At 49.7% G+C, this 133594-nt stretch overlaps 2 protein-coding genes across 9 annotated transcripts in view; one reads left to right on the forward strand and one right to left on the reverse strand.

The window, feature by feature from the left end:
• ELF4 (E74 like ETS transcription factor 4) overlaps positions 1 to 985 on the forward strand; it is a 45275-nt gene extending 44290 nt beyond the window's left edge. The window contains 1 exon segment of the mRNA XM_074391574.1: positions 1 to 985. This exon segment is cut by the window's left edge and continues 1555 nt beyond it. The gene's annotated coding sequence lies outside the window, so the exon portion shown is untranslated.
• Positions 986 to 8678: 7693 nt separating this feature from the next.
• On the reverse strand, positions 8679 to 85127 carry BCORL1 (BCL6 corepressor like 1). Of its 8 annotated transcripts, XM_039464117.2 has the most exons (15): positions 84301 to 84448; positions 83666 to 83745; positions 58605 to 58734; positions 52416 to 52506; positions 48867 to 52130; positions 43312 to 43477; positions 41199 to 41279; positions 38825 to 39211; positions 35173 to 35399; positions 31293 to 31514; positions 27804 to 27970; positions 25797 to 25942; positions 14977 to 15054; positions 13696 to 13852; positions 8679 to 9440 (listed from the first exon to the last, which is right to left on the reverse strand). In XM_039464117.2, exons 3-15 carry the CDS (start codon positions 58688 to 58690, stop codon positions 9158 to 9160), a joined length of 5355 nt encoding a protein of 1784 aa, XP_039320051.1. In that variant the 5' UTR covers positions 58691 to 58734; positions 83666 to 83745; positions 84301 to 84448; the 3' UTR covers positions 8679 to 9157. The 8 variants fall into 8 exon arrangements, with proteins under 8 accessions (XP_039320051.1, XP_074248250.1, XP_039320054.1 ...); XM_074392149.1 differs by lacking the exons at positions 83666 to 83745; positions 84301 to 84448 and adding an exon at positions 85030 to 85127; XM_039464120.2 differs by lacking the exon at positions 38825 to 39211.
• Between the last annotated feature and the right edge of the window lie 48467 nt (positions 85128 to 133594).

Genomic DNA, 133594 nt, shown 5'->3' on the forward strand with positions numbered 1-133594 from the left:
TCTGTTCACGACCACAGTCACCATGCGGTCAGGCTGGAACCTTGGGCCACCCCCAGAGTGCTTTGCTGAAGTATTAGACAGGGGTGAAGTGCCCTCCAGCCTCACAGCTAGCCACAAAGCCCCAGTCAGAGCGGAATTCATTGAACGTTTGTGCCTAGAGCTTGGGCTGTTTGTGTGATACCAGCCTCCTGCCAGACAATAGCCTTTGCTGACACCCCAGCCTACTTCCCCCATCCTGGGCTCCCTCTTGATTACTTTCTGACATTTTTCCAGCTGTCAGGTGTCCCTGAGGCTAGTCCGGCTGCAACCTAGATGGGGCCCACCCCCATTCCTGCTCAAGCATGGGTGCCTACCACATGGTCTCTGCTGCTCAGCCTGCCTGCGACTCACCTTGAAGGTGGACCAGCCTGCTTCTGTGATGGCTGCAGCAGACCTCCTCGCGTGGACCAATGCCTGTCATCTTCCACTTTCACACCTAACCGTGACTCCTTCACCGAGAAGATGGGAGTCAGCAGCCAGGAGTTCCTGTGACACCTCTCGCTCTTCGTGGCTCCCTGCTTCCCCTTCCCTTTTTCCGAGGAAGGGCCAACCTATTCTCTCTCAAAGCTACCCTCTGGGCCGATGGCCTGGATCTCCCCTCTCCCTTCTTTAAATGAGCTCGCCTCCCTCCTGCCAAGTTTGGGGGCAAGGCTAAGAAATGTCAGCCACGGAAACAACTCTATTATCTGGTGACTCTGGGTAATGTGAATCAGTGCCTGAGGACCTGTGTCCTTGGTACAAAACCATCCACTTGACCTAACTACCTCCCCTGGCCTCTCTCTCACTCTTCTCTTATTTGCCAAGCCAACTCTCACCCTCTCCCACCCTCCCCCTCTCCCTGCCCCCTGGAGGGCACTCTGGTTGTGCAAATATATTTACTATGCGTGTTTCCAGCAGTTGGCATTACAGTGCCTTTTTCTAATAAAATCAGTTTGTTATGACAGTTTCCTGATGGTTGAAAGTAAGCATCTTGATAAAGGGTCACCATGAAAAAAAGAATTTTGCACAAAGGTGCTGCGTGGGTTGAGGGGAGCCCCACCCCCAACTGAAATCTGGTTTCTGCCACCCCTACTCCAACTCCATGGAAACTCATTGCTGGAAGGTCATCAAGTGACCTCATGGTGAAATCAAATGTCTTCTTCACAGTTCTCAGCCCCCATGAACCCACACTAGCTGGGCTCTCCTGCTTCATCACCCTTTCTGGGGCTGGTTCATCACCTACCACTTCCAGTGTGACTGTTTATCAAGACTCTCATCCATTTTGGGCTCATTTTGGCTCCTGGGATATGGGTCTTAAATCTAGACCTCCAGCCCCAACCTTTCTCCTAAGCTCCTGGCTCATTTCCAGCGATCTGCTGGACATTTCCACATGGATGCTTGTCAGCCCCTTAAAGATAGCCCCCCTACCAACAATGGATTTTTTTCTGAGTCAGAGTCTTGCTCTGTTGGCTGGAGTGCAGTGGCACAATCTTCGTTCACTGCAACCTCTGCCTCGTGGGCTCAAGCAATTCTCCTGCCTCAGTCTCCTGAGTAACGGAGTACAGGCGCACAGCACCACACACCTGGCTAAGTTTTGTATTTTTAGTAGAGACAGGTTTTCACCATGTTGGCCAGGCTAGTCTTGAGCTCCTGGCCTCAAATGATCCACCTACCTTGGTCTCCCAAAGTGTTGGGATTACAGGCGTGAGCCACTGCGCCTGGCCAACAATGGATTTTAAAATTATTTGCACACTCACGAAAATCCTTTCTAAGATGACAGGTCGATGGGTACAGCAAAGTACTATGGCACATTCAGACCTATCCTATGTCAACAAACCTGCACGTTCTGCACATGTATCCCAGAACTTTATAATCAAAAAATCGAACAAAAAGGCCGTCATGACTTGCCTATTTCTGTTAATGGTGCCACCGTTTTCCTGACCTCTTAAGGTGGAAATTTCAGAGCCATCTGATGGTACAAAACCATCCACTTCCCCCGCTTCCCCTTCCATCTCCCGAAGTCCAGCATGTGGTTTGCAAAGTACGAAAATCTGGCCTTTCTTCCACATTCCCAGGAATCTCCACCCTGGCTCAAACTACCCAAGACAGGCAAGGGCTCCCAGTGTGATCTGTCTCAACCCCTCCCATGTACTCTTTGCTAAGAAGCCCTCAGTGATCCTCAAAATACTTAATCTCTAATCCTTTCTCAACTTAACTCTTTAGCTGCTGAATCCAGTCCAGGGGTCCTGGAGCAGGGATGGGGAGTATTTGGGCTCAAGGCAGTAGTTCCAGAAGTATTTTAAGCTTAGTGTCAGCCTTGTCTTCAGGACAAAGCCCGATGTCCTTTGGCCTGCCATCAATACCCTTGACCACTGGGTCTTAACTGACTTCCCCAGCCAATTCACCCTGCTCCCTCCGCCACCACTCACGCCCCAAGGCACTGCTCCAGTCAAACTAATGGATTTGTTGGCCTGTGAACATGCCTCTGTTTACAATTTCCAAACTCTGTGCTTTTGCTCTTATTATCTACTATATATATTCTAAACATTTTAAACCTGGAAACCAAGATCCTCCATTTAACTTTTACCTGCTCTAGGCAATACAGACAACCTCAACATTTACACAATCTTGTGTTTTCTTAATGAATATTCTTCCCTTCTATACATCTTTTCCTTTAGAAATGCAATCCATCTCAGCCACCCATGGTGGCTCACACCTATAATCCTAGCGGCCAAGGCAGGTGGATCACCTGAGGTTGGGAGTTCGAAACCAGCCTGGCCAATATGGTGAAACCCCATCTCTACTACAAATGCAAAAATTAGCCGGGCATGGTGGTGTGTGCCTATAATCCCAGGTACAGGGGAGGCTGAGGCAGAGAATCGCTTGAACTCAGGAGGCGAAAGTTGCAGTGAGCCGAGATCACACCTGGGCAATCAGAGCCAGACTTCATCTGGAAAAAAAAAGAAGTACAATCCACCCTCAGGATCTGATTGGTTCTGCTCAATCAGAATGTCCTTCATATCCTGCATCAATTAAATCGTGCCCCTCCTTAAAGACTCGATTCATGGAATCTGCCTCCCCAGACCAGCCTATCCTAAGTGAGCTATTTTAGCTCAATCACATAACATCAACCACATAACCTGGCACAGTACAAAACATCAAGGAATGATTACTGATGGAGCCAGTGGGAGATGGGGACCAACTTTTAGGTAGGCAGCCTCTGACCTCCCCTCCGCACAGGCTCTCTCTGGCTCAGTGCCCTCATGGTAGCCCCACCCGCACCTCCCACCTTAGCACTCAAAATTTGTTACTGTTTTGAACATCCTCTGCCCTAAAGCAACTTCCCTGTCCCGTTTCTTTCTTACTCCAAGTGTGCAAGTGGCTAGACCGATTAACGTGCGCCGATACAGTTATGGGGAAGGGTTAGAGAAGAACCGTGGGAGACAGGTTCACTGTAACCAGAGTCAAGTGGCAATAAGTCTCTGCTTTTCGTGGTTTAATGGAGTCAGGTGTCAAGAGATGACCCTCACCTCCCAGCAGCTGGTACGTTACTCCCTCCTCTGGGAGGAGCACTTTGTTTTCCTTATTTTTTTTGAGACAGAATCTCCCTCTGTCACACAGGCTGGAGTGCAGTGGCACGATCTTGGGTCACTGAGGCCTCCACCTCCTGGGGCAAGCAGTTCTCCTGCCTCAGTCTCCCGAGTAGCTGGGACTACAGGTACATGCCACCAGGCCCAGTTAATTTTTGTATTTTGTGGTAGAGACAGGGTTTCACGATGTTGGCTAGGCTGGTCTCGAACTACTGACCTCAAGTGATCCACCCACCTCAGCCTCCCAAGGTGCTGGGATTACAGGCATGAGCCAGGCCTCACAGCACTTTGTAAATACCTCTATGGCAGTACTTAACACACTGCAGTTCCTTAATTACGTGTTTATGTAAGGTTCCCCACCAATACACTGTGAGCTCCTCAAGGACAGGGACTGTGTGTTAGTGGCTGACGTATGCCCAATGCCCAGCACAGTGCCTGGCACACAGTAGGTTCTCGATAAATGCTTATTGAAAGAATGAATGAGTCCTGATTTTAATTCTGGGACTTCTGCCCTATGCCACAGCAGGCAAGAGGAGGAGGAGGAGGAGGACAATCCACACTTGGGCACTAAGGCGGCTTTCTGATCGCTCCTGTAACACTGCAGGCGGCTACTTCCTTTGCCCCTGGGGTGTTACAGACATCCCTGGATCACAGGGTCCACGAAGTGCCCAGGGCTGCTTGCTAGCTGTGCGTCGCTGTCACCAGGTGCCACATGCAACTCCTGAACTCCCGCCCTTTGCTGCTGCCTGCTTCCAGGGACTGCCTCCCCACGATTTCCTCACTCCTGGGTGGGGCTGTGCGGTGGAAATGTAGCTCCGGTGGCTGGGGCGGGAAAAGAAGTTATTCTGATGGTCACAGGCCTTTCTGATCCCTTCCTGGACTCCAAAAGAGGCAGTTGCCTCCAGCTCCGAAGCCGCTGGATCTGGGCTGAGTGAGCTCGTTCCCTTTCCGGACGGAGGTCGGAGCTTCAGAGAACCTCGGTCCCGGCGCCCCAGACGTGGAGGCCGATGTCCAGCAGGTGGTGCTGTCGAGCCAGCGATGGCGGGCTTGCGGCCCTGCGGGGCCCGGGAAGGGAGGAACGGACAGGGCGGGGCCTACCGTCCGTGACGGAGGCGGCCGCGGCCGGCGTCTCCCAGTCCTCGATCATGCCCTTGCTCCCGCAAGTGCCCTGGACAGCTCCGGACCCCCACCAAAGCCCTTTGCTGTTCCGGAGCTTGGAACATTCCTCTCGGACCCCTCCTCTTCCACTTTTCAGGGGGAATTTAGCCAGCCGCCGAATGCGCTCTCCCATTGGCCAGCAGCGCTTTGGCCCCGCCCCCAGCACCCCTCCCCCAGTCTCGCGGACCAGCAGGTGAGCACGCGCGGCCACCCCGCCTGCTGTTCGCTCCGCTCGCGGGCTTCTCCTTCTACCGTGAAGCCGGAGAGCATTGCAGGCGCCCGAGACTCATTTGCCAGCGGAGGGCCCTGACCGCCCGCCGCGCGAGCCCGGCTCCCAAGGATCCGCGCGAGCTGAAAGGCGTAGCCTCCAACTGCCTGACCCGGCGCATCGGCAGGCCCACTGCGCGGTCGCAGCCCGAGCGCTGGGGGAACACGTGGAGCCCCGGCCGGTCCCTGCTGCGGGGTCCAGAAGACCCGAGTACTTCGCGTCCCCATGCCCAGCACCTGAGCAGACACCCCTGGGGCAGACCCCACCCTTCCCGAAACACACACACACACACACACACACACACACACACTGGCCTTTGCAGGGGCGGGACACAATGAAACAGCCACCAGGCCTCCCGGTTATTGAGTTAGAGTTTACGACCCCATTCACCACCGCCCCCACACGCCAAATAGGGATGCGGGGAGGGTGCTTCCTCCCACCAAGAATTAACAGAGCCTCTCTTTCAAGCTCAAAGAACATTCTGATAAGACCCTCATTAACCATAGGCTCGTGAACTCGGGAATGAAGAGGGAACTAATTTTGGCTAAACAGATCTTTTTGGCCCTCAGTGTGATGCTCTGTCAGTAGGTGGGTACACTGGCCTCCATTTGGCTGATGGAGCAATGAAGGCTGGGAAAGATTAGGTTCCCACCCAACGTCAGCCTCGGTAGTTAAGAGTGACGCTGGCTTTTCCCCCTACACCATACTAAAAGGATTGGGAGATCATTTAATTAGAAGCTACCAAGCCATTCTCACCCCAGTCCTGACCAGGGATGTAGATTTAATGCTACGGTCCATACCTCCTGCCTTGATCTCTCCAACCTGGCAAAGGGCAGTGGGACTCCAGATAAGCTGTGCACAAAGAACCCAAAAGCAATAGAAAAAAATCTGCTGTTTGGTTTTGCTTTTAACTCCTCTTCTTTGTCTCCAAGCCTTTGCTCAGATTGTCTCCTCAGTTCAAATACCTCTAATGCCTACATTTGTCCTTTTTAATGTATCAACCAGGCATCACCTCCTCCAGGATGTGTTCCCAGGACCCTTGCCCATCCCTCTGTGCTCCCAGGCCTAGCAGAATCCTTATCCTCACTACATGGCTTTCACAACCTATTGACATGTCAGGTTTCTGGACCCAACTGCAAGTTCTGAGCAGAGGATCGACCTGAATTCAGAACCACTGTGGGCTTCTTTGGGAATCTCACAAAGATGGCTATTGCAGAGGGCCTTGGAATCAGAAAGTGGGGAGAGGAGGGCCAATGAGGAAGATTAATGCTATGGGTCAAGCCAAGCTTCTGAGGCTTGAGCAAAGACCAGCAGCTTAGAGTTCACTCCTGGGGATGGCTGGAGTCCAGCCGGCCAGACGCACAGATCCCTTCGCTTCTACACTCTGACAGGGCTCTCCAGACTCGAAAGCCACAGCAAGAGGCCCTAAGAGAATACAGCTTCAAAGGGCCTCATCCCAGGCCTGTCAAACATCCTCTTCCCCTCAGTTGCTGGTGCGTTCCGGAACTAGCATTCATAAGAATCATAGCTTCTACCACCCTTTTTCAAAAGCGGGAGGAAAAACTGCAAAATCCAGGATGGGCATCTTGCCTTCATCGTCGCTCAGTGGCAGGAAAACAGAACCGTGGAAGGCCTGCACTGTGGGCGGGGAGCACTGGCACAACAGTGAGGGCAGTGATGAGGCCATGCAGCCAGATGCCACCTTGGCAGGGTGGCCCAGGGCAGGCAGGGGACTTCCTTACGGAGGCTTATTTCCACAGCCACCAAAGAGAGGGTGGCTTCCTCCAATCCTGCTACTCCTATGGAAACAAGAACTGCCCAGGCACCCCCTTTGACCCCAAACCAAAGCAACAGGAGCCAGATGCTCCATATGCTCTACGGGCCCCGGCCCTACGATTTGCCCCTGCCTTTCTTTTTCTTTCTAGATCGTGACCCAACGTTCACTAGCCACTCCACCTTGCCTTCATTCATTGTACCCCTCCGGACCCACAGCTGCAAAGCAGGATGGTGGGGGGCAGGGTTCCCCATCACAATGCCCACCTTCTGAAACCACCACCAAGTCCCAAAGGGGAGGATAGAAAAAGAGACGGGAGACAGAAGCCCTGACACACAGTTTTCAGTATGCAAGTGTTTTTGACTCCACAGCCAGTTGCTTAAAATGAAACATGAAGGGCAGCCAGAATATACACCCAAATGCGAAAAAAGGAAAGGCAAACAGAACATGAAATAAACTACACAATACCAGGAACCCCAACAAAACCAACAAATCAAAAACCCAAACCCCTCAACTTTATATATATATGTGTGTGTGTGTGTGTGTGTGTGTGTGTGTGTGTATATATATATATATATATATATATATATATATATATATGTATTTTTTTTTAAGGGAAAACAACTGTTTAAAACCACCTGGGCAGTATGGTGGGGGTAGGGGAGCAGTCCTACAGAAGCGGGGGTGAGAACTCCCCCACCCCCCGGGAACAAAGAACAAACACAATACAAAGAAAATAACCACCAATGCTCCCACAGGGCTCAGGAGCCTCCAGAGAACAGATTGTCCCATCCTCAAACTGGCTTTTTTTTTTTCCTTTTTTTTTTTTTAATCTTTTTTTTTTTTCCATTTTGTTTTTTGTTGTTGTTGTTTTAGCACCTGTACAATAAAACTGTACCATCTCCAACCAGAGCTGGCCACGGCGAGGCCCTCCTGCCTTTGGATGGTACATACTCTACAAGGATTGTTCGGAAAAATAGCAATTGGTAGAAAAATAAGAAGAGTGGGAGGGACAACACCACAGAGGGGGCGGGGACAGGGACGCAACCCAAGCTCCTCTCTCTCTATCACTGGACAAACCCAGCACTGGAGCCCAGAGGCCAGGGGGAGGCCAGGTGGGGCCACCACTCAACCTCAGGTCCCCAGGCAGGAGAGGAGCGAGGGCTGGAGACCTCTTTCCTGCCCTTGCCCAGGAAACAGCTGACGCCTGGATTTCACATCTGGCAGTCAGTCTCAGAGCCCTCTGCAGATTCCCAAGGAGAATGGGGGTCTGAGGGAGGAGGAGTGGGGAGGAGAGGAAAGAAGGGGTGCTGCGAGTCTGGGAAGGGGCAGGTATGGGGGGCCGAGGGCTGGGAGGTGAGAGGCTCAGTATCTCGAGACAGGGAGGCCAGACTGAGGTTGGGGGAGTGGGGGCACTGGAGAAAGGATGCGGGAACAAACCCATATTGTGCACTCAGAGGGGGGCGGTGAAGAAGGCGTGAAGAGGGGCACCCTCACCCCTCAGATCCCTTCTCCACACCCCTTTATTAGAGTCACTTATTAAGCCCTGGCCCCACAATCCTCCCCTCCCTGTCAACACTAATCTCAAGATAGTGGGGCTGCTGCAAAGGGCGGAAGGGGGCGGGGGGGGAGCACCAAAGCCTCAGGATTTACCCCCAAGCCCCCAGCAGCCCTGGGCCAGCAGCAGCTAGCTTTGTTAGTCACAAGTTCATGTCCCCCCACCCCACCCCACCCCAGTGGGGGGAAAAACCACCTGGGAATAGCTTTGTCAGAGCTCATCAACAAAGAAAAAGAAAGGAGGTAAAGAAAGTCCCTCAGAACAACAAGTTGTCTCAAATCGTCACAGTGATACAGACTTCTCAGAAACCAATGAAACAGTACAAATTAAATACTAATCAAATAAATACTACAGAAGACAGAAGAACACAGGGGAATGGAGTTGGGGAGGGGCGTTCAGCGATCGGGGATGTTCTCATTTCTCCTTGGGACAGGCCAAGGCCACCCAGGGCCCAGGTTTGGTCTTGGTCATATACAAGGAGGCCAGTCCAAGAGACCCCGGCGACACCTCCCACCACCCCTGGGACCTCTTGTCCTCAGACGTGGAGTTCAGCCTTCCATCCCCATCACCAACCACGACAACAATGACGATGACAGGGAGATGAGAACTAATTGTAACCAAAAAAACAAAAACAGTCCAGTCGCTAATGCTGGCATTGATAAGGCGGCTTCTTGTTGGTCCGTATTATTGCCTCATTCTGCAGTCTGGTGCTCGGTGGGGGAAAGACAAGGGAGGTGGGGGAAGGGTGAACTCGGAAGGAGAAAGAAGAAAAGGAGGGGCTGTTTTCCTGGTCAACTTTTGCAAGACTGGAATTCCACCTCGGACCCTAGGAGCCGAAGTAGGTCTGGCTCGTACCGCACCAGCTCCACAGTCTCAGAGGAGCCTGGGGGGGATCTGTCGTCCAAGCCTACAGGCCTCTCGGCAGGGGTCAGCAGCTGACTGGAGGCCACCTGGCGGTAGAACTCAGCCTTGGGCAAGGTGGCGATTTCAAAGTGCGGGAACCGGGCCTGAAAGATCCTCGAGGAAAGCTTCAGCCTCTTCAAGACATCGGAAAAGAGAAACCAGTTGCAGGGCCTGCAAAGGCAAGGATGGGAGTTACAGAAGGAGGCTGGGGGAGCAGTGGGAGCCCCAACCCGGAACACCCTGCAAAACCCATGAAGGCTTCGCGGCCACCCTCATCTCCCAATGTAACTCACTGCCAGTCTGGCTCCCCTGTCGCCTGCTAAACCACAGGCTTCTTGGGTATAGCTAAAGCAAATGTCTTCTGTCCCCTGCAATGCCTGGCCTGGCTTTCAGCTAAACGGTGAGCACTCAATCCGTGACTGATCTCTTCCAAAATAACACAAGCAGGAGGGAAAGGGGCCTTCCAGAACCTCTTAGTGGGCTTCCTGGGGACTTAGCCTGCACCCCTGTGACCTGGGATTCGCCATGTGCTGGGACTGGTCTTCCCCCGCCCGGCATGCCCGCCCCTGCCAACCCCGCCTGGATTCCCTCTCCTGTTCTCACTCTCACTTCCCTGGCCTCCTTGCTCTCCAAGATCTTCCCCAGCAGAGGGGGAGCCGTGGAGAAAGGCCTAAACTGCGGGTAATCCAAAAGGCATTTCTCTTTGGCTCTGGAATGCATTAGACAAGTTTTTTCTCCGGCAGCAGCACCATCGTTTCTGCAGGGCCAGAGCTCACATTACAGTGAGTTGAGTCTGACTTTGCTGAGCACACCCGACTGGGTGGCAGCCTGGGGACAGCTGGGAGGGGTGCTGGAGAGGCCGGTCCCGGGCCAAATGCTTACGTTGACTAATGCAGGAAGAAATGCTGCCTCCCCACGTTAGTGGTCCCAGTTCACAGAGTTGGCCCTCCTCATTATTCCACGACCCCAGCTCCAGCCTTCGCCACTTCTGGCCTGGGCTCCATCTTATCAGCCTCCTAACTGGTTTCTCTTTGCCAGGGTTCACTCTTCTGCACCCCTACTCACCCTCACTGGATCATCTGTTACCATTACAGTTTTCTGCAAAGGAAGTCTGACCTTCCATTCCCTCCCTAAACAGCTTTGAATGGATCCCCAGTGCCTCCAGAAAAATTCTAAATTCTTTCGCATGATTTTTTTTTTTTTTCTTGAGATGGAGTCTCACTCTGTCGCCCAGGCTGGAGTGCAGTGGCGAGATCAGCTCACTGCAGTCTCTGCCTCCTGGATTCAAGCAATTCTCCTGCCTCAGTCTCCCGAGTAGCTGGAATTACAGGCACATGCCACCACACCTGGCTAATTTTTGTATTTTTAGTAGAGATGGGGTTATACCATGTTGGCTAGGTTGGTCTCAAACTCCTGACCTCAAGTGATCCATCCACCTCAGCCTCCCAAAGTGCTGAGATTACAGGAGTGAGCCACCACGTCTGGCCACTACCATGATATTATATAAGACCTTCCAACTTCTTCAGCACAATGTCCACTTAATCACACACACACACACATACCCCACATTGTATCTCCCACCCCAGCAAGCACCAGTCACATGATAAAAGACTCCCCCTACTTTCTGAATTTGTATGTTTCAGTGCCTTGCTTGCCATCTTTCTCTCCTTCCCCGCCCAGCTCAGGTAGATACCGTATCACCTGTGAAACCTTCCCCACCTGTAACTCATTGTTCCTCCATCTCCCATGGTCTCGTGGCATTTGATTCACAACCCTATTGTAATACTATCAACAAAGCCCACTTCTGACAGGATTGCAAAAGAACCTTAAACTATGGTTCACTCTGTGGCATAGCAATGGGGGCTCAGCGTGGACTGGAACTTTTTGCATTTGACACCCTTCTGAAAGTGTTGGAGTTTTTTTACAATGAATCTGCTCAGGACATTTGGTCTTTGATTTGGGTTAATTATATACTTGTTCGTCTACTGCACCAGACAGTGAATTCTTCGAAGGCCAGAGCTGAGTTCTGGTCCCCAGGGTTTGACCTGGCGCAGCTGTTGAAGACATGTTTATAGAATCAAATGTTCCATTCCAGCGCCTTAAACATCTAACCAGACCCACGATCCTTATCCCTAAAATGCAACATTTCTCCCAAATGACAGCAAGTTCTTATCTCACATGAATAGGAAATGGAGAGCTTTGGTTAAGAAATGGGACTACAGATAGTACACACTTGGACCATCACTTCCAAAGAATGGGAAAAAGCCCTGAAAACACGCACACTGGTGATGAGAATTCCATCTTGCTTTGGTGATTCAGAAGGCCCTTCTGCACACCATAGGGCCTCAGAGGCATCACTCTACGCTAGCACCCCCCACCCCCAACTTCTTCAAGAACAGACATTTTCACAGTGTGCTGCAGCTGTGGGGAAGGGCAGCTGTAGAAGGAGCGCTGGAGGATGTCATGTCAGGAAAACCAGCTTTGCTGGTACTGGGCTCTGGGCTAACAACGTGCCTGCCACCGGCTCACTGAGGGCTGTGCAGCCCTCGGTGGCCCGTGTTCTGTCTGCACCTAATGCAGACTAGTCTGGTCCTTTTACTGCCTGAAGCCCAAGATCCTGTTTCAAAGAGAGAGGTGCTGAATACATCGGAGGAATTAATTAACCATGCAACACTATATCCCAGAGGCCCCGCCCTGCCCTCAGGGATCAGCTTATGCCCAGAAGAATAAGGACCAAAAGCCCCTGAAACTTGATCTCTACTAGTGCCATCATATACGCTATTTTTATTCTGATCAGGCCGTGTGTGTGTGGGGGGGGGGGGGCGGTGGGGGGTTGGCAGGGGCGAGGGGGATGCAAAGAAACTGTGGTCTAATGGTTAGAGTCCTTAACAGAGGCTCTTACTTAAAGAGCTCCTAATCCATTGTCCATTCAGCTCCCTATCCTGTGCACATCATGCTGGTTCACTGGATTATTTTATTTTATTTTATTTTAATTTTTGAGATAGAGTCTCATTCTGTCACCCAGGCTAGAGTGCAGTGGGCAATATCAGCTCACTGCAACCTCCACCCCGCAGGGTCAGGTGATTCTCCTGCCTCAGCTTCCCAAGTAGCTGGGATCACAAGCGCCCGCCACCATGCCGTTTTGCCATGTTGGCCAGGCTGGTCTCGAGCTCCTGGGCTCAAGCGATCCACCTACCTCAGCCTCCCAAAGTGCTGAAATTACAGGCAAGAGCCACTGTGCTTGGCTGCTGGCTCACTGGTTTTTAACACAGAGTTGACATTTAAAAAATAGATATAAAAGAAAAATTATCCTTACAGTTGTTTGCAAAAGTATTTGAAATACCTGAAGACACCAATCAGAGGGAAAAAATCACGGTGGCTAAGAACAAAAGGGTGATTCAGCCCGAGTCCTCCTCTCAGCCAGCACTTCTACACGCTGACATGTGGGGAAATCCAATAAAAACCACGGCCCTGCTGGCTGCCGAACTCCCTCCAGAACCATTGAATAAACATTAAACTGAGTTCAATCTAATGTTAGTGTCAGGTATACTCTGTATTCTAGTCTCCTAAAATAAACGGGTGATCACCAATATAATATGCTGTCACCTAGGCTGACAGTGTTGGCACCACCACATTACTAACATTATGGCATTGAGGGCCGGGCGCGGTAGCTCGCACCTGTAATCCCACCACTTTGAGAGGGTGAGCCAGGTGGATCACAAGGTCAGGAGTTCGAGACCAGCCTCACCAAGTTGCTGAAACTCCATCTCTACTAAAAATACAAAAATTAGCCAGGCGTGGTGGCGGGTGCCTGTAATCCCAGCTACTCGGGAGGCTGAGGCAGAGAACTGCTTGAACACGGAAGGCAGAGGTTGTAGTGAACTGAGATCACGCTACTGCACTCCAGCCTGGACAACAAAGTGAGACTCTGCCTCAAAAAAAAAAAAAAAAAAAAAAAATCCTCAATCAACTACGGCAGTGAGAAACTAGGCTGCGGATTACTGAAGGACCCTAGTGGCCCCCTGGCTATGGCAACCATATGTCCTGGCTTTTCCAGCAATCTCAATTGCAAATACTCTGTTTACCCCTAGAAACCACAAAAATGTTCCAGAGATTCTAGCAGTTCATCCGCCCAAGTATCTCTCAGATCATCTCTTATACCCAGTAACAGCAGAAAAAAGCCTTCGGAGAGAGAATCTAGATTTGGGGTGCAGGAAATGCAGCTAGTCAATGTCCACGGAGCCTGCAGCCTCTAGTTTGAACAGAACTACTCTGGGCTAAAAGGGCAGGCTAGCCTTTGTCAGGTGTGATGGCGCTTGCTCGCCAGGTCTTCACTTCCTTCAGGAGAACTCCACCTTCCCAGTGAGGTGGTCCACTGTTGCCAGGACCCTGGCACTCGGTCACCGTGGGTCTCTCAGACACTTACCCGCGGGACACTGACACTTGGAGGTTGTAGCAAGGGAGAAGAGGCTTGTCTGAGAGTTCGAACATGAATTCGTCTTCTTCCATCAGATCGTCTCCTTCTTGATCAGAGCTCCCAGGAGGATTATGTAGCAGGTCACAGGCAAACCCGTCTTTTTCCTCTGTAAGGGGAGCATATAGATAATTAGGACTCAGATACATGCACAAAACCGAAGAAAAGAAATGTACCAAGCAGATAAAGGGGCATGGAGGGGGTGGTTCGGAGATAAATGACAAAGCCACAGGCCCCTAGTCAGGGACAAGGTTTGCCGGTCCCATGGCTCACATCCTTGGGAAGGCACATACATGAAAGTTCTAGTCCTGAAAGAAATCTTCTGTGGCCATTCTGTGGGCAGAGATTTATTATATTTCTCCCCCCTCCAACTGGCAAAAGCAAGGTGACGTCAAGGATGACCTGCTCAGCTGTTGGAGGTGGAAGCCTGAAGATACTATCAGCAGACAAGGGCAAGGTAAAAACACGTCATTCTCTAGCTGCAGATTTCCCAAGCTGCCTCACTGCCTGGGGGGCTCCCAAGAAGCCCAGAGGGGGCTCAGCCGGTTCCCTTCCCCAGCCCACATTCTGGGTGTGGCCAGTTACACTCCATCCCGACTTTCTCCCCTCCGGCTTCCCCCAAGGGTAGGAGTGGGTGCTTCCTTTCATCTTCAGCCCCCTAGCCCAAAGGGTGAATGCTGGATGACCACCAGGGACAAAGACCTACTGATCTTCCAAGAGAGGAAAGCCATGGCCAGAAGGCTACGGGCTCCAAAGACAATAGCTGTTTGGAAAAGTGTGTGTGCATCCTGGGGGCAAGGTAGGGAGAGAATGGGAGCTGTCAGGTGAGGGGTGGGGTCCTCTTGAGTTGGAACAATATTGGAAGATGTGACAATGCTCAGAGGGCTTCTGGCAGGGTTAAGACAAAGCCCGGGAGAAGAAAGGGACCTTGGAAGAAAAAGAATTGTTTACATGGCCAGGCTGGGGAGCAGTAGAGGGCTAATGAGGAATGGCTGTTTCCAAATCAGTGGCGTATTTCCTGGTTTAGGTAAATGACTTCTGCGTCTGCAGGGAAGGATGGGGTCAGGGTCGGGGTCAGGTTGGGTCTGAAAGGGTCTGTAAGCCATTAAAAGGGGAAGATGGGATACCGTCACAGGGTTACTCCTGTCCTTGAGAAGACCTGGTGAAACCCGAGCCAAATCCCACATCTTTGTGCCACAGGTGAGGGTCGGAAGGATCCCACTTCAAACTTACCCAACACAGAACTGCTGTAAAAATCCCAGGATACACCAGGATCACCCTCTGCTCGGCCCTGAAGATCCGAGAGGTGATCTGTTGAAAGAAGAGCAGGCGATGAGACCAGGAGGGGAGGCTGGAGAAGGAATCTCCAAATGAAGTCCATGCATACAGGGCGAAGGGAATGGGAGAAGGGAAGGAAGGACTATGAGAGAGGCCAGGAGTGACCAGAGAGACACATACTTCCTGTTCTTAGTCAGAGACTGCAAACAAAGGGACAGGAGACCAATCTAACCCATTGACTGCCTGGTGTTTGGCCCAGTGCTTTAAAAGAAAAAAAAAAAAAAAAAAAAAATCTCAATTCGCTTGCAATATTTTATTTTATTTTTGAGTCAGGGTCTTGTTCTGCCGCACAGACTGGAGTACAGTGGCATGATCACAGCTCACAGCACCTTGAATTCCTGGGCTCAAGTGATCCTCCCACCTCAGCCTCCTGAGTATCTGAGATTGCAGGGGCGCACCACCACATCTGGCTAATCCTTTTTTTTTTTTCTTCCATTTTTGTAGAGGATGAGATTTTGCCATGTTGCCCAGGCTGATCACAAACCCCTGAGCTCAAGCGATCCTCCCACCTTGGCCTCCCAAAGTGCTGGGATTACAGACATAAGCCACCCCGCCCAGCCTGACTTCCAACATTTTTAAATTGGGCAATTTCACTTAAAAATCCAGACTTCCCAATATTTTTGTGAAAAAAAAATCTGATCTGGCAACACTGTGTCCAAATTCCTGCACGTCAACAGCTGGCTAGAGGGAACAGCAACACATGCGGGCTCCAATTCGCCACTCCCCACCCACCCAGCCTGCTTCTCCCTTTTAAGCCTAAAGGCATTTATTTAGGTTTGGGACTTCCATTTTACATGGTGTAGAGCTTTACAGACTCTTAGACCTATCCCAGGATTTTAATTCCCTATTGCTCACAATGTTCATTTATCGAATCACAATCTCTCCAATTTGTAGTAATATAAATAAGCATAAGTCCTTCTGTTTCATCTTTGAAAACATGAGAAAAGCGGCGAGGTTTATCCTCATAAAATCCTTTTGCTTCCACTCCTAGGTATATACCCCCCTGAAGAACTGAGAACAGGTGTTCAAATAAAAACTTACATGAGGCCGGGGACAGTGGCTCACGCCTGTAATCCCAGCACTTTGGGATGCCAAGGCAGCGGATCACTTGAGGTCAGGAGTTTGAGACCAGCCATGGCCAACATGGCAAAACCCCGTCTCTACTAAAAATATAAAAATTAGTCAGGCGTGGTGGCGCACACCTGTAGTCCCAGCTACTCAGGAGGCTGGGACAGGAGAATCGCCTGAACCTGGGAGGTGGATGGTGCCATGAGCCAAGATCATGCCACTGTACTCCAGCCTGGGCAACAGAGTGAGACTCTGTCTCAAAAAAAGAAAATAAAATGCGTATCAACAGGAAGAAAAAAAAAATTTATACATGAACGTTCACAGCAACTCTATTCACAAAAGCCAAAAGATGGAGACAATCCAAATGCCCATCAACTGATGAAGTTTGTGATGGAAATATACAATGGTTCAGCTGCTGTGGAAAAGTTTGGTCATTCCTCAAAAGGTAAAGCACAGCATTACCATATGACCTAGCAATCTCACTCCTGGGTATATACCCAAAGGAACTAAAAACAGGTTGTCAGACAAGTACCTGTCTGTGTGCATGTTCACAGAAGTTCTATTCATGACAGCCAAAAGGTGGACACAGCTCAAACATCCATCAATGGGTGAATGGATTAACAGACAAAATGTGGTATATCCATACAGTGGAATATTATTCAGCCTTTAAAAGAGATTCTGACACACACTACCCACATGGATGCTACATGATGCAAGCCAGACACCAAAGGTCCCATGTTGCATGATTCAATCAAGATGAAATGTCCAGAAGAGGCAAACCCATAGAGACAGAAAGCAGATTGGTGCTTGTCATGGCCTGGGGGGAGGGGGAAGGAGGAGTGAGTGCTTAATGGGGACGGAATTTTCCTTTAAAATGATGACAAAGTTCTGAAACTAGATAGTGGCGGTGGTTGCACAACATTGCGAATACACTTACAGTCACTTAATTGTACACTTTAAAATGGTGAAAATAGTAAACTTTGGGTTCTGTGTATCTGACCACAATAAAACCGTTTTAACAATCTTTTGTTTACTTGCTCTACAGACAGACATCAGGCCACCCCTTAGCCTCCTCATTTCCTAGCTAGGCACTATCTAGTAGAATTATTTCACGTCTTAGTCCTACCTGGACACAAAGCAGGTCCAGTGGCTTTCACAAGAAATCCCACTGTATCATCTGTGGCTCAGCCAATATGCCACCCAGTACAACTGGTGAGCTGACTTAGTTGTGTATGACTGCCACCAGCCTTCAGGTGACACCTGGGCAACTGGATAGGAGAGAGTCCGAAGGGCACATGTGAGGTGAGGGTGCCCCCCAAAAAGCAAATCCCAGGAGGAAGCTGGTGGTCAACTGAAAGGAGCAGAGCTAGTTTCCCCCAATGGGAAGCACCACCATGACCCAATATCCCTTTGGGATCATCCTGTCAATAACAACACCTATTAGCATTGTGGGCTACTGAAATAACTCATTTCTTCAGCAACCTTCTAGGTGATGAAGGGTTTCCCCAGAAGGAAAAGGCAGCCAGAGAGAAGCTTTCAGAGTCATGGCTGAGTAACCAGAGCAGGAAACCTCTAGTCCCGCACGTTAGATCTGTGTACTCCCTGAAAGACGACTGCAGTCTTGCTGCCAGCTCAGGTGCTCCTCTGTACCCCATGTCACTTGAGGGTTGGAAGCAGTTTCTTCCAGAAACATTTGTCAGTTATGTTGGTGCGCCCAGCCCTGTGTTAGGTGTCATGGGAGATTATGGAGTGAGGGCGTAAGTTCTAAAAAGACAGGGAACATGCCCGTCCTGTTTACCATTGCCTCTGCCATACCTAAGCCCAGTGCCTGGCACACAGGAAGAGCTTAATAAATATATGGAGAGGAAGGGAGGGAGGAATTTCCACAAGGTGAGACTAGAGTGTGTGCTTAACCAACATGCTGAAACATATGCATTCAAATGACTGCTGTCCTCCTCCCCCACGAGAGGTCACACAAGGATTCCATCAGAGCAGCCCTAGCTCACCACATTCCTGGGGCTCCTCTCTGGGAGCTGCCTTCAAAGCCTGGGGCACATTCCTCTAATTCTCTTCACTGACTACCAATCTTTGTCATTTGCAGGTGAATTTGCCTTTTCGATATAGGCAAAAGTTAATTGGCACGAGCAAAGACGCTAAAGCTGAAACAGGCCCATGAGTGGCATGCAGGAGGAGCTCCAAGATTTGGTTGATGGTGCGTTTCCATTCACATTTCCTCATGGACGTTCACATACAGTCCGGATGAAGAGGGACCTTCCTTTCCCTTGATTCTCACCACCCCAGCCACGCTTTCAGCCCTTTTCTCTTATCCCTTCCTTGAAAAAGTACCCTGAATCCAGCAATTCCACTCCTAGGTATATGCCCAAAAGAACTGAAAATGGATATACTCAAACAAGTATTTGTACATGTGTGCTCACAGCAGCTCCATTCAAAACAGCCAAAAGGGGAACACAGCCCAAATGTCCATCAATGGATGGATAAACAAAATGGTGTCTATATCCACATAAGAGAATATTAGCCATAAAAAGGAATGAGGAATTGAAACCTGGTAATACACGGCTAGACCTTGAAAACAGTATTCCACATGAAAGAAGTCAGACACAAAAGTCTCCATACTGTATGATTCCACTGATATGAAATGTCTAGGATAGGGAAATCCATAGAGACTGAGAGATTAGTGGTTGTGGAGTGCAGGGAGGAAGGGGGAACGGGGACCAGCTGCTTAATGGTTATGGGCTTTTATTTCGGGGTGATGAAAATGTTTGGGAGGCTGGGCTCGGGGGCTCATGCCTGTAATCCCAGCACTTTGGGAGGCTGAGGTGGGCAGATCACCTAAGGTCAGAAGTTCGAGACCAGCCTGGCCAACATGGTGAAACTTTATCTCTACTAAAAATACAAAAATTAGCTAGGTGTGGTGGTGCACATCTGTAATCCTAGCTACTCAGGAGGCTGAAGCAGGAGAATCGCTTAAACCTGGGAGGCGGAGGCATCAGTGAGCCAAAATCATGCCACTATACCACTATACCACTCCAGCCTGGGCAACAAAGTGAGCAAGGCCATTGACTTGTGGCACAAACACTGTGGGATGCCGGTCCATTCCAGCTGAACGCAGCCGCTGGTTGTGGACCATCTGCCAGGCCCACCCTGAGCATTTGTGTTCTTTGCATGTGATCTGGGAAACTGATTGAATAATAGTTTTCTTGCTTTGGTGCTCAAAGTGATTTTTTTCCCCAATAAAATTATTTAATTGAAAAAAAAAAAAAAGAAAATGTTTTGAAACTAGATAGGGGTGGCTGCACAAAGTAGTGAATATACTAAATGTCACTGAATTATTTGCTTTGTTTTTCTTGTTTTGAGAAAGTCTTGCTCTGTCACCTAGGCTGGAGTGCAGTGGCACGAACACAACTCACTGAACCTTGACCTCCTAGACTCAAGAGATCCTTTTGCCTCAGCCTCCCAAGCAGCGGGGACCACAAGTGTGTGCCAACTTGCCTGGCTAATTTTGGTTGTTGTTGTTGTAAAGACGAGGAATCACTTTGTTGCCCAAGATGGTCTTGAACTCATGGGCTCAAGTGACCCACCCGCTTCGGCCTCCCAAAGTGCTGGGATTACAGGCATGAGCCAATGTGACCAGCCTAATTATTTGCTTTTCAATGGTTAATTTCATGTTTCATGTTTCACGAATTTCATTTCGATAATTTATTTAAAAAGCACCCGCAGAGGCTGGGTGCAGTGACTCATACTTGTAAGCCCTAGCACTTTGGGAGGCCAAGGCAGGCATATTGCTTGAGCTCAGGAGTTCAAGACCAGCCTGGGCAACATAGTGAAAACCCGTCTCTACAAAAAGTGTAAAAATTAATTTAGTGTGGTAATGTGTGCCTGTCATCCCAGCTACTCGAGAGGCTGAGGCAGGAGGATTGCTTGAATCCAGGAGGTCAAGGCTTGACCCAGATTGAACCACTGCACTCCAGCCTAGGTAACAAAGTGAGACCCTGTCACTAAATAAATAAATAAATAGCACCCTCGGGCCTTGTGTTAAGAATATAGCCTCTCAGCTCAATTCAAGAGGCTGCCCCAGCAGTTTGTCTATTTCTCAGGGTCTGAATCATACCCCTCCCCATCTCCTCTCACTCGCCAGCTATGGGACACAAAAAGGCAAGAAAAACAAAAAACAAGTGGTCTTCCACATGGGGTCATACGGCAGAGATCTCTAGCAGGAAAAAAAAGAAAAGCTGTGATTAAGTGACCTCAAGTGGTAAACTGCTAACCCTTTCGTCGGTGGAAGGCAGAGCGTCCTGATACTTCCTGTAATGTCCTGAACTAAACTGCATCAACTCCGGGCAAGCCCAACATTCTTTCCTACAGACGAGGAAAAACAAGTCTGTTTTCCTTCAGCCAGTTTGGATATTGCTCTCTTCTTCAAAGGGACAAACGTATATCAGTCACATACCTGCCTGCAATTTGGCTGGAGGGGGAGGCCTTCCAGAGGCCTCTCAGGGAGTTTGGATGGCTCAGCACTCCGAGCCCAAGCATGAGGTAGAAAGGGTTTACTGTCTGACGTCCTGTACCCAGGACAGCACGTGAAATCTAATAGGTGCTCACTAAATGGATGGATGAATAAATGAATAAAGGAGTGCCACTCCATCCTTCATAATCTCAGGAGAAATGGGCCTCACCTTAAGCCAACCCAATATAAGAAAATCTACATTTACAACCCAGATGGACTGGCGGTCTTCTGCTTTATAAAAGGACTCACTGCAGGATGCCTGAAAATAGTGACGTTTCTTTGTACTTAGAAAAGGATTTACTGCTGGGTGCAGTGGCTCATGCCTGTAGTCCCAGCACCTTGGGGGGCAGGGACAGGCAGATCACCTGAGGTCAGGAGTTCAAGACCAGGCTGACCCACATGGTAAAACTCCATCTCTACTAAAAATACAAAATTAGCTGGGTGTGGTGGAGGGCGCCTGTAATCCTGGCTACTTGGGAGGCTGAGGGAGAATCGCTTGAACCCAGGAGGCAGAAGTTGAAGTGAGCCAAGATTGCACCATCGCACCCCAGCCTGGACAACGAGAGCGAGAAAAGAGAAAAGGATTTGATTCCCCGACAACTTTCCCAGAACAGGGGCCTTTGTACAAAGCCAGGGGAGGTCTACATGAGGCATAACCCTGTTGCTCATGCTCACCTTTTCCTCCCGCTGAAAATGGAGCCATGTGCACCCTACCGGGATTCTCCTTCATATTCTGCCCAGTGGGATTCCACTAGGGGAGGATGAAGATGATTAATCGACAGAGGGTCTAATCAGGCAAATGCCTGGGGACAAAAAGCCAAAAGCATTTGAAAGACCTCAGCCAGACAGCAAGGTAAAAAAAGGAAAATCAGAAGTCCGTGTCAAGATATCCAGGTGTAGGGGCTGAGGAGGTACAGCAGTGGAGGGAAACGCTGCCCCAGCCTCCCATTTCCATGCTCAGGTGCTCCCTGCAGCTACCCTACGCTGCCCCAGCCTCCCATTTCCATGCTCAGGTGCTCCCTGCAGCTACCCTACCAGCCTACCCAGTGGTTCCTGGAGATTTGCCAGGGAGGCATGAAAAATGAGAGACAAACACTCAGCTCAAGGCATCCAAACAGCCCCTGAGGTTGGATGCACAACATTAGGAATGTACTAAACGGGCCAGTCGCAGTGGCTCATGTCTGTAATCCCAGCACTTTGGGAGGCTGAGGTGGGCAGATCGCTTAAGGTCAGGAGTTGGAGACCAGCCTGGCCAGCAGAGTGAATCCCCATCTCTACTAAAAATACAAAAATGAGGAGGGCATGGTGGTGCACACTTATAGTCCCAGCTACTCAGGAGGCTGAGGCAGGAGAATCACTTAAACCCGGGAGGCAGAGGTTGCAGTGAGCTGAGATCGCACCACTGCACTCCAGCCTGGGTGACAGAGTGAGACTTGTCTCAGAAAAAAAAAAAAAAAAAAAAAAAAAAAAAAGGAATGTACTAAATAGCACTGAATTGTTCACTTTATTTTTTATTTATTTTAATTAATTAATGTTTTTGAGACAGAGTATCGCTCTGTCACACAGGCTGGAATGCAGTGGTGTGATCTTGGCTCACTGCAAACTCTGCCTCCTGGGTTCAAGCGATTCTCTTGCCTCAGCCTCCCGAGTAGCTGGGATGACAGGCACGCACCACCATGTCCAGCAAACTTTTGTGTTTTTAGTAAAGACAGGGTTTCATCGTGTTGGTCAGGTTGGTCTTGAACTACTGACCTCAGGTGGTCCACCCGTCTCGGCCTCCCAAAGTGCTGGGATTACAGGCATGAGCCACGGCGTCTGGCCTGAATTGTTCACTTTAAAATGATTATGTTAAGTAAATTTTACCTCAATTATTTAAAAATTCCCTGAGGACTGTCCTCTCACATAGCCGGCAAACAGCCTTTGAGCCTAAGTGCCCCCTGCTGTGTGGGAGCCTGCTGACTCCTGCCAGTGCCTGCCTCCCTGGGGTGGTAGGCCAAGGTTCCACGCTGCCTTTGCATGGAAAAGAGCTGGCATACTTTATAGCAACCCACTGGCTTCTGACTCCCATTATTAAGCCAGCTCCACGCCCATAAATTGAGCAACAGGCCTAAATGAAGACCAGACATGGTGGCTCACACCTGTAATCCTAGCACTTTGGGAGACCAAGGCAGGAAGATAGCTTGAGAACAGAAGTTCCAAAACAGCCTGGGCAGCATAGTAGTACCCTGTATCTCTACAAAAAGATAAACTACAAAATTAGCTGGGACTGGTGGCACATACCTGTGGTCTTTAGCCACTTGGGAGGCTGAGGCAGCAGGATTGCTTAAGCTAGGAGTTTGAAACCGCCCTGAGCTATGATTGTACCACTGCACTCCAGCCTGGGTGACAGAGTGAGACCCTGGCTCTAGTACATTTTTAACAAATCTAAATAAAGGTGCTCAGTCAAGATAGCTAGGAAGTACTAGAGTCTCTAGCCTGAGCAATACAGAAAGACCCTGTCTTAAATACACACACACGCATACACACACACACACACACACACCCCTGAAGTATTAGAGTTAAGAAACGTCTTCTCTGAATTCTGCAATATACACTGGCATTCAAGTTAGTTTCAAGAGCTGTCAGAAAGGGGGCTAGCAGAAGTTCGAGACCAGCCTGGCCAACATGGCGAAACCCTGTCTCTACTAAAAATTCAAACATTAGCCAGGCATGGTGGCAAATGCCTGTAATCCCAGCTACTTGGGAGGCTGAGGCAGGAGAATCGCTTGAACCTGGGAGGCAGAGGTTACAGTGAGCCGAGATTGCACCACTGCACTCCAGCCTGGGTGACAGAGTGAGACTCCATCTCCGAAAACAAAACAAAACCAAAAGCTGGCAACTAGTTGGGATGAGGAGACAGAAAGATGAGAGAAACACGTTTATTTCTCTCCTGTCTCACTCTGTTGCCCAGGCTGGAGTGTAGTCGCTATGCCTGGCTATTCTTTAAATTGTTTTGTAGAGACAAGGTCTCTCTATGTTGCCCAGGGTGGTCTCAAACTCCTGGCCTCAGGCAATTCTCCCACCTTAGCCTCCCAAAGTGCTGGGATGACAGGTGTGAGCCACTGCGCCTGGCCTAGTTCTAATTTTTTAACTACTTAAAATGGTTTCCATATTCTGACTCCTCTGGGGCTTTAGAGAAGGGACTGGGGAAGAAAAGAGTTCATCCCCTTACTAAGGTGGTCAGAGTGTTATTTAGATCTATGAGCCCCAAGACTCTCAGGACAGCAGTCTCTAGTGGTACCGTTGTCATATAGAGATGCTCTGGATGCTGGTTTGTCTCAGATTTTCCTGGGAATCCAATGGTGTGCAGATAAACGTTGATGTGTCTAAGAGAGAGTGCATGTGTGCACAGCACGTGGGAGGGGGCCAAGCTCTCCAGGGATGGTTCGGCTAAGAGAAACAACAGTCACCACTGGCCCAGGACAAATACCTGGATGAACATCCCAAAGCTGCTCTGCCCCTCAAGGACAGCGGCTTGGAAATGCAGAGCTGGAGGGAGGGAAAACAGAAAAGGCAGCCATCCTGCCCCAGCCTGGGAGAGGCTAGTCAGGCTGTGCAGGCTTGAGGCCCGTGCTCTAAGGTTTGGAGGGTATCTGGGCAGGAGTCAAGATCTCCCGTGACAGCCTCCCATTACCCACCCCCACCTCTTACCTAGTCCTCCCCTTCCACAGGGACCTTTACTTAGGTCCCCTTTGTTTCCATCATCAACTACTTGGTTAACCTTTGCTGCATAAACAAATGAGCCCCTGGAACTGTATCTCTGGGAGTGCAGAGGTTCGGAACTAACCAGGGCCAAAGCTTGGGTGAGAGGAGGGAGCAGCCTTGGGCCAAGCCTTACTCCTGTTGGCTCCCGGCCATAGTGGGGTTCTAACCGTAATACAAACACAGCAGCCTCCAAGGAGGTTCAGAGCTACAACTGCCAGCTGCTCCGTGGCTCAGGCCGTCTGAAGAAGTCATTGCTAGAGCAAGGGCCAAGCTGTGATGTCACTAAGAGGCGGGGTTCCTTTATTCAGAGGTCAAGTCTGAGGAGATTCCTACTGAGCATGCCCAAGCTAGACTTCCCTCCTTCCCTCCTCCCCCTGCCCAACTCTGTGGAGCTATCTAACTGCAGACAAACAGCTGCTATCCACTAATGAGAAAATAAATGCATGTTCGCTTGTGGCCCTTGCCATGGGCCTCAACACCAGACACTTTCCAGAAGGGGCAGGTGAGGGAGGAAAAGAAACGAATGGAAGGAAGGGGGACCCTGGGATGCAGCAGGAACATCGCAGTTCCCACAGGCAAGGGCTGTAAAGAACGAAGCTTTGGGAAGCGTCCCAGGGGTTCCATTTTGATCACAAACAAGAAGAATTGCAAACCGAAAAGCAAAATGCTAAGTGTCACTTCGTTGCAACTGACATCCCACTCAAAGCACAGGTCAACACATTCTGCCCCCGGCCAGGTCTATTAGTGGGGTTGCTGACCTACACAGAAGCCCACCTTAGATCCCTAGCTACTAAATGGGTCCCTGTGGGGCTCCCCAGGCCCTGAAGAGGATGCACACACTTGCAGTAAGGGGATAAGAGGAAATGGCCTTTGGGCTTTTTTAAGCAGACTGAGATTCTTGAGATCTTTGTTTATTTATATATATATATATATATTTTTTTTTTGAGACAGAGTCTCACTGTGTCGCCCAGGCTGCAGTGCAATGGCACAATCTCGGATCACTGCAACCTCTGCCTCCCAGGTTCAAGTGATTCTCCCTACCTCAGCCTCCCGAGTAGCTGGGATTACAGGTGCCTGCCACCATGTCTGGCTAATTTTTGTATTTTTAGTAGAGACAGGTTTCACCATGTTGGACAGGATGGTCTCGAGCTCTTGACCTCGTGATCCGCCCACCTGGGCCTCCCAAAGTCCTGGTTATTACAGGCGTGAGCCACTGCGACCAGCCAATTCTTGAGATCTTTGAAGGAAAGCATGTGAAGAGGGCAGATGTCCCTCTTGGGAGCTGTTCAGAGTGGAAGGAGATGAAGAAGACGCCCTCACAAGTTCAGGAATCAGAGGCTAGCCCCAAGGACAACAGCATCAATAGGACCATGCTTACCGCTGAGAAAGCGCTTCATGGTGTCGCTGCTGGCCAGCTTCATGGCTGTCTGACCTGAGTAGGTAGCCAGTGTGGGATCAGCCCCATAGGACAGCAGGAGCCAGATGGTCTCCAGGTTGTCGTTGACCACCGCGTCGTGAACTGGCCTGTGGAGGTGATACAGGGTGAGGATAACAAGACCCAAGTGGGAACTGGGGTGTCTACACTTCAGGCTCCCGTATTAGGGCAAAAAACTGAGCTGACCCTGAGGTAACCTTGGGGTAATATGGGTTAAGACTTAGGACAGCAGAACCACCTGTAGCCTTGCAACTCTCCACTACCATCTCTCCAACTCCTCCTCTCTCTGTGCCCCTTCTTCCTCCCTCCCATTACTCTCTCTCTCTTACATTTCCCTCACATCTTGGGACAGTCCCCATGGCACAATGTAGCTTTACTGGTGGTTGTGGAGTTCACTAGAGAATGGGTCCCTGACCTAGGATAAAGGCAAGGCAGCTGCACGGAAGCTGGGCGTAGTGGCTCACGCCTGTAATCCCAGCACTTTGGGAGGCCGAGGCGGGTGGATCACTCGAGGTCAGGAGTTTGAGACCAGCCTGGCTAACATGGTGAAACCCCGTCTCTACTAAAAATACAAAAATTAGCTGGGTGTCACCGCAGGCACCTGTAGTCTCATCTACTCAGGAGGCTGAGGCAGAACTACTTGAACCCAGGAGGCAGAGGCTGCAGTGAGCCAAGATTGTGCCACTGACACTGCACACCAGCCTGTGTGACAGAGCAAGGCTCCATCTAAAAAATAAAAAAGAGTAGCTGCAGAGTGATACGAACTGAAGGCCCTGGGTGACTCCCTGAGAGCAGAGATGAGCAGAAGGGCTCCACACGCCAGGCAGAAGCCAAGCGGAGCACCCTCCTGGATCTGCAGCTCCTGTCTCTAATTTGCCCAGGAAGTAGGCAAGTAGGCCCTCTGGTAGAACAGAGGAGAATGGGTACAATTTCTAGAAGACACAGCAGGTCTTACAGTGCCTAGAGATCAAATTTCAAAAATCAAACCTGGAATATTACCCTCAGGTCAGCCTCCCAGTTCCTATTCTGTCAGATAGGTCCCCCACCAGGATGAGTTGAGGGCAGCCCGAGTGGTCTTCCTAGTGACAGCTGCATGTGATGGAATGATCCCTAGACAACCGCAGCCTTCCATTAGTAACCAATGTGGCCTGGCCATCTGGGAACTAGCTCATTGGCCCCTGCCCTAAACTGGTTCCCTCTTGAGCCTGTAGAAGTCTTTCCAAGCCGGGCACAGTGACTCACGCCTGTAATCCCAGCACTTTGGGAGGCTAAGACAGGTAGATCACCTGAGGCCAGGGGTTCGAGACCAGCCTGGCCAACAATAGTGTAACCCAAAAAAATTAGCTGGGTGTGGTGGTCGGTGCCTATAATCCCAGCTACTAGGGAGGCTGAAGCAGGAGAATTGCTAGAACCTGGGAGGTGGAGGTTGCAGTGAGCCAAGATCACTCCATCGCACTCCAACCTGGGCAACAAGAGCGAAACTCCATCTCAAAAAAACAAAGAAGTCTTTCCAAAACTCCTCCTGTCAAGGCCTCTCTGCAACCCGCAGGCTGGTGTGCTGTGAAGGTTCAGGTTGTAGCAAGGTCTTTTTTGAGATGGAGTCTCAATCTGTCACCCAGGGTAGAGTGCAGTGATGTGGTCTCTGCTCACTGCAACCTCCGCCTCCCAGGTTCAAGTGATTCTCCCACCTCAGCCTCCTGAGTAGCTGGGATTACAGGCGCATACCACCACGCCCAGGTAATTTTTGTATTTTTAGTAAAGACAGGGTTTCACTATGTTGGTGAGGCTGGTCTCAAACCCCTGACCTCATGATCCGCTGCCCACCTCAGCCTCCCAAAGTGCTGGGATTACAGGCGTGAGCCACCACACCCAGCCAGTGAGCAAGGTCTTTTGAGTGAGGGGCTGAGATGGGAGTGAGGATGCGAACTGGGGGAGATGTAGCCCTCTTGCCTCGTGCCATCCTGCGCGCTGCAGTTCACGTTGGCCCCATGCTCCAGCAGGATGTTCAGGATGTCGGTCCAGCCTCGAGAACAAGCCTCATGCAGGGCTGTGTAGCCAGCATTGTCACGGTGATTCACGTCCTCGCTGTCTTTCTGGAGGCAGTAGAGAACAACATCCTGTGGGGACAGGGACAACTCTATGAGCAAAGAGAAGGCTAATTCTTGAACTTATCCCCCTGAGACTAAAAGCTCCCCAAATATCTGAGGAGTCTCAGAGCCTGCCCTTTATAGCAGGGTCACACTTCAAAATCTTTCATTAATAGCATCAGTTTTGAGCCGCCATTGCCAGGAACCCAGCTCTGGGCTGTTTCCTTGGCAGTGGAGAGATTTTTATATATATACGCAGTCTCACTCTGTCGCCAGGCTGGAGTGCAGTGGGGCAATCTCGGCTCACTGCAGCCTCTGCCTCCCAGGTTCAAGTGATTCTCCTGCCTCAGCCTCCCTAGTAGCTGGGGCTACAGGCACATACCACCATGCCTGGCTAATTTTTGTATTTTTAGTAGATGGGGTTTCACTTTGTTGGCCTGCCTGCTCTTGAACTCCTGACTGCAGATGATCCTCCCACCTCAGCCTCCCAAAGTGCTGGGATTACAGGCACGAGGCACCATGCCGGCCTGGAAAGACATTTTTTATGGCCAAGGACACTCATCTGGGTAGTGGCTGTTGAGGTGAGGTCCTCAGAGAGGCTGACCTGCCTGCCGACAGCTCAAGCACTCAGACCTCGACTCCCTGAGCTTGGCCAGCCAGCCCCAGACCAGGGAAATGAGACGTGGTGGAGAGCACAGCCTCCGGTGGCAATTCAAGAATAAGGAAGACAATTGTTTTAAGGATTATTCCTGGATGCCGGTCTCAGCAGGACCAACGTTCAAGCCAGGACAGTCAGTTGTAGCCCTTCGCTCAAATCAGAATAATCCAATATGCTGGGCGCGGTGGCTCACGCCTGTAATCCTAGCACTTTGGGAGGCCGAGGCAGGCAGATCACCTGAGGTCAGGAGTTTGAGGTCAGTCTAGCCAACATGGCAAAACTCCCTCTCTACTAAAATTACAAAAATTAGCCGGGTGTGGTGGCACATGCCTATAATCCCAGCTACTCAGGAGGCGGAGGCAGGAGAATCGCTTGAACTCAGGAGGCGGAGGTTGCAGTGAGCCGAGATTGTGTCACTGCACTCCAGCCTGGAAACAGGACAAAACTCCATCTCAAAAAAACAAACAAACAAACAAAAAATAAGGATAATCCAATAGTGCCATTCATCCACACTTTAATGACTTGCCTTCCTTGGGTTGAAATGATGATATGACTACAGGTGGGATCCCAGGGACCTGAAGCACCCTAGCTCACATGGGATGAAGCTGGGTGAATGAGTTGAGGTGGGAGGGGAGAGGGTGGCAGTGTTAATGGCTGCCTGGCTTTCCAACCAACGGACCCCACCACTGGACCATTGCCAGTCCTCTCTGGGGCACTGGGGAGATGGTCCACTCTACCCTTCTCCCTGGCCGCTCACAGGCTAGTTGGCTAGAGCGACTGTGTAGCCTTTGTCAGGGGTGCTGCTGCCAGTATATAGAAATTGTCAAGCTCCTTTACCAGGGAGAAAGCACGAGACTTCCCACCCTCCTCACCAGTACAGATGTTTGCCTCTTCCCCAAGGCCCAAGAGGGCTGCTTTCGCCCTCCCCGACAGGCTGCCCTAATGCTCCAGCCCTGTCCCATTGACCCCTCTGATGGTTTCCTGTTTGCTGGTTTGGCCCAGGGTACAAGACAATTAAATTAACCTTGATGGCAGAGATTGGTCTTAATTTTTGTTTTAGGTTTCCCTCAGCAGCTATCCAGGCACTCACACTAGGTGCTCATGAAAGATGGGCTGCTTGGCTGGGCGCAGTGGCTCACACCTGTAATCCCAGTACTTTGGGAGGCCGAATGGGCAGATCACCTGAGGTTGGGAGCCGAGACCAACCTGACCAACATGGAGAAACCCTGTCTCTACTAAAACTACAAAATTAGCCAGGTGTGGTGGTGCATGCCTGTAATCCCAGCTACCAGGGAGGCTGAGGCAGGAGAATCACTTGAACCCAGGAGGCAGAGGTTGTGGTGAGCTGAGATCACACCACTGTACTCCAGCCTGGGTGATAAGAACAAAACTCCATCTCAAAAAAGAAAAGAAAAGAAAAGGAAGATGGGCTGCTTGCCAGTGAGCAGTGAGACACTGTCATGTCAGCTCCCCAGGTCTGACCCGCCTGGCTGGGAGTGTGGCTGGTGTGAAACACATCAGGTATAGGGATAGAGAGCCTTAAAACCAAAGGCACACTCTGTAACTAACCCAGCAACTCCACTGCTAGGAGCAAACCCTGAGGAAATACTCCATATGGTGGGCAAAGATACACACTCAACAAAAATTGAGGAGCCGGACACAGTGGCTCATGCCTGTAATCCCAGCAATTTGGGAGGCCAAGGCAGGCAGATTACCTGAGGTCAGGAGTTTGAGACCAGCCTGACCAACACAGTGAAGCCCCATCTCTACTAAAAATGCAAAATTAGCCAGGCATGGTGGTACGCGCCTGTAATCCCAGCTATTCAGGAAACTGAGGCAAGAGAATCGCTTGAACCCGGGAGGCGGAGGTTGCGGTGAGCCCAGATCGCACCATTGTACTCCAGCCTGGGCGATGAGAGCAAAAATCTGCCACAAAAAAAAAAAAAAAGTGGAGAACAATGGAAATGTCCAGGGCATAACGTAATTATGGTGAATGAGTCAGTCTTCACCTACCCTGGGACTTGGGAATCAAAAGACCTTGGTTTGAATTCAGACTCTGATGTACATAGTAGTTGAGTGATCTCGGACATATCATTGAACATTGCAAAGCCTTGATTTTCTCACCTATAAAATGGGGATAATAAATCTACTCCATTGGCTTACTATGGAGATTAAATGATTTAAAGTAATCAAGGCTCTTAACATGACAAAAAAAAGTGCTCAATAAATGCCAGCGTCCTTTCTTGCCTACTTTCTAATCTATAGAGAAGCAGTATAAGGTGGGGTTAGCTCCACCTCGCCCCTCAAACATACTCCTGGCCCCTCTGCTAGAGACTGAAAAGAGGAGAAGCTGGAGGAGGAGTGAGCAATAAATCACTCCTCATTCCTTTCTGAGTTGGGAAACCACCATACAGAGAAATTCAAGGCAACGTGGAAATCCAAAAAATCTATTCCTGGTCTAGGAATATATTGCATGATACCGTTTCAATTGCATTCATCCCAAACTGACATTCAAATAAGCTTGCATTCTCACACACTGAGATCCAAGGGATGAGGGGCAAGGCAGCCCCAGGGCAATCTGGGCAGTGGAGGGAAGCCAGCCTTGGTTCAAGCACCAGAAGAGCCCATGGAGAAAAGCTTCTTCATGAATGCTCAGGCCAATGGCACCCTGTGGTCACTGGAGAAGTCCCTTACCTTATAGCCAAGGCGTGCCGCCCTCTGCAGGAGGGTCTCACCAGCATTTTTGTTCACTATGAGCCGACGCGCCTCTGGGGGAATCTGCCGGGCTGTGGGTGACTCCGAGGCCTCCTCTGAGCTGGCACTTCGGGACTTAGAGGGTGTACATGGTTCTGTGGGTTTCACTGGGGTGGGAGATTTGGGAGATCGTGTCTTCTGCTGGCTCCAACGACCTTTGCCCTGGAAAGCAGAGATGCAGTCCTAGGTCAGGTCAGGCAGCTTATCTATTCCCCAGGGTCATTGCTGCTCAGTGCCAAGGCCATCTCACCTCATCTGTGTCCGTGCTGTACTTTGCTTACATTACCCCAAATGGCCGAGACTACTGTCAGGTTTGAGGCCAGAGGCTGGGCCAGACACCAACCATGTGAGGTCCCTCCAGTATCAACACAGGTTCCCTTGACTTTCTAGCCAGTGGGAAGATATGAGGAGAATCAAATGCTCAACCCCATAAAACAAAGAATGCCACAGGAATTGTAAATCAGAGATTGAGGGGATATCCCAGCTTCTCTCAAGACTCTTCATGTCTTCTTTACCTGCCTCAATCCCCATTTATTGAGGTTTTTACAAGTCCTATCTGTAAACAGGCAGAAGCGAACTCAGAGTAAAGAGAAATGAGACAGCTCTTTTTTTTTTTTTTTTTTTTTTAATTTTGAGACCGAGTCTTACTTTGTCACCCAGGCTGGAGTGCAGTGGTGTGATCTCTGCTCACCACAACCTCCACCTCCCAGGTTCAAGTGATTTTCCTGCCTCAGTTTCCCAACTAGCTGAGATTACAGGCATGTGCCACCACACTTAGCTAATGTTTGTACTTTTGGCAGAGACGGGGTTTCACCATGTTGGCCAGGCTGGTCCCGAACTCCTGACCTCAGGTGATCCACCAGCCTTGGCCTCCCAAAGTGTTGGGATTACCGACGTGAGCCACGGCACCTGGCCACATTATTACAACAAATATTTGTTGACCTGATTCAAGCCAGCCATGTGCAGAGCCCTGGATGGCCAGAAAAGTTGCCTAGAAAGACATGAAGTCAGGAAAGGAGCAGTAGAGAAGAAGAGATGAGGGCTGGAGGCATTTGTTTCCTCTGGTCAATCCCAAGACAGCGAGAAGCCACGATCAGTCCCCATCCTGAAAGGGCAGAGAGGTACAAGCCCTAGCAGGAAGGCACTAGCTATGAGGGTACAAAGCCGCTTTATCGCCAGGAGGATAGAGTGTACAATGGCAGGACTAGAGGATGCTGGGTAAAGTACCTAGGGTTTCGCTAAGCCAAGCCAGGAACAAAAGGGTGACTCTCCCTTCTGGAGGCCAAAGCTGCCAGAGAGCAGCAGCGAGGCAAACTGCCTGGGAGGAGGAGGAGCAAGAATAAGTGGGGGGATCCCTCCCCCTCTTCCTTTCCCCTGGCTCTGAGCCCCCGTGGGAAGAAGCCCTTGGCCAATGCCCTGCTTTTAGTGTTGCAGGAGCGTTCCCTGCCCTCCCCCACCCTTGCTTCCTGCTACAAAGACCCGTGCCATGGGGGCAACCAGAGCAGGTGGTGGTGACTGGGAGAGAAAGGAAGGCCATGGGGAGGGACAAAAACCTCTCCAGGAAAACATTGCAGCAGACGCACTGCCAGGCAGAATAACCAGACAGAAACATGTGCATGTGCTGCTAAATCTCCGGCGCTGGTTACCTTTGTGTGGGCCAGGGCCATCCATCTGAGTGTCTGGGGAGGCACTGGGGAAGGGGAGTGGGAGCAGGAGCCTGGGATGCCCACCTTTTGCCAGCACTGCTTGGGGTGGCAGCATTTTCTGTCCAACTGCCCCCCACCCCCCAGTGTCTCCCGGAAACAAACAAACAGAAGCCACCCATTCAGAGCCTGAGAGACATATGGAACGAGCCAGGGCTCCAGAGGCAGACAGGCTTGCTTCACGTCCCAACTCTGTCCTCAGGACCACCCAGCAACCTCACACGAGTCCCGTAACCTCCTTAAGCCTCAGTTTCCCTGCTACAAAATGAGGATAATAAAGGTGCCTACCTCCAAGTGCCACTGCGGGAATGAAGAGTGACAACATGAATGAACTGCTTAGCACAGACCAGAGTTCCCTGCTCTTTCCCTGGGCCCCTGTCCTCCCACTCTAGGGGGTCAAGAGAAGGAACACTGCTACCCTGCCACACCATGCCTCTGTTCCCTCATTCTTGCTTCCGCCCGAAGCACAATGATGTACAGCAACCCTCGGAGAACACTTTATGGTTATCAAAGCCTGTCACAGACATTGCTTCCTTTGGTCCCCCAAGCACCCTTGTGAGACAGAAAGGGCATGAAGCAGCAGCTCCATTCTTCAAGATGAGGAAATAAGCTCGAGTCCTGTCTGAGATGGAAAGAGGTTCTGGGAGGGGGAAGGGGAAAGGAGAGGAGATGAGCACCTGGGGCTCCCACCTCTTGCTAGTGCCATTCGGGGATCCCAGTAAGAATCACGACCACCAAAGCGCCAGGCACGATGGCTCACGCCTGTAATCCCAGCACTTTGGGAGGCCAAGGTGGGCAGATCACTTGAGCTCAGGAGTTTGAAAATGGCCCGGCCAACATGGTGCAACCCAGTCTCTACTAAAAATATAAAAATTAGCCACTCGTGGTGGCAGGCGCCTGTAGTCCCAGCTACTCACAAGACTGAGGCAGGAGAAACGCTTGAACCCAGGAGGCAGAGGTTGCAGTGAGCTGAGATCGTGCCACAGTACTCCAGCCTGGGCAACAGCGTGTGACTCTCTCTCAGAAAAAAAAAAAAAAAAAAAGAATCATGACCACCAAAACAAGCTGAAGATGGCTTTTTGGTTTTGGCTGTCAATGACAAACACATATTATGAGTATACATTTGAACCTGGACTCACACTTCTCTCAAATGTAAAGTTCACCCAAGTTAAGGACTGATTTTTCTAAGGATACAACATGCAACCTAACACCAACAGCATGAATATCAGACATAAAAGAGATGTTGATTTGGGATGGGAGTTTTAGGAATGCTTGCCTGGCATTGGTGACTGCCTGCTCACTCACTCCTATGCTTCCACGAGAAGCTAAAGAATTAAGGAGCAGGGGAGGGGAAGAGTAGCTAGAACCTGGGCCTCAGTGGAATTCCTTCAGCCCCACCCTCAATCAACCTTTGTCTGGGACCTTACGATCGTTTCTCCTACAAGTTGTTTTCCACCTTGATTGACTCAGAAAGTTCCATGATTTGTTTCCAGTAAGTTAAACCCAGACAAAAGCTTCTTGATTGGATGTTAGCAAGCTACTCAGGCCAACATCCGGCCATATGCTTTAACTCTTCCTTAACTCAAAGAAGATTTAAAGATTGTAGTAGAGGAGGCTGGTCAAGATGGCTCACACCTGTAATCCCAGCACTTTGGGAGGCCAAGGCAGGTGGATCACCTGAGGTCAGGAGTTTGAGACCAGCCTGGCAACATGGCAAAACCCTGTCTCTACTATAAGTACAAAACAGACAGGCGTGGTGGCAGGCACCTGTAATCCCACTACTCAGGAAGCTGAGGCAGGAGAATTGCTTGAACCCGGGAGACAGAGGTCGCAGTGAGCTGAGATCACGCCACTGTACTCCAGCTTGGGTGATAAGAGCGAGACACCGTCTCGAGCAAGATGCCAAAAAAAAAAGATTGTAGAGGAAAAGCCATCACGGGCCAGACCTTAGTTAACCATAACTTCAGTTTCCATTCTTCCAATCCACCCCCACCCCTCTGAGAACTAGTTTGAGAATGCCTTACTAAATATGGGTTAATTTGATCCTCCCCATCCCCTCCCTCCCTCCTGCCTCCTCTGTCCCACACCTGGTACAATCCCCCTTGACAGCAACACACCTTTGCCTCTTCTGAGACGTTTGCCATGTGCTTGGTCTTGCACTTTCGTTTTCCTGATGGCTTTTCTGAATTTTCAAGGCAGGCTGGCTCCTCCAGGTTATTTGGGAGGAAACCATTTGGTGAATCCGAGATCCCCTGGGCTTTGCTGGGCAAGAGGAGGTTCCTGTTCCTGAGGCGGTGCTCCAAACTTTGGGAGGAGGAAGTCTTCTGCTTACGGGCCTTTAAATCTGAAGGCAAGAAACAGGAAAGAATAGATATCAGAGAAATGGAACACAGAAAAGCAATGCCTTCCTCTAAGATGAATCAGAGGACTTTGTATAACTATCAGCTATCGGTATCTAGTGCAGCGCTGACTATACCACTAAATGCTTCTTGAATGAACACACTGTATTTCAACATCAAAGTCCCTCCTCTACAAGCAGGAGACAGCTCCCAGCCCTGCCAGCAGGGGGCGGCCCATCTGGCCAGCCCCAAGATGAGGGTAATTTTAAGAGGATTTTTCCCATGGCCCAGAGCAAATCAGAATTCCTTTTCACTTTTTTCCCCATTCCCTTTGTCTCTTTCTCCAGTCCTGTATGGAAGCAAATCTGACGGCGCTGCTGATGTTAAATATCAAGTACACGGGGAAGAGGGAGGAGAGGGTAGAGGGCTGCCCTCATGGCCTCAGCTTTACCCACCTAACTGCCCCATATGTCACTTTCCGAGGACACAAAGGTCAAAGCTACAGGAACTCCCTAAAACTAGAAAGCACCATGAGCCTACTTAGCTGGCAGTCATGGGCAGAAACCTGCTGCCCTTTCTGGGTGAAAATCAAGTCACTGGTGTCACTGGAACACACTAGCAACATCTCTAATTTAGCCACAGCTTGCTGAACAAAGCACATTCTAATTTCAAAGAGGCCTGCCGGGAACTCCATTATCAAGAGCTTCATCCCACAGGGTCTGTCCTAACCCCATGTGTAGGGGCGACTGATTGTTTGTTTAGCCTCGTCTCTCAAGATCAGTACTACTTGGCTTGGCCATCAAGTGTGACTGGCTGGGCACAAGTCCTAATTGCTCTGAGCCTCAGTTTCCATATCTGTAAAATGGGGAGAATATAATCTACATCACAGGAGTGGTATGAGAATTAAATAAGGTAATACATGCAAAACCCCTTTCAAAAAATGTTATAACAAGTCAGGCATCACTACTGTGTTATTTAAGCACAAGCTCTTGAGGTACAGCCATGCCCACGTGTTATCATCCCCAAAGGAATGAGCACCATGCCTAAAAATTGGTGAAATGAAGGAACTGAGATCGAAGAGTCCTCAATTCGCTTCCCCCAACCCTGACACAGGCTCTCACGTGTGACATTGCCAAAGGCAGATCCAGATGTGGGAATCATCATTCCAGCATGAGGAGTTGGCTCCAGTTTATGCACAGTTGCTGGAAGGCCAGCTGTCATGCCACCTTTTCTCCCAGCTAGCTCCAGGCCACTAGTGGGGCCTCACAACCTGTCTGTGAATTGCTATACTATATGGTCTCTAATAGCACTTCCAGCCAGGATGTTCTAAACTCAGGCTTTTGGTGCAACACATTTGGGCTGAGGCAAAAGAGGAAGGAACAGAACCATGCCTTGTGAGGACCCCAGGAAACATGAGGAAGTCATATTACAGTGTTCAGTGCTACAGGCAAAGAAATGGCCCCCCACCTTGTTTACCCAGGGCAGGGCAGGCTCTGGTGTTTGTTCAATTGCAGAGAAGTGAAGGCTTTATAGTAGCCCACAAAGGACTAAAGAACGGAGGTGGCAGGTGTGTGAGTGGAAGTAGTTCTTCCTACCTGCTCTGCAGGTCAAGAAGGGAGATAACCAAGATCGGGATGAAAAGAAAGGTCAGAGGGCACTGGGTGCTGTGGCTCATGCCTGTAATCCCAGCACTTTGGGAGGCTAAGGCACGTGGATCACAAGGTCAGGAGTTCAAGACCAGCCTGCCAAGATGGTGAAACCCCATCTCTACTAAAAATCAAAAAAAAAAAAAAATTAGCTGGGTGTGGTGGTGGGTCCCTGTAACTACTCAGGAGACTGAGGCAGAGAAATGCTTGAACCCAGGAGGCGGCGGCTGCAGTGACCTGAGATTGGCCTTTGCCAAATTCCTGCACGAAGATGCCATTAACAGAACTGGAGGAAAGTGACCAGACCACACGCCAAATCCAGCTGCCTCAAAGCAAAACCCTTAGAAACATCCATGGAGGAAGAATGACCTACTTTCCAATAACTAGAGCTGCCCCCAAATCAAGTAAGATGCCTCGATGGGTGGTGGTCTCTGCATTACTGTAGGTGTGTTCATGAAAAGGCTAGCTGGCTACCTGTCAAGAATGCTGTGGAGATCTCTATCTCTGCATTGGCTGGCAAACTGGACCAGGTAACCTTGAGAGTCCTTCTGGTTCCAGGCGCCAATACATTCCACAGGAAGCTTCCATGCTAGAAAACCAGCTGCCATTAGAGAAGATTAGGTGATACACAAAAGCTCCTCTTCATCCTAACACAAGTGGCTGAGGCCAACAGCTTGACAACTCATTCCTGACCAATCCATTATTGCTCTAGCAGAAGACAGAGAAAATTGTCCCCACTCTGTCACATAGTTGATGAAAATTAGCTCAATTATTCTCTTGAATGTAGAGATTGGTATTATACATGTATCTCCTCTTAAACAGAGCTGGAAATGAGGTTAAGCCGTCTTTGCATTATAGCAAACCTGGAATCTACTACCCACTCAATATGGGGTTATTCAGTTTTAGCTAATAAGGAGACAGTGGATGTTTACCAGCAGCTCAGGATGAATACATTATAGGAGGCAATCAATTCCTGCTTCCAGGATAGAGGTCAGAGAATGAGAGTGACAGACAGAGGTGTTCTTATAAAACCCAGAGATGTGCTTTTTGCTCATTTAGAATCCACTACAGGAATGAGCTTGAACAGTGCTCAGGAGAACATAGTGATATTAGCGTCTTGTGACAGTCTGTGCCTCCGGGACGATATATCACAGCATTTGATGTGGTCAGAGAAAGCCTGGTTTTCTCTTTGGGCTGCCTGCCTTCTCAACTCGGGTCCAACAAAAATGATGCCACTTTGGGTCACCTCAAAGCTTCACTCCGCTTCTGAATAATAATTGCGGCTTTAATGGAAAAGCAATGCTGTGCCCGTTTCTACTTGAAGTTCTTCTGTTGGTTTGAAGAACCGAGTGTACGTCTTTTTAGCTTAGAGGCTGCAAGCATCCCCGATGCCCTCTGTCTTCTTGAACCCAAGATTCTAGGAGAGAGAACCCATCCTCCCAAAAGACTCGACTCCCTTAAGCCAACCAGAGAGAACTCCCTGGTATCCAGTTGTCCCATGCCAAGGATGTCACCGAGGCCTTGCCCACAGGTTCAGACTTCTATAAGAAATTGGAGGGCTTGGGCCTTCATGTCTCCGCTCACCTGCAGGCCGGTCCGAACTCATTCAATGTCAACCCAAAGCCAAAGGCCCGCGGTTGGAGTTGAGTGACCCCCTCTGGCAGCTGGAGATCATAGCACCGGGTTTCTCTGGGTCCCGAAGCCTTTGGCTGGTGTAGAGATGCCCGAGGGTTCCCAGAAGCCAAACAGGCTGCGGCAACAGCAGGGCCCCCGGCCAGCCTTACCTGCTCTCCCTTTCCGCCGCTGCTCGTCTTCTTGCTCCGTCAGGTACTCCCCAGTCTGATATTTTCGGCTCTTCTGCCGTCTTCGCTTCTTCCTCTTCAGCAGGCCTTCCTCCTCTTCCTCCTCCTCCTCATTGGTGTCCCACATTTGCCGGGCACCCTCTGTCCTCCAGGGCATTTCTCGGGCTCGCCACAGGTGCCTTCGGCCCTGGTTCAGCAGAGACTTGTCCTGGGCATGGTGGCTGCGATACTGGGTGTCCTGTTCCGTCTTTCTCACCTTTCGACGCTTAGCCGGGCTGGGGGCTACCTCCTCTTCTTCTTCTGTGGGAAAAACTTCCTGGCTTCCCATGTCACTGTCTGCCATGCCAGCAAAGGAGCTACAGATGCTTCCTGTGGACGGGATGTACAGAGGATGGTCAGGTACTTCTTCAAAGGATAAAGCATGGTGTCGAAGTGCATGCCCTGGACTAGGAGTTTGAAGGTCTGGGTTCAGGTTCAGGCTCTGCCAGTTATTAGCTGTACCCTTCAGGAAAGTTCCTTCAGTGCAGTCTCCTCGTCTATAAAATGGGGATACTGTTCCCCTTATTGACCTCACAGGACTGTTTTGAGACTCAAGTAAGATCTTTCACGTGTTAAGTGCTTTACAGAGTCCAATACACCAGACGACATCAAGTATTAAAAACACACACCCTTACTCATCCAAGCTACAGTGTCACCTGAATTCATACCAAAAACTTTTGGTTAGTTCTTACAAGGTGCCAAGTATTTTGTAAAGGGCAGGAGAGGACCACGAGTCCCTGGGAAATCAGGGGCTAGGAGAGGGCAATTGGGGTCTCAGACAGGGCAAGTGAGGACATACTCCTTTTGTGGCACCACCAATCCTGGGGACAGAGCCACCCTGGCCAAGCAGAATCATCACAAGAGAAGAGTCTCAAGAAAAGCGAAGCAAGAAGGAGTCCCTTTCCTGTGATCTGTGACAGAGCCTGGTTGGGTCACACCCAAATGCACCCAGGCACACCCACTTCCCTTAAAATGACCCCACCTCCTCCCGACTTGCCAAGAGCTCAGGGGTGGAGCTTCCTCCTAGGCACCTCACCCCACCCAGTCGTAGCTGTTCCTCACCACTGGGCAAGCGCTTTCCCCTCCTCCCCTACCACCCTAGGATGGATGGTACCTTTCCTGCCTTCCTCAGCCACCTTGCCAAGAGGCCATTTTCTCTTCCCACTCTTTCCTTCAACTCTGCAAACAACAAAAGTACATCCTAAATTGGTCTGGTTTCACAGCACAGGAGGGTTGACACCTTCCTCAGAAGCAGCTGTGAGACACTCCCATCTTTCTTCCGAGGCCCAGCTATTAACTCAACAGTTCCCAGACCCAATCGAGGTCAGCAGAAGAAAGAAATGGTTCGAGGCAAATAGAGCAGCCCTTGACCAAAGCTCCAAGTTAGTCAGACAGCTAAAAGACAGCAAATAACCAGCACACTTTCCGTTATACAGACCAGACAGAACGAAGCATTCTGGTTAATCTAATATTCTGGTTAATACAGAATCATCGTAGAGATCACAAAGTGATCACCAGTTTCCAAAGAATCAAATACAGTACAATGTATTTAACACTAAAACAGGACTGGCTGTAATGTAGTAGCTTTTTGATGATTCAGAGGACACTTCAGGATTTTGCAAGGCCCCCAGGCCATCATTATGAGCCCCAATTACCACCTCCCTCGCCATGTGCTAAGGTGCCAGTTAATAGAATGTCAGATAACTGAGTTTACACTGTACCTTGCTTCCCCATTCTATCCAATTTGTATGGAAATTGGGTGAACGTGGGCAACCATCTCCAGCCCCAGATACCAGCGTGGAGACTAGCAGAAGGTAGTGGTGGCTAGTAAGTGCTAGCTTTTTTTGGTCCCTGGAGGTTGATCAATACAAATTCAGGGGGCCAAATGTGATTCTGCCAGCCCTGATGATTCAATGACTTTTCCAATTTTGAGGCTGCCTATCACATAGGGCAATAAGACCAAGGTCGAAAGCTAAATGTCTGTGCCTGAGATGGGCCCCAGTAACGACGAGGTGCCAAAGCTTGGAGCTGAACCGGCTTTACTGAGTGGCACAGGCCTTACCTCTTTCCACTGGCAGCTCCCAACAAGAGATGCCAAATCCCTGCTCTGAAAAGTTGAACGAAGAGTCCCCAACTAGTGGGCAATGTTTGAGGACTATTTGTCCCCTGCCCCAACCCAGGACACTCTTATCTCTGCAAGGCATTGTGGCACAGTGAATCAAATTCCCAACTCGACACCTGGGCCCATGGCAAAACCGCTCAACCACATCTTTTCACAGAAGATGCCGAGAGGGGCCATCACCTTAGTCTCACTCACCAGACTGACTTCTCGTGCGGGTGCTCAGAACCACAGGGATAAAGTCACGGAAACTGCTCTTTGCTTTCTTTTCCAAGGAACCTGGAGTGATGTGTGGTTTGGGGACAGAAGGCAGAAATGTTACAATCAGAGCCTAAAGACCAGAAAGCCCACCTGTGAGGCTCAGGGGGAAAGATCGAGAAAAGAGTTTGTGTTTATCCTGCAGTTACTCTGGGTTTCATTTATTCGCTCCCCTTATGTGGCCATCACATATGTGTCTCTTGCAGGGAATGAGTGTTTCCAGCCCAGTGCGGTGGCTCACGCCTGTAATCCTAGCACTTTGGGAGGCCAAGGCGGGTGGATCAAGAGGTCAGGAGTTCAAGACCAGACTAGCCAACATGGTGAAACCCCATCTCTACTAATAATACAAAAATTAGCCAGGTGTGGTAGCACACCTGTAGTCCCAGCTACTCAGGAGGCTGAGGCAGGAGAATAGCGTGAACCTGGGAGGCAGAGGTTGCAGTGAGCTGAGATCACACCACTGCACTCCAGCCTGGGCAACAGAGCGAGACTCCATCTCAAAAAAAACAAAAAAACAAAAAACCAAGAATGAGCTTTTCCAGGCGGTTTTTAAAAACTGGGAGTTCGGTCACTTTTGCTGATACCAGAAAAGGCAGTGTATAGTATCAATCTGACGGCGTGCCAGAAAGTAGGTAAGTAGGAGGCCTCACTGCCCATAGGACTCTGAGACTGTTGCATCTCAACAAAGTTCTGCTGGGTGCGGTGGCTCATGCTTGTAATCCCTGCATTTTGGGAGGCCAAAGTGGGTAGATCACCTGAGGTCAGGAGTTCAAGACCAGTCTGGACAACATGGTAAAACCCCATCTCTACTAAAAATACAAAAATTAGCTGGGCGTGGCAGCACACACCTGTAGCCCCAGCTACTCGGGAGGCTAAGGCAGGAGAATCACTTGAACCCAGGAGGCAGAGCTTGCAGTGAGCTGAGATCGTGCCACTGCACTCCAGCCTGGGTGACAGAGTGAGACTCCATTTCAAAAACAAAAACAAAAAAACAAAAAGCACAAAGTTCTAACTGAGCTAGGGCAGGTCCCAGAGGAGGGCAACCTCAGTGAGTGTTGGAGGACTGAGTGAGGCAGGAAGATGCGTACAAGGAGCAGTGAACACAGAGAAAAACTGCTATTTAAGAACGGATCAGGCTGGGCACGGTGGCCCACGCCTGTAATCCAATGCTTTGGGAGGCCGAGGAGGGCAGATCACTTGAGCCTAGGAGTTCAAGACCAGCTTGGGCAACATGGTGAAACTCCTTCTCTTCAAAAAATACAAACATTAGCCAGGTATAGTGGCACATGCCTGCGGTCCCAGCTACTTGGGAGGATGAGGAGGGAGGATTGCTTGAGCCCAGGAGGTTGAGGCTGCAGTGAGCCGAGATTGTGCCACTGTACTCCCTCCAGCCTGGGAAGCAAAAAAAGAACGGACCAGAAGAGGCAGGTGATGGTCGTGTCAGATGGCCAAGACCATGAACCTGGACCCCTATGCTCAGGAATGCTGGGGATTCTCTCCCTGATAAGGGTGCCCAGAAACTATTAGTGGCAAAATGGACAGGTTAGGGACACATACCAGCACCCCCATCCCAAACATCCTGTGTGTCCCTAAATGATAATAAATGTTTAGGATTTCTCTAAACCCTCCTAGCTAATATTGATTTCTACCTTTTCAGAATGGGACTTTTCCAGTATACCTAAAGGTAGAGAAGACAGTGTAATGAACCCCCATTCTGTGGTTTTTGTCTAAATTCTCCTTAAACCTGTTTCTTCTTTGAGCCTAGACCCACTGTGGGAAATGGGTTGGCTACTGTGTTGTGGGCCTGGCATTTGTCCGTCTGAAAACCACTTCCTTCAGCCTTATTCTAGAGCCCAGCGGGAGCAGAAGGAGCCCCTGATCCCTGCTCGCTCCCTTTAAGACTTGAGAGGGCTCAATCACATCTTCTTTCCACAGTGGAGAAGTCTCACTTTTCCAGAGTGAAGAAGTCAGTGCCTGAGCCCCTCTGCCCTCACCGTGCCCTGGGGATCCCTCTGCAGCCCAGCCCAGAGGGCCAGGGCCTCGGGGGGCCTACCTTCCTCGGGGCCGTCGGCTCGTTTTCCTGGAGACTGGGACTCCGGCTTTGTCGGCTTCCGGTGCTTGTGCTTTCCCCTAACTCCATTGTGCTCTTTTCCTGAATTTGAAGCCTCCCTGGGGCTTTTCTTGGTGGATTCCTGGGGGTCACTGGGCGGCTTCCGGCACTGTGGAGAGGTAGAGGGTCAGGTCTGAGGTCAGTTTCGCTTCTTAAGAAAGCTCTCCTGGGGTTGAACCATGTGTCCTATTTCTGATCCAAAGGCATGAGCGACCCAGAGTGGGGGACTGGGTGGAAAGGGCTATGCGCTGCCTTCCAAGTGGGCGACAGAAGCTCTTTTGGACTGAGTTCAGGGACCCAGCTAATCCCCACAGGCGTCCACACCCCATCACTTTAAAGAGGTCTACAGAGTCTACGTTCACAAGCCAGTGAATAAACACCCAAAGTCATTTTAAACGGTGCAAAGTCAGGCCCCATACTCTCTATACCCAAACACCAATGGGGAGACCAGCATTAAACAAAATGCCTCTTCTGCAAGTTAGGAGACTGCATTGTTCAAATAACTTCACTGTGAATGCTATTGCACCAACAACTGAAAGTCATTCTCAGTGTAGGCCAACTCAAGGAAACTTGTCTCTTCTCAAGTGTAAATTAATACCAGAAAACAGATTCAACTAAGGCAAGAAGAAAAACACAACACAGGAGCAATTCAAATATCCTCATATTTATAAAATCCAATGAAAAGGTCCAGGCATTATTAATAATGCCACTTTATACTCTACAGTGCTTTCATCTTTTCCAAATGCTCTCATCTCTATTATTGGATTTTATGCTCCCCACAACCCTGTGAGGAGAAGCTAATGTGATCCCCATTGAACAGATCAGAAAACAGAGGCTCCAAGACAAGAGGGTAAATGACTTGTTCAGGATAACACACAGCTCCATGTGTCCACTGGCTCAGGGACTGCCACCTACCAGGCCAACCCTCAAGTTAGCACATTTCTGCTTGCAGTGAGAAAGATCCAGGACTTGGACTAGGACCTGTGGCTCCTGGACCCAGCCCGGGCCTCTGGGCATCAGCTCTAGCTGCTTCTTCTCCCTGAATCACTTCCTTGGCTGCTTCAGCTCAGCTTCTCCCACACCTACTGCCTGGCGCCTAAAAGTCACATATTCTCATGAGCTTTGAGGTCTCTCTGTGCCACTGAACAAGAAACAGGGCAATGTCGGGATTTCCAGTATTCTAGTATCCAGGGAGTGCAGAATAAGCAAAACACTGGAACAATAAAAGCAGGTCCTAGAAGGAAAGGAAGGGTTAAACCTGCTTGAGCTGTTTTCCCCTAAGCTGACACATACCTTGCCTGCTAGAAGGTTATCCTGGTGTATCTCCAGCTAAGGGGATGGCACATACCTTACTGATGGAATATTTTCGGGGGCTGGGGTCTCCTCATTCTCCAGGGACAGGGAGTCACCACTACCCCTCAAATTCCAGGACTCCTCCTATCCCATGAACTCCTCCTGCTTCTTATTTTCAGCAGAGACCTGAGCTGAAAATTCGAGTTGAGTTTTCCCCTTAGCTTGCTGCCAGTTCCTACAAACCAAAGTGTTAGGTGGAGGAAAGCATCGGGAGGAAAGAGGAAGATGGGGAACTGTTGCTTAAAAACTGACCTTTAGGGGCTGGGTGTGGTGACTCACACCTGTAATCACAGCACTTTGGGAGGCCAAGGCAGGCAGATCACGAGGTCAGGAATTTGAGACCAGCCTGGCCAACATGGTGAAACCCCATCTCTACTAAAAATACAGAAGTTAGACGGGTGGGGTGGCACGTGCCTGTATTCCCAGCTACTTGGGAGGCTGAGGCAGGAGAATCCCTTGAACCTGGGAGGTGGAGGTTGAAGTGAGCTGAGATCATGCCATTGTACTCCAGCCTGGGTGACAGAGGGAGACGCCGTCTCAAACAATAACAACAACAACAAGAAACTGACCTTTAGGTATGGTTGGAAAAAAACTATTTGAAGTCAGGGGGAATCAAGTCAATGCATTTACATTTGAACATGTCCTACTTATTTCTGAATATCATTCTTAGCTGGCTCTTTCAAATACAGATCATTAACTTTTACTTCCTAAGATAGACCACAAGTAAAACAGAACATCTAGCAGGGCGCGGTGGCTCAAGCCTATAATCCCAGCACTTTGGGAGGCCGAGGCGGGTGGATCACCTGAGGTCAGGAATAAAAATATTTCACACACTCCAACTTATGCATGAAGTTGGGAGGATGTGGAGACCATGTGAGACAAATGTTCTGGTTAACAGAGTTTTGAAATATTTTCCAAAGAACTTTCCAAGGAATGAGAAGACAATAAAATACATCCAGCAGCAAATGAAGCAGAAGTCTCTCTCTGCTGGTAGTGCGGAAGGCCCTTCAGAACCCCGAGAGGCCTTGGGCAGGTGGTGCTGGCAACAGGAGACTATTTTCATTCTTGGCCATGCCCTGAAAGGGGCTGTTTCAAATGAACCCCTGATCTTAGTTTGGTGATCAACAGTTTCTTTCTCAGGAAGGTGGTACGTAACAAAAGAAAGAATAAAGTGATTTGCACTCCCAAAAAATAGACGTTTACTAAATCCTCATAGGCAGTTGTAAAGAGCTGCTTCCAGGCCCCTGATCCTGTCACTTTATTCTCTGCCCTCTGCATCTGACAGTGGGTCCACTGAACTGCTCATCTAATATAGGATGGGGCAGTACCCACCTGTCATTGAGTCATCTTCAGAAGCTTCAGGAGAGGCGGGGCCACATCTATTTTGTTTGTAATACTAACAATGACAGCAACCACTAACACTAACTGAACACCTACTATGTGCCAGGTACTACACTACACACTTAGGTATATCACATTATTTAATATGTTTTAAATGACAGCTTTACTGAGATTTAATTTATTGAGACATACCATGCAATTCACTTAAGTATAAAATTCAGTTGTTTTTACTATAGTCATAAAGTTGTGTAACCATCCCCACTTATCTAGCTCTAGAACTTTTTCATCACCCTGAATGGAAACCCAATAACCATTAAACAGTCCCTTCCCAATTCTTCCATCCTCCCCAGCCCTAGGCAATCACTAGTCTACTTTCTGTCTCTATGGATTTGCCTACTGTGGACATTTTATATCACCATCTCATTTAATCTTCACATCAACTCTATGAGTAGGTACTATTATTGTCTTCTGTATAGATGAAGAAACTGAGGGCCACAGAGGTTAAGTAGATTGACTAATAGCACACAGCTAGGAAGGGGTGGGGCAAAATTCAAATCAAGGTTCTGCTGTCTGGCTCCAGAGAGCACACTCCTCATCAATCTACCATACCACCCTCCTGAAGATGTATTCCCATTGCCTGGGAAGGACTAGCATATAGTAACCACGCAACAAATACTTGCAAAACATTCAATGAAACATAGGCAGAGAGTAGAAGTTAGCCAGGTGCAGTGGCTCACGCCTACAATCCCAGCACTTTGGGAGGCTGAGGCAGGAGGATCACTTCTGCCCAGGAGTTCAAGACCAGCTTGGTCAACATAGCGAGACCTCGTCTCTACAAAAAATAATTAGCCAGGTGTAGTGGTACACACCTATGGTCCCAGCTACTTGGGAGGCTGAAGTGGGAGACTGTTTGAGCCCAGAAGGTGAAGGCTGCAGTGAGCTGTGATTGAGCCACTGCACTCCAGCCTGGGTGACAGAACAAGACCCTGTCTCAAAAAAAAAAAAATGGAGAGTGGAAGATAGTATGGTATAGCTGAAGAACATGGACTTTGGAACCAGAGACCAGAGTCTGAGTTCTAGCTCTGCCATTTAGTAGCTATGCAACTGGGTAATATATCCTCTCTGAGCCTCTGTTTCACTTATTTTCTCACCTGTAGATTGGTGTAGCATTCACCTAATAGGGTTACTGTAAGAATTAAATTAGATAACACGTAATTTAGATATATGTATCTAAAGGATTAAATTAGATAACATGTAGAAAGCACAACTCTAATGACATGAATTATTATTCTTACTACCACCAAGTGCAGATGGCAGTTACCTGACCAAATGTTACATGCTCTATTATGTCATGCCCATGTTCCTATCTCACGTGTCTCTGACATAACAGGGTGACTGTGAGGTTGGTGAGTTAAAAGCCACTCAAACACCTATCCCAGGGGTTCTTAACCTGGAGTCCCTGGGTGGGCTTTAGGGGACAGGGCAGGGGGTTAGGTCCATGAACCCCCTGAAATTATTGGCAAAATTCTGAGGTCACATTTCTAGAGACAGGGTCCATAGCTCTCAACAGCTTTTCAAAATTATCTATGGTCCAAAAAAGACCAAAAACTTGTGCCACAAACAAATTCACAGCACTCTAGCCAGAAATGTGTCCCTTAGTGTATTATCAACATCCAACCTGAAAGCTTGCTAACAGAACTTCAAGTTCTAGATTTTTAATAAACCCTATCCTCAAATGTTTCAAGATTCTCCTTGGATCACCAGTGGCCTCTGGTCCCCTGTGGGGGACCACGGGATTCTAAAAGAGTGTTCCTGGCCCACCTTTTTTGCCTAGTACTCTGCCACCATCCGGCTAGGCGTGGTGGTTCACGCCTGTAATCCCAACGCTTTGGGAGGCCAAGGAGGGCAAATCACGAGGTCAAGAGTTTGAGACAAGCGTGGCCAATATGGTGAAACCCCGTCTCTACTAAAAATACAAAAAAAATTAGCTGGGCATGGTGGTGCGCACCTGTAGTTTCAGCTGCTCAGGAGGCTGAGGCAGAAGACATCGCTTCAACCCGGGAGGCGGATATTGCAGTGAGCCAAGATCGCACCACTGCACTCCAGCCTAGGCAACAGAGCAAGACTTTGTCCCAAAAAGAGAGAGAAAAAAAAAAAAAAAAAACTCTGCCACCATCCATAGCCTGTTAAGTCCAAGACCCAGACACCCCACCTGCCTTGCCCATCCAATCTCCAATGGGCCAAAACCCAAAGCTGCTGCCTCAAGCATTTGAGTGGGTAGGAAACTGATGGATTAGCACAGAAGCCAAATTAGCTCTGACCCCACAAGACTCCCAGCAAATTCTAAGTAGGGCCCCCCACCAGCAGTACAAGGAACAACCCCATCAAAGGCCCCTGCTCTCCCCGCTCCTAAGTTCTCAAGGCCAGTGTTCTCTCAGTAAAGGAAAAGGAAGAATGGTTATTCAAGGAAGAGCCTGTTATTCATTGATTTCCCTCACCAATACCTTTTTCCACTTTCCAACCTCATCTGGGACAATGGCTTCCCTACCCCAGGGATGGAAGCATTTCCCACAGCCTACAAAATACAAGCTAGCCTCTCCCCATGCTGAGGCACCATATATGGAAAACGTGACCTAGGGAGGGGACAGCAGGTCACTATTCCTTTCATAAAAGCCTTCCGATCAATTCAGTTCACACAGCTGCCCAACAGCACTGTGCCACAGGGTAGGGGTCACAGGAGGTTGCCACCTGCAGCACGGTATAGACCAGCAGCGTCTGGGCCCCACCTGGACCTTAGCACTCACCTTGGGTCTGTGGGAACTCCGGACCATGGCCTTGGCTTGCGGCTGCGGCTGCTGCTCTTCACCATCTTTCTCTTTGCCGCATTTCATCTTCTTGGGTGGCAGAGATTCCGTCACATCATCTGGCTGCCATTTGTTCTTGCAAGCAAAGACCCCTACGGTTTCCTGTTTCACTCGAGCCTGCCCGGCCTTACCCCGAACTTCAGCTTGGCCCCTCTGGGGAGCCACTGGGAGGCCATCCGCTCGGAAGCAGGTGGCTAAATTGAAGACCACATCACCATCCACCTTCTCCATTTTCACTCGCCCCAGATCCACCTGGCTTCCAAGCTGCGCAAGCTCTGTGCTGGAGCCCCTCCTGCTGCTCGGAACCACATCCAAGATAAGTTCCTTGGGGTGGCTGTCATGAGGTAGCAAAGGCAGCTCAGGCATTTTAGGCAGGTTCTGGGGGGTGGCCAGGACGAGCTCATGGGACATGTAGGTGGCCAGCACTTGGTTCTTAGGCTTTGTGTCTCCTGCCAGCTTCAGGCCACAAGCCCCCTGGGGGCCTTCCATCTTAGGAGTGCTGTCAGAGCACAGGTGGCTCTCAGATTCCTCTGGCCCCTGATTCATTCGAATGTCCCCACCGCTAGGCTGGACAGAGAGCGCCAGGGTTCCAGTCTGAGGGCTAAGGGTCAAGAGGACAGGATTGACTTGTTCTTCATAAGGCTTGGCAGCAATCCGGCAAGTTTTGTTCTTTGTAACAGTGTCCTGCTCTGGAGCAAAGGAGCCCCCGGGCCGTGGCTGCCCCTCGGGAAGTCCATGCATGGCCTCACTGGAGCTGAGAGACGGCACACCAGAAAACTCCGACACAACGCTGGTGGGCCTGATGGGCGCCCCCTGATTGGGGGCCAGCTGCCCGGCACTGGAAATGCCAATGGAAAGCAGAGACGCCTGGTGGTACGGAGACCAGCCAACAGGCAGGACCTGGGTGCTGGTGGGTTTCCCGTTGACTGAACACCGGGGATAAATATTTGCCGACCCCGTGGGTTTCCACAAAGAGAGCTCCTTGGTCTGGCACCCTGGCAGCCCAGGGGCAATGCGGGCTGGGGTGTATCGTTTCACTGTGCTTGGCTGTCCCTCAGCACCAGCCTGGCTGCCCTTTTTGCCACACGTGGCACCAGTGCCCTTTGGCTCTCCTTGATCAATGATGGAGATGGGTTCCTGCTTGGGGAGGTGGCGGGGGTCACGGTTGAGGCCCAGGTTGGGGTCTTTGTTCAGCAGCACGGATGCAGGCACTGGGTTGGCCACTCCCACGTAGGTGCCAGGAATGGTGCTAATGAGCGCGGTTGAGTTCTTCACCCAGGTGCTTGGGTCCCCATTCCTCACGATCTCGGGAAAGATGACAAAGGGCGAGGAAGTGGAGCCCAGGCAGGAGGTGACATTGCTGCCGGCAGCCTGGGTGGTGCGATGAGATCGAGACAGGACTGTGGAGAGGAGGGCCTTGCTGCTGGTGTGCACAGGGGTCAACACGGGCATGGGGGGCGTCTTACGCTGGTTCGGCAACGGAAGTTTCTGGCGGTTGGACTTGGAGGAGAGATCGAGGGGCATCTCGCTGCACTCAGGTGGAGAGGCCATCTCTCGTTCCAGCTGTGGCGGTGACTTGAGAGGAGAGAAAGTAACAGAGGTCCCTTCTGTTTGCTGCTCAGTGCCACCTGGCATCTTGGTGGGGTGCGGTGGGGCTGAGCTCCCGCTGGGGGCTGGCAGCAGAGGCTGTGGCGTTGGAAGCACCTTGGCAGAAGCAGTGACAAGAGAGGTGTCTGCCAAAGGCCCGGGAACCCCATCGGGCGCAGGCTGGGTGGTGGTGCTACCGGATGGGGAAGTGCAGGGGAGGCTGTTCACCTCCAGAGACACCAGCTTGGAATCCGAAGTCAGAGGCCGGGCCACAGAAAATGCGTATGGGTAAGACCGGAGCTCTGGGGAGGCCAGCACGCCTGGGAGACACCTGTCCTGCAGGTAGGATGGCAGGACAGGGAGCGTAAGAGTGGAGGAAACCCCTAGAGTGGTTGGCAGTGTGGCCACACTAAGCGGCTGCCCACAGCTTGGAGGCGGGATATAGACCAGCGGCTGGCTTGGGGTCAGCACTGTCCCTGGCTGAAAGGACAGGGGGACTTTTTGCATAGCTGGTGCCTGAGCTGCAGGAAAGCACACTCGACTCAAACTGAAGGAGGCCGGGATGGGTGCAGAGGTGGGAATGGCAGCTGGCGTGGCAGCAGGCATGGGTGTGGGGGCTGGAGTAAAAATGGGGGCAGGGGTGGGTGCAGGCACCGGCGTAGGAGCAAAGGCAGGGATGAGGGTGGGGGTAGAAGGCGGGCCAGAGGACGGGGTTGGGGTGGGCATGGGCACAGACGGAGCGGCAGGGGCCGCTGGAGGCGTGGATGCCGGCATGGGAGCCAGAACTGGAGTGGGGACAGGAGCAAGGACCAAGGTCGGAGCTGAAGGGGGCACAGGAGCCTGGATGAGAGCCAAGGGCGGAGCCGAAACTGGGACTGAAAGCGGGGCAGGAGCCGGAGCCGACAAGGGAACCGGGCCTGATGGGGGAGCAGAAGCTGGCACAGGCACCAAGACCGAGGCTGAAACAGAAAGGGGATTTGAATCAGAGATAAGCGTGGGCACTGATGGTGGCGCTGGAGCCAGAGCCGGGACAGGTGCTAAGGGAGGGGAAGGAGCTGGAACTGAAGTGGCAACTTGGACTGGAACCAGCCCTGAATGGGGCACTGGGGCAGGCACGGAGAGGGGAACCTGGAATGCATCTGGAACAGACGGGGGGACGGAGGCTGAACCAGGAGCAGGAGGACAGATAGGAGCTGGCAGAGGATTGAAGTTAGTGGTAACCAGAGGCAGGGTCCCCTCCACAGGGACTCCAGTTCCCAGAGTTGCCAAAATGAAAGTATTCTTCTCCCCAGCGCCTTGCCGAGAGTCCAAAGCCTTTACTCCGGCTGGTGAGCAGTCAACCTGCTTGCTCATTTGGGTGTTGAGTGGAGTCCAGGAGCAGTCGGCCCTGCTGTTGCTGGCCTCAGTGCTGTCAGGCGCGGGAAGCTTGAGCCCGTCTCCTGGGCTGCTCAGTGGCACCAAGAGGCCCTCAGCCTCTGCCACATTCCCAGCATAGTCCATTTTTGGCTGGGGATCATCAGGCTTGTCTTCTGACTTGTGCCCAAGTTTTTCTGTAGCACTGCCATCTGGGTCTGCCCCCCGGGCATTGCTGCCACTTCCAACTGCCGTGAGCTCCACCTGCAATGAGAGGACAGCATGCGCGTGTCAGCCAGCTCCCTGCGGATGGTGCAAGTGTCCTGAGGCCCCTGAGAGGAGACTGCTGGTCTTCTCTGCAACTCGACCGACCAGGTCTCGGAAGAAGCAGAAGAGGGCAGCCAGCCAATTTGTGTCCCACCAACACCAACTCCTGGGAGAGACCCTGTCCCTTCCTGCCTGCTTCTTGGGATGGCAGACTGGGCACACCTCCTGGGCAGCTCAGTTCTGTCCTTTGGTGGACAGTGTGTGGCTCCATAAGCCTCTTACCTTGGAAAAACTGCTGCTGACACAAAACTCCTGAGATCCAAAGTGCTGGCAGTCACCTGTCGTTGACTCCTCATCAGAAAGAGGTGCTCTTCTAGCATGGAAGATAAAACCAGAGAAGGGACATGAGGCCCAAGCTTTGAGCCACCACCAGAATGCCATCCCCAGAATGCCTCCTGCCCGCCTGGGTCCCCATAAAACCTTCCTGTCTCACTTCCCATAGTAACTTTCGAGGGGGATTACAAGGAACTGGGGGTTCTTGGTTACAAAGCAGAGGCTCCACACCTAGCTTTGCAAGTTCCTGCCAGAGCCCAGTGTGACTAGACTCCCCTCTTTGGACTGTTTATCCCATTTTCTAGGGCTCTTGCCAGGAGTGTAGATACCCTGGCACTTTCACCTTTTCCCTGGAGCTTACCCACCAAAGTGACCATCCGGAATGTACAGGGCATTGCTCAAAGAGGAGAGACATGAGAACCACTGAATGCCTCAAAAGACATGCAAAACCCACTTTCCTTTTAAATACAATCTTATTTGAAGTCTCTAAGGGCAACTGGCTGAAAGTGTCATATGGGTAATCCTCTTCTAAAACAAATAAACCCCTGCTGTGTTTTCAGGTCTAAGTCTGAATCTTCACCTATTCACCTCCTGGCTTGCCTAGAGCAGAGACACGCTTATTAGCACTAGTAATGATACCACTTGGAGGCCACCAGGTCATTGGGTGTTGAGAGGCATTTAAAAAATACTATTTTTTTCCCTCCAGGAGATACTGCCCCTTTTCTAGAGTTCTAGGCAACACCCTCCCTTCTACGCTCCTTCTATACTTGCCTACATTCTATCCCCTGCCAGCCTCCCCAACCCCCCCTTCAGTCTCCCAGCACCACTACGTTCTCTCCTGTCCCAAAGGCCACAGACCCCAAATTCAGGTTCATATGCCCTGGAGAAAAGGGCTCAAGGCCAGAGAGCTGGGTGTCAACGGAGGAAAACTCAACTACATCTCCCCCTGCTCAAAAAGTCTTCTCTAAATTTCAGGTAAGCATCATAGAAAATGTTACATTCTGACCAAGAAAAAGGGAGGGGGTCAGACTGGAATGGTGAAGTTACCCACTGAAAATCTGGTATTTTAAGTACAGCAAGAAATATTAGTCCAGGCACGGTGGCTCATGCCTGTAATCCCAGCACTCTGGGAGGCCGAGGTGGGCAGATCACCTGAAGTCAGGAGTTCGAAATCAGCCTGGCTAACATGGTGAAACCCTGTCTCTACTAAAAATACAAAAATTAGCCAGGTGTTGTGGCAGGTGCCTGTAATCCCAGCTACCGTGGAGGCTGAGGCAGGAGAATTGCTTGAGCCTGGGAGGTGGAGGTTGCAGTGAGTGGAGATCCAACCACTGCACTTAAGCCTGGGTGACAGAGTGAGAACCTGTCTCAAAAAAGAAAAAAAAAAAATACTATTGCCCCCTGCTCTAGGGAGCCGTGGGTGGGAGTGGCCAAGGAGGAGGCCGAGGTTAAAGAGTAAAACCCCAACACAGATGCTGCAGTGTGTTTCCTGGTGGGCACAGGACTGCGTTGGGTGCCCCTGGGAAATACACTGTGCTTGAGGTTGCTTCCCTTCTTTTTTTTTTCCTTTTTTGAGATTGAGTCTCGCTCTGTCACCCAGGCTGGAGTGCGGTGGCGTGATCTCAATCTTGGCTCACTGCAACCTCCACCTCCTGGGTTCAGGCAATTCTCCTGCCTCAGCCTCCTGCGTAGCCAGGATTACAGGCATGTGCCACCATGCCTGGCTAATTTTTGCCTCCCTTCTTTAGAGGCTCACCCCAAGCTCCTGAAGACAGCCCTGAAGAAGTCAGCTCCCACCTCCCCAGTCACCCTAGCCAAAGGGCAATCAGGTGCTGGAGCCAACCCCAATAAGAAGGGGGAGGGCCCTGCTAATTCCCTCCCTCCCACTGAAACAGGGACTACAAAATTGTACCTGGGGCAAGAGAAGCAAAAAAGGCAAGGGGGATCACCACAGGCCTCTCCCCATCTTTTCAGGGCTCCAGAAGGGGCTAACCGAGGGGGAAAGGCGTGTTCCCTTTAAAAGGCAGTTGGGCTGGCAGAAGTGGGAGGGCTCCACTGCTGGAAGTGACTGTTGGTGACAAACAGAAATGACTGTAAGGAGAGGCAAGGGCTTTGGATGCAGTCAAGGTGGTCTCGGGGAAGGGAAGGGAGGGAGGGCCCAAGGGAAAGGGAAAACATACTTTCACATCAACTCCTAAGAGACCAGAAAAGTGAGACCTATGCCCAGCCTTGGGCCGGGGGAAGCGTGTTCCAGCTAGATGCCAGGGATGGTTTTGGGGGAGTACTTGACGGGGAACAAGGAGCACTTCCCCCAAGCAACCCCACCTGGGAAGGTGCTATTTATTTACATTCTTTCCCCTCCTGGCCATACAAAAGGGAGTGAGCTGCATCCTCACTCCCCACTTGCAAGCTCCTACCCTGCCTGAAATCATCACACCTTGAAAGCAGAAACCCTGCCATCCAAAGAAGCCGCCAGAGAACCACAAAGCCAGGCCAAGCAATAGCAGTCCTGGCTACTCCAGCCATACCCATGCCTGAGTGCCAGCCCCGAAGGCACTGCAAAATGTCACGCAGCCGTGTTTCAAATCCTCTGAGAAGAGGGGTGGGCAGAGCTATGCAAACATTAACTTGCTCCATTGAGAGAAGAGCCTGGGACAGGAGTAACTCGCAGGGAAGGGGGCCCGGGAAGAGCTGGGTCAACCAGGCGAGGTTATGAGGGTGCAGTTGGCAGGAGCGGGTGGCGGGGGGTAACAGAGGTCATAGCAGGCTTCAGTCTGGACTGAAAATCAATCTTGCTGTTTCTTCCCACCAGAGAGGAGGCAGAACTGTTATTACGTTCAAGACTTTGTGGAACTTAAACCAGAAATGGCCATGACCCCTTAGGGCCGTTTCCCTAATTATTAAGTGCTAGCACCACTGTCAAACCAGACCTTCTTCAGTTCCTGTTGGGCCCAGACTACCCATAAGAGAAATATACCACCCAGCACACACCAGGCTCCTTACCTTCCAGTCCCGGGAGACTTTCCTTGGCTTGAGTCCCATGGTACCCCAAGATTGTCTTCATTCCAACTCAAATCTCCCCATATACACTGTGTTCTTACTGTCCCAGTGAAATACCAGCTCTCACCTCAAACTCCTACTCATTCCTCAAGTCCAGGATCAAATGCCACTGCCTCTGGGAAGCCTTCCCCTATTCTCCCATCAGGAAGTTTGTCAGTCTTGCACCTGGACTCCCACTGGACCCAGACATGCTACTCTAGGGCACTCACCACCAATGTACTAGGACTATATTGGTTTTCTCTCATTACATTGAATAAATGCTTGTTGAATGAAGGCATGAATTAATCCTAGAAGGAACGCAAGCAAGCAAGCAGACCCATTTAGCTATAGGTTTGCCTGGAGACAGCCACCTGGGGCCAGCTGCAAGCCCATGCCTCCTGTTCTGCAGTCCTTAAGTGCAGCTGCCAAAGCTAGCAGGCCTCTAAAACATCACTTTAAGAGTTGAACCCCAGGTGCAGCTTTATACCCCAAATTCCTAAATTCTACAAGTTGTAAAGGGCCAAAGAAAAAGATTTTTAAATAAGATGAGATTACATTTTAGAAACCAGTGATAGCATGGCCTAGACTGTAGCAAGAAGGTGACAAATAAAAGGCAGATGAGATAGAAAGCGACAACACTTAAAAGGTCACTTAAGCACTAGGCATGGGTTTAGGAGGGAAAATCTGCCTGGACCCGATGATGCCTGTAATTCCAGCCCTCTTGGGAGGCCAAGGTGGATAGAACACCTGAGATCAGGAGTTTGAGACCAGGCTGTGTAACTTGGTGAAACCCCGTCTCTACTAAAAATACAAAAATTAGCCAGGCATGGTGGTATGCACCTGTAATCCCAGCTTCTCGGGAGGCTGAGGCAGGAGAATCACTTGAACCCAGGCAGCAGAGGTTGCAGCAAGCCGAGATGGTGCCACTGTACTCCAGCCTGGGTGACAGGGTGAGACTCCATCTCAAAAACAAAAAACAAGAAGGAGGGAAAATCAGATTTTGAGCCTACTTCCTGCTCCTTTCTTGGCAGGGATTTACAGTAGATGGTGAACCAAGGTAACTTGCCTGTTTGGTATTTTTTTTTTAATTTAATTTTATTTTATTGTTTTCGAGATGGAGCCCTGCTCTGTCACCCAGGTTGGAGTGCAGTGGTACAATCTTGGCTCAACCTCCACCTTCCCGGTTCAAGTGATTCTCTTGCCTCAGCCTCCCCAGTAGCTGGGATTACCAGGAATACATCACAGCTAATTTTTTTTTGTATTTTTAGTAGAAACAGGGTTTCTCCATGTTGGCCAGGCTGGTTTCAAACTCCTGACCTCAGGTGATCCACTTGCCTTGGCCTCCGAAAGTGCTGGGATCATAGGCATGAGCCACCACACCCAGCTCCGTTGGTCTTTTGAAGGCTCTAGTCCAGATTTCTGCATCAAACTCTCAATTACTTATAACAAGGTCAACATAACCTGCCAATGAATACACCCAAATCATTATCATCACACTGCCTTTCCCCAGATCATCTCTTAGTGATTGTCTGAGGACATACTTCATACGAAAAGGAAAACACTTTTCTTCCTGAGCACCTGAGAAAAATTCTGTCTCATTTTCTGTAGGCCTGACTCTTATACCCTAAAATTAAATTCCTTTTAAGTCCATCTCTATCTTGTTCCTCAGTACAAAGAACATTTAAGCTATCAGGAGCTAATGGTTTAAGAAAATGAAAAGGTCTATTCTGCCAACCTTGACCTCAGACAAGTATACACTTCTCTAGTTAGGAACAGAAGAAAAAAAATAGATAAACATGCAGACTTCCATTCCTTTTCCCTCAAAATCACCAATAGTCCCTCATATGCACATACACATTTCTAAAATGTACCCAAGAAACATCAGATCTTGAATCTCAGGGAAAGCCATACTGTTCTGTGACTTGGTGATTTATCTGATGTATATTTGAATTTAAACAGTCAATGGATTGAAACAACAGAAAAACACCAGCAAGCATGAGAGAGCAATGTCCTCTCTAAAAATGGGAGAGGCACTGCAGCCATCACACACAGCTCTTTGACCAAGGGTTATGAAAGTCAAATATAAATTCTGAAGGCCATTTTGAGTACTTTGGGTATGGGGCATGATCAGGAAATGGCATGTCTTGGTCAAGCAAATATTCTGGGGAACAGATAACTGAAAACACACACACATCAGGCAGGTATCACCAACTCTCGATGTTGTATTAAGACCATGCTATGTGGTCTCAACTTCCTTTGATATTCCATAAGGATCTCACTTTAAATTGGAATTAGCCTCACGAGATGGGAAAGTGCTGACCACCAGAATGCCCACTGCCAGTTCCCAGTAGAAATCTGACCAATAAAACCGCCTTTTTTCCAGGCCTAGATCAAGGACTGAAAATATCTTACACATATCCTTGAGCACCAAACTTTGATGCAGCAAATCAAAACTGGAATTGCTGGCCAGGTGTGGGCAGTGGCTCATGTCTGTAATCCCAGCACTTGGGGAGGCTGAGGCAGGAAGATTACTTGAGCTCAGGGGTTTGAGACCAGCCTGGGCCACATGGAGAAACCCCATCGCTACAAAAAAAAAAAAATAGCCAGGCATGGTGGCACTTGCCTGTGGTCCCAGCTACTTGTGGGGCTGAGGTGGGAGAATCACTTGAGCCCAGGAGGCAGAGGTTGCTGTGAGCTGAGATTGTGTGACTGCCCTCCAGCCTGGGTGATAGGCCCTGCCTCAAAAAAAAAAAAAAAAAAAAAATATATATATATATATATATATATATATATATATATATATATTGCCATCGCCTGAGCTTCCTGTTATTCCACAGTCTGACAGTTCTTAATGAGTAGACAAGTGCTAGCTGGCAAAAGGTCATTTTTTGGCCTCCTCACCTTCATCTGAAAAGAGATAGCATGGCAGATCAGGCCACTCACACAGCCCCATCCCCATCCTGCCACAGGAAAATTAGAAACAACCAAAAGTCTCCTCCCCAGGGTCCCTCCCCAGGTCCTGCTCTGTGCAGCTATTCCTCTGATGACGAGGTAACGCTCACTGGAGGCCAGCAGTGGCCACCTTCCCGGCCTCCTCACCTCTCCTCGTTGATGCCACACATGCGAATCCGATCAGAACTGGTCCAGTTATGCACGCCGCTGTAGAGCGGTGCTGTAGAGATCATGACAGCCACTCACCACCAGATAGGACCTGCTGTGGCCACTCCCCCTGGGGAAAAGAATTTCAGAAAATCAAAACTCGTCACAGGGACAGCTGCTTCAATCACCTTTCACACAGCAATGTTTCAATAAAGGTAATTTTAGCATCAGAATGTTAAAGCAGCCATTCTCATGAGACAGCCTGCTATGGAAAATGAAGGTCTAAACCGGGAAGAGGGTGCTCCAGAGCTTTCTAGGAATCCATAGGTTTCAGGATGGACATGAGGACATTGTTAATCACCTAGAGTGAGTTTTAAATTATCTTAAAAGACGGATATGCTTGAGTGTTTGAGGAAATTCAATCTATTTCAGACAAATTAGATGACAGTGTTTTTTTTTTTTTTTTTTTTTTTTTGAGACGGAGTTTCGCTCTTGTTACCCAGGCTGGAGTGCAATGGCGCGATCTCGGCTCACCGCAACCTCCGCCTCCTGGGTTCAGGCAATTCTCCTACCTCAGCCTCCTGAGTAGCTGGGATTACAGGCACACGCCACCATGCCCAGCTAATTTTTTGTATTTTTAGTAGAGACAGGGTTTCACCATGTTGACCAGGATGGTCTCGATCTCTTGACCTCGTGATCCACCTGCCTCTGCCTCCCAAAGTACTGGGATTACAGGCTTGAGCCACCGTGCCCGGCCGACAGTGTATTTTTCTAACACATTTAGCCTAACCAACTACAATTACAGAGTCATACCCATATACAAATGGTGCACTGAAACAGTACTGGTGATTCTTTTCTCATCTACTCTCTAATCCATGGGTGCGGAAGTATTTGAGTGACGTAGCCAATTTTACACTCTTCAGAGGAAGCATATGCCTTTTTTATAAGCCCTTCAAAAATACTCTATTGATTTTGAGTTGGACATAACACATGTATCCAACCTGGTTTCAAGCTCCCTCCAAATCAGGTGTGGTATTCCGTGCACGCTGACCACCAACAAGCAAACAAACAGAAAACAATGTTCCATCAAGAACCACATGTCTTGGCGGGCGCAGTGGCTCACACCTGTAATCCCAACATTTTGGGAGGCCAAGGCAGGTGGATCACCTGAGGTCAGGAGTTTGAAACCAACCTGGACAACATGGTGAAACCCTGTCTCTACTAAAAATACAAAAATTAGCCACGTGTGGTGGCATGCACCTGTAATCCCAGCTACTCGGGAGGCTGAGGCACGAGAATCGCTTGAACCTGAGAGCCAAGATTGCACCAATGCACTCCAGCCTGGGCCACAGAGCAAGACTCCATCTCTAAATAAATAAATAAATAAATAAATAAATAAATAAATAAATAAATAAAAATAAAAACAAGAACCACACGTTTCCATCCTTGTCTCTTCATATGAGTCTGTTATCTCCATGCCCTACCACTCCCTTCACCAGCCAATGTCCAGCTCTCACTTTGACAAGCAGGGCACAGTCAATTTACCTACTAGAAAAAATGAGGCACCAAGAAAAAGAGCTTTATCCAATGAGCCTGTCTTGAGACCCTTAAGCTCTTGAGATAGCTTATTAGCTAAAATCCTTATTCACTGAAGTTCAACTGAATGGAACCCTACAGTGATCAAAATTTTATGCTGTTCTCCACTTTCCAAAGAAGTAAATCACAGTAAGATAAAGTTATATGAGGGATTTGTTTCGTGTATCTGTTTTTCAATTTTCAGAGATTGTCCACATTCAACACAGTACCAGAATTTACTGCATTCCTTCTATGAGCCAGCACCATCCTAGGTATTGAGGATTCAATGATTAATGAAAACAGACCACAAGCCCATGTGGAGGTTACACCGCAGAGGGATGACATAGACAATAAACATGTTGAATAATTCTATGTCACAGCACATTAAATAATTCTATGTCGCCGGGCACGGTGGCTCAGGTAATGCCAGCACTTTGGGAGGCCAAAGTGGATGGATCACAAGGTCAGGAGTTGGAAACCAGCCTGGCCAACATGGTGAAATCCCGTCTTTAGTAAAAATACAAAAATTAGCTGGACGTGGTGGCATGCACCTGTAATTCCAGCTACTCAGGAAGCTGAGGCAAGAGAATCGCTTGAACCCGGGAGGTGGAGGTTGCAGTGAGCTGAGATCACGCCACTGCAATCCAGCTTCAGCTACAGAGCGAGACTGTCTCAGAAAAATAAATAAATAATTCTATGTCACGGCATGTTAGAAGATAGTACAATACAGGCTAAAGGGCAAGGGCACAGTCTAGGGTTGGGGGGGGCTACCATCTGAAACAGGGCAAGCAGGGTGACACTTGTTGAAAAGGAGACATCTAAACTATTGGTATTAATGGTAGCTCAAGGAGCAGCCACACAGATTTTGGGGGAAAAGCATTCCAGGCTGAGGGAAGAATGCACGCGAAAGTCTGAAGGCAGGGGGTTGCCCACAAAGATCAAGGGAGAGCCAGGAGGCGAGTGTGGAGGTGGCAGAAGAAGAGAGGAGAGAGGGATCCACCCAGTACCTGCCTGGGCTTCATCCTCCTCCTCATCTCTGGAGAATGGGATACGTTGCCTTCGCCCCTTCTCTTTCTTCTCTCCCTTCTCTTGTCTTTCCTGTCCCACTGCTTGATGGCTTCTCTGAGGCCCTTCTCTTCCACTGCCCACCCAGAGACCTGGACATTCACTGGAGTCTGGCCTTTCCCTTGATCTCTGTCTCTCTTCTCCTCTGCCACCCTCTTCCATTTCTTCCCCTTCCTATCTTCCAAGGCTCCTTCCCTCTTTCTTTTCCTCCCCCTACCCATCGCTCTGTCTTTCTTCTTCCACCTAGTGTCTCTTCCTCCTCTTCACCTTTCTCTGCCCCTATTATTCTCCTAGCTGTTCACCTCTAGCCTTTCTCCTCTCTCTCTCTCTTACACACAATCCCCTCTCCTTCAACTTTTTCCCCCTTCCCACCTCTCACCTTCCATCTTTTTCTTGCTTACCTCACCTTCCTCATTTCCCTCAGTCTCCCAGTCTCTCCTCCCTCTCCCACTCCTTCCCTTTCTTCCTCCCGTGTCCCTCCCTCCCCTCGAGTCTGGCCTTCAGTTTCCCTCTTCCGGTCCCTTCCCAGTCTCCCTCTGTCTCTTTTCTTCCTAGTCTGCCTTCTGCGGCTCTCTTTGGCTCCCCCCACCTCTTTCTCTCCCTCTGTGCCCCTTGTCAGCCCTGCCCCGCCTTCTCTCTCAGCTCATGAGCCTCCACAGTTTCAGCTTGCCCCTTGGTGCACTGATGACTCCCAAATCTGTATCTCTAGCCTTGACCTCTCTCCTTAGGCCCAGACCAGAATTTCTAGCTGCCAGCAACTCACTGTTAATTGGATGACCACCAAGCCCCTCAAATACAAAGTGTCTCAAACCATACTCATTATCTGTTTCCATAAACCTGCTCCCCACCCCCCATGCCCAGTATGCACCATGTTTCCTAGCTTACTTAACAGCACTACTGTCCCCTAGCCTGGAAATTTCCACCTTGTCATCTTGAACTCCTTATCTCCCCTGCCACCCATATTCAATCAGAAGTCACACCTTAATAATGCCATCTCCAGTGTTGTCTTCTACTCTTCTTGTCACTACCCTGGTGCAGGCCCTCATCAGCTCTCACCCAGCATATTACATTCACCTCTTAACTGCTCCCTCTGCCTTCAATTTCTTGATTCTACAATCAATTCATCTTCTAAAGCGCTAGTTCGATCATGTCACTCCCTCCCTCCTCAAACACTTTCAATAGCTTTCCCCAGCCTCTAGCATCAAGCCAGCCATTCTCAGCACAGCCTCCAGTGCCCTCATAACCTGGCCTCAAACATCCTCTCCAGCCTCCTCTTCCACCGCATCCTGCCATTTCCCCACCACTCTCACCACCCCCAGCTCCCAGCCCTTCCCAAACACACCATCCAGTTTCAGGACTCTTCTGCCTCCTCACCCTGAAACGGCCTCTTCTGGTTCCCCCTCTTCCTCTTCGTGTCTTCCCTCAAGACCCAGCTTAAATGTCATCTTGTCATTCAGTTAACCCCTCCCTCTCTGGTTCTCCTCAAAATTTAACCCTATCTCTTCCACAGCACTGGTTCTTATTCTCCTCTCTAGCTTGGTTAGTTGAAGGCATGGCATAGTCGTCTCCCCCACCAGACAATCAGCTACCTAAGGTAAGAAACAGCATCCTTCAGCCAAGCATAGTGGCTCACGCCTGTAATCCCAGCACTTTTGGAGGCCGAAGCAGGCAGATCACGAGGTCAGGAGTTCAAGATCAGTCTGACCAACATGGTGAAGCCTGTCTCTACTAAAAATACAAAAATTAGCTGGGCGTGGTGGCACGTGCCTGTAATCCCAGCTACTCAGAAGGCTGAGGCAGGAGAATCGATTGAATTCAGGAGGTGGAGGTTGCAGAGATTGCAGCACTGCACCCCAGCTTGGGCAACACAGCGAGACTCCGTCTCAAAAAAAAAAAAAAAAAAAAAAAAAAAAAATCCTTTTTTGTCTTTGATTCCTCCACAACACCTTACCTATAGTAACTACTCAGTAAATGCATGTTATATGGAACTGAATTCTGGATAAGAACTGAAGTGATGGCCCTGAGAAATCACAAAAAACAAAGTCACCCCCCTCCAACTGCCACACACACAAAATCATCCACCATGTTTGCTTACTATAGAAAAATCTTTGTACTCCAGGCCAGGTGTGGTGACTCACGCCTGTAATACCAGCACTTTGGGAAGCCAAGGTGGGCGAATCACCTGAGGTCGGGAGTTCAAGACTAGCCTGACCAACATGGAGAAACCCTGTCTCTACTAAAAATACAAAAATTAGCCAGGCATGGTGGTGCATGACTGTAATCCCAGCTACTTGGAAGGCTGAGGCAGGAGAATCGCTTGAACCAAGGAGGCAGAGGTTGCAGTGAGCTGAGATTGTGCTATTGCACTCCAGCCTGGGCAACAAGAGTGAAACTCTGCCTCAAAAAGAAAAAAGAAAGAAAGAAAGAAAAGAAAAGAAACAAAAAAGAAAAACCTTTGTTCTCCAATGAAAAAAACTATACACCGTCTTTGTATAACCTTCTGGGCTACCTGATTTTACCTCAGGTTATTGTCTTCAAGCTATTTTGCATCTCTGTAAATTGCAAGTAACTGATGGATATGCAAAGTCTGTCTTGTCGCAAAGAGTTTGGATTCACTTTCCTCCCCACTGTGGAAAAACTACTTTTGCCTCCATTTGCAATTCAGTTCCTTTACTCCATATAAATTTGTGCTTTTTGACTTTTTGTTTGAGCCAGCTATAACATCTGTCTGGTTCTCTTGTTGATTAATGAGTAAAATAAAATCTTTAACACGTGTTCATTTTTATATCTGTACGAGTCATGATTTTTTACCTTTTTTCTGACAATTATCTTTTAACATTGCAAGACAGTTATGTGGGTTAGAATAATTTTAGAAATATTTTTAACAAGGACCCCGTTCCCTGAACATCTTGGTTAATCAAGTTTTGATTGTTTCTCAGAATATCTTGGAATATCCCCACTTTCACAAACAACACTGGCTCACACCTGTAATCCCAGAACTTTGGGAGGTTGAGGTGGGAGGACACTTGAGGCCAGGAGTTCAAGATCAGCCTGGCTAACATGGAAAAACCCCTCTCTACAAAAAATACAAAAATAATAACAGGACATGATGGCAGGTGCCGGAGTCCCAGCTACTTAGGAGGCTGAGGTGGGAGGATAACCTGAGTCCAGGAGGTCAAGTCTGCAGTGAGCTGAGATTGTACCACTGCACTCCAGCCTAGGTGACTGTGACACCCTGTCTAAAAACTCAAAAACAAAAACAAAACCAGCCCAGCCAATTTGCTGATGCCCCAGGTACTCTTTTCATCTTTTCTCTCTACCAAGCATTAGAGGACTCGGCCAGGTGTGGTGGCTCACGCCTGTAATCCCAGCACATGGGAGGCCAAGGTGGGTGGATGACCTGAGGTCAGGAGTTCCAGACCAGCCTGACCAATATGATGAAACCCCATCTCTACTAAAAATACAAAAATTAACTGGGCATGGTGGTGGGCACCTGTAGTCCCAGCTACTTGGAAGTCTGAGGCAGGAAAATCACTTGAACCCAGGAGGCGGAGGTTGCAGTGAGCTGAGATGGTGCCACTGTACTCTACCCTGGGCAACAGATTCTGTCTCAAAAAAAAAGAAAAAAAAAAGAGGACTCAAGCAATGGAAGGAGCTGTTCTTACCATAAAAGCATTTCAGCCCAGTGCAGTCGCCTGTAATCCCACTGTGATCGCATCTGTAATCCCAGCACCTTGGGAGGCCAAGGCAGGTGGGTCACTTGAGCTCAGGAGTTCGAGATGAGCCTGGGCAACATGGCAAAGCCCCATCTCTACTAAAAATATAAAAAAAAGGCCAGGTGTGCACCTCTGTGGTTCCTGCTACTTGGGAAACTTGGTCGGAGGACCACTTGAGCCCAGGTGGCAGAGGTTGCAGTGAGCTGAGATTGTGCCACTGCACTCCAGCCTGGGCAACAGAGAGAGACCCTATCTCAAAAAAAAAAAAAAAAAGATGTGTTTCAACACAAAGTACAAGTTTTAGTTGCTACCTAAGTATCTATAGGCAGCAGACATTAGTGACAATGGATTTTTCACTCTCAGGTTTCGTTTTGTTCTATTTAGAGAGGATTAGTAGTATGTAGGGTCTGGGACAGAAATCAGAGGGGGAACCCTGGCATTTGGAAATAGAACATCATATAACATCACCTAGATAATGAGCTCTTAGGCCAAAAATACATAAATAAATAATAAAGCCAAGTTAAAACATCAAAATGATTACTACATAATACACATGTTATTACCACATAAAGAGCAACGCTGATTCTAGATGCCCCCATTTTCACAAGATCCTCAAGATGAAGCATCCACTTAAATCTTTGCCTCCCAATATTCTATCCCGATTTTGTCCCAAGAGCACTACTTCCTATCTGAAGCCCAGTACTGCTAATTAACAGTAGCCTTTGCAGATGAGGGGAGTTTTAGAAACATGAGCAGGAGAACACTGACACTGAGCTATGTGGTCTATACAAAAAGCCAAGGAATGGTCTTCCCAAGCCAGATGGAAAGCAAAGGGAACCTCTAAAGTGGCACTAGAGAACAGGCTCCTGACTGTGTAAATGCTCACAGAAGGGAGGAGCCAGGACCATCAATGTCAAACAATGTTTCCCCAGCCAGAATCACCCAGGAGCTTGTTCAAGATACAGATTCCTAGGTCTCAGTCCTGAAGATTCTGATTCCCTAGGGGTTTGTTTTATTATATTATATCCAATCAAATTAGTATCCCAGGGGAGGTGAGTGAAAAGGAAAAGCCTTGCAGGCATGCCACACTTGGTAGGCGCCGCTGGTTTACACACTTGTATGCGGGCTTGCTTTTGCTTGAAGCACCGGTACTCATGTGTTCTCCCTTCCCACCTCCCCCCGTGATTCCGCCCACTCTCCTTCTCTCTGATGGGAATCATCATATCAAAAGCAAAGTTCCAAAAAGGAACTTGGAAGAAACCTGGTAATCCCAAATGACCCAGGAAGCACAGGCATAAGGATATGAAATACCTCAAAGGATTTTCCCAGATGTCACAACCATGTAATTCTTAAAGAAATGAACAGCTGCATGGCCCAAGAACCAATGCTGGTCACTGCCTGGAAGGCAGAGGAACCACTGTGAGCTATCCCCACTTTGAGGGGAAAAAAACCTCAAAAGACATATCCAAGTCATGGTGAAAAAAAAGGAGAGCACATGCTCTGCCAACCCAAAGCCATAAGTGTAGCTGAAATATATATATATGTATGTATGTATGTAAACCTTCAATTTAGAAGCCACATGCACAGAGAAGTAAAAGGCCTGCCCAAGATCCAAAAAAATGAATCCAACAAATGGGCAGCCGAGAGCAGGTAGCCAGAGACAATCACTACACTGCAGAACAGGGGAAACCGAAAAGAAAATGCTAATGGAAGGGGAATAACTTTTTTTTTTTTTTTTTGAGACAGAGTCTCACTCTGTCACCCAGGCTGGAATGCAATGGTGCAATCTCGGCTCACTGCAACCTCCGCCTCCTGGGTTCAAGCGATTCTCCTGCCTCAGCCTCCGGAGTAGCTGGGATTACAGGTGTGTGCCAGCACACCCAGTTAATTTTTGTACTTTTAGTTAGAGACGGGGTTTCACCATGTTGGCCAGGCTGGTCTCGAACTCCTGACCTCGTGATCAGCCCACCTCACCCTCCCAAAGTGCTGGGATTATAGGCATGAGCCACTGTGCCTGACCGCAATAACTTTAAAATGGTGAAAAATGGTACCTAAGCTGAGGGCGAGTGGGTAGTGGAAGAGAAACCATGATGAAGCAGAGATCTTTAAAACAAATCCAAATAGAACACACTAGAAGACAAGGGCAGGCGTAATAGGCATAAAAGAAAAGCCCATGGCATGTAACAACCAAAAAGGAAAAAAAAAATGAAATAGGGGAAACTGAAATATTTCACCATCATGAGCCAAACTGAAATACTGTGGGGAAGCACTGAAGACAGACGTTTTAGAAAAGTTTAGAGAGAATGTGTTCTCAGAAGGGGAGGAATAATATTAAATTATAGCCCATGTCAGGGCTGGGGGATTTAGTAATAGGGGACAGGCAGCACTAAAATCTCAAAGGAGATTTTACAGATGGGGTAGGATTTTTTTGTTTTGTTTTGTTTTGAAATGAAGATGCCAAAACAGGCAGATTTCACAACAATTACAAGCAAAAGCATGATTGTCACCATGTATATGAGGAAGAGAAGGACATTCAAGGAGGTAACACAGACAGTATCTATCTGACAAATGTTTTTGACTGAGGTAGGCCCTGTTTAGAAAGTTTTTAACCTTAAAAAGGACCAGGCCATGTGTGGTGGCTCACGTCTATAATCCCAGCACTTTGGGAGCCTGAGGCAGGAGGACTGCTTGAGCCCAGGAGTTTGAGACCAGCCTGGGCAACATAGTGAGACCTCTCTCTACAAAAATAATAATAATAATAATAATAATAATAATAATAGCCTGGTGTAATGGTGCACACCTGTAGTCCCAGCTACTCAGGAGGCTGCGGTGGGAGGGATCCCTTGAGCCCAGGATGTTGAGGCTGCAGTGAGCTGAGGTTGTACCACCGCACTCCACCCTGGGTGACAAAGCAAGACCCTGTCTCAAAAATAAATAAATAAATAAATAAATAAATAAATAAACAAATAAAAATGATCAGACAGGGTGTTCATGCAGCTGAAAAGTACTTCAGGATTATGTAGCTCCCTTTGTGGCCAAAGACCCCTTAAGCGCAGAACACTCATAGCTGGCAATGTATGGAACACAACTAGGTCTTTTACATATAGCATGAAACCTACCCATTTATTCATGCTTGGACTCTACTATAGAGACAGTAAACTAGAAACCCAAGCTTAAGAAGCTCTCATTTAAACGAAATGTGGTCATGCTCTCCCAGGCTCCTTCTGGTTCATACTGCCTGGTGACCTGGAAGCAATTATGACTTTAAAAAATGAAAGAGCTGGAAAATATTCATCTTGAAGCCTGGCCCTGAATCTGTCCTCAAGAGGATAGGCGTGGCCAGTAGACAGTTTAAGGAGGAGGGCTGGGTCAGTGATGACTAATGAGTAAAGAAAGCCAACTTTGGGAACTACTCCTCCAATAGAGACCCAGAACTCGTGGTAAAGCTCCCATAAGACAGAGGCAAACTTTACAGCAGCAAAAGGAGAGGCCACCCCATCATTCCACTTAAGGAACACAGCATCTAAGACACCCCTGAGGAGATCCAAGAGACCACTAACACTGAGATCTCAGGGCTAAAGGGAAAACGGCGTGACTTCTGCTCAGAAGTCTTTTAGAGAGAAGGCAAAACTGCTCATTGTTTTCCATGGGAAAGTGTACACATACCCAGCAAGGACAACTTTACCTGGCTTTAGATGTGGAACTCCTACCATAGAGCTTGCCCTCCTGATTACTCTGCCTTTTTCCACGTGTATTCAACGACGATGTTAGGAAACTAACATTCCTGTTTTCCCGACTTCACTACATACCGCAACCCCTGCCCCCAGTGAGGAAGTTCCCCCTATTTATTTATTTATTTATTTATTTATTTATTTATTTTTGAGATGGAGTTTCGCTCTTGTTACCCAGGCTGGAGTGCAATGGCGCACCGTAACTCCACCTCCTGGATTCAGGCAATTCTCCTGCCTCAGCCTCCTGAGTAGCTGGGATTACAGGCACGCGCCACCATGCCCAGCTAATTTTTTGTATTTTTAGTAGAGACGGGGTTTCACCATGTTGACCAGGATGGTCTCGATCTCTTGACCTCGTGATCCACCCGCCTCGGCCTCCCAAAGTGCTGGTATTACAGGCTTGGCCAGTTCCCCCAATTTAAACCGTTCTGGCCGGGTGCAGTGGCTCATGCCTGTAATCCCCACATTTTGAGAGGCAGAGGTGGGTGAATCACTAGAGGTCAGGAGTTCAAGACCAGCCTGACCAACACACCAAAACCCTGTCTCTACTAAAAATACAAAATTAGCTGTGCGTGGTGGTGTGCGCCTGTGATCCCAGCTACTTGGGAGGCTGAGGCAGGAGAATCGCTTGAACCTGGGAGGCAAAGGTTGCAGTGAGCCAAGATCAGGCCACTACACTCCAGCCTGGGTGACAGAGCTAGACTCCGTGTCAAAATAAATAAATAAATAAACTGTTCTTTAATTATTTAATACATATAAGGGTATTCTAAAATTCTCCTCAGGCTTTTCCCCCAATATCTATAACCCCTCATCTTTCCCTACCATTAACCAAGTATCATACCCTGAAACGTAAGAGTCCCAGAGACACACCAGGCGCAGTGGCTCATGCTGTAATCCCAGCACTTTGGGAGGCCGGAGTGGGCAGATCGCTTGAGGCCAGGGGTTTGAGACCAGCCTTGATCAACACAGTGCAACCCCATCTCTACTAAAAAATACAAAAATTAGCCAGGCATGGTGGTGTGCACCTATAATCCCAGCTACTCAGGAGGCTGAGGCAGGAGAATCGCTTGAACCTGGGAGGCAGAGATTGCAGTGAGCCAAGACCATGCCACTGCACTCCAGCCTGAGTAACAGAGCGAGACTCCATCTCAAAAAAAAAAAAAAAAAAAAAAAGAGTCCCATAGACATGCCCCAAACACTTTACTTTCCTTCCCTTCATGCCAAGTGGGTTCCTCTACCACCACACCAAAAAAATCAACTAGAAATAATCTGCCAGGCAATTTAAAGGAGAAAGAAGGGCCCTTTGTGCGGTTCATCCCAAAGTTCTGCCTGACTAAAAGTCTATTCTAGCACTTTCTACTTCCCCTGGATTTTTTTCCTATCCAAATGTTTCTACTGGTATCTACCCCAAGGGATCAGTCTTATAAGGCATATTGTATCTTTTGCCCAGATACATGAATTCTGGTACTTAGAGGGAAGCCTAAGTAGTTGCCGGCACACGGGTCTAGCATGGACCCTTTCATAGATTCTTTGGGTACTTCCATGTCTAAAACCTTACCTATAAACATTTATGAGACTGCATACAAAGGAATGTTAACTGCCTGTTAAACACATGAGCGTTTACTCATTCAAATGAATGGAGTTACCCCAAAGTAGTCGCCTCAGGACGCTGGACAGTCATCTCAGCTGAGCAGCCAGGGCTCGCAATCTCCCTGGAGCTCCTCTGTGAGCATTAGCATCCAGACCCATGCTATACCCTTTTCGCTCTCCTCACTAGTGCTGGATCCCATCCTTTCAGGGTCAATCTGAAGTTTAGGAACATCCAAAATCCATTCAGAACCATCTACTCAAACAGCAGCAATATTAGACAGAACCATCTTATCAAGTAATGCCTTGAAAAGTGATATACTCTAGCACCCATAGCCTACACTGGGGTGGGAAAACTTGGAGAACACTCCCAGTCCCCACTTCTCAGCCATCTCAGACTATCTCTCTATGTCCATTTACCATGTCACCTGCAAAATGGGAATAAACTACTAGTCCCTACCAAAAATTGGGAATAATATGAACATACTTATAAAAGGACCATAGGCTGGCCAGGCGTGGTGGCTCACACCTGTAATCCCAGCACTTTCGAAGGCTGAGGCGCGAGGATCACTGGAGGTCGGGAGTTCGAGACCAGCCTGGCCAACATGGTGAAACCCTGTCTCCACTAAAAATACAAAAATTTAGCTAAGCATGGTGACCAGCACCTGTACTCCCAGCTACTTGGGAGGCTGAGGCAGCAGAATCTCTTGAACCCGGGAGTCAGAGCTGAGATTGTGCCACTGCACTCCAGCCTAAGCCACAAAAGTTAGACCCAGTCTCAAAACAAAACAAAAAGGACCACAGGTAATCTATTACAAGAATGAAGTCGTCCAATGCAAAAGTTTTAATCTTTCGCTTACATTTCTTTTTCTTTTTCTTTTCTTTTCTTTTTTTTTTTTTTTTTTTTTTGAGATGGATCTTGCTCTGTAACCCAGCCTAGAGTACAATGGCATGATCATAGCTCATTGCAGCCTTGACCTCCCAGGCTCAAGCAATCCTCCCACCTCAGCCTCTCAAGCAGTTGTGACTATAGGTGTATGCCACACCTGGCTAATACAAAAAATTCTTCAGTACAATCAGGTTCTCCCTGTGTTGCCTAGGCTGGTCTCAAACTCCTGGTCTCAAACGATCCTCCTGCCTTTTCCTCCCAAAGTGCTAAGATTACAGGCATGAGCTAGCATGTCTGGCCTCAGTTACATTTTTATACCACCAGATTCTTTTTGCTTTCTACCTATTGCTAATCATAGGTAGAAAGTATGCTAATAGAAAGTATCATTAAATAGTAGAAAGTATCATTAAATAGTAGAAAGTATCATTGCTAATGATACTTTTTTCCTATTATTCAAACAGGACTCACTTCCATTTCCTGCTGTAAGAAAATCATTTTACTCCATTTAACAAAAATACCTCCTCACAGCTTTATACTAGACCTAGGCTCTATCTACAAGATTTTATACAACTTCTAGATGTCATAGACATCTAGAAAACTTAAGTGATCATTGTGAAATTAATCAGTTCCTTCAAAATGCAAAGCAACCTCCAAATGTCACCTTAAATAGCTAGGGTTATTTTTTGAGTACTTCTAATTTCCGCTAGACCAAAAACATGAATTGGCTTTCCTTAATCTCGTTCTTCACTACAACCATATGAATATTTAGTGTATTTTTCACACTCCAATGTTGAATCATTATAATATGAGACGTTCTGAATCCCTTTTGAGATCTTCTGGGTCCTGCCTGCCATAGACTGTGACAATGGCCCTCTGGTGTCTCCATTTCAGTATGCCATATTCATGATATGCAATTTTTCATATGAAGATGATTCCTGGCCGGGTATACTGGCTCATGCCTGTAATCCCAATACTTTGAAAGGCCGAGGCAGGCAGATCGCTTGAGCCCAGGAGTTCCAGACCAGCCTTGGCAACATGGTGAAACCCCATCTCTACAAAAAATACAAAAATTAGCCAGCCCCTGGTCTCCAAATAAATAAATATATAAATAAAAATTGTTTTAAAAAAGACATTTCTTCCTCACCCAACTTTTGCTTTTATAAAAGTCTCCTGGACTACATACACAGATATTTGGAAAGACCATTATAAGGTTATTCTTTCTATTCTCTCACAGTAGAACAGACTCAGCTATGGGTTCAACTAACTTTATATATGTTACTCATTCAAAGGTATATCTATATAGCTTTCATTAAACAGTATTAGCTCAAAGAGTGGTTGTTATTTTGAGACTGGGTCTCAACTCTGTCACCCGGGGTTAAGGGCAGTGGCATAATCACAGCTTACTGTAGCTATAGTCCTGGGCTCAAATGGCCCTCCCACCTCAGCTTCCCAAGTAGCTGGGACTACAGGCACATGCCACCATGCCTGGCACCACAAAACCCAGGTAATTTTTGTATTATTTTATAGAGACAGGGTCTTGCCACATTGCCCAGGCTGGTCTTGAACTCCTGGACTCAAGTGATCCGCCCACGTCTGCCTCCCAAAGTACTTTATTATCAGCGGAGCTACAGGAAAGACGTCATGGGCAAGGCTGCTACAGGAGCTCAAATAGAGGTGGAAGAAGGTTGAAGGAAAGGTGAGAGAGGGTCTGATAGCTACCTGCTGCCCAGGTGAGAATGAGCATAAACAAAGGGTTAAGCATCACATGAAGGGCATGGGGATCCTTGGAGGTGTGGGACCCACAGAACCAATCAGACGGGCTCCCTGAGGATAACTGACCCGAACTTCGGGTATCTGATAAGCAGGATGGCTACGAAGGGGCTCGGAGAGGATAGGAAGGCAATGAAACTGCCTGCTGATGCAGGATGCCTTCGCCAGCGAGTCCAGGAAATGGCAGTATTCAGGACCCAGCTCAAGCCAGCAGTGGAATATCTATAATAAGGACTGGAAGCTCACTGCCCCAACAAAAATGATGCTGCCACTTAATTCAACCCTGATATGGAATTATTTCAGTTGTCCAAAGTAACAATATTCTTTGTGGGTCACTGTGACACTGTAAAATATTTTGTTCCTAGCAGATGGTATAAACTTTGTGAATGTTTGCTGAAAAAAAAAAAAGGCCTGAGCCACTGCCTCTGCCTCAGAGTTTCAGACTCGCACTATTGAATCATCCTGCTACCAGTCCATAGGTTCCCCAAGACTATTATATTAGGTTGGTGCAAAAGTAATTGCAGTTTCTGCCATTGAAAGTAATGACAAAAACTGCAATAATTTTTGCACCAACCTAATAGAAAAAATATTCTTGGTCATCATGGTGGCTCACACCTGCAATCCCAGCACTTTGGAAGGCTGAGGCAGAAGGATCCCTTGAGTCTAGGACCTCCAGACCAGTCCGGCAACATAGAGGAGATGCTGTCTCTATAAAAAGTAAAAAACCAATTTTTTGAAATAAAGTGTTACTCTGTTGCCCAGGCTGGAGTGCAATGTTGTCATTATAGGTCACTGCAGACTTGATCTCCTGGGCTCAATCAATCCTCCTGCCTCAGTCTCCACAGAAGCTAGGACCACAGATGTGGCTATCACACTCAGCTAATTTTTGTATTTTTTGTAGAGGTGGAGTTTTGCCATGTTGTCTAGGCTAGTCTCAAATTCCTGGGCCCAAGCAATCTGCCAGCCTCGGCCCCCTCAAAGTGGTGGGATTATAGGTGTGAGCCACTGTGCCTGGCTCAAAACATTTTTTAAAAATCAGCTGGGCCTGGTGGTATGGGCCTGTGGTCCTAGCTACTCGGGAGGCTGAAGTGGGAAGATCACTTGAGCCTGGGATGTTGAAGCTGCAGTGAGCGGTGTTCACACCACTGTACTCCAGCCTGGGCAATAGAGCAAGACTCCATCTCAAAAACAAAAATAAAATAAAAAGAATATTTTCTGCCAGGCACAGTGGCTCATGCCTATAATCCTAGCACTTTGGGAAGCCAAGACAGGAGGAATGCTTGAGCTCAGGCATTTGAGACCAGCCTGGGCAACATAGGGAGATCTTGTCTCTACTAAAAATAAAAATTAAAAAAAAATTGTCTGGGCGTGGCAGCCTGTCCCAGCTACCCGGGAGGCTGAAGCAACAGAGCCAGACCCTGTCTCAAAAATAAATAAATAGGCCAGGCACAGTGGCTCACACTTGTAATCCCAGCACTTTGGGAGGCCAAGGTGGATGGATCACTTGAGGTCAGGAGTTTGAGACCAGCCTGACCAATATGGCAAAACCCCATCTCTACTAGAAAAAAATACAAAAATCAGCCGGGTGTAGTGGCGGGTGCCTGTAATCCTGGCTACTTGGAAGGCTGAGGCAGGAGAATCACTTGAATCCAGGAGGCGGACATTGAAGTGAGCTGAGATTGCGTCATTGTACTCCAGCCTGGGCAACAAGAGCAAAACTCTGTCTCAATAAATAAATAAATAAATAAATAAATAAATAAATAAATAAAATACATAAAATTAGCTGGGTGTGGTGGCTCACACCTGTAGTTCCAGCTACTCGGGACGCTGAGGCAGAAGAATCTTTTGAACCCAGGAGGCAGAGGTTGTAGTGAGCCGAGATCACACCACTGCACTCTAGCCTGGGCAACAGAGTGAGACTTGGTTTCAAAATAAATAAATAAAATAAAATAAAATAAAATAAACACAGCAGCTCTTTTCAAAAGCCCTTTTCAAAAAGCAATGGTTTTTTAAAATGTCACCCATGGCCCAAAATGTCCACTAAAGTTTCAACTGGATGTACACACCTCAGTTCCTGTCCTGAAATATTGAGTGGTGTTACAGTATAGCAGTTAAAGAAGTCACCACTTCCACCTCAAAGGTAGATGCAGTGATGAGTCAAGCTCTTTCTTCCTAGCACATTATAAATGCTAAATGTGTACGAATACAACAGGAATACGGAGAAAGAGGACAGAGAATCAAGATATAAGGGAACCAGTCAGGAGTTGTTGATAGTTTTCATGCTGCCTCCATGTTTACTATAACATAATAGAATACAATTGAAAAAGAAAAATTAGATAATAATATAATAATAGGTCCCATTTATTGGCACCTACTATGGGCCTGGCATCATTTTATGTAACCCTCACAGCCCTGCGAAATTGGTATTATCATCTCCATTGTACAGATGAGAAAACTGAGGCTCAAGAAAGTTAAGTGAGTCGGGCCTGGTGGCTCACGCCTGTAATCCCTGCACTTTGGGAGACTGAGGCGGGAGGATCACCTGAGGTCAGCAGTTGGAGACCAGCCTGGCCAACATGACAAAACCCCATCTCTACTAAAAATACAAAAATTAGCCAGGCATGGGGACAGGTGCTTGTAATCTCAGCTACTTGGGAGGCTAAGCTGTGAGAACTGCTTGAATCCGGGAGGCAAAGTTTGCAGTGAGCTGAGATCATGCCACTATACTCCAGCCTGGCCAACAGAGTGAGATTCTGTCTCAAAAAAAAGAAAGTTAAGTGAAGGTCTGGCATGGTGGCTCGCGCCTGTAATCCCAACATTTTGGGAGGCTGAGGTGGGTGGATCACTTCAGGTTAGGAGTTCGAGACCAGCTTGGCCAACATGGTGAAGCCCATCCCTACTAAAGATACAAAAATTATCGGGGTATGGTGGTGGGTTCCTGTAATCCTAGCTACTCAGGAGGCTGAGGTGGGAGAATAGTTTTGAACCTGGGAAGAAGAGGTTGCAATGAGCCAAGATAGCACCACTGCACTCCAGCCTGGGTGACAGTGCAAGACTCCAACGTTAAAAAAAAAAAAAAAGAAAAGAAAAAAAAGAAAAAGAAAAAAAAAGAAAAGAAAGAAAGAAGGAAAGAAAGAAAGAAAATGAAAGTTAATTGAAGGGCTGGTGCAGTGGCTCATGCCTGTAATCCGAACATTTTGGGAGGTTGAGATGGGGAGATCACGATCACTTAAGGTCAGGAGTTCGAGACTGGCCTGGCCAACACAGCGACACTCCATCTCTACTAAAAATACAAAAATTAGCCAGGCATGGTGGTGGGCACCTGTAATCCCAGTTACTCAGGAGGCTGAGACAGGAGAATAGCTTGAATCCAGGAGGCGGAGGTTGCAGTGAGCTGAGACTGCGCCACTGCACTCTAGCCTGGGTGACAGAGTTAGACTCCATCTCGGCGGGGGGAGGGGGGGAAGAAAGTTACATGACTTGCCTCCTACCACACAGCTAGGAAGTAGAAGAGCAAGAGCTCTAACCTGAGGTTGTCTGTCTCCAAAGGCCCCCCAGGTAATTCTGACGAGCTCAAGTTTGAGAAGCAGTGTACTATACTAACTAGGGTGTGGTATCACCAAGTTAAACTGAGTAAAGTCTTGTCATCGGAAGATAATTATCTCATGGATTCAAGTATCGAGTGCATCAACTCACCTCTGTGATCATAGTCACATACGATGCACTTCTCCACAAAACTTGGAAAAAAAACAAAAATCTGCTTGTTCTCCTTGTCCCTGGACATCAGCATTGTAACAAAACTCAACTGTACCCTTAAATGGCACTAACACTATGATTTCTAGGCATACCTTAGTAATGAGGTAACCAAATTTTGTTTCTTAGCAGACCAACGGTAAAGAAGCCCAAAACACAAAGCTTTCCCCGCTCCTTGGTAGTCTGGATTCCTCACGGACCTTTAGCCTAAGGTTTTCTTAAAATCCAAATGAAGAGGTATCTTGCCTCACATACTGTGATTAGTAAATCTGAAAATTACCACATTTTACAAATAATACATCAGTTCTATTCAAATTCATCAAAATCCATTGACCAGGGAAAATATGACCTTGACATACAGCCTGAAGTTACTTTAAAAAAAAATCATTTTTTATGCTTTATGGCAAAAGGGTGGCTTCTGCTTAGAATAAAAAAGAAGGAAACTAGAACAGCATATTTGAATTGTGGGGATAGAAACACAGAGTTAAATTGTACTCTTGACCAGAATGAAACTTCAGTTCACCAAAGAAAGTTCTCATCATAAAAGATTGCTTTTAAGTTATGAACAGTGGGAAAGGGAATGATTTAATTTAGAAAGGAACTGTTTCTATATTATTTTAAGGATAACCATTCAAAAATGGGCATTATTACAGCCTAGTTCATATGCGAAATTATATCAAATACAGCACTAGTATCCTAGTGGCCATCCTGACACTAAACATTCTGGCAAGCATGGACTTACACCTAATCCAAACTCCGGCTTTAAGAAACTTTCTCTTCTCTGAAAACTCGAAGGCCGAGGGTCTTCCCTCCGGGTTATGTAATCATCAGTGGCTTCTCCCTTTTCCTACTCTCCCCAACAGTTCTGTCACTTTCCCCAGCACCCTCTCCGTTCCACTCCAGTGTTCACTTTCCCACCCAAACTTGACCTCGAGTTTCTTCACTCTGATTCTGATGCTGATTGGCCCTGAAGAACAGCTCTCTACTCTCTTTGACTGTTCTATTTCATCCCAAGCTTAGATCAGCCCAGAATCAATGAATTACTCCATTTGGCCTGCAGTCCAAGCCCTGATTAGAGCCTCTCTTCCATGCCTCTAACCCCACCCTCCAATTCTGGCCCACAGGCTCTCATGCCACTCCCTGTTCTTTATCTAGTTTCACCCTGAAATTTCCATCAGTCACGTCCAATACCTAAGATCCTTCCCACCTGCAGACCGGAAACACCGGTGTATTCCCACTTTTTCCTTCGTTCAAGGCCACTCTATTTAGGACAGTGACTCCCTCCCCCCGTTCAGTATCCTTACTTTAGTCTAGATTTTCTAATTAATGTTTAGATGCATAAGGCCTGGATCCCAGCTAACTTCTGCTTCCCAGGCCCTCCCAGGGCAGTGGGTATCAAAGGCAAGCTTTTCCGTTCCTTAACACCAGCTCTAAAAGATATCTGAGTAAACGTCTTCCTCCTTTGGCTCGTAATTCCTCTCTTTTTTCCCTCACATTCTGCCTTTTTAACCTGTATATAATCTCTAAGTTTCCTATTTCTTTATGGATAAATACGCTTGTATTTCTCTCTAAATGCCAGTTTCTCCCCAACCCTACTTTGACCCCAGATCTTCCTTCTCTCTACCCCAACATTAGTGATTCCAGCATGAAACTGCAAAGAGCTTTGAGTCTTCAAACTTTGCTGTGGAAAACATTGTCCTGGAGATTTCAAGATCTGACTTTTTCCTTAGCTGGCCCTTGGGACCAGGAATGATCACCTTTCTTTTCCTTTCATTGTTCAACCAACCCTCTTCCTGACTTTTCTTTCTTGCCTTCCTGCCTTCTAGTGTCCAAGTCCTTTTTTTCTCATAATTCTGTTTCTGTCAAAGAAGCCCCTCCCTAGAACCCATAATCCAGACTAAAATTGTCTTTCTTTTTTTTTTTTTTTTAGATGGAGTCTCGCTCTGTTGCTCAGGCTGGAGTTCAGTGGCACGATCTTGGCTCACTGCAATCTCCACCTGCCAGGTTCAAGCCATTCTTGTGCCTCCACCTTCCAAGTACCTGGGATTACAGGCACGCCCCCACCACACCTGGCTAATATTTGTGTTTTTAATAGAAACGGGGTTTCGCCATGTTGGCCAGGTTGGTCTTAAACTCCTGACCTCAAGTGATCCGCCTGCCTCGGCCTCCCAAACTGCTGGAATTACAGGTATAAGCCACTACACCTGGCCCATTTTTTTCTATTTCATGAACTGCATCATAAATAAAGCAGAGCCCTCCGGAGGAACCCCCTTTTCTTCCCAAGAATGTCTATGTCATTGAGAAAGAGATCCTCCCTCTTTCTCTACCCTTTCCTGGCAAATCAAAATAGCCAGACCCACATAAGTGTCCCTGGTGCAGCCATCATGTCTTATGGAACTCCCTCCACTCTGCCGGACGCAGACTCCAGCAGCAGAGCTTGCCAGGGCCTTAGCTTTTCTTTGCCCTACGCCAACAATTTGATTTGCTGTCCCTTCCTTATTGGTCTATCCTAAAAAAAACAAACAAACAAACAACAACAAAAAAAACTAGTTCTCTTGAACTCAGATATCAGTGTCCCCTCTCCTTCCTCCATCAATGACTTACAGCCAGGACAAAAAGAAACCGGGCCGGGTGGATCACTGAGGTCAGGAGTTCAAGACCACCTGGCCAACATTGGGAAACTCTGTCTCTAGTAAAAATACAAAAAATTAGCCAGGTGTGGTAGCGGTGGCCTGTAGTTCCAGCTACTCTGGAGAGTAAAGCAGGAGAATCGCTTGAACCCAGGAGGCGGAGGTTGCAGTGAGCTGAGATTGTGCCACTCTGCACTCCAGCCCAGGCAACAGAGTGAGACTCCATCTCAAAAAAAGAAAAGAAAAGAAACCTGCCCGTGCTGCAAAGCTGGTATCAGGATCAGCCCTCTTAAGGTCAATTTAGTCAGGGTCTGTGCCCCAAGGCCTGTGCCTTTCATCCCTCACATCTGCCCCAAGGGCAATTGCCTAAGTTGCCCTGTCAAAAGACGTCTGCCTAACAACATCCTCATGACTTAGTCAAGATGGCCACGTCCCTAAACTCCACTATCAACCTTCAGATTCTCTTGACTCACCAAGCACCTTGCTCCTCCCAGCTCACTCAGTCTTTACTACTAACTTTTCACCTCCCTTGAAATTGTACAGGCTCCTCCCCACCCTTTTGCTTCTATTTGGAGCCCCGGGATGATTCTTAAAATTAGGTTATCCCATTTAATCCCCAATGGAATCCCCCAAATTTCTTTCCTACATACTGTCATCTTTAGTACCACTGGTGAGATCACCATCCAATTAAAGTGCCCTAAACTCTGCAACAAACATCCTCCACTGTGCCAACTACCATCTCCCCCATAATAAAGCTTCCTCAATTCCAACGTTCAAGGACAAGACATATTAACAGTAAAGTAGATGACCTTTAAAGTCCCTTCCAACCCTGAAATTTTACTATCAACCTAATCCACACCCAACCCCAAATGCATCCACATTTATTTTCCCACGTAACTCAACGGCGTGCTTTTGATAAAGAGCCTTCTAAGTTCAAAGAAGCACAGGGCTAACCACTGTAACGCTAACCTACAACTCATCTCCAGAAGTCTCAGTGAAGATTTCTGCAATTGTACTCCACCTCTGTACCACAGGGACGACCTCCAAACTGCCTTAAGAGTAGCCAAGCTATGGCACAAAGTTACCGGGCCCCCTTCCCACACTCATGTAAAGAGCCTCTAAACCCTAGGCTAGGTGCTTGCTTGCCAAAGGATGCCTGTCCTTACCGTCTACTCAGCAGACACCAAGAATGAGGATCACCCCATCGACAGTTTCCATCAGCCAACACTGAAAATTTCAAAACAATAAAACAAAAACATAGTGCTAGTGCTTCCACTCAGGGAGAGAGAAGGTGCAAGTCGAATAGAAGGGCACCCCCACGGGCCTGTGCTGTTGGCCTCCCGGGTTTGCAGTGTTTCCCTCCCACCTTTCCCCTCGACCACGTCTTTCCCTACAACAGGCTCCCGCACCTCCATAACGCGAAATCCCCAGCCGAGGTGCGGCCGGCTCCTCCCAGCCTTGCCCCGGACGTCCCTCTGGCCCAGCCTTCCTCTCGGCGGGACCCCGGCGAAGAGGGCCCCCTCCACCGTCCAGTTCACCTCCCTATCCCTTCCCCGGCCTCTTAGCTCCCCTGCAGGGCTCTGTCCCGAAGCCGAACCTCGAGGAGCCAAGCCCACGAGGCCCGTCGCGGGACCCACACCCCCCTTCCTTCTCCCAGCACCTCGTCCTCCATGCACCCGGCCCCCGGGGCTCCTCGTCGTCGTCGTCCCGGCTCGTACCGCCCCCCGTCGGGGGCTCCACCCCCCGCCTGCCCCCGCCCCCAAGACGGCCCCCTCCCCACCGCGCGCCGCCTGCGCCCTCTGCCCCGGCACGGGACTCTCTTTGGCCTCGGTTCTCCGCCCAGAAGCGGCGGCGGCGGCGGCGGCGGCAACGGCTGCGGCGGCCCCAGCAGGAGCAGCAGCGGCGGCGGCGGCAGCGGCGGCGGCAGCAGCGCCGCCCCGGCCCCGCCCCGCCGCCCGCCGGAGCCCCACGCCCCGCCCGTCCGCCCCGCCGCCGGACTGCTCCCCCCGAAGCCCACCACTAAGCCCTCCCACTCCCCGGCCGCGATCCGCTCGAATCCAGCTCCGCTGGGCCTGCTGTCCGTTCCTCACGCCCCTTAGAACCCAGGGTGGGGGAACCCTGGGGTTCGCGGCCATCCCTCTCCCTCCTTCTCCAAGGGCCGGGGGATTGCCCCTGATCCCGAAACCCGGCCCCGTAACCGGAGCCTCCCTCCTTCCAGCCCTCGGCTTCGCTCGCCGACCCCTTGCCTCCAGGCCTGGCGCGAAGCGGGTGGAGGGCTTGCACGCCGGATCTCCCCCCTGGCTTGCTGGGGCTAGTGTGAATTGCCCCCATCTCATCTTCCTTCAATTTAAGCCCCCTCCCCGCCGCGCCCGGCCCGGCGGCCCCCGCCCCTAGAGCGAGGGCAGCGGAGCCAGGGCGCTCCGAAGTCATCCCCCGCCTTTTTTCCAGGGACTCGGATAATTGCCCCTGCCCCCATCACAGCACTCCCACTCCCGAACCCAGGCCCCGCCGCCACCTAGGGGTACCCCTTACCCTATGGTTCCCGCACCCCAGCGCCGGGAAGAAAGCAGCCCTGAAGAGCACCCGTCTTACCACCCCTCTGAGGTTGGAGGATATTTTCTCCTGGTCTCTTCAAGACTTCATCACGGACACCCCCCCCAAAAAAAAACAAGCCTTTTCTCGCCCTGCCCTGCTAGCCAGCCTCCCTTCGCGAAGATCGTCGGATCCTTGGATCCGGGGTCGGGGTCAGGTAGTTAACAAGACCATAGCCTCCACCTCCCTTTCCGAGGAGTGGGGTAATTCCTATGGTTCCCCCCCCCCCAGGATCAACCGACCCCTGTTTCCATGGAGACCCCCGCCCAGCCGGGAAGAAGACTCTCTCGGATCGTGGCGAACAAGACTCACCTGGCTAAGAGGGAAGGGGGTCTCGAGGAGGGGGTAGGGCAAGGCAGGGGATGGGGTACTAAGGTGGGAAGTGGAGGGGAGCTGTCCCGAAGGGAGGGGCGAAGACAGAGCAAGCTCCAGGGAGCGCTACGTCCGGGGACACGAAGAGGACGGCGCCCCCGGGGGGCAAGCCGAGCGGCCGCAGGGAGAAGAAGGGACAGGGTTGGAGAAAGGCTTAAGATAGAAAGAAGCGGGTGGGGGGATACGAAAAAGCCGGGGAGTCAAAAGGGGTGGAGGGGTTGGGGGAGAGAGAAAAAAGACGCACCTGTTCCCGGGTCGGCTCCGCGGGGAGGCTCAGGCCGCCACCCGGGCTCCCTCTTACTCCCTCTTAACCGCCACCCGCCTAATACTGCCCAGATCTGATGCCCCCCTCCGCTCCTTATCACCACCGACCTCCTTCTCCTCTCTCTCGGCGGCGGCGGCGGTCGGACTCTAGGAACTGAGAGGAAGAAGGGAGGGCTCAGCAAAGCGGAGGAGAGACAGAGCCACACACTGGCAGCAGCCGCGGCGAGCGAAAGAGTGAGGGGGAGAGCGGTGTGTGTGTGTGTCTGTGTGCGAGCGAAGCCTGGTGGAGTGGGTGCCGGTCGCAGGGCTCGACGGGAAGTGGAGTCCGGCTGGGTCCGCAGGCGGCGCCAACCCCCGCGCCATCGGACTACAACTCCCAGAATGCCGCCTACGCGGGTTGGGGGGAACGGGGAGGAGGAGGCGAAGGGAGGGAGCCAGCAAGAGAGGGAGGGACGAAAGCAGGGAGCAAGCGGCGGCGAAGGGGGCAGAGCCAAGCAGCCCCGGTGACACTGGGAGGGGAGGAGAGGAGGAGGGGATCGCTCAGAAGACCGAGCGGATTCTGGAGAGGGAGGCAGCAGTGGCTGCAGCAAGCCGGGCAAAAAGCTAGACTCCCGGGAGAGGCGGAGGCGCTCAATCTGCGGGGCTGCAGGAGCCCCACGCCCCCCCCCCCCACCTCGACGTCCGTCAAAAGGGGAGGTTGAGGAAGGGAGAGGGTCAGTGAGTCGGGGCCAAGGGGTTCTCTCTGTTTCTTCCAAGGCTCTCCACCTTATGCCCGGACCTGACTTTCTCAGGCCACTGGTGCGGATTCAGTGTGCAAATGTGGAGACCCCAGATCTCCTCTGCCCAGCAGCACAGAACAGACGCATTCAGTCCCCTTCTCCCAGGGGCCTGAGGGAGGCTCCCCTTGCAGGCAGGGCGTGACTCCCCCTTCTTCCCGCCCCCCCTACCGTCGTCGCCACCCCCCCATCTCCCTCCCCGGAACCCCTCCCCTGAAGCCGGGGCTCGCCTCTCTCTCTCCCCGCCAAGACACGGAGTCCCTCTGGGGACGACTACCCAGCCCCCTCCCTTATACTGGGCCCTACCCACCAGTATCCCCTTCTTAGCGTTGCCCCCTCACCGAAGTAATGGTGGGGGCGACCTGAGTTGGACTGGTGTCTACTTTCCCTCCGAGGCTAGCCGTCCTTCACCAAGCCGACCCTGTGTAGAAATAGAGAAGCACATTAATACTCCCGTCCCCCCTCCCCCCTAGGTTTGGATACCCGTGGAAGTGGCTCACAAGAAAGAGGGGTTGGTAGTGGAAGTGAGCTGGGGGTGAATCCCAGTCTTCAAACCTCATCCCTGCCGTGGAAATCCAGGTATTCGTCCTTTTGCTTAAAAGCCATTAAATCGCTCGGGTCTGTGTGTGGGGGGTAAATTAAGCCCCAATGTCCACGCGACTTGAAGCGACGCTACCTTGTAGGAATGAGCTACGAACCAGGTTGCCGCCGCGAGAAGGAAAGTATACCCCCCGTCGCTGTCTACCCCCCAAAACACATACCCCTAGGAAAGTCAGATGGCTGAAGAAGGGGGAAGACGATAGGAGTGCTGGAGAGTAAAAAGATCGTGGCAGGGAGAGTCTGCGCCCCCCCCCCCACGAGAACAGAATCCAGATGCTAAGAGGTGGGTGGGGGTGCGGCAAATCGTAGACAGTGTCTTTCCTCGCTTTTCCCGGAATCGTCGCCCGATCACCATCTAACACTCGGAGTTGCTTACCACTCAGTCCCCTAGCCCCATTTGTGCGCGTGAGGCGGCCGGAGCCCGGGAAGCCCGGGCACAAACTCCGCGGAAGCTGGCCTTCGCTGCCGCCGCGCTGCCGCGGGCCTCCCTCCCTCCGCTCGTGGCCCCGCCGATCTACCTTCGCCCCCGGCCGAGCCAGACCCCGCTCACAACTCCACGCCCCTACTCCACCCCCCGCTCTCCCTCCCCTGGCCCTCTCCCTGCGGGTCCGGCCCAGCCCCTAGCGCCGCCCCGCCCTACCGCTTGGTCCAGCGCCCAGCAAGTGCCCCGAACTCGCCCCCCGCCCCCACGCCCAGGCCAGTCCGGCCAGGCCTGGTTTCCCCCTCCCGCCGCGCCCCGCCCCCGAATCCACGTCCTACTTCGCCACCCAACTCGGCCCGGTCCCGGTTCGGCCCGCGCCCACGCCACCGGAGTCCCCAATTCGGTCCGGTGTACGGCCACCTACCCCGCCCTTGCCTGGGTGCCGGCCTGGCCCGCTGCCTGCGCCCGCCGAGCCGGCCCAAACGCGCGGTCCGGGTCCAGGTCCAGGTGCCGGCCTCGGTCCCGGCAGTGTTGCCGCGACTCGCCACGAGGGCTCGTTCCACGCAAGATCGGAACCCACGCAGGGTGGGGGCCGCGGGAAGCAAGTTTCTTTATCCTCCCCCCGCCCCCGCCGCAGGGCCGCACCATTCCCCCACCACCCCCGCCTCACGGCGCCCCCTTTACCTGGGCAGAGCCCCCTGCCACTGTTGCAACTTTGCTCTTCTCCAAGCCGCGGGGGAAGCGGGCGAAGCAGGAGGAGGGAGGTGGCAGGGGGGTGCTGGGATCAGGCCGCTGGGCTCCGGGAGGACACGTGGGGGAGGAGGGGAAGAAGGAGGAGGAAGGGGGGGCGGGCCTGCAGTTCTCGGGGCTCCCCCTGCCAGCCCCGGGGAAGCCGGAACCTCGCCGGGCAGCCGCAGACCCCGCACTGGCCACGGGGGAAGAACGGAGCCACCTTCCCTGGCCAGCCCCCGGCTCCAGGAAGGGGGGTCGAACAACGCGCCGTTCGAGTCGGAGAGCGAGCGTTTTCGCTCGTGCTCTGTGTGACTCTCTTCCCCGCTGTTTAGCCTCAGTGTATGCTGGGGGGGCGCGAAGGGTCTTGCGTGCGGTGGCCTGACGCCCCGCCCCTCCCCCGGCCCCCTACTTCCCCACCCTGGGCGACCTCAGTGCGTGGTTCTGGCGCTCAGGCTCCGAGGCCGCCCGCAGGAGCAGCCCCAGCCCCGGCGACGAAGCGGGACAGGTGCTGGGGAAAGGAAAATGCCGGGGCTCGCCGCCTCGCCTCTCGTCTCCCGGGCGGCCCACCCTTGGTGACAACCTCCCCAGCTGCAACCCCCCTGGGCCACCCTCAGTAGGCAGCCCCCACCTGGGCGTGGAGGCATCTGGGGATGGAGGGAGCGAGAGACCCAAGGGAGGAAGAAGGAGGAAGGGGATGAAAGGTCTGTGTAAAGTGGGAAGCCTGCAGGATTCCGAGCCAAAAGCCCAGCTCTAGAGGACTCGGCTTCTGCCAGCTTTCCTTGGGCTCCTCAGTCACCCATCCGAGCCCCCTTGACCTTTACCCTTTACCCTAACGACTCCCTGCCTGGCCAAAGGAATAAACCCTCGTGTGTGTTTACATCCCAGGCCATCCCTGGGACTGAAGGGCTGAGAAGCTTGCGGTCCACAGTCGAACTCTGATGACTTTACATTGACTCCGAAGAGAGCAGCCAGCAGCTTGCGAAGGAGCTGAAGCTGCCGGCCGATTTGCTTTCAATCTTAGGGTGTTTCTTAGCAGCTCTAGCCCTGAGCCCGTGATAGGGACTTCAAAGGCATTGCCTCAGCCTAGAGGGTATTAGGGGAGGTGCCCATCAGTTCCTGGAGGATTCAGTGCTTTGTAAACGGAATTTGAAATGAATAGCAGGAATTTGAAAAAAGTCTTTATGTGCAGATATATTAATATTATTTATTATATATTTGTCCATGCTGAGGAAGTCAGAGGGGTCATCTGGACTAGAAGGAAGCCCTGCTGGATTAATGTCTTCCTCCTCCTCTTCCCCACCCCACCCCCCTTCTCCTAGGCCCAGAGGTTCCATCTCTCAGCTTCGATGTGTCTTCTCTCCTTTAGAAATACTTTGGAGATGGCAGTTGAGACTTGCCTGGTATGTCTCCCTCACCTGGCGTGAGGGATGTGAGTGAGCATTGGAGCAAGTTATCTAAGGCTGCAGTGGCTTTGCTGTGGCCTGAGGCCTGGTGTTCTAGGACCCCTCTTGCTTGTCCTCACCATCCTCAAAACCTATTGCCAGCAACGTGGACGTGATGCTGGCCATTTTATTTTGCTTTGGGAACCTCTCCTCAAGATGTTCTACTTGGCCACTATTAACCTTTTGTGCACCTCATTCCCACTCCCTGCACACTGCATACACACACACACACACACACACACACACACACCCCTACCTTAAAAAATATTTAGCCTAAGTTGCATCAAGGGGAAAGTGAAGATCTGGAAATGATCTGTGTAAGCCAATCAATATATGAACTCAAAATCGTCTCCATGGGGCCTGATGATACAGACCCCACCAATTCTGCTTTGATTTAGGAAGAGTTTACTGTCATCGCTGATTTTAATTAACCCAGAAATTACTAACTCTCCACTTCTTGAAAGCCCTTAGGGTGTTAGGGCTACTTTCCTCCTTGGTTTGAGGCCGAAACAGATCCTGAACACCTCCATTCGCACTAGTCTGTGTCTCACCATTTGGCTGCCTCATTTGTCTGGTGAAACTAAGGTTGGGGCAAGATGATTATTTCCTGGCTGAAGCTCTCACTCCTCTGAGCCCTTTCCTGTTGGGGGCCAGGCTTCCTGCCCTACAGGAGATGATGGGAAACCAAGGAGCAGGGTGGGGAGAGCTGTGGGAAACCCTGCAAAGAATGTAGATATTAATGATTATTTTATTTGAGGTTAGAACCACAACATAACCATAATAATAATACCTACCTTTGTATAGCATCAGAATGTTTACAAAGCTGTTTCAGTTGTGTTATTTCATGTGTTTCTCACTATAACTCTCCATATTGTAATTGAGGAAACTGAGTCTATGAGCATCTATGAGTGGCTTGCTCAAGGTCACATGGCTAGTGAGTTCCTGAGCCCAGACTCAACCCCAGTAGTCCTAACTCTACATCCCGGGTTTTTTTCGGTATGGTATAGCTCCTCCATATCATGCCAAAATAGTTTTTATTCAGGCAACCTCCACCTCCTGGGTTCAAGCAATTCTCCTGTCTCAGCCTCCCGAGTAGCTGTGACTACAGGCGCACCACCACGCCCAGTTAATTTTTGTATTTTTAGTAGAGATGGAGTTTTACCATGTTGGCCAGGATAGTCTCGATCTCTTGACCCTGTGATCTGCCTGCCTCAGCCTCCCAAAGTGCTGGGATTACAGGCGTGAGCCACCACGTCTGGCCTGTTTTTCTTAATTATTTCTCTCATCAGTAACGTCTACTGACCCAGGCCTGGACTCTCAGAGAGGCAGCTTGGTGTAATGGAAAGACGGTTGTTTGGGAAAATTCTAAGAACAGGTCCTAGTCCTGCCTTATCCATAGCTAGCAATGGAACCTCAAGCAATCCCTGACATTTGACTGAGTAGTGCCAGCCTGATGCCAGGTACTGTATTTTGGGTCTTCTCTTTACCTCTTAAATATGGATATCAATGTACCTGCCCTACCTCCCTCATAAAAACATCCCGAGAGCAATGAGGTATTGATGGGAAAGTGTTTTTTGTTTTTGTTTTTGTTTTGTTTTGTTTTTTAAAGATGGGGTTTCACCATGATGGCCAGGCTGGTCTTGAACTCCTGACCTCAGGTGATCCACCCACCTCGGCCTCCCAAAGTGCTAGGATTACAGGCGTGAGCCACCATGCCTGGCTGGGAAAGTTGTTTTATATACCCTAAACTACTGGATTCATGCTGGAGCTTTTGGGTTTTTGTTGTTGTTGTTGTTCTTGTTCTTGTTCTTGTTGTTTTGAGACAAGGTCTCACTCTGTTGCCCAGGCTGGAGTACAGTGGTGCAATCATGGCTCACTGCAACTTCAAACGCCTAGGCTCAAGCGATCCTCCTGCCTCAGCCTCCCAAGTAGCTGTGACTACAGCATGCACCACCACGCCCAGCTAATTTTTTTTTACTTTTAGCAGAGACGAGGTCTTGCTATGTTTCCCAGGCTGGTCTTGAACTGCTGAACTGAAGTGATCTTCCAGCCTCAGGCTCCCAAAGTGCTGGGATTACAGGTGCGAGCCACTGCACCTGACCATGTAGGAGTTACTATCAGTGTCAGCATCACCAGCCTCCCTAGGTGTAGCACAGAGACCTAAGGGTGGTACAGGTCTGGGCCCTGCCCTCCTGAAACTTACTAGACAATGCAGGACATGGCGGTGGGGGGGGGGGTCCCAGTGTAATTTAGGACCCAAACCAACCTCTAACCCAGTCCACAGGTAATTAGTTTAATTATCTGCTTTGTTCTGTAATCAGAGGCCTTGTCTCACTGGTAAAACAGCCCAGCCCTATGACAAAAATCCCAGTGGTTTAGATCTTTAGAGTTATCAGAATGAAGCAAATTTGAAGCTTCTAGTTGTCCCTTTGTTCCCTGCACCTCGATCAATTGAAGGTGAACTTAATTTTGGAACTTAGGATCTCAGGATTGTCAAAGGGCTCATTCTAAGTCATCTGCCTTGAAAGGAAACGGGGTAGGTGGGGGGTGGTGGCAGGGGAGAGACAGAAAGAGCTGTGCAAGCTACAGAAGAGTCACCATGTGTTACACCTGAGGTCTATAGTGTATCATTTTATGTTAAAGGGCAAGCAGGGTTGGGGAGGAGTCCATGCCCCTATTTGCTATTGGTAAATTACAAGCCTTTGTTGTAAGCAGGGTCCCTACAGTAGATACATTCCAGCAGCCTACAGAGTACTGGAGACTAAGTACTTTCTGGCTCCCGGAGAACAAATGGCCCGGCCTCTGCCCTCTTAGAGCCCCAGGTGTGGATAGGGAGACAGCATGTCTCTGTAAACAACCAACAACCTTTTTGGATTTTACAGCCAAAGGAGTGAAAATGAGGAAAGGGGCTCAAATCGACCCAGAGGCCTCACCAGGTCAAGCCCTTCAGCTTGCTGACCACTCCCCTCTTCCTTGAGGCTCCTAGGCTCTAAACAAAGTTCTTTTAATTTTTTGTTTTAACATTAGAGGCAGGGTTGGAGAGTGGTCTTGCTATGTTGCCCAGGCTGGTCTGGACCTCCTGGGCTCAAGTGATACTCCAGCCTTGGCCTCCCAAGGTGTTGAGATTATAGGTGTGTGAGCCACTGCACTCAGCGAACCACGTTCTTAATCAAACGTGCAGTACTAAAGGTGGAAGGGACTCTAAGAAATCTACCCTTCTGCAAAACTGGGTATGGTTGGCCACTGCCAACAAAATCAAGTCCATGAACCTTCACCTAGCCTTCAGGGCCCTTCCTGTTCTAGTTCTAGCCTCCTTTCCTTCCATGTCACTCATAAAACCCTCTTTTCTGATCCAACTAGCCCCCTCGGCATTCCTTGGATAAGACATACACTTTGTCAGCTCTGCTTCCTCAGCTTAAAAAAAAAAAAAAAAAAAAAAAACTTTAAAAAATTGTAGAGATGAGTTCTTGAGTTCTTGCTGTGTTGCCCAGGCTGGTCTTGAACTCCTAGCCTCAAGGAATCCTTCCCTCTTCGCCTCCCAAAGTGCTGGGATTACAGGTGTGAGCCACCATACTGGCCTCCCACAGACTTTTTTTTTTTTTTTTTAAGATGGAGTTTTGCTCTTGCCACCCAGGCTGAAGTGCAATGGCACAATCTTGGCTCACCGCAACCTCCTTCTCCCAGGTTCAAGCAATTCTCCTGCCTCAGCCTCCCGAGTAGCTGGGATTACAGGCATGCACCACCATGCCCAGCTAATTTTTATACTTTTAATAGAAACAGGATTTCACCGTGTTGGCCAGGCTGATCTCCAACTCCTGACTTCAGGTGATCCACCTGCCTTGGCCTCCCAAAGTGCTGGGATTACAGGTGTGAGCCATTGCACCTGACTCCTCCCACAGCTTTTTATATGTCCTTCTCAGCTTATTGAAATCTCACTCAACCGTTACACAGCTCTTGAGGCCAGGCATGGTGGCTCGTACCTGTAATCCCAGCACTTTGGGAGGCCAAGGTGGGTGAATCTCTTGAAGTCTGGAGTTCGAGACCAACCTAGGCAACATGGCAAAACCCCGTCTCTACTTAAAATACAAAAATTAGCCAGGTGTGGTGGTGCGTGCCTGTAATTCCAGCTACTTGGGAGGCTGAGGCAGGAGAATCGCTTGAACCTGGGAGCAGAGGTTGCAATGAGCTGAGATCACAGCACTGCACTCCAGCCTGGGCAACAAAGTGAGACTCTGTCTCAAACAACAAACAAACAAACAAAAGACCACTCTCTCATGCCCCTTTTCCTGACGCCCACACCCTCCCTAAGGAAGCTGACCGCTCCTCTAGGGTACGCCTACAGTTTTTAGCTTGTCCCTTTAGTTAGTTTTGTCCCTAAAGGGACAAGCTACACTCTATAGATAGAGCTACACTCTATCTATCTCTCCGACTAGATTGTAAGTTCCTTGGATGAAAGGACTCAGTATTTCTCATCTGTGTATTACAGCCTCCTTCGTCTCCCCGCAAGACCTCCCACCTTGGCACAGAGTAGGCACTTGTTTTACAGCGGAGAAACTGAGGCCCAGACTTGACTTCCCTTCTTGCCAAAGACTCATTTTAAAGTCTTGGTCTCTTTTAGTCTTTCTCTTCCCATTCAGTGGTTAAGCACACAATCTCTGAAGTTAGATAGACATGGTTTGAATAGGGGCTCCACCACTTCCTAGCGCTATTGCCTTGCATTCTTTTCTCTGAGTCTCAGTTCCCTCATTTGTGAAATGGGGGCTAAAAAGTACCTCCTGAAAACCTTATAAGGGCCAGGAGCAGTGGTTCACACCTGTAACCCTAACAATTTGGGTGGCCAAGGTGGGCGGATCAGTTGAGGTCAGGAGTTTGAAACCAGCCTGGGCAATATGGTGAAACTCGGTCTCTGTATATTAAAAAGAAGGAGAAGAAGAAGAAGAAGAAAACGTTATAGGGATCAAATGAGTTATTGTATGGTAAGCACTGAGAACAGTGCCTGGCACCTAGTAGATGCTCCATAGTAGTTAAAAATTATATAAGGAATTTTTAGAGTTCAGAGGACCTGCTTCACTTAAGCCTAGGAATAAAACCCACAACGTGAATATAAAGAAAAAGAGATGTATTTTTGGCAAGGAGAGTAGATTAAAATTTAGCAAAAACTTTCAGCAAAATTATTACCTCTTGCCCCAAAGAGGCTAAAGGATATTGAGAATAGCAACCCGTATTAGTGGGTGCTCACTAAATTCCACTGAATTTGGGGTTCTGCTTTTCTCTTGCTGTGGCAGCGATTCTCTACAGGCATCGGGAGGTTAGCAGGGACTGAGGTGCCTTGCAGAACCTGCTTATATCATGCTTGATCCATTTCGTGTACCTTCCACCTGGCCAAATCCTTTGAGGCCCATCTCCGTGAAGCTTTCGGCTAATGCCTTCACCTCTGAGACATCCTCTTGTCCCTGAACTCTTGGTCCCCGTAGGTAAATACTGCACAGTTTAGTGCCTAGTGCTCTTCTGTGCCGGTACCTTGGTTAGACCGCCCCATCTGACAACAGGCACCTTGTTATAGAACTCGGAATTCCCCATAATGTCTGGCAGCATTTGTGCAGACTGCTCTCCATCAATACTTTGGGATTGACTGACAAGTAGGCATTCACCAGGAGCAGTGGGGGCATGGGTCCCTTCAAGTCCTGCCCAGCATGCCTTCTATTAATTCTGTGTCCCCCTATGCCACACTTTTCAAACCAACCACCCACAGACGCCCCAGTGTCTTGTATCTTAGAATTTGTAAATATCTAGATAGCAAGGGCCACATTTTCCCATGTCTTCCACATGGCCCGGCATAGAGCTTGCAGCATTAACAGCAGACAGTAAGCACATAGTGTCACGAGCTATAGATAACTCAGTGAAGATACCATTCTTATTTCAGTTCTCTCTCTCTCTCTCTCTCTCTCTCTCTCTCTCTCTCTCTGTGTGTGTGTGTGTGTGTGTGTCTTTCTCTCTGTGTGTGTATGGGGGGGTATGCGTGCATGCAGGATATGTTTATGTGTATTCTTGTGTGTCTGTTCTTGCTCATTAAACTGCAAGAGCTCCATAGGAATTGTCCGTTTTGTGAAGAAAGTTAGAAGATAATTTTAAAAAACAAATTAAGGTTGGGCGTGGTGGCTCACGGCAGTAATCCCAGCACTTTGGGAGGTTAAGGCAGGTGGATCACCAGGTTGGGAGATCGAGACCATCCTGGCCAACATGGTGAAACCGCATCTCTACTAAAATACAAAAAATTAGCCGGGCGTGGTGGTGTGCTCTTGTAGTCTCAGCTACGAAGGAGGCTGAGACAGGAGAATTGCTTGAAGCCGGGAGACCTAGGTTGTAGTGAGTGGAGATCATACACTGCACTCCAGCCTGGGCAACAGAGCAAGACTCTAAGACTCCATCTCAAAAAAAAAAAAAAAAAAAAAAAAAAAAAAAAACCAAAACCAAAACCAACAAACAAACAAAAAAATTCAAACCTGGGATTTGAATTTTTTTTTTTTTTACAATCTACGAAGTGAATATTCTGCCTTTAGTACACATTCAGTCTATATATACTTACCAAATTTTCTCAAACTTTAATATACATCAGAATCACCTGGGACAGCTCCTTTAAAATTCGGATTCCAAGGCACTGCCCCACTTAGGGTTTTATTGAATAGGTTGGGTGGTGCCTCGTATTTTGGATTCCAAACAATCTCTACAGTAAATTCTAGAACCAGTGGGTTCTGGGACTACATCTTGAAGGACATTGAGCGCTTTTTTCCTTTCCATCTTTGCCATAGATTCTCAAACGTTTCACTACCAAGGGTTTTATTATTTCTTTCCCTTCATGGACCCCATTTGACACACGGTTATATGTCACTTAGTATATGCCAGACACTGATCAAAGGATTTAGCAAGTGTTAGCTTATGTAATACTCATGACAACTCCATCACGTAGATACTATTTCTTTCCCCTTTTATAGATGAAGAAATTCAGGTACAAAGAGATTAAGTGACTTGCCCAAGCTTGTCCAGTTAGTACATTTTTAATCAATTGAAGTCAAATTTATATAAAATTAATCGTCAGGCTCAGTGGCTCACACCTGTAATCACAGCACTTTGGGAGGCTGAGGCGGGCAGATCATGAAGTTAGGAGTTCCCAATATGGTGAAATGCCATCTCTACTAAAAATACAAAAATTAGCCAGGCATGGTGGCATGTCCTGCGTGCCTCAGGCTGCTCAGGAGCCTGAGGCAGGAGAATCGCTTGAATTCGGGAGGCGGAGGTTGGAGCGAGCTCAGATTATACCACTGCACTCCAGCATGGGCGACAGGGTGAGACTGTTTAAAAAAAGCGGGGCGCGCGGGGGTGGGGGGGCGGGCAGGCGCACTGGCTCACGCTTGTAATCCCAGCACTTTGGGAGGCTGAGGCAGGTGGATCACCTGAGGTCGGGAGTTCAAGATCTGCCTGACCAACATGGAGAAAGCCCTGTCTCTACTAAAAATGCAAAATTAGCTGGGCGTGGTGGTGCATGCCTATAGTCCCAGGTACTCCTGAGGCTGAGGCAGGAGAATCACTGGAACCCGGGAGGCAGAGGTTCCAGTGAGCTGAGATTGTGCCATTGGACTCCAGCCTGGGCAACAAGAACGAAACTCCGTTTCAAAACAACAACAACCACCACCACCACCACTTTAAGGTGTACAATTCACTAGTATTTAGTACATTCCCAGTGCTGTACAACCACTGCCTCTCTAGTTCCAAATTGTTTTCATCACTCCAAAATGAAACTCCCTACCTGTCAGACAGTTGCTCCTTGTTTCCCCCTCCCCTCAATCTCTCGAAATCACCGATCTGCTTTCTGTTTCTATAGATTTACCTATTCTGAATATTTCATTTAAATTGAATCATAGGCCAGGCATAGTGGCTGAATCCTGTAATGCCAGCACTTTGGGAACCCAAGACAGGAGGATCACTTCAGACCAAGAGTCCAAGACCAGCCTAGGCAATAGGCTGCCAGACACTGATCAAAGGATTTAGCAAGACTCCACCTGTTTCCTTGAAGAACTAAAAGTAGAACTACCATTTGATCCAGCAATCCCACTACTGAATATCTACCCAGAGGAAAAGAAGTCATACAAGCTGGGTGCAGTGGCTCATGCCTATAATCCCAGAATTTTGGGAGGCCAAGGCAGATGGATCACTTGAGGCCAGGAGTTTGAGACCAGCCTGGCCAATATGGCAAAACCCAATCTCTACTAAAAGTACAAAAATTAGTCGGATGTGGGGGCACATGCCTGTAATCCCAGCTACTCAGGAGGCTGGAACAAGAGAATCACTTGGTCCTGGGAGGCAGAGGTTGCAGTGAGCCCTAGATCACGCCACTGTACTCCAGCCTGGGTGACAGAGCACGACTCTGTCTCAAAAAAAAAAAGTATATATATATATATATATATATATATATATATATATATATATCACATACATATTACATACATTTATGCACATACATATTACCATGGAATACTAGTCAGCCATAAAAAGGAACGAAATAATGGCATTTGCAGCAGCCTGGATGGTACTGGAGACTAATATTCTAAGTGAAGTACTTCAGGAATAGAAAACCAAACATCATGTGTTCTCATTTATAAGTGGGAACTAAGCTATGAGGATGCAAAGGCATAAGAATGATAAGATGGACTTGATGGACTCAGGGGAAAGGGTGGGAGGGGGTGAGGGATAAAAGACTACATATTGGCCAGGTGCAGTGGCTCATGCCTGTAATCCCAGCACTTTAAGAGGCCGAGGTGGGCAGATTACTCGAGATGAAGAGTTCAAGACCAGCTTGGGCAACATGGCGAAATGCTGTCTCTACTAAAAATACAAAAATTAGTCAAGCATGGTGGTGCATGCTTTTAGTCCTAGCTACTAGGGAGGCTAAGGCAGGAGAATCGCTTGAACCCAAGAGGTAGAGGTTGCAGTGAGTTGCGATTGCACCACTCTACTCCAGCCTGGGCGACAGAGCAAGACTTCATCTCAAAATAAAACAAAATAAAATAAAATGCTACACGTTGGATACAGTGTCTCGGGGAAAAGGGTGGGATGGAGGTGAGGAATAAAAGACTCAGAAATCACCACTAAAGAACTTCTTCATGTAACCAGTCACCACTTGTTTCCCAAAAGTCCATTGAAATAAAAACAAATTAATTTAAAAATAGAATTTTATAAACGACTCCATCTCTATATTTAATTTTTTAAATTAAAAAGAATAAAATGGCCAGGCATGGTGGCTCATGCCTGTAATCCCAGCACTTTGGGAGACTGAGACTGGTGACTCACTTGTCAGGAGTTTGAGACCAGCCTGACTAACATGCTGAAACCCTGTCTCTACTGAAAATACAAAATTAGCTGGGCATGGTGGAACACGTCTGTAATCCCAGCTACTTGGGAGGCTGAGGCAGGAGAATCACTTGAAGCCAGGAGGTGGAGATTCCAGTGAGCCGAGATTGCACCATTGCACCCCAACCTGGGCAACAAGAGTGAAACTCTGTCAAAAAAAAAAAAAAAAAAAAAAAAAGAAGAAGAAGAAGAAAAGTTAAGTGAAATCATACAATATGTGGTCTTTTGTATCTGACTTCTTGTGCATGTTTTTGAGGTTCCTCCATGTTATAGCACGTATCAGTACTTTATTCCTTTATATAGCTGGATAATATTCCATTGTATGGGTATACCACAATTTATCCATTCCCAGCTAGTAATTTTTTTTTTTTAAGAGACCCAGTCTCACTAAGTTGTCCAGGTTGGTCTCAAACTCCTGTGCCCAAGTGATCCTCCCGCTTTGGCCTCCCAAAGTGTTAGGAGTACAGGCATGAGCCATCACACCTGGCCAACAGCTAGTAAATTTGCAGTCAGGATTAGAATCCAGAAAGTGGACGAGGCATGTGGCTCACGCCTGTAATCCTAGCACTTGTGGGAGACCAAGGCAGGCAGATCCCTTGAGCTCAGGAGTTCAAGACCAGCCTGGCCAACATGATGAAACCCTGTCTCTAAAAAAAAAAAAAAAAAAAAAAAAAAATACAAAAATTTGCTGGGCATGGTGGTGTGTGCCTGTAGTACCCAGGAGGTCGAGGCTGCAGTGAGCCAAGGTCATGCCACTGCACTTGAGCCTGGGTGACAGAGTGAGACCCTGTCTCCAAAAAAAAAAGAAAATCCATAAAGTCTGGCTTCAGAATCTGTGCTGTTACCCTCTCTGAGTTCCAAATACTTACCTACTTAAACAGGATATATTTCCAAGTAATGCTTAATTTGTCAGTTAAACATGTATAAAATACATATAAAACTGCATCGGAACATCAGATCAGCCTGAGCCAGCCACACTGAAGTCATTTAATCCCAGCCAAAGCAAAAAATCACCTGATGTTGTCATTAACCTGTGAAGCTTCATGCAGGTTTGTGTATGGTTTCACTAGACTGTATGAAATACCAAACATAATTTATAGGCTTTCCTACAGACTTTTATGGGTTGGATCCCAGTTTGGGATCCATTGATGGCAAATCCTGCAAGACACTCATTCAACAAAAAGAGATTCCATCAAGTTGCTCAGTAGACTCTACTGACAGTCCAGAAAGTAAGCTCATGCAAATTAGATTCTTCACACCAAACAGCTAAACAAAACAAAACAAAAATGATTTGGAGGTTAACCTTCAGTAAATTAGAAAATTCCAGCCCCGCAAGATGACTCACACCTGTAATCCTAGCACTTTGGGAGGCGCAGGTAGGAGGATCACTTCGAATTGAGCACTTCAGAGTTCAAGACCAGCCTAGGCAACACAGACAGACCCTGTATCTAATTGTGGTGACCCATGCCTGTAGTCCTAGCTACTCAGCAGACAGAGGAGGGAGGCTCATTGAGCTTAGGAGTTTCAGGCTTTAGTGAACTATGAATGCATCATTGCACTCCAGCCTGAGTGACAGTGACAGAATGAGACCCTGTCACGGAAAGAAAAAAAAATTTAATTAAAAAATTCCATCCAGGTTGGACGCGGTGGCTCATGCCTATAATCCCAGCACCTTGGGAGGCCGAGGTAGGTGGCTCACCTGAGGTCAGGAGTTTTGAGACCAGCCTGTCCAACGTGGTGAAACCCCATCTCTACTAAAAATACACACACACACACACACACACACACACACACACACAATTAGCTGGGTGTGGTGGCGGGTGCCTGTAATCCCAGCTACTTAGGAGGGTGAGGCAGGAAAATTGCTTCAACCCAGGAGCCGGAGGCTGCAGTGAACCAAGATTGCAACACTGCACTCCAGCCTGGGCAACAGAGCAAGACTCCATCTCAAAAGAAAAAAAGACAGAAAACAAACAAACAAACAAACAAAAATTCCATTCAGGCACAGTAGCTCATGCCTGTAATCCCACACTTTGGGAGGCCGAGGCAGAAGGACGCCTTGAGTCCGGGAGTTGAAGACTAGCCTGGGCAATATGGCAAAATCCTGTTTCTACTAAAAATACAAAAATTAGCCAGGCATTATGGCATTTGCCTGCAGTCTGGGAGGATCACTTAAGCCTGGGAGGATGAAGCTACAGTGAGCTGTGATCGCACCACAAAACGCCAGCCTGGATGACAAAGTGAGACCCCATCTCAAAAAAACAAAACAAACAAAAAACAAATATAAGAAAATTCCAAAATCTGTTAGGTCATTCTGCCTGAGTATTCTAGCTAACTAGAATTTCACCACTAAAGCCGGGCACTGTGGCTCACGCCTATAATCCCAGGACTTTGAGAGGCTGAGGTGGGCAGATTGCCTGAGCTCAGGAGTTCGAGACCAGCCTGGGCAACATGGTGAAACCCTATCTCTACTAAAAATACAAAAAAATTAGCCGAGCATGGTGGCGGGCACTTGTAATCCCAGCTACTCAAGAGGCTGAGGCAGGAGAATTGCTTGAACCCAGGAGACAGAGGTTGCAGTGAGCCGAGATTGCACCACTGCATTCCAGCCCGGGTAACAGAGCAAGACTCTGTCTTAAAAAATATTAATAATAATTTCACCCCTAAGGGTGTACATGGCTATGTCTTGGGGACCAAAAAGACAGCCCCACCTCCAAAATGTGACAGCTTGTGCTGTTCTTACCAGAGAGGCATTCCAGACCTGGAGCTGAGGTGAGAATGCTGTCTCAACACAAGGCCGATTGTAAGATTTTATCTCCTGAATTTTTAAGGGTGTGGGAAAAAAAAAAAAAAACCCAAACAGGCTTGCGTCTCCTCTGGAGTTTTGGGATACCCACAGCCCATGTCTGAGAGCCCCATTTGATGTTCTTAGCATTGCCCTCTCCAAAAGTGTCCTCTGCTGCTCCGTCAGAGACCGAATAACCAGGCTGGATTCAAAACCATTAGCACTGCCTTCGCTTAGCAGAATAAAACGAACATCAAGGAGAGCCTGGAAAGAGGAGAGATGCCACGAAATCCGTGGCTGGAGAGGTGAGGGGTGAATGATGAGCAGTGAAGGCTTCTTCATCACTGTAGCGCCATGACCTAGCAAAAAGCCTGGAATCAATAGGAAAACCCTCAGTATGTGTTTGTTGACTGAATATCTGACTGAAAGAGAGTCTTCTTCTTGGTCTGGAGGTCGTCACGGAGGTGTTGTAGAGCTGCTCCGTGGGGACAGAGAATGGAGGGAAGTTGACATGGGTCTGGAGTGTCCTGCCAGGACCTACACAGACCATGCTTTTCTCTGCCTGAAAATTTCTCCGAGGCAAAGTTCTCAGCACCTGCAAGTCTCAAAAGTAGATTCCTCCAAGCTCACTGTGTACTTTATTTGACTAAACTCAACTCAGGGAAACTTAACAGTGGCATAGCATTGTTGGGAGAATCCAATGAGAGCACCTATATAAAAGCATATTGAAAAAAGACAGGGGCAGGGAATTCTTGATAACTCACCAATATTGGCTTTGTGTGGTCTACGTGACCCTTTGTATGTGCCATTTGACCAGGTAGGTTTCCATGTACGGATCCTAACCCTGAACATGCTCCCACACACACACATTTAATAATGCAGTAGACTCCTGTGTGCCAAAACCCAAATAACTACAATCCTCAAAGAATTGGAATGCTTTTTTTTGCAATACAATGCACTAATCCCTTACATTCGTATAGGGCTTTGTGGGTCACAAAGTGCTTCCCCATCCATGACCCCGTTTGTTTGTTGATTGATGTTCAGAACGGCTCCGAGGCTTTGCAGGATCCTGAAGGCCCTTGAAAAGACTCAAATAGCAATAACCTGTGGGGTGAATAGCCTTAGCTGTGTGTTGAGCCTCTGAACACCAAGCCTCTTGTTGTGACAGAGACATCCAGGGGTACAGAGACTCGCTGCCACAGACTTGCAGGGACTCATCAGCTCTTGGGAGACTGAGTTTATAGGACGTGATTCCTGCAGCTGAAAGGAGCTGGGACCCATCTGTACAAAATCAGTACTATAGCAGCAACAGAGGAGGCCAAAGGGTTGGCGTGCCCTTCCCTGATTGTATTCCATCAGGCATTTAATGGGCAGACAGTGAGCACTTGAGCTCCTTTCTCTGGCTTATTCTGGGTATTGAGGGTACAGACATAGCAAGACATGTCTGTCTCTTTCTCTCTCTCATACACACAGACACACACACAAGGCTTCACCTGGAGCTCCAAACCCCCAGGGCTAACCTGGCTCTGCCATGCTCTCGTATTAAGCAGAATATTAGATAAACCAGATCCAAGGGATAAAAATGAAATTTGATAATGCATATTTATAAGAATAGTAATCTCTCACACCTGTCCGCAACTTAATAGTTTACAAAACACTTCCATCCCTATTCTTTTATTTGATCCTGGGTCTTGTCATCGTCCTTCATATTCAAAGATAATCTTCTGATTGTAATCTCTATCTCCAGTGCGAGCAATGCAAGGCTGAGGCAGGACCAGGAGGCCCTCTGCTAACAGACTGACATCATGGTGGGGTTTTTTTTCTTTTTCTTCTTCCCTTCTTTCCCTCCCTCCCTACCCCCCTCCTTCCCTCCCTCCTCTCTCTTTCTTTCTTTCTTTCTTTCTTCTTTTCTTTCTTTTGTCTCTCTCACTCTGTGACCCAGGCTGGAGTGCAGTGGCGCCATCTCAGCTCATTGTAACCTCTGCCTCCTGGGTTCAACTGATTCTCCTGCCTCAGCCTCCAGAGTAGCTGGGATTACAGGCACGTACCACCACACCGAGCTAATTTTTGTATTTTTATTGCGGACGGGTTTTTCCCATGTTGGCCAGGCTGGTCTCAAACTCCTGGTCTCAAGTAATCCACTCCTCGGCCTCTCAAAGTGCTAGGATTACAGGCGTGAACAACTGCGCCTGATCATTATTTTTCACCCTTTTCTTTTTCTTCATCCCTCTTTCTCTTGCTATGCTGTCTGTGGAGCCTAAAGTCGCCTATGACTCAGCTTCCCAGCCTCCAGGGAGCCTGGCACCCTGGGGAAAAGGGCTGCTGGCCAGCTAGCCCCCCAAGCTAGGGTGCCCAAGCCTTTGACTCCTGCAGAGTGGGGAGGGGAGACCCTCCTCTTTAAGCAGCCCCAAAGTGACTCCCAGCCCACCTCAGCAAATGGGGCAGGTCTGGCATGGGAGAAAGGGAGCAATTTCAATAGAACAAGGAAAGGAGGGTTCCCTGGAGCTATTAGAAGTATGTGAAATAGGGCTCTGAATCTGGGGAGGCAAGTGCTAAGTTCATGTTTCAGAAGGTGCAGACGTAGGAACCTAGGCTTGCAGGAGAATATGCTAGGGAAGGGAGAAAGGAGTCTCCACTATGAGGGCTCACACCTGTAATCCCAGCATTTTGAGAGGCTGAGGCAAGTGGATCACTTGAGGTCAGGAGTTTGAGACCAGCCTGGGCAATATGATGAAACCACATCTTTAATGAAAATACAAAACTCGTGCCGGGCGCGGTGGCTCATGCCTGTAATCCCAGCACTTTGGGAGGCCGAGGCAGGTGGATCACGAGGTCAAGAGATCGAGACCATCCTGGTCAACAAGGTGAAACCCTGTCTCTACTAAAAATACGAAAATTAGCTGGGCATGGTGGCGCGTGCCTGTAATCCCAGCTACTCAGGAGGCTGAGGCAGGAGAATTGCCTGAACCCAGGAGGCGGAGGTTGTGGTGAGCCGAGATCGCGCCATTGCACTCCAGCCTGGGTAACAAGAGCGAAACTCCGTCTCAAAAAACAAACAAACAAACAAACAAACAAAAACAAAACAAAAAAATGAAGAAAAAAATACAAAACTCTGGGCCGGGCACAGTGGCTCACACCTTTAATCCCAGCAAGTTGGGAGGTTGAGGGGGGTGGGTCACTTGGGATCAGGAGGTCAAGACCAGCCTGACCAATGTGATGAAACCCTGTCTCTACTAAAAATCAAAAAATTAGCCGGGCGTGGTAGTACTTGTAATGCCAGCTACTCAAGAGGCTGAGGCAGGAGAATCGCTTGAACCCAGAAAGTGGAGGTTACAGTGAGCCGAGATCCCACCATTGCACTCCCGCCTGGGTGACAAGAGCAAAACTCTGTCTCAAAAAACTCAAAAAGACAAAAATCTGGAGTGAGCCGAGATCACCCCACTACACTCCAGCCTGGGCAACAGAGTGAGACTCCATCTCAAAAACAAACAAACAAAACAAAACAAAAAACAAAACAAAACAAAAAAAGGAGTCCCCACTGTATCCACTGGGTTTCTAGGCCTTTTAAAAAACCTACTTCACAGGCCGGGCGCGGTGGCTCAAGCCTGTAATCCCAGCACTTTGGGAGGCCGAGGCGGGTGGATCATGAGGTCGAAAGATCGAGACCATCCTGGTCAACATGGTGAAACCCCGTCTCTACTAAAAATACAAAAAAACTAGCTGGGCGTGGTGGCGCGTGCCTGTAATCCCAGCTACTTAGGAGGCTGAGGCAGGAGAATTGCCTGAGCCCAGGAGGCGGAGGTTGCGGTGAGCCGAGATCGCGCCATTGCACTCCAACATGGGTAACAAGAGCGAAACTCCGTCTCAAAAAAAAAAAAAAAAAAAAAAAAACCTACTTCACTCATCCATCCCCATTCTCTCACATACTCAAGTATCTTTTTTGTTGGGGAGGGGATGGAGTTTCACTCTTGTTGCCCAGGCTGGAGTGCAATGGCACAATTGTGGCTCACTGCAACCTGCACCTCCGGTTCAAGAGAGTCTCCTGCCTCAGCCTCCCAAGTAGCTGGGATTACAGGCACCCACCACCACTCCCAGCTGATTTTTTGTATTTAGTAGGGATGGGGTTTCACCATGTTGGCCAGGCTGGTCTCGAACTCCTGTCCTCCGATGATCCACAGCCTCCCAAAATGCTGGGATTACAGGAGTGAGCCACTGTGCCAGGCCTAAAGTATCATCTTTCATTTGTCCAGTTTCTTCATTGAGCCCCCTTCTACCTCCATTCCTCTAATGTAGTCCCAACTTTTTGAGCTAAAGATGCTTTCAGTGAAAGCCCAACCTAGAGAGTTCTGAAGTCATCCCAGCCAAACATTCTCAAATTCTCCCCTCCATCCCTCTGTCTACATGGTTCTCAGCCCATAGCTGTGGCCATTCTAGTCACACCCTCCACCTGGCCCAGAGCCGCCCCAGATGGGAATGCCTAAGAAACTAGGGAGGAGTAGGGGATATAAAACCATGCTGTGGTGGTTGGCAGGAGTAGAGGATCAAAGCCCGGCTTCTCCTGGTAGGAGGGATCAGAGTTGTCTGTCTTGGCACTTGCGAACAGGGGGCCCAAGCAGCTGGGAAAATCTGCGTTAGCCAGTGGCCAGGTTAAAAAGAGATGACGGGAGGGCCGGGCGCGGTGGCTCAAGCCTGTAACCCCAGCACTTTGGGAGGCCGAGGCGGGTGGATCACGAGGTCGACAGATCGAGACCATCCTGGTCAACATGGTGAAACCCCGTCTCTACTAAAAATAGCAAAAAAAAAAAAAAAAAACTAGCTGGGCGTGGTGGCGCGTGCCTGTAATCCCAGCTACTCAGGAGGCTGAGGCAGGAGAATTGCCTGAGCCCAGGAGGCGGAGGTTGCGGTGAGCCGAGATCGCGCCATTGCACTCCAGCCTGGGTAACAAGAGCGAAACTCCGTCTCAAAAAAAAAAAAAAAAAAGAGATGATGGTGTGAGTGACTGCCATGCTGGGGTGGGGACGGAGACCCACGACCCCGTCCCTTCATCCGTGGATGTGACCAGCAATCTGTTAAGGCTCCCAATCTAGCCCAACCTCGGAAACTCCCTTCTCTCCGGAAAAGAGCTTCGTTCCAGCCCAGGAGCTCCCTGGTTGAGCCCTCTTCTAGCCCTTGCCCTGACGTTTAGGGCCGGCCGAGTTAGCATTGTCACTCTGGCAGTGGCAGTCAGTGCGGGGCGGGAGTGTGTAATTGCAACCACTTCCTGCTCCAGCTTGCCCTAGGGCTGGCCCCGCCCCTGAGGACAGTTGGGGCGGGGCACAGGTATGGTGAGGGAGTCCGGTAGCGAGTTGGGGGCGCTGGCTAGTGGGGCCGCTCTCCAGGGAAATCAGCTGAGACTCATAAAAGGGCGGAGGGGGGTCGCCTTAGTTCGAGCCAACCACCACCAGAAGGCTGGGGCCTCGGGGCATTCTATTGGCACAACGGGTCCCTGCAAGGGAGGATCTAGACAACAGCCCCTCTCCGACTAGTATATGACTAGTTCCAACATTAGCTTTATTCATGAGCTCCTAACACGCGGAAGCCCCAGTGGAGAGGGGGAGGGAACAGCTGGGGTCTACACGGAGGGATGCTGTCCTCTCTGCCTTGGCTCGGCTCTCTGTCCCAGCAACTTAGGGCAGATAAGAGAAGGGCCGGGGGCTGCTGAAGACTCTGGTGGTGCATACCACCATTAGCCTGCAGGCGTCTCCTGTCCTGGAGTTTCCGGGATTCGCTGGCAGGTTGTACCATCAGTCTGTCTGGCTACCCAGGCCTGGGAATGCCCAGCGTGTACAGAGCCAGTCCTACATCAGGTGCTCCGGAAGTATAAAAGAAGCAGAAAAATGAATTCGAGGCTGTGCTGTGCTATGCTTGCACCTGTGAATAGCCACCGCCCTCCAGCCTGGGTGGCATAGCAAGACCCTGTCTCTAAAATGAATAAAAAAGAAAATAAGAATTGTATTTTATTTTTTTAGAGACAGAGTCTCCCTCTGTTGCCCAGGCTAGAGTGTGGTGGCACAATCTTGGCTCACTGTAACCTCCACCTCCTGGGTTCAAGTGATTCTCCTGCCTCAGCCGCCCCGAGTAGCTGGGACCACAGGCCCGTGGCACCATGCCAAGCTAATTTTTGCATTTTTGTAGAGATGGGGTTTCACCATGTTGGCCAGGCTGGTCTCCAACTCCTCACTTCAAGTGATCCATCCGCCTTAGCTTCCCAAAGTGCTGGGATTACAGGCATGAGCCACCATGCTCGGCCAGAAAATAATTTTTAAAAGAAAAAAGAAGCAGGCTGACAGCCCCCTCCTTTGGAGGAGCTGGGTATCAACTGGACAGTAGGGTGGCAGAGTGGACAAAGAGTGCGATTTGTAGTCAAAGATGGAGACTGTAGCCGTGCCCTACGTCTATGTATCAACTTCGTGACCTTGGGCAGCTTGCTTATCTTCTCTGAGTTTCAGCCTCCTGGTGTCTAAACTGAAGCTACTAATACTTGCCTTGTGGTACGGGTAAAATAAGACATGTACGAGAAAGTGCTTTGAAAGCTGTGAACCATGATGCAAAGGTAAGACAGGGATGATGGTATTAAATGGGGTGAAGGTGGGAGAGAGGACCCTAATGGGTAAAGATGAGCAGGCACCCATGATTAGGGTGCAGACTCTCTGCTGGAGTGTTACAAGAGTGTGCTGTAGTGAGGCTATCCGAGGCAGGTGGGGGGTTAACTCTGCGTAGGTTTCCAGTACAGGTGACTCTGAGAGAGGAGAACCCCTAGGAAAAAGCGGTCAGGAGAGGTGGAGAAAAAGCCATCATTTCTCTCCTGAGAAGGGCTTGCCACAGTCCTTGTTGCCTTAATCATGCCCATGTGAAGAGAGGCCAGCAGTGGGTGAGGGCGGCCCACTCCACAGTTTTGTTTAGGGGGGAGGGGGCGGCCTGTCAGCCCTCAAAGTATAAGGCAGCAGCTGGAAGCGCGCCGCTTGCTCACATACCACGCCTGCAGCGTGCACACAGCTCGCTGGAATGAGCTGGGAATGTCTCCTCTCCTCGCCCTCTGCAGACCGAGAGACGGAGGAGAGCCGAAGGGAGCTGGGTGAGCCGAGCACATTCAGTGACAGCTGCCAACCTGTGGGCTTCTCAGTCCCGTTTGCACTCTGGCAAGGGCTGCCCAGCCCAGGTGATGCCTGCCTTTCCTTCTCTGATCAGCAGCAGCCAGCCCTGCCTCCCCCTACATGTGGATGGGGCCATCTTCACTTACTTGGTAAGTTTTGGGGGAAGGGTGCACCCCTGTGTGGTGGTCGCACACGTGGTTGGGGATGCAACCACGTCTATGCATGTCAGCAGCCATGTGTTCAGGTTCAGGCAGGTGTCTGTGTACAAACGTGTCACACATGTGCAAGCTCCGAGTGTCAAGAATTACAGGGCTGACATTTCTGCTCCTGTCTGACTTTGGACTAGGGAACTTCTCATCTGTAAAATGAAAAGACCTGTACCAGAGCATCTCAGAGGGCCCTTTCAAGCTCAAATGCTCACTGTTTCTACTATGTAGGGCTGTGGCTGCTTAAAAAGTCAGGGCAGGTTAAAAAAAAAAAAAAAATCAGCACAAGCATTTGTGACGTTGCCTGTCGACACTTCAGATGTTTAGGTTTGGAGATTCAACTTTCAAAAGGCCTTTTACTTGGCATCATGTAACATCTGTTCACTTTCCAAGGAGTGACACCCCGACTGTGGCATGATGGTATTTTGTGTATTTGCTTTGTGTATTTACGTGAACGTGAGAATATCTGTAGGTGCAAGTTTAAGAAGTTGCATCACATAATATTAGAGCTGAATGAGATCTTGAAGGTTATCTCATTGAATCCCCTTACATTTCTAGTACATGTATTCAATATGTGTTTTGTAAGCAAGGATCTGTGCAGGGAGCTCTAGAGATAAATAAGGCATAGTCTCTGCCCTCCAGGAGCTCCCCGTCCATGCGGGAGAGAATCATGTCAACAAGTAATTACAATACAATATGGTAATAGAGGTATAAATCCTAATCTTTGAGAGGTCAGGAGAAAGCTCGATTCATTATACCTGGGAGTGTCTGTAATGGAAAGTCAGTTTACAATCACTTTACAGCCAATGATTTTTCATCTTCAGTTTTCCACTTCCAAAATATTCTTCCTAGTTGTTCACTCCCCACTACATCCTCTCAGCAAATGTAGGAATATGCAGTACGTCGAAGGCATCAAGGAGAATTTGAAAACCTCTAATGAGTGGGAAGGGAGAAGTCCCTGGCTGGCAGTGTGAGGCTGCAGCATGAGTGTGTCCACACAAAAGGCTAGTCTGCACAAGCGGAAAAGGATTGGCCAGATGGCACACTGGGATCAAAATGGCCCACTGGGATCAACCGTGACCCATACTCCTCTCAGCCACAGGCCAGACAGAGGCTCCTATGGGGACAGTGGAGGTTGCCTGGGTAAGTGGTTTAGCTAACACTGAGGTAGGGTGGGGACTGAGAGGGAAGCCAAGGGAAGTGAGAATCCAGTCCTTCCTGCCTGGCCGAGTGGGTGTGCAAATGGAGATCGCTTTCCACAGGGTTTGCCCTTTGTGTTCGCTGCACTAGGAAAGGGGTTCGCAGGTCTGTGAGGTGGTGCTGAAGATACTGGGGCAGCCGAAGTCAGTGTGGAGGGCAGATGCGATCAGTGCTAACTGGCAGGGGGAAGGAGGGGCAGTAAGTCCGGACTCCGCCGCAGGTTCTAACCACTGCTCTACCCGCCCAGGAATTCGCCTTGGGAGGCAAATCTCCAGCGCCCCAACCTCCACCCCCATCTAGCGTCCTTCCCTCTGTCGACGGGGGCAGAAGCCAACGCCCCCTCGGGGACTACCACCTCACCCCACTAGGGCGGGACCACTACCTCCCCCTCCCACCCGTAGATCCATAAAGCCGGGAGATGCTACCGCGAAGGGAACCCTGGGAGTGTGCCTTGAATGACCCCCAAACACATCTGGATTTTCGGAGTTCAGGCCAGCCCCCGAAACGGACCCCAGGGAAGTCCGCCAGAGGGAGGGAGCGGGGGAAGGGAGAGGCAGCGCGGAGTTCAGGGCCTGCCTTTTAGGACTCCCAGCCCCAAGACTAGGACCGTCCCAAACTTCCTGTTTCTTCCGGCCGTTCTGACCCCGGGGCTGCGGCTCCGAGATAGCTCGGGGCCTGGAAGTGCATGCTGGGTAAGCACAGACGGACGAAGTAGGCGAGCTGCTCGCTGTCGCCGCGGCGCAGGGCCCGTGTGGGCGCGCGCGCTCGGCTTCCTTCCCCGGCGGTCACGCTTTGCATGTGGGATGGGCAGCGGGCAGGTGGCAAGGAGGCCCCCACGCCGAGGGCGCGGGGAGGAGCCGGGGTCGGGGCGGGGGCGGAGTGGGAAGGGGAGGAGGCGGCCCGAGGGGCGGGGGCGGGGGCCGGGAGTTGCTGCATTTTAAAGGGAAGCGGAGTTGCCTTCGTCGGAGGCCGAACTTCGAGCCGGCCTCGCCGCGTCGAGTGCAGGAAATCCTGGAGGGGCAGAGCAGCCGGCTGGGCCACCGGCCCCCTTCTCCCGCCCCGCTGAAGCCCCCAGGGTATAGTTGAGGAATAGTAGAATGAATTCCTTCTTTACTCAGTGTGGAGAAAACTTAAGTAAACTGTTAACCCCCTATCCAAAGGGGGTCCAGATTTGGGATTTTTTTTTTTTTTTTTTTTAAATGCAGGCAAATGCTCGACTCCAGGGAGAAACTAAGGCGATCCCAATGGTTGAGGGGCTGGGGTCGTAAAGGACAGCCCATCCCTCAGTACCTCGTCCTTAAGATCGGCTGCCTAAGGTTGTGGCGGAGTGACTGCTGGGGAGACTGGTGGGGGGAACCCATTGCTACTACTTGGCTCCCGCTTCAACAGTTACAGAGGAGGAGCTTTGGAAAGATGGTTGAACCCAGGAAGATGGTTCAATGCGAATCGAGGTTTGACCTCTACCTTTTCCCGCACCTTCCTTTGGAGCCACACCCCTTGCGCGAAAGCCCGGCTCCCTTCCACTCCGACCACCTCTCATTATTCCGTACTCTCCAGCTCTGCCACATGTTTGCGTTGTACCTTAGGGAAATTAGTCTTATGCCCTCGCAGGGGGGTTGATGTTGGACGTAAGACCTGGCCAGATGGGAGATAGAGCACACAGCACACTTCACACATTACTGCCCCCATTCTGAAGATGAAAGAAACCGAGGCTGCCCAGACAGCCCAATCTTTTGCTGAGCTCCAGGAAGTCAGCAATAAAGGTTTAAAACACCGCTTGAGGCCAGGCGCGGTGGCTCTTGCCTGTATCACAACACTGTGGCAGGCGGAGGCGCGAGGATTGCTTGAGGCCAGGAGTTCGCGACTACCCTGGCCAAAATAGCAAGACCCTATCTAAAAAAAAAAAAAAAAAAAAAAAAAAAAAAAAAAAAAAAAAAAGTAGGCCGGGCGCGGTGGCTCAAGCCTGTAATCCCAGCACTTTGGGAGGCCGAGGCAGGTGGATCACGAGGTCAAGAGATCGAGACCAACCTGGTCAACATGGTGAAACCCCGTCTCTACTAAACATAAAAAAAATTAGCTGGGCATGGTGGTGCGTGCCTCTAATCCCAGCTACTCAGGAGGCTGAGGCAGGAGAATTGCCTGAACCCAGGAGGCGGAGGTTGCGGTGAACCGAGATCGCGCCATTGCACTCCAGCCTGGGTAACGAGAGCGAAACTCCGCCTCAAAAAGAAAAGAAAAGAAAAGAAAAAAGTAACAAAACACAGCTTGGGAATGGGAGCGGGGTCGATGCTTAAAACTCAGATTAAGCAACCATATCCGTCACCAAGTCTCTTCAGACCCCCACCCCACTAGCTGAGTGCTACTTTAGCAGTCCTCAGTTATTCTCTCTGATGGCACACTGCATTAGGGCTACTTAGATGACTGTGTTTCTGTCACCTGTGCTGGAATACGAGTATCTCAATGATGGAGACAGGGTCTCAATATTTATCATCTCACTTCAGTGCCTACTAAAGTGCCTGGCACATAGAAGACAATAAATGTGTCTGTTGAATGATATAAATTACGATCCAGACTTCCAGCCTTTTTCCTTTCCTACCCCCGCTTCGCTCTTGCTCCGTTGCTCAGCTTACAGTGCATTGGAGGGATCATGGCTTACTGCAGCCTTGACCTCCTGGGCTCAATCGATCCTTCCACCTCAGCCTCCTAAGTAGCTGGGACCATAGGTGCACACCACCATGTCCAGCTAATTCTCAAAAACATGTTTTTGTAGAGACAAGTTCTCTCTGTGTTGCCCAGGCTGGTCTCAAGCTCGTAGGCTCAAGTGATCCTCCCACCTCAGGCCTCCCGAAGTGCTGGGATTACAGGTGTAAGCCACCATGCCCCTTCAGCCCTCTTTCGAGTCAAGTGCGGGCTTATCTACCCATCCATCTACACACCTGGCTTAGAAGCACCCCATTCTGGTTGAGATCTTTCTATTGCTACACATCCCTGGTGCTGCGCTTTGCACTTAAGAGGGGCTTTCAAAAACAGACACAAAGGGTGAGGAACCATCTTTGGCTGGCTGCTTAGCACGCCTGGCCAGGGGCAGGATCAGGCTGGCTGGTTACAAATCTGTTACGTATATTCTGTGCCCTGGTGCCCTTCTCCCAAACCAAAATATAGCAGGCAGTGCAAACGTTTATGCAAATGAGCCAGGAGCCCTGCTCCTTTCAAAAATAAATGATGTAGCCCGTATCAGTAGTTGCAGTGTGTCTTGGCATGGTTTAGAAGGGGCCCTGCCCACCCCTTGCTAGTACTCTTGGGAAGCCCAGCACACTGAGAAGCAGTGTCTCCTACTCCCCTTGTCTCCCTCTCCCCTCCAAAACTACAAACAGCCACAAACCACATGGCCCACAAGCAACTGAGATTTGTGGCCTTTGGAACCTCCCAGGGCAGGGGTCAGTCAGCAGGTCAAAGGGGGTGTAGGCATCACACAGTCCAGAGTCATTACTCTAATGCCCTCTGGGAGAGTTTCGAATCAATGGGCCTATTTGTCCTCCCTCCAGGGAAGACTGGGGGTAGGGCAGTGGGGGTCCATTATCAAGCCCACCCCCACAACACTACCTCCAAGAAGCTCACCCTTGGCCTGCCATCCTGCAAAGCTCACTGCTACCCAGAAGACAGAAACCGGAAGTGGGATGGTGTCTGTGGGGCTGGGCAGATAGGATGTCTCCTTTGCATTCTAGGTTAAGAATCTAGGAGTCTGGACTTTTCTGTGGGAATCCGTGGCATTTACAAAGCCAGCAGGGTGACTTTGGGCCCCTGCTGACCTCTCCACATTTTGGTAAGTAGCCAGTTTCCAGCAAGACTGTGCCCTGGCCCAGTTGTCTCTGTTTCTTCCACGAGAGTTTTAGAATCACTCCTTGTGGGAAAGAGGTTGGATAGTATAGCAATGAGAATCCTGGACTTGGGTGTTGGCCAAACCTGGATTCCAAACCCAGCTCTGCCACTAACCAGCTGTGTGATCTCTTCAAGTTACCTTCTCTGAGCCATAGTTGCCATATCTGTTGAATGGGGATAATAATAGTACCTACCATATAAGACTGTTATTGGGATTAGTGTGCTATGTACTTGGCACTTTGTAAGGGTTCAATAAATAGTCATTGTGGTGGCCATTCTCATTAGGTTGGGTTGCAAGCCAGTACTATTCTTTGTGGTCCCTGTCAAGCCTTCTCAGCTCAAGTCCCTACCTAAGATACTGGAGACATGGAATTCTTTCTATTACCCTTCCCCTCCCAGCATTTGGGTCTTTTGCTCTGGGATTGGCCAGGGCTTTTCGGAAGGTGCAGCAAGTGTGGCTCTGGGCACAGGCATATTCCCTGAGGGGACTTAGCCTTATTGACTAAAATGGTATTAAGTGGCCAGCGGGGTGGGAGGATTCAGGGAAATAGTCCCTCCGTAGACTCAAAAATGCATATACGTGGCATCTAGGGCCAGGCTAGTGGCATGGCTCTAGACCCTAGCAAAGAGTGCATTTACACTGAGGCTGCTTTGAAAATGTTTTGTCTGATTTACTGGGTAACCTTGATCTTCCATGGCCTTGTTTAACTCTTACCCTGGTAAGGAATGGGAAGGAGCTCACTTTTCTTTTGTTTTTGACATGGAGTTTTCCTTTTGTTGCCCAGGCTGGACTACAATGGCACAGTCTTGGCTCACTGCAACCTCCATCTCCTGGGTTCAAGCGATTCTCCTGCCTCAGCCTCCTGAGTAGCTGGGATTACAGGCAGCTAATTTTTTTGTATTTTTAGTAGAGACAGAATTTCACGATATTGGTCAGGCCCGAACTTCTGACCTCAGTTGATCGACGCCCCTCGGCCTCTCAAAGTGCTGGGACTACAGGCCTGAGCCACCATGCCAGGCCAGGAGTTCAGTTCTCATCCCAACTTTTGGTGGCAGGAGTTGGTAGGATGGGAAGGGCAGCTTGCTAAGTGCTGGGTAACATGGCCCAGAAATAATCTGGTTCAGCCATTAGTTCATAAAGACACAGGCCAGCTCTGCTTTTGCAGGGCACCCTCATCCCACTTTTTGATTATTCCTTACTGTTGCGTTTTAGCTGCTAAGGGGAGAGAGACTGGGTCTCTCCAATCAGACCTGGAGCTCCCTGAGGTTTGTCACCCCCACTGGACTGGGAGGCTTCCGACCGGGGCCGAGTCTCCTCCCTTAGGCTGGCTGTTCTCCAGCCTGGGAACCGAGAAAGCTGCCTCCGCCCCCAGGAGCGTGTCCCCCATCCATGCCCGGCGCGTTATTTGGTATTCGAAGCACCCGGAGGCTCAGCACCAGCGGCGGAGCGATTGGCACGAACGAGGTCCGGAAAGGATGCTTCGGGGCCCGAACTCCCCAGACCTCTGGCTGGGCAGGGGAGGGGGGAGCTGCCCTCTGCCCGAGGAGGGAGGGGCCAAGTGGTGGTGGTGGGGAGCGGCAGAGTGGTGCCCCCGGGTCCATCCAGGCCCTTTTGTCTGTCCCCTGCGCTGAAGCCTCCTCCCCAAAGTGGGCTTGCTACCGGCGGAGGGAAGAGGAGAGGGAGCTAACACTATGGGGGCTGGGAGAGGCTAGAGGGGTGGAGGGCCAGCGGCCGCGCCGGAGAGGAGCGGCTGGAACTGCAGGAGAAGGCCGCGAGGAAAAAGCGGAGGAAGGAAACCCATCCTGCCCCCAACACTCGAGTGTCTCCTGTTACCAACCGAAAGGTGCTGCCTCAGGAAGAGGTGATCGTAGCCGTTGAGAGCAGGCGGTCACGTGAGCCGAAGAGGCAGAGAGAGAGAGAGAGAGAGAGAGAGAGAGAGGAGAGCGAGTGAGCGAGCGCGCCGGAGAACCAGCGCGAGAGAAAGCCGATGGACAGACCGACAAAGAGCCCAAAAGGGAGGCCAGCGTGGACCGCGAGAGAAAGGAGGAGCGGGAGGGAGGAGGGGAGGGCGGCTCCGGCTCTCCTCCTCCCTTTCCTTCTCTTCCCCACCCTCAACTCTCTGTTCTTACACTTGGGGGGCCCAGTGACCGAAAGAGGGCCAGAAAGCCTGTCCTCCGGCCGAAGGAGCCTTTTATTCTATCTCACACTGCCCAGGCAGCTAGTTTTGACGCTTCCCCATTCCTGGAACGACAAATCGGCTGTAACTGGGCCTGGTTAATACCCCCTTTTAGCTTGCAAAATACAAGCAATTCCCTGTTATCCACAGGGGGCTTCCCCAGGGCCTCTGGAATCTAGAATCTTCGAAACCCCACAATCCTCCACCCCAAGCCTTCTGGGAGTTGGGGCCCTGGGTAGGTCACTTTCCACTGTGTCTATTTCATTGGACAACAACAAATTAGTCTGGGGGAGGAGTCTACTGTGCCAAGCACGGTGCTAGGTCCAAGAGGTTGCTGAGAGATGCCAAACGACTGAGCTGCCTTCTGGACGCTTTTACTCTAGAGGGCGAGGAGGTCACAGATAGATAAGGCTGACACTGGAAAAGACTGAGCTAGCAAAGTGCCAGAGGGAGTCTGGAGAAAGGAGAAATGACAGGAACTGGAAGGCTTCTTGGAGGAAGTAGGATTTGAGCAGGCCTTGAAGGCTCGCTCTGGAACCCAAGGGCTGTAGGGGCAGGTGGAAGGATTCTTCAGGGAAGAAAGACTGGAGCAAAGGCCGGCTCCTTCTAACAGGAACTTGGATTGGTTCTTAATTATAAAGGCAAATCTGTTGTTTTAAAACAAAGTGGGGGCTGAGCGCAGTGGCTCAAGCCTGTAATCCCAGCACTTTGGGAAGCCGAGGTGTTTATCACCTGAGGTTAGGAGTTTGAGACCAGCCTGGTGAAACCCTGTTTCTATTAAAAATACAAAAATTAGCTGGGTGTGGTGGTGCACGCCTGTAGCCTCAGTTAGTCGGGAGGCTGAGACAGGAGAATTACTTGAACCCAGGAGACAGAGGCAGTAGTGAGCCAAGATTGCCCCACTGCACTCCAGCCTGGGCGACAGAGCAAGATTCTGTCTCAAAGAAAACAAAACAAAAACAAACAACAACAACAACAACAACAACAACAAACAAATTGGGGCCGGGCACGGTCAGGAGTTTGAGACCAGCTGGACCAACATGGTGAAACCCCGTCTCTACTAAAAATACAAAAATCAGCTGGGCATGGTAACAGATGCCTGTAATCCCAGCTACTCAGGATGCTGAGGCAGGAGAATCGCTTGAACCCTGGAGGCAGAGGTTGCAGAGAGCCGAGATTGCACCACTGCACTCCAGCCTGGGCGATAGAGAGAGATTCTGTCTCAAAAATAAATAAATAAATAAATAAATAAATAAATAAATAAATAAATAAATAAAATAAAACAGGGGGCCAGGCGTGGTGGCTCAAGCCTGTAATCCCAGCACTTTGGGAGGCCGAGGCAGGCGGATCACGAGGTCAGGAGTTCAAGACCAGCCTGACCAACATGGTGAAACCCTGTCTCTATTAAAAATCCAAAAATTAGCCTGGTGTGGTGGCGGACATCTATAATCCCAGCTACTCAGGAGACTGAGGCAGGAGAATTGCTTGAACCTGGGAGGCAGAAGTTGCAGTGAGCCAAGATTGCACCACTGCACTCCAGCTTGGGCAACAGGAGTGAAACTCCATCTCAAAAAAGAAATAAATAGATAAATAAATAAATAAAACAAATTGGATCGTAAACATTACTGTTTTTCTTGATCTAATTGCAACCCTACTGCTTGGCCCACTGTTGGTGCCGATTACTGGGAATTCGCTATGATTTTCCAAAGTACTACCAGTTCCGTGAAAACTTTCCTCAGCCTGCTTTTTTCATTGAGGAAATACGGGCCAGAAGGAAATGAAGTCAGTATCCTGTCCCCTGTCCCCCTGCCCCACAAGGATAGAAGGCGGCCACCCACTCAGTAAGTATGGTCCAGGGACACTGAGAGGTTTGCCCTTCTCTCTCGTCACACACATGGGCTCACAATTGGAATCCCTGGGGATGGACAGCCTGGCCAGGGATTCTAAATCCAGATTCTACGTTCTCATGAGCAGGTCAAGTGTTCCTTGGGCATCCTGGTTCTTTCTTGTTGGCATCTTAATTGTGTGAATTACTTCATCTGTTATTTATTTACTTATTTATTTTGAGACAGGTTCTCACTCTGTCATCCAGGCTGGAGCGCAGTGGCACAGTCATGACTCACCACAGCCTTGACCTCCTAGTCTCAGGTGATCCTCCCACCTCAACCTCCCGAGTAGCTAGGACTACAGGTGCCCACCACCACGCCCGACTAATTTTTGTATTTTTTGTAGAGATGGGGTGTCGCTATGTTGCCAGGCTCATCTTGGACTTAAACGATCCGCTTGCCTCGGCCTCCCAAAGTGCTAGGATTATAGGCATGAGCCACTGCACCTGGCCACGTTATTCTTTGTAGTTTGCAAAATTCAGTCAACTCCCTGTTCGCCACAGGGGCCTTCCCAAGGGCCCTGAGAGTCTAGCCTCTCCCTGACCTTAGACCACTCTCCATTCTGGCTGCCACTGGGCTGCGCTGGGAGTTGGGGCCTGACAAACACAGGGATATTTCAATGGGGAGAGGAACATGGCAGCTACAAGCCCACTGGGTGGCAACCCAGAACGTGGGGTCCCCAAGGCTGGGAATATCACTTGAGAAATTGCTGGCCGAGTGCCCAGGGTAAGGGCACCAAAGTGTAACAGAAGGCTGTAGACCTAGGAGCACCCTTCTTAACGTTCTAGTGAAAGACTGCTCCCTCACCAAACACGGTATGTATACAAGCCAGTAGCATCATCACCATCAACCTTTTTGTTACTGTTACTCATTTATTCCTTCCTTCAGTCCCTTATTCTTTAAACCTCTATTTGACATCACTGTGTGCCCCTCTGTGCTCAGGATTGGGGACAGAGTGCCTCCCCACCAGGGGCTCTGAGCTCTACTGAGAAAGAGATCACAAATTCTAAGGAGGGGGAGAGAATGCTTCCTTTTATTCCTAATACAAGAAGGATTAGTTAGATGAGGAAAGGGATTGTTGGGAAAAGGCAGAAAACGCATGTTTGTTATCAAAGTTTAGAAGACAGAGAGAAGCAAAAAAATAATCATTTCTTTTATTTATTATTTTTTCGAGATAGGGTCTCACTCTGTTGCCCAGTGCGATCTCAGCTCACTGCAACCTCTGCCTCCTTGGCTCATTCAGTCCTCCCACCTCAGCCTCCTGAGTAGCTGGGACCACAGGTGCCCGCCGCCACAACTGGCTGATTTTTGTATTTTTAGCAGAGACGGAGTTTCGCTATGTTGCCCAGACTGGTCTTGAACTCCTGAGCTCAAAGGATCCACCGGCCTCGGCCTCCCAAAATCTTGGGATTATAGGTGTGAGCCACCGTGCCCAGCAGTAATTTCTTTTTGAGACAAGGTCTCACTCTATTACCCAGGCTGGAGTGCAGTGTTGCTATCATGGCTCACTGCAGCCTGAACCTCCTGGGTTCAGGTGATCCTCCCAGCTCAGCCTAGTAGCTGGGACCATAACAGGCACATGCCACCATGCCCGGCTAATTTTTTTGTGGTGACAGGGTTTCACCATGTTGCCCAGGCTGGTCTCAAACTCCTAGGCTCAAGCAGTCTGCCCACTTCAGCCTCCCAAGTTACTCGGATTACAAAAAATAATTTTTTTTTTTTTTTTTTTTTGTGATGGAGTCTCACTCTGTCACCCAGGCTGGAGTGCAGTGATGTGATCTCGGCTCACTGCAACCTCTGCCTCCCAGGTTCAAGCGATTCTCCTGCCTCAGCCTCCTGAGTAGCTAGGACTATAGGTGCTCGCCACCATGCCTGGCTAATTTTTGTATTTTTATTAGAGACAGGGTTTCACTATGTTGGCCAGGCTGGTCTTAAGCTCCTGACCTCAAGTGATCCACCTGCCTCGGCCTCCCCAAAATACTGGGATTGGAGGTGTGAGCCACCTCGTCCAGCCCATAAAAATTAATTTTTAATCTATAATGGCAATAAGGCCATTTCTGAGCTCTGTGGATTTTAGCATGTTAGTCTTGGGAGCCTCAGTTTTCTCACCTATAAAGTGGGAGTGGGAGTAGTTGCCCCACTGGGTCATTATGCAAAGACATGGTGATGATTTATTTATTTGAGACAGAGTTTCACTCTTGTTGCTGAGGCTAGAATGCAATGGCATGATCTCAGCTCACTGCAACCTCCATCTCTTGGGTTAAAACAATTCTTCTGCCTCAGCCTCCTCAGTAGCTAGGATTACAGGTGCATGCTACCAGACCTGGCTGATTTTCGTATTTTCAGTAGAGGCCAGATTTTACCATTTCAGCCAGGCTGGTCTCGAACTCCTGACCTCAGATGATCCTCGTGCTTCAGCCTTCCAAAGTGCTGGGACTGCAAGAATGAGCCACTGTGCCCATCCCATGGTGATAATTTATGTAAGTAGAATGACAAACACAGAACCTGGGAGTTAATAAGCCCTTACTGTTTTGCAGGTATACTGTAACATAACTGTCATCCAGAGACAACTGCTGTTAACGTTTTGGTGCACTTCCTTCCAGCATTTTTTAAAAAGTGCATATTTTTTCCGCATAGTTTGTGATGCAACTCAATACACAGTTTTATAGCTTGCCCTTTTAAAACTTAAAATTGTAACAAGAATTTCCTCATGTTATTAAAAAAGGTCTTTGTAAACATCAGTGTATTGGCCACATAATAGCCCATTGTGTAGATTCCTGTTGCTTTTTAAAATCTCCCAGGCCTACTGTCTCCTTTGTCCTCAACCCTTGACCATCCAGCAATACCTTTGACTCCAAGGTGGAGCCACCTCTTCCCCATCCCCCACATTCAGATCCAATTATTTCCTGAGACATTTATTGGGATCCGTACTTTCACTGAGGCATTTCCACCAATGTCTGCATTTACACTTAGTGGCAGCCAAGACATCCTCAGGCCTTGTGGTGCCGTGTTGTAACTCAACCTGACTCTCGCCCCAGTGGACTCTCTCCTTCCCCTGGCCACCTTTGCCTCTCCTCACTCCCTAGCCTGCTCCCTTAACCCCGGGCTGGGGCTTCCTCAAGGATTCCTTAGAGGCCAGTCCTGTTTTCACCCTTCCAGCCAGAGATGGCACTGCTCTGCAAACTCAGTTTTGATGGCACCAAAAAAGTAAATAATGGGGGACATAAAAGTAGACCAAGGGGTGAGCACTGTAGCCGCCAGCAGGCCTCAGGAGACCCAGATCAAGCTCTGGTGTCTGTAGGTAGCTTCCTAGATGCTCTTCTCTCCTGGTGTTGTTTAAAAATGAGAATTACATAATAGGGAGCCAGTGAAGGGATGGGGTGGGAGTGAGTGCTTTAACTTGGTTCTTTTTTTTTTTTTTTTTTTTTTTGCAATAAATCCTCTAGTTTGTTTGGCACAGTCATGCTCTGCCACCCAGGCTGGAGTGCAGTGGCGTGATCTCCACTCGCTGCAGCCTCTACCTCCCGGGTTCAACCATCCTTATACCTTAGCCTCCCAAGTAGCTGGGACTACAGGTAGACGCCACCACGCCTGGCTGATTTTTGTATTTTTTTTTGTAGAGACAGGGGTCTCACTCTGTTGCCCAGGCTTGTCTTGAACTCCTGGCCTCAAGTGATCCTCCCACCTTTACCTTCCAAAGTGCTGGGATTACAGGTGTGAGCCACCAGGACTGGCCAGGTCAACCCTTTTTATGCCTTTGAGGTTCTCCTAACTGGAGCTGAAACTGTCAAATAAATGGCTTGCTATGGGAAAGCCTGAAACTCAGCAGACACGCTCCTGAATGCAGCCCTCCAGCTTCAAGACAGGGACTGTTTATATATCCAGAGGGTTCAGGACCAAGCAGGCAGCCTGGAGTTCTAGAACATGAGACTTTCCTTGCCGAGAAGGGAATAGAAAACCTACTAGGATTCTAGTCAATAAGACAGTCCCAAGGACAAGAGCTCGTTTAATGGAAAAAGTCACCCTTTTCAAGTCAGTGGAAAAATACTGCGTTGTTCAACCAATGGTTTGGGGATATCTGACTTGGAGAAAAAAAGTTAACACAGCCAGGTGCGGTGGCTAACCCTGTAATCCTAGTACTTTGGGAGGCTGAGGCAGGTGGATCACTTGAGGTCAGGAGTTCAAGACCAGCCTGGACAACATGGCGAAATCTCATCTCAACTAAAAATACAAAATTAGCTGGGTGTGGTGGTGTGCGCCTGTAGTCCCAGCTACTCAGGAGACTGAGGCAGGAGGATGGCTTGAACCCAGGAGAAGAGGTTGCAGTGAACCAAGATTGTGCCACTGCACTCCAGCCTGGGTGACAGAGCAAGAGTCTGTCTCCAAAAAAAAGTTAACGCTTGATGCCCTCTACCCAAGTAAATCCCAGAGGAGCCTAGTTGGGTTCTTGGTTGTAAACTACAGACTTTTACTTGACCACAAGCTGAAACGGAGTTTGCTAGAAGGCTATGAGGCATCTCACTGTGACTGCAAGTGTGAAAAACCTCAGGAAAAGGGTAGGAACTAAGGAAGGCAGGCAGAGTCATGCCTGCAATCCCAGCATTTTGGGAGGCTGAGGCAGGCCGGATCACCTGAGGTCAGGAGTTTGAGATCAGGCTGGCCAACATGGTGAAACCTGGTCTCAACTGAAAATACAAAAAATTAGCAGGGTGTGGTGGTGCATAGCTGTAGTCCCAGCTACTCGGGAAGCTGAGACAAGAGAATTGCTTGAACCCAGGAAGCGGAGTTTTCAGTGACCTGAGATTGTGCCACTGCACTCCAGCCTGGGTGACAGAGAGACTTTGTCTCAAAAACAAAACAACAACAAAAACAGCTTAGTAAGAGTTTAGAGAAGCACATTTTAAAAATCAGCCTTGTTGAGGGATAATTTAGCTGCAGTTAGCTGAGTCCAATTAAATTATACAACTCAAAGAGTTTTGACAGGTATACCCAATCATGAAATCACTGGCACAATCAAGATACGAAACATATCCGTCACCCCAAGACTTATGCCCCTTTGTAATTTATCTCTTCTTCCACCTCTGTCCCCAGACAGACAACTATTGATGTTGATCTTCTTTCTGTCACTATAGTTTCATTTGCCTTTTCTAGAATTTTCTAGAATTTTATATGATTAAAAAAATGCATGCCCAAATTATCTGATATCCAGTGTTTGCTTAAAAAATAATCCATTGGCAGGGGGACATGGGTGGGAATGTAAGTGAAACGAGATCGGGGCTTGTTACACTATTTTACTTTTGGATATGTTTGAAATTTTCCATTATACAATTTTCATATGCATCATCACCTCTTGATCTGGTTGTTCCTAAAAACAAAATGCACAAAGGAGGCTAACGAGATATTATATTTATAATAACAGAAAAACGATAAACAATCTAAATACCCAACAAAAGGTAGGGTAAATAAATTACAGCACATTCATTGAATGGAACACATGGGGCCTTTAAAAATCATGTTTTCAAAGGATATTTAATGCCATTGACAAATGCAATGTACATTTTATATGGAAAGTACAGGTTACAAAACAGTTACAGCATGATTCCATTTTAATCTAAAATATATAATAAATATAAATAAAATACTGGAATGTTAATGGTGCTACACTCTATGTGGTAGGATTACAAGTGATTTTTTGGGTGGGGATGGGAAACAAAATTTTGCTCTGTTGCCCAGGCTGGAGTGCAATGGCATGATCTCGGCTCACTGCAACCTCCGTCTCCCAGGATCAAGTGATTCTTCTGCCTCAGCCTCCCAGGTAGCTGGGATTACAGGCGCACGCCACCATGCCAGGCTAATTTTTATTTTTAATAGAGACGTGGTTTCACCATGTTAGCCAGGCTGGTCTCGAACTCCTGATCTCAGGTGATCTGACTGCCTCAGCCTCCTCAAATGCTAAAATTACAGGCATGAGCCACCGCCCCCGGCACCGCCCCCACCCTCCCCCCACCGCTTTTTTTGAGATGTAGTCTCACTCTGTCACCCAGGCTGGAGTGCAGTCATGATCCCAGCTCACTGTAACTTCCACCTCCCAGGTTCAAATAATTCACATGCCTCAGCATTCCAAGTAGCTGGGATTACAGGTGTGCGCCACCACGCCCAGCTAATTTTCGTATTTTTAGTAGAGACAGGGTTTCACCATGTTGGCCAAGCTAATTTCGAACTCCTGGCCTCCATTGATCTGCCCACCTCAGCCTCCCAAAGTGCTGGGATTACAGGTGTGAGCCACCGTGCCCTGCCCATGCTAACTTTTTGTGTTTTAGTAGAGATGGGGTTTCACCATGTTGCCCAGCCTGGTCTCGAACTCCTGAGCTCAGTCAATCTGCCCACTTGGCCTCCCAAAGTGCCAGATTACAGGCATAAGCCATTGTGTCTGGCTACAAGTGATTTTTATTATCTTTATAAGTTTCCAGTATTTTCAAAACTTCTACAATGAACATGTGATACACACACGCGCACACACACACACACACACACACACACACAGACATTTGTAGAGACAAGGTCTCACTATGCTACCCCAGGCTGGTCTTGAACTTGAACTCCTGAGCTCAAGCAATCCTCCCGCCTTGGCCTCCCAAAGTGCTGTGATGGCAAGTGTGAGTCATGGTACCCAACCTATAATATTTTTAATAGAGGAGAATCGTTTTTAATGTATCTTTGCTACTTTGCATTTTTCCAGATTCTTTTCTTTTATACTGTCTTATTTTTAACCCTATCAGACCATAGAATAACTTTTATTATATTCCCATAGACTCAAAGTAGTATATTTTCAGAACTAGATAGGACCTTAGAGATAAAGACTGATTACTCCATTGTTTAGAACAGGAAACTGAGGATCTGAGAGCTGAAGTAACTTGCTTGATGCCATACAGAAAATTAGTGTCAGAGTCAGAACCAGCAGTCAAGCCCCGTGGGGCTGATTCCCTTTCACTGCCTCATAGAACAAAGGATTCCAGTTAAAACGCGTTCCCGACAGAGATCATTACTAGATGTTCTTGAATAGGATGCCCCAACCAGAGATAACTTGCTTGACTGTGTTTTTTTTTGTTTTTGTTTTTTTAAATAGAGATAGGGTCTCACTATATTGTCCAGGTTGCTCTTGAACTTTTGGCTTCAACCACTGCTCCCACCTTGGCCTCCCAAAGTGTTGGGATTACAGGTATGAACTGCTAGCCCTGGGCAACTTCCCTGACTTCTGATCCTGGTCCTGAATCTCATTTTAATCCAGGACACAAGGGATCCCTCAGCTTCATACACAGATCAATCTCCCTAACCCTGGCCAGGATCTGAATCCCGATCCGTGTTGGACAGTGAGCCATTTCTCTCCCGCTTACCCCTATCATGCAAATCTGTGTGGTTGAAAGGGATGTGGAGTGGAATATAGGTGAATCAATATAATCTCCTCCCTTCAAGGGTCAAGGATGACACTTTTATTCTTTTTTCCTTTTTTTATTTTTGAGATGGAGTCTCACTCTGTCGCCCAGGCTGGAGTGCAGTGGCACTATCTCGGCTCACTGCAACCTCCGCCTCCTGGGTTCAAGCAATTCCTGCCTTAGCCTCCAGAGTAGCTGGGATTACAGGTGCCTGACACCACGCCCGGCTTTTTTTTTTTTTTTTTTTTTTTTTTTTTTTTTTTTTGTGGTGGTTGTATTTTTAGTAGGGATGGAGTTTCACCATCTTGTCCAGGCTAGTCTTGAACTCCTGACCTTGTGATCCAAGGGTGACACTTTCTTATACGCAGGAAGGTAGGCAGACACTTTTTAACTAGAAGGCAAGGGCAGGTCCAGAACTCCAGTGGAAGATGCTCAGGGGCAGCATTGGAAGTTGCGGAGAGTCTGGAAAACCTCCCTCACCAGTTCGCGTGGATATTCAGAGCCCTCAGTCTGCTGATCAGAAGGGCCCGGCCCAGAGGACTTTTCCCAGTCCAGAGTTAGCTGAGGGACGGGAGCAGCCCAGCGAAAGCCAGTTCTTGAAAGGCTTTTGGGAAGCAGGGGTGGGGCCCAGGGGTGGAGAGTGTTGAGAGAGCTGCTGGAGGAGTGCCAGAAAAGATCGAGGGAAAAGATGCAACCGTGATGCTTGGTTACAGGAATTGGAAGGACAGAAAAGAATGGCCCATTCCATCTTTACGTCTGTCAGAACTCCTCAGTGCTGGGAACCCCAGCTGAGATGACATGGCTCCCCCAGGGATAAGGAGGTCTGTAAAGCTGGAAAGGAATTTCCCTTCCTGTGAGAAAACGGAACCAGTTATATCATCCCTCAGTGCCTCAGTTTCCCTCTCTGTGCAATGGAGCAGCAATAGCCTTCCTGCTCCTGCCACCTTGGGCTGTGGAGTGGGAGCAGAATGTGTGAGAATGCGTAAGATAGAATCAGGTACAACACGCTTGAATTCTCTCTACTTTCAGCTCTAGCTGGGGAGTACAAGTAGCACTGAGAGCTATAATTCAATTTTGGCTCCTTTACCCTCGAGCTGGGACACGGCTCCTACCCACTCCTAGCTTAACTTCCGGTGGTGGGACGGGTAAGGGGGTGGCTCAACCCTTGTCTTTCTCAATCCTGCCTGGCCTGGTAGGGAAGTCTTATCCCTATTGTCACTGCTCAAAGATTAGGGTAACTCCTTAATGCCCAGCACATGGCAAGAATCATTCCTTTGGTGGCATGAGGTGGCCCTGTCTCTGCGTCTTTATCTAATACTTCTCTGCTTGAAGTTCCTGAAATCTGGAAAATGGGTTATCTCTTTCTAGCTGTAAGTGCATATGTGCTTGTGGATTTTTGGGCAGGGGAGTGTGGAGTGGGGGTGGGGGGCGGAGGAGGAGGTGAAGTAGATAAAGGGAAGGGAACCAGGAGGTAGTGCTGCAGGTATTAACAAGCCCAATTGACTTTGGTAGGTGTTTCTGTTTGTTTGTTTGTTTGTTTTTGTTTTTGTAGACAGAGTCTCGCTGTGTCGCCAGGCTGGAGTGCAGTGGTGCCATCTTGCTTCACTGCAACCTCCTCCTGCTTGGTTCAAGCAATTCTCGTGCCTCAGCCTCCCCAGTAGCTGGGATTACAGGCATGCCACCATGCCCGACTCATTTTTGTATTTTTAGCAGAGACAGGGGTTTCATTATGTTGGCCAGGCTGGTTTTGAACTCCTGAACTCAAGTGATCCGCATGCCTCGCGCCTCCCAAAGTGCTGGGATTATAGGCATGAGCCACCGCGCCTGGCCCTAATAGATTTTGTTTCCCCTCCCATAAATGTTTAGACTAAAAAGGCTGAGAGTAGCTTCATAGTGGTTTAAGGCTTTTCAGACCCCAGTTAGCCCTCAACCCATCTGGGCAAATGAAAGACAAGAATCTAAACAAAAAAAGGACCGATCAAGGTAAACATGCGAATCTCCTTTTTACCTCATGGTCTTTGTAGAAAAAATGCCCAGGGCAGCAAAGACAGAAACCCAAGGGGCAACATGGAGGACACAAGAGGATCATGGCAAGAAAAAGGCAGCTAACCACATGTCTTTCCTGAAAGACTTTATTGTTATTTTATTTTATTTTTTATTTTTGAGATGGAGTCTGGCTCTGTCACTCAGGCCAGAGTGCAATGGCGTGATCTCTGTTCACTGCAACTTCTGCCTCCTGGGTTCAAGTGATTCTCCTGCCTCAGCCTCCCGAGTAGCTGGGATTACAGGTGCCTGCCACCACGCCCAGCTAATTTTTGTATTTTTAGTAAAGACGGGGTTTCACCGTGTTGGCTGGACTGGACTCGAACTCCTGACCTCAGGTGATCCACCTGCCTCGGTCTCCCAAAGTGCTGGGATTACAGGCATGAGCCAACACACCCGGCCCCTTTGTTTTTTCTGTAGCTGAAATTGTGAGCTCAAGAGGCTTACACTGTGGTCAAGGAAACAGTTTAGAAGAAACAACTAGATAACAAGGAGACAGAGCGAGAGAGCAGAGCATCAATATTCAGGTGAAAAAAAAAAAAATCAGGCCACATCGAAAGGTTGGAAGGTGGGCAGGATCAGGGATGGCTTCTGGAAGGGGGTGAGATTTGAGTACTTGGAGAAAGTAGATATAGAAAGTGGTGAGGAGGGCATCCCAGGCTGGAGGAACATCATGAATCCACGCTGGGAGGTGGAGGGGGGGGGCGCGTGGTGCAAAAGAACAAAGGCTGCAAAGAGTAATGTCTGTTGCGGGAGGCAGGGAGGAGACAGCGTGGCTGAAGAGGAGGATGTGGGTTGCAAGGTCATTGTGGGGATCTGAAGAGAATGAACTGTAATGTGGGAGCAAGGAGAAAATCTTTGTTTCCCTTTGAAAACATGACCTTCACACACCACGGGGGAGGTGTTTCCCCTCTTCTGTCAACTTCTGGGCTCAGCCCTCTGACCTCTCACCCCCTCCCCCCCAACGCAGGAGACATCCTGTGGACCAAAATCAGTGTGTGACCACGTAGGTCACTGCACAGGTGGGAATGTGTGTATATGCGCGCGTGGTACTCTGCAAAGCATGCACAAAGCATGTCTCCTACGCTGTGAAATGGAAGCAGAGCAGGTGGCAGCCTGTTTGGCACCCTTTGAGGCAGGCTGCAGGGCACAGTAAGAAGGGCTCAGGGCTTGGATTTAAATCCCAGCTGTGCCATTGCCTATCTGGGTGACCTACAGAGGTCCCTTTCCTTCTCTGAGCCTCATTTCCTCATCTGTAAAATTGGGATAATAATAGTACCTACTGCATAAAGTTGTGGTGAGGGTGAAATGAGATGTACTGTAAAGTACCTGGCTCATAGTAGGTACTCAGGCATGGACAACTTTTTATATTCGGTACCCACCTCTGCATCCCATGCCGCTGCCAGGTATCTTCTCTGCAAACCCGAATTCCCGCCATTTCCCAGAGTCCTGGCTACTTTGTTGCACGTGCTGCTCAAGGCAGTGCTAGGCGCCGTTTCCGTGAGAGTGAAATATAAACATGAAGTGGAAACAAATGTAGCAAAATCTTAGTGGCTGTGGAGTCTAAGTGATGGGAGTTCTCATTACAATCTACTTGTTTAAACAAACAAAAACTGTGGCAAAGCAGAAACCCAGCTTGGCCTCCAGAAGGTTACATTAGCAGGTGGGAGATAAATAAGTCAGCGACTCATTTTTATGCAAGGCGGAACCTGCAATGGGGGTTCTGAAAGAGAGACATAGTGTGTAAACCCGTCGGAAAGGGGAACATGGCTTCACCTGGGGTACTACTGGCAGCTTCCCTGAGGCAGGGACAGGTCAAGTGGTCCTTTGAGGAAGAGTTTGATTTGCAGAGAACAGGGTGGGTGTCCTGGTTGCAGTGGTCCAGGCTCAAAGAAAACAATGGCCAACAGCACAGGCTCTGGAACAGAATGGTATTAGTGTGCTTTGAGAACTGTAGTTCAGCTGGGTGTGGCAGGAGGGAAAATACAAGAATCCCTTAGCATGCCACAGACAGTGGTGGAGAGGGCTTAATTGATCAGGCTAACCTGCTATTTGCTAGTTAAGTGCAGAGCCATGAGGGGGCCTACTTCAGGGCTCAGCCGGGAGATGAGGTGGAAGAATGGAGCCTGAGAGCCCATCTGGTAGCTGGGGAGGGTTGCTCCAGATGTAGAACCGTATAGGAGCGTGCCTCTTGGGGTTGGCGGGAGGGTGTTTAGAACCTCAAGTTCAGGACAGAACATGATGGACCCTGAAGAGTAAAACTTTTCTCCTTCCCATGCCACCTGAGCCTGTCAAAGGGCCACAAGCCCCTGATACCTGTTTTCTTTCTTCTTTTCTCTCTTTCTTTCCCTCCCTCCCTCCCTCCTTTCCTCCCTCTCTGTCTCTTTCTTTTTTTGAGACAGAGTATTGCTCTGTTGCCCAGGCTGGAGTGCAATGGCTTGATCTCGGCTGACTGCAACCTCTGCCTACCATGTTCAAGCCATTCTCCTGCCTCAGCTGCCGGAGTAGCTGAGATTACAGGCACCTACCACCATGCCCCGCTGTTTTTTTCTTTTTTTCTTTTTTCTTTTTTTTTTTTTTTTTTTTTTGCATTTTTACTAGAGACAGGTTTTCAGCATGCTGGCCAGGCTGTTCTCGAACTCCTGACCTAGGCAATTGCCTGTCTTGGCATCCCAAAATGCTGGGATTACAGGCATGGGCCACTGCTCCCAGCCATTTTTTTTTTTTTTTTGATGGAGTCTTACTCTGATGCCCAGGCTGGACTGCAGCAGTGCAATCTCAACTCACTGCAACCTCCGCCTCCCAGGTTCAAGTGAGTCTCCTGCCTCAGCCTCTGGAGTAGCTGGGATTGCAGGTGTGCACCACCATGCCTGGCTAATTTTTGTATTTTTAGTAGAGACGGGGCTTCTCCATGTTAGCCAGGCTGGTCTTGAACTCCCGACCTCAGGTGATCCACCCACCCCGGCCTCCCAAAATTCTGCGATTACACTGAGCCACCACGCCCGGCCCTGATACCTGTTTTCATTCCTTTTCAGGCACCTTAAGGATTATTTCAAGTTGAGGAGGCTCATATGCAATTACAAGACCTGGGAAGGGGTGGTTTGTTAAGCCTCTGTCAGCTCAACTCCTTGCTTGCACAGAAGGAATTCTTTAAACTTACCAACCTTTCAGATAGAGAGAAAGACTCTCCTGGAATAGAAACGGAGGAAAGAAGAGGGCTAGGAGACTGCCCATGAAGGAGTGTAGGGTTGGCAAGGGAAGAGGGAGACTCCATTTGGCTGAGAACAGGCCTTCTTAGCAGGCGATTGGGAAGACATGGGGCTTCAAGAAGGTTGGGCAAGGCAGCAAAGACCAAGGAGTTGTCTAGGTCACAGTCATTTGTCCTGGGAGTCTTGTGTGCCTCTCCCTGCTTCCCTTCCTCCACAGTCTGGCTCCTCTCCATATTGTGATCACCACCACGACAGGAAGCAGGCAACCAAGAACGGCCTGCAGTCCTCTGCGAGAAGGGGCCTGGACGGCTGTGGAAGGATGCCCAGCACTGTGCCTGGCTGCTCCCCACCCGAGAGGGCTAGCTTAACCCAAGCTTCTTAGGCAGGTGCCAGGAGAGAGGACCCCAGAGCCCAGCAAGCCTGGGGCAGGACAGTCCATCCTTAAAAGCTACGGTGAATTCCAGGTTAAAGGGATAGCCTGAAGAAGTTGAAAGTAACCCACCAAAAGCATCCCCTTGCCGGTTGTATTTGGTGGGGGTGGGGGGGTCTGTGGACCATGTTCACCATTTTATTGCTAATACCTAGCAACCACAAATCATTTTTTAATCTCTTTTTTGTGCCTACTGTATGTAACGTATTTTATTATGATCAATAACAGCCACCAACAGCCATCAGACACCTACGATGCAGCAGGCTCCTACATTGTACCAAGAACTTTACTTGTATTACCTCAGTTCATTCCCATAACAACCCTGGGTTGTAGGTACTATGAATGTCCCTATTTTACAGAATGGGAAACAACGGCTCAGGGCAATGAAATAACTCACTGAAGGCCATATAGCTAACAAGTGATAGAGGCAGGACTCAAACTCAGGCTTCTTTAGCTCCAACGCCACGTGCTTCTGCGCGTAAGCAAGTCCACTCCCCAGCCTCCGGCATGCTTTGCTGCCTTGCTCCTCACTACACCATGCCTTCTCCCAATTAGTAGATTAGTCATGTGTTGACACTTCTAGTCTCAGTCTAATGGCTTGTTTATTTAACTGATGGATGCTGCTCCCCATTTGAGGCCATTAGCATTTAAACAAAACAAAACAAAACTGTTGAGCCTGGCAAAGTGACACTGTGTTTACTGTTTTTTTCCCCAGTGTTAATTGTGAGCATTTTCCAAATATGTATTTTGATGTGCTAACAGTCCATAAAGAGGACTATAGAACAGTTAGCAGTCTTCTCATGCAGCTCCAGCCCCACTCCCCATAATCTCCTGGGCGAGAGGGAGAAGTCTTGGCTAAGACTAAGAGGGATGGTGACCGTTTCAGTCTGATTAGGGGGCAGAGGAACTGGGCTGGGCCAGCGACTCAGTCCTTGGGGGCTAAGTCCCAGAGTATCCTCGCTTCATGCTTGGGGAGGGAATTTGGTATTTCTTTGCAGGACAATAAGAACATCTGTGCCAAGGCAGAGGAGGAGGCAGGGCGCTCCGAGGCATCTCTGCCGGAGTCTCTTGACACTGTCCGATTGTTACTGCTTCAGTTTCTGCTGGGATCACTGACCATGTCCATTTAGAGCAGGCTGACTTGGGCAAAGACAGTGTAGGGCTGAGGAAGGACAGAGGGGACCCGTCTGGCTGGGGGTGGAGGTGTGAGGTGGGCAGGGAGCTAGACCAATTCTAAAGCGACCCAGGTTACAAATGAGCTGCTGCAAAGGACAGGGTGAATCTTGCATCCTAAATGGGAGGAAGGAGTGCTTCCACTCTCCCCCTCCCCTGGGGTAACTGCTGTTGACTTCTTGTCCAGTTTGTTTGCAGCCTTCTTCTGGCAGATCAGGCTTCGGGTCGACCTTGGGGCAAATGGATGAAGTGCAGGTTTGATCTTTATATGGGACAGTTTGCTTCACACTCAGAAAAGCCTGGCTACTTCCTGCCTCCCAGCTCCAGTTGCAAACTGGAGTTAAAGGCGAGTTTCTGGCTCCCTGCAAACCATTCCCAGTAAGTAAGTAGACAGTCAGGTTACCCAGTGTGTTTGGATGGTGACTGCAGCCATATCTAGTCCCAGCGAGTCGGCATCCCACTGGGGATGAGCTAAGACAGCGCCTTAGCTTCTTCCTCACTCAGACTTAGCCCTGGAACTGGCAGTTCTGGGGATCAAGAGGTAGGCATCTGCCTCCTGCATAATTAGTTACATCAGTCTCAAAAAGCATTGATGGCCCATCCCTCTGGGCATCATGCTGTGCCTGGCACGAGCTAGTAATCTCCACCCGGTTCTGGCCCTCCCGAGTTTACAACCTTAAGTCACACAATAATGACACAGATCCCAAAGGCGAGCAGTCAACAAATACATCCACTTGTCTGCCAGTCACAAGGGATCCATTGAGTGAGCCACTGCGACAAACAGGGCCGCCTTCAAAGAGCTTCCAGTCTGGTGGGTAAATAGGTTAAGACTGAGTGAGGGCTTGGGAGAAGAGATTTGGGCGAGGAAACACAGTCAACTTGGGCATAATGGAACGGACTTCTTATTCCTTTTTTTTTTTTTTTTTTTTTTTTTGAGACAGAGTCTCATTCTGCCACCCAGGATGGAGTGCAATGGCGTGTTCTCAGCTCACTGCAACCTCCGCCTCCTGGGTTCAAGCGTTTCTCCTGTCTCGGCCTCCGGAATAGCTGGGGCCGCTGGCGCTCGCCACCACTCCCGGCTAATTTTTGTATTTTTAGTAGAGCTGGGGTTTCGCCATGTTGGTCAGGGTGGTCTCGAACTCCTGACCTCAGGTGATCCGCACACCTCGGCCTCCCATAGTGCTGGGATTGCGGGAGTGAGCCACCGCGCCCGGCCCAAAAAGACTTTTAAAAAGTGTCTATTGGCATGTGGCTGGGTGGCTGGATTTTCTGTCGACTTTGAGCCACATCCCTCACTCTGGGTCAGGCGGGGTCTATATAAAAGGCTCTGCGATGTGTGGTGGGGAGAACCCCGGGCGGAGAGGCGGGGGTCAGTGGCGCTTGGCGTGGGCTCACCCTCTCTCCCTGGGTGGCCAGGACGTTTATCACTAGATTTCGCCTCTCCGGGCCTGACGGTCGGCAGTTAGGGTCCCTCACGGCTAGGGCATTTTCTGGACAGTCCCCCGCCCTCCTCCCGCCAGCCACGAGTCTCAGCTGCGCGTCGCGCGCGTCGGTGGCACAGGTTTGGGGCGGGAGCCGGGAGGAGACTCTGGGTCAAGTCATCCCCGGAGGAAAGGTCGCGGCGACTCCCCGGGGCGCACCAGCCTGGCCTGCGCTGCTGGAGGAACCTCGGCCGGTCTGTCCCCTAAACATTTCCGACGGGCGCCTACGCCCCGGGAGGCTTCCGAGGGCCCGGCTGAGCTGGGGAGACCCAGCCCGGCCCGGGTTCGCGCTCCCGGGCCGCACGCCCGACCGTCCGCGAGGTGCCGGCGGCCACGGGGCGCCGAGGCTCCCCGAGGGCGGGCTGCGGGGTGCGCGCTGCGCCGGGCCGGGCCGGGCCGAGGCAGGGCCTGGGCGAGCGAGCGAGCGGAGCGCGGCGGCGGGAGTGCGTGTGTAGGGAGAGCGCGCGGGAGCGCGAGCTGCCGGCCCGGGAAGGGTGGGTCGGGGAGCGGCGGCGGCGGCCGCGGGAGGAGCGAGCCGGGAACCGGAGGCCAGCCGGGCTGGCGGGCCGGAGCCGCGGGGGGGAGGGCGGAGCGCCGAGGGCGGAGACGGGGCCGCGGAAGGGAGGGGGCCGCGGGGCGCGGCCGCGGGGCGGGGCGCCGGGACCTGGGGAAGATAAGAGCGTGCTCGGGGGAGCGAGGGCGGGAGCGAGGGAGGGGCGGGGGACTTAGAGACCAAAGAGGAGACAAAAGGACGGGGTGGGTAGGAGGGGCATAGACGAGCGGGGGTTGGGGAGGGGCGCCGGGGGACGCCTCGCGGGAGGGGTGCGTGCGTGTGTGTGTGTGTGTGTGTGTGCGCGCGCCGCGGGGTGGGGCACGGTGTGGGAGGGACTTAGAGAGGGACAAGATGGGACAACATAAGGGAGCGCAGGGGTACGGAGAAAGGGGGGGCGGGAGTGCTCCACCACGCTGGTCACGAAGGGGAAGGGAGGCCGCGAAGGGGAGGTCGCTTGGAGGACTGGACACATGCAGGGACGGGGATTCTGGGGATGGACAGTCCGCGAGGAAAGGGGTTCAGGGCTTCGGCGGGCTCGGGAGGGGAAGGGGGAGCCGAAACGGGGAAAGGGGGTGCTGTGGAGACCCAAGGGTGGAGGCGGATGGGCGTGTGTGCAGCGCTGAGGGCAGGGATTTAACGCCGCTGTTCGCGATGACCCGAGGACCACGGTGGGGGCTGCACAGACGGGACGGGGCTACCGAGGCAGGACGAGAAGTGCCCAGGGGAAAGTGGGACCTACAAGGGCTAGAGAAGGGTGGCGGGGGCGGCCTCGGGCTCGGCAGGAAGGCGCCACCACCGCCCTCTGCCCGTCCCCAGCGTGCCCCGCCCCGTCCGGGGGCCCTAAGGGCAGCGGCCTGGGCCGTGGGGGAGCCGAGCCAGGGCGGTACCATTCGGAACAGAGAGGGGGGCTTGGGGGGAAGGGAGGAGCCAGGGGTCAGAACCCTGTTGGGGGCGGGGGGGGCGCCACACCCTGGGAAAAAGGCTTGGGCACATCCAGAACGGACCAATCAGCGAGCAAGGCCAGGGTGGCGTCAAGGGGCAGCTTCGGCCAATGGGAAGGGAGAACACTTCGGAGGTTCGGAGGAAGAAAAGAAAAAAAAGCCCCACGAAACAACAATCGAATCCGTTTGGGGGCTTGGAAGGCTGGCAGTGGGCGTCGTTTATAGCACGTTCCGGCACCTGCCTCTCCTTTGAAGGATGGAGTCACTTGCATCACTCCTGGACAGTGGGGAGCAAACGGAGCTCAAGAGGGTCCCGGGAAAGTAGACGGGGATTGGCCATTTACCGGGGACACTTGATTGGGCGCTTCAATTTGGGGGGTGGGTGGGACGGAGGTAGCAGCTTTGTGCTCAAAAGAGTGCAAAATAATGTTGTGGTCCCTTAAACGGAGGCAGAAGTGGGCAGGGTGCCGCATCCCTTACCACTGGCTGCTGATTTAAGTGTCAACCAGCGAGTGGACCGTGGATAATCTCAAGCCGATGGATAACTTAAGCATGCCCTTTGGGCACTGAACACTGCTCAACATACACATTTCCCTTCCCTTCCCAGTCCGAGGTTGTTTCATAAGAGGATGAGCAATGGTAGGGGCCACAGGGCACCGCTGAGAAATTCATAGAAATTTATCTTTGGCTTTTCGCTTCTGTTAGTCTAGGGTTCTAGTCCCCTACTCAGTCACCAGTTTAATGTTGTAACACCAGATACATCACTGTTCTGAACAGTTTCTTGTATAAAGGTACTGGGACTAAGCTACCTTTGCGGTCTAAACATTTTGGAACTGATTTGGAGAGTGGTGTGCTCAGAAGAGAAGTCAGTAACTGTCCGGGGCCAGGGGAGGGGGACTGCAAAAGAAAACTTGTAGTGGTATAGCTTTTGACCCAGGGATTCCAAATGTCTCCAAAGCCCCTGAAACTGTATGTAAAATGTCATGCAAGCGTGTGTGTGCACGTGTTTCTGGAGACGGTTCATAAATTTCAACATATTTTTAGAGGGGCCTGTGACACAAAAGTGAACCCACTTTGGTTTAAAAATGTTGGGGATGGGACTGAACCTCCAAGGCAGGAAGCAAGGTGCAGTCGTGGTGTC

Source organism: Saimiri boliviensis, chromosome X (assembly GCF_048565385.1).
Source record: "Saimiri boliviensis isolate mSaiBol1 chromosome X, mSaiBol1.pri, whole genome shotgun sequence".
Classification (NCBI taxonomy): Eukaryota; Metazoa; Chordata; class Mammalia; order Primates; family Cebidae; genus Saimiri; species Saimiri boliviensis.

Coding starts and splice junctions, on each gene's coding strand:
- BCORL1 (XM_074392149.1), bottom strand. CDS start 58,690: ATGATCTCTACAGCACCGCTCTACAGCGGCGTGCATAACTGGACCAGT. Junction 52,507..58,604: donor TGTGGCATCAACGAGGAGAG/GTGAGGAGGCCG, acceptor CTTCCATGCTAG/AAGAGCACCTCTTTCTGATG. Junction 35,400..38,824: donor GCGGCGGAAAGGGAGAGCAG/GTAAGGCTGGCC, acceptor TCTTGCCTTCAG/ATTTAAAGGCCCGTAAGCAG.